Genomic DNA, 144,179 nt, shown 5'->3' on the forward strand with positions numbered 1-144,179 from the left:
GATTTTAGTAGAAATTGAATGATTTTGGCGACCCCTTAAAGCCCTTAGTGGAACTGTTTTACATCGCTGTCACAAAGTTGACTGACCACTTTCCACCACTTTCCACCAGCAGCACCCCGAACTACCAGTAACCTGATGCAAAAAGTCTTTCAGTCCATGTCTCAGTGTATTGTTTCTAACGTCAGCGTTGGGCCATTAACTTTGTTAAATATTCTACATGTAGTAGTTTTAATGTATCTGGGCACTTTTTGAGTCACATGGGGATATTTAGACTTGTGTCATGTGGTCAAGAACATCAACATCATTTAGAAAAACAGTTGTCTTACTATAGTGGTTTTAAAGCAACTCCAGATGGCAGCTGGAAACTGATTTGATTGAGAAAAGGGACTTTTTAAGAGCAGACTGAACTTTGATCGACCTGCTGTAGCTATATTTGACTTTTAGGGAGGCTGGGTCTCAATCCATGGCTCTGTATTCTATGTTTTGCTCTAGTCAGTTAGAGTGATGCATTGGGTTACTTCACTATCGTAAAGCTGCAATACATCACTAGGAAGTGGCTTTTTAAACAGGCTTTTCCATTTTTAGCACTGCACTAGAAATGTGGGTGGCTTTGGTGTCAACACTGTTTGGAATAATGTTCAGCTTCAGTCATTGGGCTGCTTGCCTGAAGCATTTATTCACTATAAACCTACACTGCTTTCACAGCACCCACACAAACCTTTTACATAGGTGTTACTTTCTCCTCTAGTAGTGAGCATAACATTTGGTTTCCACATCGGTGGAAGGCTTAAGCATGATTTAAGTGTTTGTTGTGTAGGATTATTGTCATGAATCATATCCTCTAATATCCTCTAATGTTTTTTGAGTGGATTTCCTAATTGGGGCCAACTTTGGTAAAATCAGGATTATGAACTAGTCATAATTAAAAGGACGGTACCTAAAGCCTCTCTGATTTATCATAATGTGAGAGTTATGTCAGTCCAACCAAAAAGCAAAAAGTTTTTTGTTGTTTGAGGTCTCGGAAACAGATAATGGATGTCAATTGGATACAAAACCATATTTCTGAAAAAATGTATTTAAAAGCTTCTTGAAAACCTGAACTATCTCTTTAAGCCATTACACAAAATCTTAGAAGATCAGGGTGAAAATCCTTTATCAACATTCTCCACAGCTATCTAATGATAATGTTAATAATGTGATACTTGATTGATCCCTTAAAGGGAAAAAGTCGGCTACAGAACAGCGCCTGGTAGGCATTCAGTGTCTTGCTCAAAGACAGTTCTCCAGGGAGGATGCTTGCTGAGATGGGGGCGTGAATCTGGGCCCTCTAGCCACCCTGCTGCCATTATCTTGAAAATTTTAGTCGGGTGGCAAGTTTGTGCTTTAATTAAAACAATAAAATATAAATTAAGAAATGTTCGAGTTATCTCATTGTGTCTATCACATTAATGCCTGCAGGCTGCTGGAGACGGACAGTAAGTCCCTGCGCTCCGTAAATGGCTCCAGACGCAACAGTGGCTCCTCCCTGGTGTCTAGCTCCTCCGCTTCCTCCAACCTCTCCCACCTGGAGGAAGACTCGTGGATCCTCTGGGGACGCATCGTCAACGAGTGGGAGGAGGTACGCAAGAAGAAGGAGAAGCAGCTTAAGGTGAGGCTAGTACACATGACTAACTGCCTGGATTGACAGCAGAGTCTGGGGCAGACCTGCTTAGAGTGCATTAAGAGCTTACTGAAACACATTTGACCTGGCTGACAAAGGTTGGGTTGATTCAGGTGTGGCACTTGCTAACTGCAAATACTGTATTTTACTTAATACTGTAATTTAATTAATTGATTTTTGGGATCCAAAATAATTGATCTCTGCATTTTTGGTAATTCCCTATTTGACAGGAATAATAGTATGTTTCCATAAATCTGTGTCCCAAAGAAAGAGACTAAAGCTCTAATTTTGTTCCCGGGCTGAAAGTTAAGTTAAACTGTGCATGGTCTTTCTTACAGTGCACAGTTGTGTCACAGGCATTTGTATCAAGCCAGACTTTATAATGGCCCTATCTATTTGAGTGTTTGCTTGGTCCAGAGGTAATTCCCAAGGCTATCTTTGTCCCTAAGTGACCCTGTAGTGTTGCCCTTGAACTTGTTATTTTAGTTCTTGGCATTTGAAACTAAATTTAGGTTGCCTGTTGCTACAGTAACTCTCTGAGGGTTTGTGATAATAACCCTATTCTCAGTCAGTGTCAGTGGCAGTCTGATTACATGTGCACATGCACAGTGGAGAATGTGAAGTGCTCAAAAGTGCATACTTGTGTATGTGTAAATGGGGAAGTGTAGTAAACGACCAGTAAACAGTGGCGTCCACGTCTGGGTGTGGTATTATGTAATTTCAGATGCCTCTTCCAAACGTGTAGCAAATTGATATTCTCTTCCCCTTGGCTTCCACAGAAAGGAAAGGAGGAACCTTGACTTTTCTGTCATTGTCAGCAAAACTCTTCTCTCTTTAACATGCTGTTGATGAATTCATATTTTCAATACTTCATGCTCCCTTGGGACCCACTTTCCAATACAGTGCCCTGGAAGAGAAATGTCTTTTTAATGTAACTGAGTGATTATGCTGTAAAAGCAGAGAAGTTTACACTGTAGTGCGTCATTAGGTGATGCTCTAGATGTTTTACATGATGCTTAAATGGAAAATCCACCTTAAAACACTTAAACATTTAAAAAACAGCTACTGGTGATGTACTTCACATGCCCACTTTGTTGTATGGTGGTGTATTTTTCTTTTTCCCACAGATAAGTGGACAAACGTAGATGACACAATGTCACATTGAGATATTTCCAGCTCCTCTACAATAGTAGAGTTTAATCGCAGAAAATGTAATCAGGTTTTGGTGTCAGTCCCTCAGAATTAAAGAGCAAAGGCTTCTTTCTAGACTCACCATTTTGCACCAACGTTCAACAATCACGCACGGTCCTATAAACCCTTATAACCCACAACTGAATGCAACAAGTTCACACCCGTTGGGGTTGTGGAAAGTCACTCTGTGAACTGTAGGCAATCGCTAACTGACATAGAAGTAGACAAGGCAGGTTGAAGGAAAAGAGTAAATTATAACACTTCATTACAAAATAACTCAAAATAATCACAGATTCATGATATAGAACAGTGTAAGAGTATCCGAGGGTGAATTGTCTTTTTAATTCACAAGGTTGCTCTTATATCTGCGTGTGAGACTGTCACCCAGCATTAGTGCGACAGGAAAACGAGGGTGATTGAATGAGCGGTATGACACAGCGGAGTGCAGCTTTCGTTCAGACTCAGACGAGATATGAGAAGGTGCATTGTTCCAGCACAAGGCCTGGTTTGTCTTGTCTACCCTCGGTGAGAGGGAGAGAGATCTCCCGCTGAAAGCCTGTGTGGGTGGACCTCTGCTCCAGATGCACCCTGGATTGACCAGATGCACATTACGCTTGCTCACACACAGGCACACAAACACACACATGACCCACACACTGCCAGCACAGCTGGAAAGGCCAGTGTTCCCTCTCAGCAGAGGAAATGGCTTAATCGAGTTGTATCAGCAGCAATATGTGAGAAAAACATTTCATACTGCAGAGTGCCTCGCTGACAAGATTATATTTAGCAGTGGACATTTATTATTATTATGCGCACTGACACATGGCTGTATCCTGTTGTAAGCAACTCAAGTTTTATTCTCACAGGAGGCTAGTCTGTTTTGAATGAATAAATTAATTTGGTGAATGTCACCAAATGTTAATTTTCATCTTTTGTAAATTTATTACATTTAAAGAATGTATCTCTTCTCCTTATCCCACAGGATCTTGTCAGAAAAGGGATTCCTCACCACTTTCGGGCGATAGTGTGGCAGCTGTTATGCAATGCCCAGAATATGCCCATCAAAGATCAATACTCAGAACTCCTGAAGATGACTTCACCCTGCGAGAAGCTGATTCGCAGGGACATAGCGCGCACTTATCCTGAACATGAATTCTTCAAGGAGAAAGACAGCTTGGGCCAGGAAGTCCTCTTCAATGTCATGAAGGTGAGTCTGCATTCACTTCACAAAAGCCCCTTTGTGTCCAGATAATCTTCAACAGCTCATTGCTGTTCTTGCCAGTCATGAGTACAGATAACAAAAATGCTACAGAGAGAGAAATGAGAGAGGGTTTTTGGTGTAATAGTAGTTTCAGAGTACAGATTGCATAGACGCAGACACAGGGTGGGGTGTTACACTGTTTGAATCCAGGATGAAAAGTGTTGACTCAGCAGTTACAACTTGGCCCCAGAGGCCCTTAGCTCTGCAGTATATAATCTGAACTCAGCTATGCTCCTGTGACCATCACTGAGACTCATCCAAAGCCACTCCCCGTTGCCTCAGGCCTATTCTCTGGTGGACCGGGAGGTCGGCTATTGTCAAGGAAGTGCATTCATTGTAGGACTACTGCTCATGCAGGTAATAAACCCATCTATGCCTTCAACACACACACACACACACACACACACACACACACAGACACAAACACAGACAAATACCTTTTTTTATTAGCTGCCAGCAAATTGTTTGGCATGTTTGCCTGTTTGTACAGCTGACTGAGAAAGATTGGGGCTTTGGTATCATCCTGTTTTTTCTTCATAGATGCCAGAAGAGGAGGCTTTCTGTGTGTTTGTGAAGTTGATGCAAGACTACAGATTACGAGAGCTGTTTAAACCCAGTATGGCTGAGCTGGGACTCTGCATGTACCAGTTTGAGTGTATGATCCAGGTAGGAACCTCGTACTAGCAAGTAAAACACTTCAGAGAGGGATTTTTGAGTAGAATGAGGTGAATTTCTATGATTTTTGTCTCACAGGAGCATCTCCCGGAGCTGCACATGCATTTCCAGGCCCAGAGCTTTCACACCTCCATGTACGCCTCCTCCTGGTTCCTCACCATCTTCCTCACCTCCTTCCCTCTGCCTGTCGCTACAAGGATCTTCGATATCTTCATGTGTGAGGTCAGTTGAAGGGAGACATGCTTGGTTGCCGTGGCTTTGCTCAAGAACTATCACACCTCTCCTCTTTGAATGATATTCTGTTTCTGCTCACTCTAATTGATGAAAATCTTCTGTTGCTCTTTAGCTCTTATTCTATTTCTTTACCTTGCATTTGACTCTTAGGCGACATGTTTGTTCTATGGAGGGAATACTGTCAGGGCTCCGTCTCTGTTTCTACTGTTGCTTATTTGTAATATTGGTGATCTAGGACACCTGTCCAGACACTATATGAGTGTCTGAACAAGAGCCTCAGCTAAATGCCTAAAATGTAAATGTGCCTGCTTGACAAAAAAAAGTAAAAAAAAAAAAAGGAGAGATTGAACGATGACGCATCCCTGCTTAGTGTGTCCACTTGCATAACAAAACCTTAAAAAAAAACCCTTAAGGAAAGATTGAAGGTTAGAATTCCCCTAACTGTTCTAAGAATGCCTTCAGATAAAATACAGAGATGATGTTATCTATGTCAAGTAAATATTATCCATTAGCGCCACCTGTTGGCAAAAAGAAGCATTAAATAAGTCCACATTTAATTGTAATGAATGAGTTTTCTTATGATATTTAGGACCTGTCTGGTCCAAACAGTCACGTAGGGGTCACAAAATGTGTTCCCCTAATTGCACTGTAAAACACATTTCACAGCACATTGAGCATTACAGAAGTGTAACCGATTACTGCAAAGTGATAACTGGTGATCTCTTTCGACAGGGTCTGGAGATTGTTTTCCGTGTGGGACTGGCCATCCTCCAGATGAACCAAACAGAACTCATACAGCTTGACATGGAGGGAATGTTACAGGTACACAGGCATAACCTCCACTTAACTTGTCATTCACACAGCTCAGATTTCTTGTGGAAAGCTTGCAAGTTCATTATTGTTTTATTATTATTGTTTTATTAGGATCCCCATTAGCTGGCAAGTTAATGACAGCTAGTCTTCCTGGGGTCCTCACAAAAAGCAATACAATACAAATAATCAATAATAACATAAGAGAATACTTAAGACAACAATAAGAATAATAATAATAATAAAAGGAAACAAATTACACAGCATCAGGGCGCATATGGTTTTGTTTTTTTTAAATTAACTTGTTTATGGGTGTCTGTCTCTCATCCTGTCTCGGTTTTCTTGCTCTACTCCAGCACTTTCAGAAGGTCATCCCACACCAGCTGGACAGCGGACCAGACAAGGTCATCCAGGCTGCCTATCAAGTCAAATACAACGCAAAGAAGATGAAGAAGTGAGTAGAACTGTCATTCCACCACTACCAATTTATTTATTTATTTTACCTGAGACACTCTGAAATTTACCCACGTCACTGCAAGCTCTTAAGGTTTATAAAGTTAATCAGCATGGTCCATTCTTTTGAATTTCTATTGTTTCATTGCTGCTAAATTTGCATTTTTTTCTGTTATGTTTCTGTTAAGTAGTTGAGCTTCCACCCCAGCAAGAATGCCAGCGGCAGGTGAGGGACATGGATGTTGTGGTTCAAAGCATCTTCACTGATGCTTTGTGAAATGTTTTTCAGGTTAGAAAAAGAATACACTACAATCAAAACTAAAGAGATGGAGGAACAGGTGGAGATTAAGGTGCGTGCAGACAAACGGGTGTTTAAAGTGTGAACAACAACAGAGAAATGTTCAGAACTCTCCAGCATCTATATTTGGATGTATTCTGTTTTGCATGACTTTGCGCATCCTTGTTTTGCAGAGGCTGCGAACAGAGAATAGACTGCTGAAGCAGAGGATAGACACGCTAGAGAAAGTGAGTGCAACAGTGGTTGTTGAGGGTGCTATGTCATTACCATACAACCCTGATAAACCATAAACCAATCAGCCACTGCTACTGGTGTTTACACACAATCATCAACCTTACATTAACCCATCCAGTGTATGCTCATACATCACGCATCTCCTATTGACCATGGAGTCTTGTCTTTCACTAACTGGGCTGTGTTAGTTGAAGCGTGTCCGGTTACATGATAAACTGTCATTGACTGGTATGACGAGTTTTCTGAATCTAGAAGAAGTTGTGATAAAAAGCACAAGCCGGATTTGGAATGCAAGTTGTCTTGGTGTCATGGTGAATCTCTGTGTGGGAACTTGTGATTCCTCTGGACACCACTAACTAAAGCAGAGATTGTAACGTGCCTGCTTGGGATGCGAAAGTGACCGCTTGATGCCGTTTGAGATGATACAGAGTGCTGCATGCCAAGTTGCACTGTATGTATCATTCTGCACCTTTCTGTGTCTGTATGAAATGGGCACTGCCTGGTAAAGGCACCATGCATGAGGTCTCTGCCGTGGAAAGCGAGGGTGTCTGCTACAAAGCCTTTGTCCGCAGGCATGAACACTGTGGTCTCAGTAGGCCTGTTATTTTAAACCAGTTCAAGGCTGCTGCTCTCTGGACTCTGACGCGTCTGTCACTTTCTTTCACTGCCTTTTTTATTGTTCACTAACTGAAATTGTTCAAAAGCTTGGATGAACGACACTAAAAGCCCAACGCCTCTGTTCAGTTAAACCAACCATGTCTCCTAAACGCTATTATTGTGCTGTTGTGTCACACAACACTTTCCCTCTTGGCTCTGTTTACGGTAGCTGTCCTGTGCTTTTCCTGTCTGAAACCTATCACTGTGTTATCTGCACTACCTAATTTTCACTTTGTCACCAGCTTTTTCACACCTTTTTCACCACACCTGAATGCAATGTTCCTTTTCTACCCCCTGAATCTAAAGAAGTTGCACCATATTTCAAGTTCCAAACAATATAGCAGTATTTCTGTCAAAACAGGAGGGAAAACGAACATTGCGTTTCTTCTCTAAAACAATCAATTGTTCTTTTTTGTGTTATAAACTGTCCTCTGGATTGTCTCTCTCTGCTGTCTCTTGTTGATATTTCTGTTTTGTAGGAAAGTGCTTCCTTGGCAGATAGATTGATCCAGGTATATTCCTTATTTTCTCTTTGCCCTTATCACCTATGCTGCACCTTTCCCCTTCTTACTATGATCTCTATCTCTCTTTAGCATTGCATGCTTATGATTAGCACCATGAAGGACACAATAATGATCCAAAATCTAGAAAATTGACTCACAATACAGTAGTTTGAATTAGAGAATTAAAGAACGAAACCAGATCATGCTAGTAGAATCCAGTATTGAATAAGTGCATGTAATCCCACATTATGGCATGCTGTACAAACCGCAAGTATCACTAATCATGGTTAAGAAAACAAAGGAATTAAACCAGAAATTACAACCTGCTAGAGTAAAAAAAACAAAACTCAATCTCTCTTGTTTCCTTTTGATTTGCCCACCCATTCCACCCTTCCGTTTCACTTTTTATCGTTCTCACTCCACCCCCTCCTCGGTTGGTTATGTCCCAAGGGACAAGTGACTCGAGCTCAGGAGGCGGAGGAGAACTACCTGGTCAAGCGGGAGCTAGCCACAGTCAAACAGCAGAGCGAGGAGGCCAGTGCTCAGCTGGAGCAGGCCCAGAAAACCATCAGGCAGCTCCAGCAGCAGCAGCAGCCACAAGCGGTAAGGAGGGCCACAGTGTCCCCAACTGGCAGGAGGCAAGGCCAACCCTCCAATCACGCCCACGCCGTGACAGGAGCCCCGCCATTGCGATGGGATGTTTTCCAGATTAGGTGTTTGTGTTGTGCAGTGCCGAAACTTCAGGCGGAGCCATTATCAGATTAGGTGTTGTGCAAGAACTGAGACCTAGGCCAATAAAAATGTGTTTAACATTTTTGTTTTTATTTAAGAGTTAGGATGTGTCACGGTTCTCCCCCTGTCTTTCTCTCTCTCTCCCCCACCCTTTTGGCATATGTTGCCTAGCAACAAAATCCCAGCCATGGCAGAGCTGGATTCTTCTCACTTTGCACACCGGCTATGCATAATGATCTCGTTTGGCATGCATGAATTCAAATTGGGACATGGAGTACTACACAGTTCAGCCACCATTTACAGTCTTCCGCATTCTTAGAAATATGCTCATGAATTTGTGAGCAGTTGTCTCATGGCTGGTAGGTTTCACACATTGCACCCGGTTCGCAGCCAGCAGGATCCTCTCGGTGCATATCTATTGACCAAACACACACACGATATCCTTAATTATTGATGGTCTGACTCCAGATGATAATGTGTGCAGGCATTACCGTTGTTTTACATAATTTGCTGTCTTGCTTCACAATGAGCAGTCATTAAATATTTATTTGAAAGTGGAAGGCAAATTTGTTGATGTCAGCTGAAATCAAGATTGAGTTCTCTGTATTTGTGTGTGGAGAGGTGCTATTTTTTGATGTGATTTTTTTTTCTCCTGCAGATTATAAGTAGCATAAACTGAGACTGAGACTTTAATTAGATCTCAATGCAGCTTACATTACTTTGGAGAGAAAATGTACCGTGCTTTACATTACTGGAGGTGTACTATTTTGTCCATGATTAAATACCAACCTTGAGGACACATAGTAGATATTGTCCCTCTACCTCTGCTTTACTGTCTGCACTCACTCCCATGTCCTGTCCATTGTAGAAGGGACCCCCACGGTTCTCTGAGGAGTCCATCCTGCAGCTGGAGAGAGAGCTGGTGCAGGCCAGGCTGAAGGAGGCGGAGTCCCAGTGTGCACTTAAGGAGATGCAAGACAAGATCCTGGACATGGAAAGGGTGTGTTGCCTCAGACCTGCAGCTAATAAAGACCAATTTTGTATAATCTAGCTATATCACCTATATATAACCTTTAAAACTTAGCCCCATTTGAGCGTGTTTGTGTCCCTCCCATAGAGGAACACATCGCTACCAGATGACACCAACGTGGTGCGTCTTCAAGAGGAGCTGATTGGGGTGAAGCTGAGAGAGGCAGAAGCTCTGACTGGCCTGAAAGAGCTGAGACAGCAGGTCCGAGACCTGGAAGAGCACTGGCAGGTGAGCACCAACACCTCAACGCGCAGGAAGATTTGACAAAATGTGTTACAAAGACAACAACCTCAGATCAAAATCAAAAGAGAGATTTCTTCCAGGAAGAACGGCAATAAAGGCTCAGAATTAAAATATGCATAAATTATGCAGAAGTGCTGTCACAGTGCAAAATGCAAACATCCGTGAAACAGCAACAGAGACCTCTTTAAAAAAAGTATAAAACATTTATTTCAAAGTAAACCAAAAAATCAATATTCCAGCGCACACCAGGATACTAGGATTGACACTATTTTATTAACAGATTACATTAAAAACAAAAAGGAGCCAACAACGCGTTTCGCATGTTGCTTCATCAGATTCGCTCTGTGCTTGATTGCCATCAGGTGTGTCTTTAGATAATCAGGTGCTGATTAGCGGAGAATCCAGCAGGTTCACATTCCCCAATGCAGATGCACTTCAAAAAGTCAACAATAATAGGCAATAGCAAATATAATTCTACCGTACAAAATTAGATATAAATATTACATTTCCATTTCCATAAGATAATGAGATACAGTTAATGTTAGAGTACAAAATACATAGTCTGGCTATTTCATCTCTAATACTACAGAGGATATAGATCCAGAATGCATACATCTCCATAAGATAGAGTGCAAAGTAATATATCAAAAATAATAGAAAAAAGTAGAAAATTATATATCAGATTGAAGAAAGAGGGTACTATACAAAATACATAATACATTTCACCATGATACATTACAAAAGTCGGAAGAGGTGAATACTATTACAGAGTAGATATTAAATATACCTGTCTTAATAAGGGAGGGGAGGGAAAGGGGCTGTGCCAGAAGGGGTTTAGTGGCTCAACTTTACCTACATACGAGGTCACCTGTAGGCACCGAGAAACAATGTAGGTTAGACATACAAGCACAGTCTGATCATCTGATGAAGTCTGATGAAGCAACATGCGAAACGCGTTGTTGACTCCTTTTTGTTTTTAATGTAATCTGTTAATAAAATAGTGTCAATCCTAGTATCCTGGTGTGCGCTGGAATATTGATTTTTTTGGTTTACTGTGGTTTACCCTGCACCAGCTGGCACCCAGGAGAGAAACACTGCTGTGCACGGGGTATCTTCAGTTATTTATTTCAAAGTATTTATTTCAATAATGGATGATTCAACAGCTGATTGACTACACCACCTCTCCCTCAGCGTCACTTGGCACGCACCGCCTGGGCGCTGGAAGGACAGCCCCAGGAAGAACGCCCTGAGTGAGCTGCAGGACGAGCTGATGAGTGTGAGGCTGCGTGAGGCCGAGGCCCAGGCTGAGCCCGAGAGACACGCCAGAGGATGCTGGAGCTGGAGACACAGGTCAGAGAGGTCACAACAAGTGTCTGACAACATCCTGATCAATCTGATTTATTTTCTTTTTTACTTAATTTTCCTCCTCCTGTCCTCATATGATGCCATTATTCATAGAAATAATAAAAGACAAAGATGTATTGTGATATACCAACAAGTAAGATGGATCACCATCAAATAATAGGTCTAATATGAGTGAGCTGGAAAATAACTGCTTTTTCTAATTGCATTGTCAAACCGTAGCCTTCAGAGGGCAGCAGTCATCTGTTCCCAACAATTCAGAAATGTGTGTGGTGTAATAATATAATAATAAACTTTATTTGTAAAGAAACTTTCATACATGGTTTGCAGTGTTCCATAAAACTGAATATTAAAAGATATAACATTAATAATAAATTAGTAAAATAGTAATGCAATAATAAAAATGAAGATACAATTAAATTATAAAATACTAATGATTAAAAAAAAAAAGCTATTGAATGGCAGCTTAAAGTGTTTTTAGTTGTCTTTTAAAACTATTTACAGATGAAGCCTGATGAATATACACTGGGAGAATATTTCAAATTCTGGGTGCATGGAAACAAAAAGCAGCCTCTCCACTTTTCCTTCACTTAACAGTGGGGACGCTCAATAAACCGGCATTTGATAAACTTTTGCGACTTGGAACATATTCCTTCAGGCACTCTGATAAGTATACAGGTGCTAAACCATGTAGTGCCTTAAAAACAAGTGAAAGAACCTTAAAATAAATTCTAAAAGAGACAGGAAGCCAGTGCAAGGGGGGGTTCACTCTTTTTTTTTTTTTGTCTTGGTAAACACTCTTGCAGCAGCATTTTGCACAAGCGACGTATGTTTGTGTTTTTAGGCAGACCAGTCAGTACTGCATTAAAATAATCAAGACGAGAAAAGACAAAAGCATGAATCAACTTCCTAGCATCTGCTAATGATATAAAAGGTCTCACTTTTGCAAATATTTCTTATATAATAAAAATTAGTCTTTGTTATGTTTTCCACATGTACTTTTAAAATTTAGTTCAGTCTATAATCACACCTAGGTCCCTTACTGCCTGTTTTACCTGTAGAGCCAGATTGCCTAATTTGTTTCAAATATTATCCCTTCTGCCATTAGGACCGATAAGAATTTCTGTTTTGTCTTTATTCAAGATATTGCTGTTCATCCATTCTACAATACTGGACAGATAAGTATCACGGCAGGTTTAAAATGGCTCTAAAATTGTTTAAAACAGAAGAATCTACGTTTTGTTTCTTAAGCAGAGGTCTTCCTCAGCAGTTTTTACAAGCCTCTGGAAAGATGTCTGATTTCAAAGAACAATTTACAATGTCATGTACATACCTAATTACACTGTCAAACACCTCTTTTAAAGATATTGTTGGGATGGGGTCCAGAGAGCATGAGGAGGATTATAACTGTGATGAAATTGTACACAGCTCTGATTCAATGACAGCACAAAAAGCATCCATTTCTGCCCGAGGGCTAATAAATAGAGTAAAGTGTCTTGTTCTGTCTGTGGAGTGAGTGCCAAGCCATAATGGATGTTTGATGATATTTTTTTAATAAAAAAAAAAAACATTGCAAATTCTTCATACTTAGAAAATGCATTTTCAAAGTATGAAGAATTTGGGAGAGGAGGATTTAACAGGCGTTCAATGGAGAATAGTATTCTGGGGTTGTGTTCATTATCACTAATGAAGTACAGATTTCTCCCTTGGTGTACTGAGTTAATGTAGATTGTAATGTAACTTTTGAGGATATCACAATGAATAGTTAACTTTGTTTTCTCTCCGCTCTACTACAGCCTCTCTTTAACTGATGTGTTATATTGTTTTTCCAGGGCAATGCTTTAGCTAGAGGTTTTTTTTTTGTTTTCTCTGGGGCAACAATGTAAAGGCAGTATTTTAGTCTAGAATCAAAGTTATCAACTTTGTCAAGTATATTTCAGGATTTGTCTAAAACTGTTAGTTGTAACATAAGTGTGGAAAAGGTAGCAATGGATTCAGTATTGTAATAACGCTTCTTTACAGTATGTTCAATGCTTTCCTCTAGCGCACAAATCTATCTAAGCTGAAAAGCACAGTAATGGTCAGATATAGCCACTTTAATAACAGAAGCAATACCAATGTTTAAACCATATGAGATGACAAGAGCTCCATAAATTCTCTAGCTTTATAAAGGGTCATAAAATCACCAATTATTAAAATTATCTTGGTGGTTAAACAGATAGACAATAGTTAGATAGCGCTGGTAAAAAATGTGGCAGTATATTTTGGAGGTCTATATAAAGTTAAACTGAGGACTGGTGGTTTACCCATCAAAACTATACCACACAAATTAATATTTTTACAACTAAAAGTATCTGAGAAATTTGCGGCAGTCCCACCACCTTTCTTACCCTCGTGAAAAGTGTGAAAGAAACTGTACTGAGGAGTAGTAGTTTCATTTAGCGAAGCCACCGCCTCTGTGCTAAGCCATGTTTCAGTTAAATAGATAAAATCCAGTTTCTGATCACAGATGAAATCATTTACAAAGAAAGTCTTGCTCGCCATCCAGAAGGTCTTGCTACAGCTTTGGGCTTGGATGCTTAAGTGGGATGTTAATTAAATTCACGGTGTACAGTGTAGACTCTACACTCTAGAGTGTGAAGCAGTGCAGAGTTCTGATCATTGAACAAAGTGAAAATAATATAGTTAAATCTTTTCAAAATCTAATCCCTGTGCTCACACAGAATCAGATTCATAACAACCATTTGCGACGGGCAGAGCTGGAGGGGCGGGGTCTCCAGGAACGTGTGCAGATGCTGACGACGCAAAACAGAGATCTGCATGTGCAACTGCAGGAGATCAAGCGGAAGCAAGCTGAGATTGAATGCAAGGTAGAATTCTGCTGCTGGTCTACAACATTTAGTGCTATTGATGCTGGGACAAACAGCTACGGCTACAGCTGTATTGTGATGTAGTCTGTCAGATGTATATATTTTTCTCTGTGTGAATAAATACAACACAAGAAAGATTTCACAGCCTGCGTTAAAGTGTAAAATTATATAAAATGCCACAGATTTTGTTACTGATTTAGAAAACAAGCTCTAGGTGTGCTGGGGAGTGTTTTCTCCTTTTCTCTTAAGCCTAATCTAGCTGGAAAAGTTAACACTTTCGGTGTTTAAAAAAAATCAGTTTTGTCTGGTCTGTTGCCTTATGATAAGATCAATATCCAGATCCAGAAAAAGGAAGCGGCGTACTCTGCTGTTGGTCTTCGCTGTTAGCGATAGCATTTCAGTGCTGATGGGTCTGCTGATGCTGTTAAACTGCTCTTTGCACTTCAGCAACACCCCCATCTCTCAGGGATTTGCCCCCTGCAAGAGTCACACACACAGTAACGGCTCAGTAGACATGCTTTTAGGACTTTAATGCCATAAATAGTGTACATGTTGTTGTTTTTATATTGGCCATTCAGCACCACAAATCCCTGGGGTCTGGGCAAAATTACTGTCCAACTTGTTTGCTTTGTTTCTTTTTGTTGTTGCCTAAGACTTGTTGGCTGGTCTGTTTTTTGTAGAGTAAGGAGGAGGTGATGGCCGTGAGGCTGCGAGAAGCTGACAACATTGCTGCTATGGCTGAACTCCAGCAACAGATCTCAGAGCTTGAGATCCAGGTACAGTCCCAACTCACATCACATCACACGCTGTCCTGTTTTTCTGGAACGACACACTGCTCCTTCTGCATAAAGGTTTTGGTTTTTTTTTGTTTGTTTGGTTTTTCACATTTTTTAAACTTTTTCGTAAACCATATTCTGTAGTAGATTTTTTTTTAGTCTTAAGAGAAACCGCTCGCACAGGAAGGTTGCAAACTGAGGGGGCTATATCTATTTTGGTGTCTTTAGTGATGTGAGGAAGAAGGTGGGGTTGGTTAGTGTTTAAAGGAAAAGACACATTGCAGCAGAGGTGCAAGGTGGACAACAAAACTTTGATCTTTACAGTTGTGCTGCTGAGGTATGAGTGCATGCCTTCTGGGAGAGGATAATGGGCCTTTATTTTGAAATCCTTACTGGCTACAGTATCTACAGATTGGAGTTGTCTTATTTGACAGAATTGGATGTCATTTAAAGGTCAAATCCACCTTAAAAAACAATTAACATACAATATTTCTGTGATCTTGGATAATTCAACACGTGTGAACATGAACCACTCTCTCCCAAAGCTAGAATCCAGACAACCAAGGATCTAATCTGCGATGTCATCAAAAAGCAATTTCTGGATTTGCTCCACAGTGAATGAGAGTTGGCATGAAGGTGCCCATTGATTTTGTTGTCAAAATACAATTCCACGTAAACCGCTTAATCATCGTTATAATGCACAAAAATGTCTGAGCATTCTATTCCAGCCGAAGCCTAGAAATGGGTTGTTTCTTTTCTATGAATTGGCCACTAATTACACATGATAATAATATAAAAAGACACTAAGGATACAATTCTAGTTTTAAATTATATAATTAAAACAATTAAATATTATGAAATAGTATTTAACGAGATATATATAGGTAAATTGTTATATGAGGAATAAAAAACAAAGAGATACTGTACATTCTCAAAGGCCCAAAGCGCTGTCTGTGGTGCCAAGATCGCTCCACTAGTGGCTTTGTTTATTTAATTCGTTTGAAGACATTTTTATACTTTCATTGATTCATTGACTTTATGATGAAAGAGCTGTTTGGTGACATAAAAATTTGTTGTTGTATTTCAAAGCTGGAAATGGTTTGTTTTCTTTCATATTGTTTGTAAATGTTGGATAAAAATGGGCCTTATTTTTTAATCGTGGTTAGATCATGAAAGTTAAGACTTTGTTTCGATCTGCAAGTTGTGATGAAGTTGGGAACACTTACATCAGAACATACTCGTAAGAACAAGTCCTCAAGCAAGAGTGAAGAAACCACTATTTATGCCCTAGTAAATGTAACGCCACACACAACAAGGGTGACCAAAACAAATACAGGCCTAGGCCTACATCGCCAAACCTGAGACAATACTGATTGATAAAATAACCCAAAAACCAACTTAAATGACAACACTTGGTTCAGTATACTAAAGCCGCTTTTCCACCGCATGGTACCGGCTCACTCGCTCTTGGTTTTCCACTGCAGACAGCACCCTCTCAATGTCTGTCTTTCACAATTTACAATTGTCATTCAGCATGAAAATGTGGTATTGCTTTGGCTGTTCTCTACAGAGCTCCCCAGGGGTCACCAGGTAAGAAAAAAATAATTAATGTGGAAATCCATAAGGGCACCGATTGGTTTACTAATCCGTGGGCACGGTTTAGGAGTAAATTGTGAGAAAACCGTGCCCACTGATTTCCGCATCATTTTTTTTTTTGTACCAGGTGACCCCTGGGGGGGCTCCACAGTTATCCTTATTGCACTACGCTTACAGATTAATAATGCTGTGTGTCAATTGTTTTCATTGTTCTTGTTATTGGACTAGTTTTATAGAGAAATAGAGAAATAACATTTTAGGCTCAGACTTTTTTTGCTTTAAGCCCTGTGAACGGCTTGGCAACTCGCAAATCATGTCATTGTGTGTGAATGTGTGTAGACTTTAGGGGGGATGCACATGAATCCTTGACGCATTCCGATTTAAAATATTTATGCGACAGTAATTCTTGATTTTCTAGCATGTCCAATCTGGTTTTCTTTCTGTTTGCAATGGAAAGTGTGTTTGAAGATGCTTATTGTTGTGATGAAATCAAGATTAGGGTTTGAACACTTAATTTGTATATTTGGTCTTTATGTATTGGATTCTTGGGGCCATGATCATTGGTTTAAAGATGTGGGCCTTCACCCTTATTCATGCTTCTTTTAGAAGTAGTGGTTTAGTATCTGGATGTGAGACTTAACACGGTTATGTCTCTATACAAGGGCAGCAGGGAGCATTTTGTCAAAAACTACGCACATTAAGAACAAGTGAGGAAACATTTCAAACAAGTTACTTTTTGTTTAATATATAAATATAATATCTTGCTAGAATTATTATCCTTTTAACTTTTCATTTTTAAATTCCTTCAGCTTTGCCACAGTTTAATGTAGACTTGATATATTTTTGCCTTAGTTTAGTTGAGTCAGCTCAATGACTATTCTGTTTTCAGTCACAAATGAGTAAGTGTTAGACACTGTCTGGAAGTGGGCCCACATACAGTATATGCATATATGATAATAAATTAGATGTAAATGAGATGTTTATGTTTATACATTTATGTTTTGCTCCTCATTTTTGCATTGTTCTGTTTAATGGCAGGAGGTGTTAAGTTAGTCCAAAAAAAAAAAACTGAGTCAACTATGAATTTATTCAGTTACAGACAGAACTATTGGAAACAATTATGAATTGCAGCCTTTGGGTCATTTGTGTAGGCTGTTGAAATCTGTCGTGAATTTATTCATGAGATTAAGAAGATGTTTCAGATTGCCTCAAGTCTTTGCTGTGGGCCTAGACTATTTATAAGTAAGACACCTACAAAAAAAAAACTCCCTTTCTCCCCCTACACAGGCGCACACAATCACACAGTGTGGTCTGAGGTTTTGTTACTAGGTGATAGAGCAAAAACATTCAACACCAAAAATTTACCACTACCGCCCTCATACTCTTTTGGATTTGTGCAATGAACTCTCATTTGGATATGCAGGTTGCATCAGCAGATGCCTCACATTTTGTTCTCCTTAATTTGATGTATTAAGAAAACGAGTTGTTCTATTTGGAGATCTTACTGGGTTAGTTGCTAGTGTGTGTTTTTTTTGTTTTTTTTCCGTTCATGAGCAATGAATTGCAACCAACTTCTCTCTGAGCCCTTGGTAAATCACTGTGCCAGTGTTAACTTCTTGGTCTGTGGTTTGGTTACTTGCTGTATAGGTTGTGGCTGAAAACCCTACTTTAAGACTAAGAAAAGTTTTTCATCTTTGCCTAGGCAATAAAAAGAAGCTGTACTGTGTTCTTGTGGCCAGTAGTGGTAGGAGGCTTTGGTGATGACAGTTTACAGCTTGCTTTACTAAGGCAGAGGTCACCGTGTGATCTTTAAACTAGCTACGTCTGAGCCTGAATGGTGAATGTAGAAAACAAAAACCTGTCAGATGTTGATGAAGAGCCAACTGCGAAGGAGTATTTTAACAGTAAGGTGATTTGTACCTTGTAGTGATAAAATAATATAGCAGATGATCATTCAAGGATTTCTTTTAAACTTCTCATTTAATGGTCGCAACAATTAATATGAGGGTGATGAAAGACATAGTAAAGTGTATGTGCAAGACTCTTTCAGTATCAAAACTAGCCGTATGCATGGCCTATGTTCACACCACAGCTCCACTATGTCTGCCTGATAGGAAGTGGTTTCTCATCTTGAAGCAGAGAGACTCTACTAAAGGTGACATGCATGGTTTAGCTTGAGGTTTCCATGACATGCTCAGAGATTTACGCTAAATGTGTTAGCCGGTAAGGGATATTTTGATGTTTTCAGTTTTAGTTATTTTGCGTTGCCATAAACTGTATTTGTCACATTATGGGGAAAGGTACCAGTACCAATAGTCTCAGCCACCTTAAAAACATGTTTACATTGCATGTGTTGACATTTCTGTGTTCTGTTAAGGGAAGTCTAAAATTTGAAATGTGAAGGTATCCTATTGATTATTTTTTATTTATTTAATTAAGTTATTCATTCATTTGGTTTTTTTGTCATGTCAATCAGTCTGGGATGAGACACTTCACTGGTTCCATGCACAATATAAAACTTAATCATGGTTTATGACACTTTATGACACACACATTTTCTAGAAATCATGTCCTTTATTTGAGAAGTAGCTAATTGATAAAGCAAATTAAAAGTCATAGTGAAAATGTAACTATGAGTCTTCACACCATTGGTGTGAATTTCACGCATCTCCCACAATCCTCTTTGAGGGTTCAGAAAAAACTATGTCATTGCCACAGAACCGACATGGGACTGTACAGAATCTGTTCTTTGGTATCAAACAATGTTATAATAGGAACAGAGGTATCAGTATAATCAGTGTGAATGTCCTAAGAGCTAAACAAGACGTAGGTTTCTAATGACTATTAAGTTCTAGTGAATTTCATGGGAGTTCCTCTTACTAGTTGTGATTTTCTTCAGTTATCCAAGATGTGATTATCATGATGTTTGCTTTGAGGATGTTTTACCAGATTTTCAACCACTCAATTCAGTGCACTTGCTAGAATAAACAATTTTAAATTTCCCAACTTAATATACAGTATGTGATTGATACAATATTTTTGCCTATCCTATGTCCTAAGTAGTTTGCTTTTTAAACACAGATATCCCTTTCCCCCTTCCTTCTGTCATTCTACACTATTTGAATTAAATGGTGGACAACAGGCTTTGAGGTAGTTGAGGGTGCAGGAAGGCGAGGAGGCCATTACTCTGAGACGTTTGACGTTCCTGGCCACAGCTTGACACCTGGTGATTCACGCAGCTGAGCACGAGGAAGTCTTATTAACTGCCTGCCCCTTATCGTTACAATGTTTTGGAGGGAGGAAACCTCAAAAACAACAGATTCTTGGAATAACCTTGCTTGTTTAGGTCTCTCCCTGTCAGAAAAAAACCTATCGGGACCCGACACGTTCAACCCCACCTTACCACAGGAATCAAAAACCCCATCTGTTATTTTGGGGTGTTGGCCATACAGAGAAGGCAGTCTCACCTCTCTACCTCAACACCCCGCCCCTGCATAGTGTACGCATCTTTCCTTTTTTTGCCTCCCTGCTCCCGCGCTGTTGCCTGTGGTTTGCTTGAACTTCATTGGTCTCACTGTGCAACTGGCGGGTTCAAGGGTGTGATTTGAGGTCTGAAATAGAGTGTGTTTGTCTCCTATGCCTGCAGATGTCTTCACTAAGGAAGGTAAACATCACATGGGCTGTGTTTTACTGTTGAATCTAGCTGGCAGCCTCATCCCTAGGGCCCCAGGAGGAAATCAAGCACAAATTACACTATTTTGTTTCCCCTGACATCTGTGACTACAGTCTACAGCCACTCTTATAATGGGGCACTTTGCCATGCTGCTTTCTTGGTGATGCGGTTCTAGTATCTGCCACTATTTTCTTCTGCCTACGCTGTAGTTAACCACAAGAATTAATATCAGTGGGTATTTACTAAAATTTGCAGTTGCAATTTGCTTGGAGACTGATATTATTTTTCAACAATTGTATCACTTAGGCCAAGTACAGTGGCCATGGCACCTGCTATTGGCTACTAAATGGCTTAAGTTTATACCACTTGATCTCTGCAGATGTGTAGACGTCATTCAAATGTCCTGACATTGAAATAAAATCTCTATATTTCTTCATCAGCTTGTCAGTATTTGGGAAACCCACTTGTATCATTCAGTACTGTTGACTTTTTTTGTCTTGAGGGATATGATGTGTGATCCATTTCTGTATGATGTTTATTATTCCAACAGAAAGAAGAAGTGAAGGTCCAAGGCCAGCTGAACCATACAGACTCGAGCCAGTACATCCGTGACCTGAAAGACCAGATAGCAGAGCTAAAACATGAGGTGAGTCCCGTAGAGAACACTACATCAATCAATAATCAGTATATCTCTATCTTTCAGTGTGTGGAGCTTGAACTCCTCAACCACCTTACTTCACACCTATTTTCCCCTTGTGGAGGTTCAGATTTTTTGTTTCTTTCATCTAGGATTTTACCTTTTCAGAATGTTTCACAACTTTTGTCAGATATGGGTTTACTTTGAGGTCAACAGATTAGTAGAAGTGTTAACTACACCCATAGACTTCCTGTGCGGAGTTGCCAGCACACACCCCTTGCAAATACCTTTATAGATATAACCCACTACTCTATAAGACAATTTCTCAGTGAATACCATGGTGCAGAGCCAAGCTCAGATAACAGAAAGATTTGCATTAATCTCATGACAATATATTTTCTCTTTTAAAAATGAGTAGTGAGGATTTGTTAATTTAGAGAAACAAGTAAAAATGTCCCTATTGGTTGTAAATCAATTCAATTCACTTACATCTGCAGAGTGAAAGCAACTTTTATCACGAATGCCCCATACCTTCCACCCACTGCAATATGTTGATCAGATCAGACGTAACATTTGAGAAGCATGTAGGCATTGCTAAGCTTGTATTGGAGCTTCATAAAGTCAGACAGCGAGCCTTGTTGTCTGCCAGCAGACCAGCTGTTTACCAGGAGGGTTTCCTGGGATTTGTAGCTCCTCAAATAATTGTCTGTAGTGCAACATTCTGCGGGATTTTTCATTCTATAATACAAGCTTTAGCATTTATTCCTACGCACCTGACCTAAAAGAATTGCATGTGCGAGTTCCTCTGTTTATGTAAGTAAGTAATATAGCGTGTCCTGAACAAAAAAAAAAAAAAAAAGCAAAACAAAACTCTGCAGCAAAAGGTTGGTGACTTGTGGTTAAAGCGAGCTGCACTAAATCATACATTGGGTTCTTCCGGCCCCATATCAAGGCAGTGCATTCAGCCAGAGTCCTCACCCCCTCTCAGTTGGCTGAGGCCCAGTGGTCAGCTGTGTTAAGAAGGCTCTGCTATGAATCATGCTGATGTGTTTGTGGTGAGGGGATCTATTTATGTGCACCCTCTTACACCCTCACCCTGTGTCGTTTTGCTGGAAATATTGACTGCTGCCATTCAGGTGTATTTTCTTTGCAATTTCCTTTTAGTTGTGATGACAACAGGAAGACAAAAGGCCAAATGTACACAGGTGCAGGCAAAGACGCGTAGGCTTATTTTTTACATTGCCGTTTAGCCATTTACTGAAGTGTTTTTTTCTCTAAACTGGCCTCTGAACGCCTCTCTTCCTACATGTCTGTCTGTTGCATGGCAGGCTGACCCAGGTGAGTTGTGGCCTGGAACAGATGTGGTTCAAACCAGACCTCATATCAACCTCTTTCACCCACACCTCTTTGGCTCTCCCCCAATTCCTTAAGGCATGGTTATAGTGAACAAATTAGCCCATGTCTTATATCACATTGTACCCATTCCATTTTGGATAACATTTTTCTGCCTGCATGTTACTAGATTTGTGAAACTCATCCCCCCTCCTTTTGTGGCATCTAATATCACTGATTGCCAAGCAAGATTTGACCATATTGTGCTAGCAACGTTTTTGTGCATGTGGTGTCTGTGAGTAAGTCTTTGTTTTCCCTCTCAGAAGTGTATTTGTTTGGCCTGTTTTCGCATGCAGGATAAAACGGTCTTCGCTTTACTTCTAACGCCCGCCGTGCTTGCTCTCACAGATTTGCTGCTTAAAAGGGCAGAGGGGCTTGCCCAGCCAGCCCGCTTTTGATGGGATCCACATCGTCAATCACTACGGGGGGGACGATGAGTCTTACCACTCCTCGGATGAAGATGGAGTCAAGGACCCCACCCTGCTGGACGCCCAACAGAGGAGCAGCAGCAGCAGCCGCATCAGACTGCATCCCAACCTGGAGGACACTGACAGTGAAGGCGAGGAGGACGGCGAGGCCCTGCGGCTCTCTGTCCCTTCCAGCGGCAGCCACAAGTCCACCACCGTGTGACTGGCGGCCGCTGCATGCCGGAGTCAGGACGGAGGCTGTCATCACTCACTGGGGAAGAGGGCTGTTCCTGGTAGCCATCACAGTGGAGAATTTGGGGTCTTGAGCTCTGAATTTCAAAATGGAATGCATGATCATTTCATATCATGAGAATCACACTTATGGAGTTTTTGTCTTTGTTTGTGTTTGCTTCCGTTTTTCTTCTTCTTCTTTTTTTTTTTTGAGGGCAAACACCTGTTTGAGTACCACTGACAGCTGGCAGTGCATCATTCTGGGCCCCAGCAGAGAGCAACAACATGCAGATTGAAGAGCTTATCAGTCTCTGCTGGTCCAAATGATGACAGGGGGAACTACCAGGGAACTCCCGAACGTCGGTTACCCCCCCTGGCTAGGTACAACACAGAGAAAGAGACTGTGCAATAAAACATTTTATGCTATACGACACACTTCACACAATGTGTTTTTATATTTTTTAATCATTTTTTTAAAATGAACATCAAAAATGTATAGATCCCTTTACTACTAAGTGTCCATCATGAAGAGGGAGAAATGATGTGAGTGGTTTGTATCACTGTGTTGTTCTGATGAGCTTGGTGAAGAGCCCAGTATCAAAAACCCTTGTATCAACCAACATTGACTTGAGATAATGTCGACTTTTTGGCCTTAGCACATGATGCCACACGCCTTCCACCGGGGCTGGTGTACCACAAGGTCAAGGTGAAGTCTGCATACTTGTATATATGTAAATGTTTTTGGTTTTTTTTGTTTGTTTTTTTTTCAATTCCTTTTGAACTTGAAAATATGTATCTATATGTATCTAACATATCTAATGTTTAGAATATACTGTACAATTCAGACAAAAGGGACATATTACTTAGTTTAATACAGTATCACAGACAAATCACAGATCTTTTCTTGAAAGGGTGTGGGGCCACTGAGGTGAAAAAGAAAAATGGATTTAGTCTCGCTTCATCAGAAGATTTCAGCTTGCCGTTAATTGAGCATGTTACTAGTTAAACTGAATTATCACTGCAGATAAAGGGGGCTGATTTCTAAGTACTGCGGCTTTTATGAGTTCTCCTGACCTTACATTCAAACTATGAGCCCCATTGGAAGTCAAGTAAGCACAGAGTAAGTACTTTGTGCTGATGATCAAACATGAATAATGTTGATCTTGTTTGGTAGCCTATATCACACCTTTGTACGGAAATGGATGACAGTCCAAGGGAACGTTTACTGGGAGATAAAGTTGGGATAACACAACATAGGACACTTCCAACACAATCTAGGGGGGAATTAAGAAATTGGATGTCGTGTTTTGCAATTGATGCATTGGGCATTTTGTCAAGTGTTACCAAAGTAAGCACTATGTTGTGCTCATCCACAGGCCAGCTCCACTCCATTTCATATGCAAGGACCTGGATCTGCAAAACTATCCTTTCTTTTTTTTTTTCCTCCGAATGTCCAGATCGAACACTAAGCCAACTCCTCTGTTCTCAGCGAAGACAGAAGAGGTGGAAGTGAACACATTACATTGGAACCACAGCCTATCAGATTAGTAGCTACTGGCTGTCATCTTCCAGAGAAAGCAGAGAACATTATTTGTGGTCGGTGACAGTAATGTCCGTTTGACGAACAAGAAATCCTTTGCGGTTCGTTGGGAGAGGAACAAGTTATGGCACTTTTGAGCCTGCAGTGCACTAAGGACACACTCGGCAACACTATGGAGCAGCCAGCACACTGAAAACATGATGAGATTGTTGTGTGTGATGAGTTCACAATAAAACTGTTTGATAAACCTCTTGGCTGGTGTTTCTGATGTTTGAAAAATACAGTTAACCTGGCACAGACTGAAATGTGTGCAGAGAGCTATAAGCACATGTGGGATGTTTAGTCTCAACACCCCTTTCCCTCAGTGCAGATTCTTGCTTAGATTGACTGCTTTCAGGAAGTGGTTTCTCGTGGTTTTCAGAGCTGAGCCTCAAGCACTAATCATTTCATGCAGAAAACCGCATTTTAAAGTGGCATTTCACTTCGGGCAGTCTGAACGATTAACGCAGGTTTGTATCATTGACAAATGCTGATGGATGATGACTACATTTTTATTACATGCTGAGCATAGCCTAGTGCAAATACGAAAGGTTATCGTGTTTTTTTATGTTTAATGCAGTGATTGATACGGGGTTTTGCTGATATGTTGGCGCACTGACAAGGCATTTTGGTTCTGTTTATTCTAGGCGTAGTAAGACCTGAAACTTGCATTAGAATAAATTCTTTCTAAAAAAAAAACCAAAACTTAAATTTGAGATTCAGTGCCCCCTACCACTTAACAGAATTAAGTTAAGGCTATCTTTAAATTGTTAGACTCAGAAATTAGGCTATTCCTGGCACAGGCCTACTTCCATCACCTCGACTCTGATCGGTACATTTTAGGCTACAATCAATCTAACCTCAATTTTATATAAAACCCCATAACCTAGCTTTTTAACTAACCTTGTATTTTTTTTTCCAAATAGCAAAGGGGATCCTGAAGCGTTCATTAGAAACCAGACGGCACAAACCGAGGCTAGATGGTGCTGTGTGGGCTGGGTTTTCACCTGCAGGGGCTTTTGTTGCAGATTTAAATCTCGCCGAATAGCAGCTCTGTCTGTAGGAAACCTTTGAATAAATTAGGGTGAAATATTAAAAGTTTATACAGGTATTCCGTTATGGTAAACTGGGTTTGCATAACTTCTGATTAATGAAACAAAACATAACTTTTAATTTGAACACTATCTGCAGGCTTGCACTTTTGACGCCGCATGGCAGGATACCGGACTTCACAGAAACAGCATTATGAAAGACTTTGTCGCCCAAATTTGTCTGTGGCTATCGGCTAATTCCAGGCAGGTCGGTCTGCCTTCAGTTTTATCGGTAGAGCTTCATATCTTGACCGACATGGTGTCCGGATGCCGCGGCAGTGAGATGTCTAATCGACCCAGGGCATATGGTGCTTTGATTTCCTGCCCTTCATTTACAGATAGGCGACTTCGTTTTTAACCTGAAAATAGCCTACAGTAAAAATGTAGGCTAGTCACGCATGTAAAGCTATTAACAGCTTATTATAATATCTCCATACCGTGTGATTTGATGCAGTGGATGTTAAACAGCCACATCAGTAGAGTTTATCCACCTTTTAGGCTGACATGAAGCTTTATATGATAAAATCATAGTAGGCTATATAGGCTATTAAACCGATGTAAGTGATGTAGGCTTTTTAGTTTTTTTTTTAAGAAAAAAAAAAATCATGAGTCAGTGTTAGGCAGTGCAGTACTTACTGAGATATTAAGCAACAATGATTTGACATCCCAGCTGGCAAAACTGTTATGTAGGCTACTTAACTTTAACTCGCACCACCAAAGCATAAAATAACATCCAAAGATCATAAATATGTAGATAACTCAAGAAAAGAAAACAGATAGACCTATAGCTAAGCTTAGAATCCCAAGCTCACGAAATAATGTATTTTTTTCTGAAAATAGGCCTATGTTGATTTTGCTTACATTGGTGGTTGTTTGCCTTATGTTGATTACCCACTGGAGGTCCTAGTTTCTCATTATATCACTGGACCCTAATCCTACCCTGTCTTCACTTTATTGCGCTCACAGTAGATGAAAGGGCCCTTGACGTGCTGGTCATCGAGCTTTTGTTCTGTCCCCAAACAGCGACTGTGCGTCCTGGGCGAACAGAAAACACGTTGTCTCTGTTAGGCTTCTATTCAACATAACACCGCAGGTAATGCGAAACTGTCATGGCACCGCAGGCGTGAGGACGGCAAGTGTCTGTCACTTAATAGCCATAGGCCAACAGACCAGGACAGAGGTTCCAAAACTTGTTCATGTCAAGGGCCCCAAACAAATAGGATACATCAGACATCAGGCACTTCACCTAAAATCATTTTGTTGTTAGAATTTATCCAGAATTATATAGGCCTAAATTAAGGTGTAGTGGGCAGTGAAACCTATGAGCAAAATCAATCTTACAGCCTTTTCTGTCATTGTGCTAATTGGTGACACCGTTAAGGACCCCTGGAGGTCCCCGGACCCCACTTTGGGAACCACTAGAGCTTAGACTGATTCATCAACACATACTAATGGGCTATTCCCATATTTTAGGCTACTTTGTCATCATGCCTGGTCTATATGTTTAGGAAAACATTCTCCTATAACTGTTCAAGGGGGTAAACCCCCCAACATTGGCTACTTTTCATGTAAATATAAGTATCCATGTGCTACATTATGAACATAAGACGAGACTGTTGTAAGTTCATAGTTTACCCACTGTATTGCTGCAAGGCTCTTAACAGCGTGTCCAGGCACCCCGGGGTGCGCCTCCGCATTTCCTCTCTCTCTGTCCACCCAAGATTGAGTAACGCATTGATAAAGCGTGTATCACTTATCCTGATTGCCACGGGCTTCAGCTCCCCCGGAGACATTGTAGTCTGATCCGAAAGACCTGGACAACCAATTAGCAGCTAGAGGCAGAAGACTGTCTGCTACACTGCAGAAAATGTCCATCTTTACAAGTCAATTAGTCTCATATTCAGGCTTACAATCTTATTTTGAAAAAGAAATGTAAAAGATCTGCCAATTCCATGTGTCTGTTTGAGGATTTCCTTTAGATAACAAGTGTTGATATCTTCAAACAAGGTAAAGGCAAAAACACTTCGCTAGTCGCCTATCAAGAAAATGACACTTGCCTCTGGAAAAAGTACCGAAACAAGTGGATTTGCATTGGAGAGAAGTGAAAATAATTATCTCACCTCGTACGGCAGATTTTTTTCTGCTTAGATAAGACGCATCACTGGATTAAACGACTCGTTAAAGTGGACATTTTTTGCAGTGTAGCGAGTTGAGCAGCCACCGCGGTGACACCTGTCCTCCCAACACCTGGCAGACGGGAGGGACAGTCTGCGCATGCTCCGTTCTCAGGTTGAAATCTCTTAAAGCACTTTGACCACACGTCCCAACCAGTAGAGATCAAATCTTTGCAGGGTGAAGACGTAGCATCATCATACAAGGAGACACGTCGATTGCTGGATTATCACTGATTTTCTCTGAACACAGCGCAAAATGCCCCGCTCCTTCTTGGTGAAGAGTAAGAAGGCGCACAGTTACCACCAGCCCCGGACTTTGGAGGATGACTACAGCAAGTTGGATACTATATTAGCGCACATATGCTCAGGTATGTGGATATACACTGTGGGTTGGTTTGGTAGACTGTGTCCATACATCTTGAAATTATATCACATCTGACGATATATAACGTTGTATTCAATCAAAATCATTGTTTTAAATCACAGCAAAATAACAATTTACAAGCATAACATGTTGGTTATATATGAAATTATTATAGGCACAGAGAGAAATCTGTTCTCATGCGTAAAAGCCTCGCCAATAACAGTTTTGAGGACTAAAGAGCAGCGTGCTTTATTTGAGCAGGCCTAAAATAAGTGTTGTTTTTGTTTTTTACGATACAACAAAAATATTGTGTAACTGCTGATCTTTAGTGGTAGGCTACAGTGGAACTGATCCTAATCTCCCTAACGAAAAATCACATCACTATAATATTCCTATTGGGACTTAATAGTGAGTTTATAGCGACCAATGTTATTTTTTATCTTCTATGGTACCACTATAATATTTCTATAATAATCGTATTATATAGCCTACCTAGACACTTGCAGTGTGTCTGTGGTACTCGATAGTAGGCGTATAGTGACCTTTTGATAGGCTACTTTCTGACATTTGTTTTTATCTCCTATAATATTTCTATAATATTCCTATAGGGACTTGCAGTGTTGAGCTATCTGTATAGCATTCTTCTAAAAATAGGCCAGTATATATTATTATGATGGGTTTTTTTCGACAGGGTGCTCACTGTCCTGTGTGTTTTCTTTCAGACACAGATAAGCTCCCGGAGGATACGGACAGCATGACGGTGGATGGGTACGGTCTCTCCCCCGACTCCCACCTCGTTGACACGGCAGATTTTTCCCCCAAATCCTCGCTGAGCTGTGGCGAAAGTGTGTGCGGACGCTCCTCGGACTATGAGGACTTCTGGAGGCCCCCGTCTCCCTCTGCATCACCTGGTACAGCCATGACACAGTAGCCTATAACAAAACATCCCATAATACATTTTATAAGGATACACATCGCAACAGCTGAGGAATAATAGGAAGATTAAAGTGATGTCTTCGGGCATAAAAAATAGGCTAACCAAAAACTATGCTGTGATAAAAGTATAAACTCACTACTGAGCACCGCAGACACACTTCAAGTCTCTATCAATATTTTATTATATATTATAGTCATTTTTCGTTAGCCTATCTAAAATATGTTGTGAGCTTGTTGTTTTCCAGCACATTTAGGACATGATTAATGATAATTCATGTGAAGTGGGTTCATGCAACATGATCTGGACTATTTTCCCTAACGAAAAATCACTATAATCTATGGAGACTTGTGAGTTTACACTGACTTTATCGTGCTTTATGGCATTTTAGGTTATTTTTTAATCTTATATGATAGGCCTATCACTAGGCTACATCATTATTAATATTATTATTAGTATTATTATTACTATTGTTATTATTAGTATTATTATTATTATCATCATCATTATTATTATTAGAGAGGGCGATTTGCTGTTATATTTGTAGCCTATTCTTCTAAAACTGATTACTACTTATTGGGGTTTGCTTGTTTTGCTATTGTTGGCATTGAAATGCCTTTACGCCACATTTTGCAACAGTAGATGGCCTAAATGTGCTTAGTAAACGTGCAGTAAACGTTCCCCCTCTTATTCGTCTATGTACCCAGTTTCCCCTCGGGAATGATTAAAATTTCATCCGGGCTAATCTATTTCCCACCACAGTTGATTCTGAGAAATCCCTATCGCCTCTGGTGGATGAGTCCCAGCCCTTCACGGTTCCCTTCCGGCCGTACGCCTGGAGCGGCTACCCGGGCCCCGAGCTGCGGCACCTGGTGCAGCAGAGCCTCCATCACGGCCTGGAGCTGGACCGGAGCCCGGCGCTGGCCTTCTTCGGGGACAGGAGCGGCCACTCGACCCTTTTCGCGGACAGGACGCTGGGAGAGGAAACCTACAGTAGCGACTACAGGAGGCACGCCGCTGCCGGGCTGCTGTTTCCAGAGGGAGGCCTGCACGGGAAACCCCACGACGGGAAGGCCCAGTCGGACCTGCTGTGCTCCAGTCTCATCCTCAACGGCGCCTACAAGTGCATCAAGTGTAGTAAGGTGAGGAGGAAACAGACCCAGGCCAACACATTTTCCTATCACACCTTTGTAGTGATAAATAAAACGGTGGGTTACCTGCCAACTCCAGTCACGGTGGTCATCATAAGGACAAACAACCACAAATCATTTTTGCTGCCCATAAATCAACATTAATTATCCTGATGGTTAAAGAAACCCTCCTGAAGTGTCTTTGAGCAAGATACTGAATCCCTACCAGCATCACCAGGGCTGCTGCTCTGTAACTCACCCTGGCCTTTGACCTCCCTGAGGGGGGCAAGCTAAAAGAGAAAACTTCAAAAGGGAACAATAACATATTTTATTAAACAAAATGCAATCATATTTTCAGCTTCAGATTTTTGTGGCGTTTTCTCACCTTTAAAGACACTATCTTCTCATACTAACTAATAACTTGTATCAGTTTGATATTAGGCTACTTATCATGATCTAGGCTATACTGTAAATGTATATAATAAAGATTGTCAGCCTGAAACACCGAGTTAAGATGGGTTTACCCTCTACTAAATCCTGTCGTTGACAAAACCAGACTGTTTTCAAATGTATCATTCTTTAGATTCCTGATTAATCACTCTTCTCCAAAACCAATAACCTCGTGTCTTTTCTGTCCACCAGGTATTTTCAACTCCACACGGTTTGGAAGTTCACGTCCGCAGGTCGCACAGTGGCACCAGGCCATTTGCGTGTGAAATCTGCGGCAAAACTTTCGGACACGCAGTAAGCCTCGAGCAGCATAAAGCTGTGCACTCACAGGTAACTTCTTCGAGGATTACACACTCATCTTTGCCTATACATTCATTTCAGGCCTCCCGGTCTTTTCAACTGACCTTCAGTTTCAGGTTTAACGTATGTGCTGACGTGAAATCAAAACTAACTCATCTTTACTCACATTACAGGAAAGAAGCTTTGACTGCAAAATATGCGGTAAAAGTTTTAAAAGGTCGTCGACTCTATCGACGCATCTCCTCATCCACTCGGACACTCGACCCTACCCCTGCCAGTACTGCGGGAAGAGGTTTCACCAGAAATCAGACATGAAGAAACACACCTTCATCCACACAGGCAAGTAGAGGAAATACAGAAACACCTTGCAACAACATGAGTAGAGACGATAAATCACCCTGCATGCTTCATGTGTGCGTTAAAGAATCGGTGCGCAACTGGCTGCGAGCCTGTGCGTAAATGTCCCAAATATTCCTGATATTAGATTAGATGAAACTTTATTGATAGAATAACATAGAATAACATAAATAATTAAAACAATGGAACATATTGAAAATAACACCGAAAATATAAAGATGTGTCGGATGCGCAAATGTGCATCAGGTGTACAGATATGGAACAAATATAGGCCTAAGCAATTGACATTACCATTTGGATTTATAGTTATGCGAAGAATGTATGGATGAAGCGAACTTAATTGGAAGTGCAAACGGCCCAGTGATTGATTTGTATTTCTGTTCTTCAGGTGAGAAGCCGCACAAATGCCAGGTGTGCGGGAAAGCGTTCAGCCAGAGCTCCAACCTCATCACGCACAGCAGGAAGCACACGGGCTTCAAACCTTTCGGCTGCGACCTCTGCGGCAAAGGTTTCCAGAGAAAGGTGGATTTGAGGAGACACAAAGAAACGCAGCACGGACTGAAATGAACTGTTTAAACGTGTTTACTGCAGAAATGCCCATAACACGTCATTTAATCCATGAAGTTAGTCTTAAAATCGTGTTTTTCTTAAAAACAAGTGAGAAAATCTGACAGTGGGGTGAGGTCATTTCGCTTATTTCTATTTCCAATGCAAATCAACGTGTTTGGGGAAATTTCTAGCGTAATTTTCTTGTTGAAATTTCTAGTGGAGTGATCCGCTTTTATTGCTTTCTTTCATTTAGCCTATTTCTAGAAAATTCTCGGAACAGGTGAAACTGCATTGGAAACAGTTTTAATTAGCTCACCGCGACTTGTTTTTTTTTTTTTTTTTTTAAACAATATTTAAAGACTGAAACTAAAGGACTTGTTAAGATGGACATTTTGCAGTGTTGAGACGTCGACAACACTAGGTTATTAAATACTACTGTAGATTTTTATGAAAACCCAGAAAACCAGAGATAAGCTGTGAAATGTAACCATAAGCCGTGATAAGGCGTGATAATTGAATTTGTCATGTTCGTATGTTGACTGGATGCCTAAGACATTTGCTGAGTGTATGAATCCCATTTAATGGGCACTAAATCCAAAATATTTGTACTCACACATAATAAGCGGATCGGCAATATAGCCATCTAGAAAACTCGATGAAAATCTGCGCCTCTCGAAAGAAGAGTGGCATTTTGTTTTCAGTTCAGGACGATGCTGGCAAAACAGTCTCCGCAGACTGTGTGATTTAATAAACATAAGGGTTAAACCCAGACCCGAGGCCGGTTCTCTAAGCTGTTATCTTCCAAGTTTCTATTTTGCACATTTTCTTGTCAGTATGAACGTTCTGTCGTTTACTAATAAACATTTTAGATTTTACTTTCCAGTTGTTGTTTGAGTGAAATGAAAACTGCAATAAAATTGTGGAATGAAACAATTTAAGCTTATCTTTTCCTAATGAATAGCTACAATAGGACAGGCAAATCTCCAGAGAGTGAATCATTAAAATGACCGGATTAAAATCTGTCCAAATTTACAACTTCTTACTGATCACGTCAATTGCTTATATTCCAGGTGGTTAATCAGACACCTGGAATTAAAGCAGAATAAGAAAAAACACCTTGCTGCAGAGCTCTAGTCCCATGTTACAGTTTTCTCTGCGTACAGTGTCAATGACAGCCTAATTAGCGATGCCAAAAAATGAATGCTGCTGAATGAAGGCTATTTAAACACAAATGATCTATCTACCAGTATTATTCAATTACTTCATAGCTTTACTGTGAAGTAGTTTATCTTTCTCAGGCTTTTATCGTTCAAAACACTGGAATAACTGATGGACTAATTGACTAATTTACTGCGAGTCTCACTGACTCAGGTCCGCCTCAAAGTAAACAGCGAGGAGACCACAAAGCAAGTCATATAATTCCTTGGACGTTTGTTTGTTTGTTTTTTATTTATTGTAATCCTTCATCTACAATCCACAAAAAACAGCAGGAAGATACCTGGCTTTAAACCTGTTTGTAGTTTATTAAAACATGAAAACAAAGGAATTCTGGCAGCGCGCCGTATTCATGTTCGTGCTTTTTATCGCCCAGAGGCTACTATGGATTGTGTTTGTTTTGACCATTGTAGTCGTTTGTTTGAACCTTAAACATTGCCTGAGCAGATTTAACCGTTAACCAAATGCTTTTATACCCGCATAGCTGTTTTTAAAACTGAGCTTTTGAAAGAAGTGTCTCAGCCCCAGATGAAGCAACACAGCTGGGAACTGAAGCTTGCACGACTGGGATGATCATTACTAAGAGGCTATAATTACGTCATAACTTTAGTTTGAAATAGTTCCTCTTTTGTTAGGATTTTTTTGTTCAAAAGTTTAGAATAAGCAATGAGCACAGATTGATTTCACATTGAATGGATCACAGGACAGACAGCCAAGCAGATTAAAAAAACGCACTGGTGATATTATTATAGACAGTGATGTAAATACAGAAGGTGGCTAAACTATGTCACTCATGATCAAAAGGTAAACAACTACTAATATGAACTTCTTACTATGATGTAGACTGAATTTTGGTCATAAACATGAGTTTTTAGGTGAGTTTAACCTCCATTGCCTCCATGATGTCTAGACCTAAACAACTCTTATCTCATTAATTTGATTCTTTTTTTTTTTTTTTACAACTTCTGCTCTTATATACCTTATCTCTGAATTACACAAGAGAAAAAAAAAGAGTGAAACAATCAGTTAGTCGTCCTTCCTCAACATTGATTGAAATCACTGACTCACAAGGATTTTCTATGCCTCAGTTCCCCCAAAATCGTACAACATCCAGGCCTGCAAAAATACTGAATATTTTAAACCCCAAGATGAACAGACTACAGGAGAACAGGAAAAGGCATGCTCATTTAAACTAGGTGGGTGGGTGGGTGGGGGTGTAGCTGTGCAACTTGGTGCTACTGGCTGGGAAAGAGCCAAGCAACCTATTCTCTTTAAATAAAAAACCTTGGAAACTTTAGTTTGGAAGAGGCTGGCATTCCCAATTCTAAAATGTCAGCAAGTCTAATCGACTTACAGAACTACAAGACTCACAGATGAATCAAGAGTGATGCTGACATCAGAAAAGGAGACACTTTCTGTTCACTCTGATCTGACTGATTGAGGCTGCTTCTGTATCTGGGCATTGGGGAATTTGACTTTGTTGAAATGAAACCGAGTTTGCCATTAAGTGCCTTTAACACTCTGAGGCAGCCTCAAGCCACCATCAGCCATTTCACATGCCTCTGAAAAAAAAAAAAACACTGGGCAAGTATCTCAGGTCTGACGTCACGCTGGTGTGTAGTGCAGGTATGGAGGTTTGATTTGTTTTGCCTCTTCACTTCACTGAAGCGCAGGTTTCTGGATCAAACTCCTCTCACATAACATTTTCCGAACACAAAATATACTGTATGATTCCCTCTGAGAGAAGCTTTTCAAGCAAAATCTCTGAGAGAGGCTTTCCAAGCAAAGAGCCATTAGGCTGGCCAGATTTCCTCCAAGGCCACGGGTGGATTTTTAAAGCATTACCCCACTGCCCCGAGGCATATCAAATATGAATAGAATACGGCTCAATCGATTCGAGTGGGTGAGTAATCAGAGCGTTGCAGTCTGAGGCTCAAATCTAGGCCTTCTTGTTGGTCCTGAAGCACACACACACACACCACACACATGCACAAGGCACATGCACAATACACACACAAACGCAGGCACACATCCGTACACACACACCCACACATGCATACACACAGAGCTATGATTGAATTAATTTTTCTTGACATAGCAGACATAGTTGTGCAATTAGAAAGTTCACTATTCTGGGTTTGGTGGTTTTGGATAATTCATTATTAATCTCAAATAAGACATGAATTATAAAAGAAGGATTTTAGAGGCATACTTTGGTCTTTGATTTTTGGTTTGATTCTTGGTATCTCAAACAATTTAAAGAAGCTTAAATCCTCAATCTGGAATTTTTCTATCACACTTTTTGCAAAACACTACACACAGTAATGTGTAGTTTTCTCTTGTTCTCTACATTAGACACAACATTCAAAAACAAAAATCGCATGTGTTCATTTAGAAGTATTGCCATCCCAAATGCTTAAAGGAATAGTTTACCCATCATCTACTCACCATCATGCCAAATGAAACACAGGTGAAATTTGTTAGTCCATATAACACACAGGGAGGTTGCCAGCACAACTTGGTAGCAGCCAAAACAACTGAAGTCAGTGGGGACCTGTTCTTTAGAGTTCCAAAACAAAAACAGCCAAACAATCACACTGTGAATAGAAAGACCTATACACCATTATTTGTTGCAAATCAATCAGCTGTAGTTAAGATTTGCACTAAATTATGGTGTAAATATACTGTAGGTCTTTTTGGAACTCTGAAGAATTGCAGTGAGAGGAAGAGGAGTGACAGTAAGAGGAGGAAGAGGATGACGAGGGTAAAGAAGAGCAAGGAGAACAGTTATCTCAGATGAGATCCAGGTCACTATGGTTCACCATGTGGTCGACATGGGTTGAGCATGAGGGAGGCTAGGCAGAGTCCAGACCAACCTGAGCTTCACTGCTGCTGCAGCTTCAATCATCCAGATATTCAGAAATGAGAACGGGCAAGTAGCCTAATCTCTACACCATGCTACTGTTCTTTAATAGTATACTGTAGTAGTAGTAGTAGTAGTAGTAGTAGTAGTAGTAGTAGTCCTACACATCAGTAGGTCTGTGCTACTCAGTGATGGTTGGCCTATGTTACAGTAATGTGTCATTTCATATTGAAAAATAGAAATATTCTTGTACCCTAACCAATCACATCATGTTTTTAGATCTTCTGCAGAACTGAGAGACGACCAGTCTGTGTGAACATGGCTTGTGATGTAGATAAGCTGCTGTCCGACACAAATAGGAGGCAGGATGCAGTCTCATTTTTTATCCTTTTTTAATTTTTTTTGTTTTACAGAAAACCTTCTTTTTCTGTTTTTCTCCTCCTACATTGTGTTTTGTATGTAAAGCACTTCACATATTCAACACATATTCAAGTGTTGAAATAAAGTATTTGTGATTGAAATACAGTATTTGGGCGTAACAATATTTGTGTATAAATACATTACTGTAACAGCCTTAACAGGGCTGCTGTGCATACGTCTAACTCTCAAAAGATGTATTCATATGATGGTTGTGTGTGTCATTTTATTACAAAATAACATTTTGAAAAGAGATAAAATGGTTTTGAATGCAGTGTTTCATTTTGTCAGTGATTTGTGGAGTTTAGTGGTTTTGTGTTTTGAGTTTTGAAAAAAAGAGCCCTAGTTCCAGAAAATGTGTGTAAGCAACTGTGAAAAAATGTAATCAAGAATATTACATAATGATTTTTTTTTCCTGATTACCTATGACAGTGCCTCCTTTTTTCAAAAGAATATGGAATAGACTATGAATGGAATAGGAGAGGAGACACCTCTATACAAACACAAGGATTTCCACAAGAGAAGATATGTTTCTCAGTCAATGTCAGTCTGCAATCAACTCATTCACGAGGTGTGTAAAGACTACCAGTCAAAACCTCAGGACCTTTTAAGCCAAAGTACTTATTTTGTTCAGCTGGAAATGATTACAAAACATTTGTTTGAGGGTTTATTTTTTCATGTGCAGAAACGCACTTCTTGATATGGGACGTGATAACTGCAGGAGAGACGTTATCACAGGTCAGCAAGCAGAATAAACACTAAACACTTTGTGAAACCAGACCCCGTCTCCTGATTTACAGCTGTGATACGTGGCCTGCTGCACTAGACTAGACAGAATCTGCTCAACACACATCACACACACACACAGCAACATCTCATAGACAGAAAGATCACACCCAAGCCACTGGCGAATAACTGGCACCAGCAACATCTGGCGAATGGCAAATGCTGAGTGCAAGAATAATATCTCATTCATGGTGAGAAAAGATAGGAAAGATATCATGAAGAGAGAACAATTGTGATTATTTCCTGAGGGCGAGCAGAGTCGTTGTGTATACTGTAATAATAATGCGGTCAGTGCTCTCACGCACTGATCAGCAGATTTCACACAAGTTTGACAAGTTGTGCAGAGAGATACGTTATGGTAAGAGAGCTACGGGATTTCTATCGGCAAGATGATGAGAAGACACATTGATCAGTATGTTAGGATACAGGGCCCCTGTAGATGGAAGATGGAAAGAGGATCAATGAAAATGAAAACCAGGTGCTGGATAGAAAAAAAAAACCCTGAAGATTGCTGATATGCTATATTTGTTTTTTGAAGCACGTTCACACATTTCAACTGGGAAAGTTGTTGATGCTGTGTGAGAGAGAGGGAGAGAGAGAGAGAGAGAGAGAGGGAGAGAGAAAGAGAGAGAGAGAGAGAGAGAGAAACTTTCCTCCTCACCTGGCCCCTCCCTCCGCTCTGCTTGACACGGCAGATAGTTGGGACGGACCAGGAGAGGCAGCGGGCTCATATAGGACACAGCTCTTTTGTTGCAAAGGCTTATTCATTATTCACCTGATCTGAAAAATAGACTGCAAGCCAACTGCACAGCTGTCATCAAGCAGCAAGGCGTAGACACAAATTATTCATGACTCGGGGAAAGAAAAGGCAGGAGAATGAGAGAAAAATAATAACAAGAGACACCAGTGAAGCGGCTGACAGGCCGAACACGTGTGGGAGAGCCGGCCTCTTCGGGCTAACAAGCTTTCTCCTGGAGCCACTGGACTCTTTTTAGGACTCACTCACACCACACACTTTTACTGCACACACAGAGGGAACTATAGATGTGTGTGTGTGTCTGTGGTTTCTATTGTTTTACAAAAGTTACAACATTAATAAATCAATTTAATTGAGTTTCTCTATTAAGTTTTAACAATCATATATGAGGTTCCATGTTCTCTTAGTTGATTTTAAGTACCTCATAGTGTCATGGCAACATATATTTTGAATGAACTATGGATGTATGAATGAATGAATGAATATTTTATTTTCGTGTCTGGTCATTTACATGACCCATCCCTCATGGAATTATTCAGACACATTAACTAACAACAAACCAAAAAATCCAGCATGTTAACCCACCATCATCTAACAGCACAATACATAGATATCATCCAAACATAAATATAAACATAAACAAAAAACCATAAACATCATCCAAACATAAACCTCCCACAAATAACACTCCAGGAGATATCCCACAATGGAAAAACAGCAAAAGTATGATGTATGTGTGGTTTCATGTGTTTTACATTGTTTTACCTAACGTTACACCATTAATAAATCAATTTCTCTCTATTGACTTTCTCTATTGTTTTAATAATCATATATGAGGTGTCAAGTGTCTCATATATATTTTGAATGAACTGTGTGCGTGTGTTTACATGTGTTTTATATTCTTTTAGATAATGTTACACCATTAATAAATACATTTTTTTCTATTGTGTTAAGTTTTAATAATTATGTATGAGATGCCCTGTTGTCTTAGTTGATATCTCATAGTGTCATAGCAATAAAGGATCTCATAGCAACCTCTAGGACTAGCCCATATTTTCAGCCCGGCCTGATATGACACATTCAGGCTCATGGAGGGGTGGGGGGGGGGCGGTGCTTACTGAGGACCTTGTTTTCAGTTTTCAGACCTGTTTATAATGGCATGTCCCATGACTAGACCAGACTAATCCATCACTCCAGAGAGGCTGTGAAGTGACCAAGGTGTTTGCGTGTGTGTGTGTGTGTGTTTTGGATCCTGAAGCCGTGACCACACACACACACACACACACACACACACACACCAGTGACATCAGAATCAAATGAGAGCCGACATTTTTCTCCAGCCGCCTTGAAAGCTTTCCATTAGCCCCGCTCTGCTCTGAGGGTCTGGGGCCCTGAACAGCATGTGTCCATAGGATGGGGGGTGGGGTGGGGGGTTAGGGGAGACCCACAAGTTTGATGAAAGCGGGGGTTGCAAAGGCCGTCTGCTCATTTAAAGACATGTTTATCCGGTTCATTTAGCATTACATATCACTACACAATTTGGATGTGAGCTGTCACTCAGGAACAAAAAGGCTCTTCTGCTGCTGCTCAGTTAGGACTTCTGTCTGCCTCAGATTCCTCTGCTCTCTGTACTGCATTTCCGGGTGATTTTACACATACAATACTCTCATACTATATTCTGTACCTGCACATGTAAAATACAAAAAAAACCTTTGTGTTCAATCCTAATCCTTTTACCGCATCTGCTGCTGCCATCACATTCCTGTCTTACTGGCCTTGTTTCATCTTTATCTGAAGTCATGTCTAATAACAAATGAATCCTGAAGGTGACATTAAAAGGATCCACTTTTGGTTAAAAGGCTTGATAACAAAGGATTCTCTTAAGGGGAAAGAAAACACATGGAAAGGGAATCCTGTGAACCTAAGTGACAAGAGAGAGCGCTTTACAGCCTTTTAGTGAATAGTCCATACTCATGTTCATTCATAAGAAATAGGTTTTACATCGCTTACAATATGTCATCTAGTGTGCAGAATGTAAAGCTATGAGGTTCATCCACAAATCCTTGCATACTACACAGTTAACACGCTAAAACACTAAACTGAATAATGCTAGATTAAGATTGTGCCATTACCTGTGCAGTAAAATTTAAGCAGCAATAACACACTACTTGTAAAATAATTTTGTGATGAGTTTACTGGTACAGCACGCCCATTAATAAGTGGAATACATACTGCTCTAATTTCCATTTGTGTAATACCATTCAAAATGTGTTCAACACATCTAAATTACAATGTAGTTATGAATAAATAAACAAATCAAAGATGTACAGTACAATGCATTCTTGTGTTGCCAAAATATTAATACAGCAGTAAACAGTGTTATTACACAGCAAAGTCTAGGCATTTCTCCAATACCAAATAATTGAATGTTAAGTTTCTCTGTCAAAAAAACTCTTTCTGCCTATCTTATCTATGCAAACAGCACATGATTTGGGAGCGAGCATGGCAGCACAAGATGTTACTTTGTGATACAGTCATACACTTAACCAGGCCTGATTGCGGCTATGAATCTTTCTAAAAAATTCATAAGATCCATTTCACAAATGACCAAGCCAAGCGTGCGCCTGTATCCAAATAGCAGAGAGAGAGCGAGGCGAGGAAGATCTATAAAGGGAGCCGGAGCCGGAGGAAGGAGGACAAAATGACAAAGATTTATTCTCAGCCATGATCAAATATTTATGCTGAGGCATTCAAGTAAAGTTACTTTTTGTGTTCTGATTTAATGAATGATTTGAGCGGTGGCAGTGCTGGGAGGCACAGATGTTGGGTTTGCTGAAGCCTGCGCTAATGCCCATTCAGGGGGCCGTGTGGTCATGTGTCAGACTGCAGCAGGATCAAAGCAGAGTAATGCCATCGTGGGGATCACAGCATAGAGGAGAAGGATGGTAAGTACTTCCCCAAGCCCAAAGGTCTTCCACAGAGACAGAGAGAGAGAGAAGAGAGAGAGAGAGAGAGAGAGAGAGAGAGAGAGAATAATTAATATATTAATATTCTGTTTAAATTGAAGAATTCTGCAGCAGCATGGGTGTCATTAATGACTTTGACAGTTTTTCTCCTACTTCATTCATCAATCAATTTATTTCAAATACGATGTTAGACTGAATGATTAGCCCACCTATTTTGTTTCACAACATTAACTCGATATCTCTGTTATTTCTTTCCATATCTCAATATGCTGCCAGTCACTCTGGTAGAGGCAGGGCCACTTTACAATGGCTCTGGCTCTACGGTAGGATTGATCCAAAATGACAAAGCCACAGTCAAAGGAAATGGATCCAGGCAGTGCTGTGACTCTCCCATTCCCCCTCTGGCATCCTCTGAAACATTAATGATCACAAGGAGAATCTGATCTGGCCATCTTTACTCTGAGTTTTATCTTTACTCTGAACGCCTCGCCCACCAATAATATTCACATAACCTCATGAGGTGGCCTCTGGGGTGGGATATGAAGGAAGCATCGATTAGTTGTGTCAAGCAATTATGATAAATATAAATAGTTAATAGATAAATAGTATACATTTACCCAAAATGAAGTATAGATTCAGTTGGTTTAGTCATCTCAAAATAAACAAATGAGCAAACAAACCAAACATAAATGAAAGAATTATTAAAAAATATGCTTCTACAACATTCTAACTGGTAGCCAAACAAAATATTCCAGAGAAAAGTTATTAAGTCTGTAAATTCAGAGAAGGGCCGGATCAGATGACCTGAAAGGAAGCCGTGAGTGGGCAGAAAGTGCCAGGAGACATCTGTGGCAGGTGAAATAGAAATTGTAACACTCGAGCGAACACTTAAACGGATAAAGGGAGGTTTTTTAAAAAAAAAAAAAGGCTAAAAGCCTCCATCACTTCCAACAAGACATTGGTACCCCAAACACAGTGTGTCAGCATCTTTAAACACCGGAGAGAAGGGGAGATGACAAAATCGCTTTGACAGCCAGTTCACATGTAACATCTCCGATTCATCCACCTTGGGGAGTTGCTGGGCAGTTTTACCCCATTGCCGGGGGAGACCAAGCCTCGTGTGTGATCGCAGAGTGGGCTTGGCCGTGCTTGTGCGCCACGACACGCGCCACTTATTGATCAGAGTCAGACAGGGTGTCAGTCTCCACAGCCCAGAGATACAGCAGGCAAGCAGCAGTTATCTATGTCTATTAAGGCGTCCGCTCTGTGTGTATTGATTGGGAACAACTCGACACTGGGAATTGTCATCAAAATGCCGATTTACAAAAGGGCGAGCAGGCTCTGGTGAAGGCTGCATAGTCCAGGCAGTATAGATTTGTTGATGCAGTTCCCCCCAAGCGGCACCCAATACCAGACAGATGCTGCCGTCCAGGAAAGACCGAGGCGTCTGGCTCGGGCCTTTGTCTCACCTTGGGAGCTTTCACCTCATGCTACACTGGTAGATGAAGCTGCATTACGCCATGTTGAAAGATGTGAAAAAAGGACTGAACATTCCCGCAATGGCCCTTGCCAGAGTACAAACAAATGTTCGCTAAACACACTCAGACCGCACCCTCGCAGCCCCTCCCTTCAATTGTTTGCTACAGTGGCAAAGCTTTTACAAAAAGGGGCCAAGGTCAAGATTTTCCCTTGTGAGACCAGCATCTCCATTAGCTCTCAGTTCACTGGGGTATCTCTTTTCCCCCTTAAAACTATTCCACTTCTAGCCTCCACTTCCAAAGACCAACACCAGCCGTGAGTGGAAAAGAAAAAAGAAATAAATGGCTCATGCAAACTCGCCTCCACCTCACTAAAACACTGACTCAAACATATTTTTTTTAGATGCCAACTGTGCAACGTTCAAATTCTGTGTGCAATTACACTTCTTAAGATCATCTGGATCAAAGAGCAAAGCAGCAATCACAAAAGTAAATCTGGACTGTATAAAAATATATATATATATCTTTGCTTGAAATCAAATGCATCGGTCCAGCTCAGAAAGCAGCAGTGTAGCTGAAGCGGGGGCCCTTGGGAGAGGCCCTAAACATGGCAGTTTTTTCTTGACAAGCGCAGGGGGCCCGGGGAGGTTTTGGGCAGACAGGAGAGGCTGCAGCAGTCTGAGGAGGCCTCAAGGGGAAGCAGATGGGATAAATAGTTCACTTAGAACCTCTTGCTCTCTAAGAGGTCACCAAGGAAATAACGGCAGGGAAAGGGGAAACGGGGAGGCTTTATCCAGCTCTCACAGGACTGCTGCCTGTTTGTACACTCGACTGCTACATAAATACTTCACTATCTGCTGCACTACATGAAATGGGATACAGCATCTTACTTTTCTCTTTCTTTCACTCCTAAAACAAGCTGATTGAACTGTAACTTGTGTTCTATCAGGACACATTAACATGTAATGTGTATTTCATATATCTTCAAAACCTCACATACCTCCAATTCTCGTCATAGACCAAAAATAAAAATGAACATGAAAACTCATTCATATTCTTCATAATTTTCCTAATAACCGTATAAACTCATCTAATACATGTCTGTTTCACCATAGTAGAGCTCACAAAAGACCATCCTCCACACACCTGGAAGCATAAACTGAAAGAATGATGAATCCACCAGTGAATCAGGTTACACAATTGTTGTCTTGCAGTTCATCAAATTAAATATAAATGGATATGTGATAGCAGTGACCTGAGATATGCCTCTAAACACTGCCGACCGCTTCCCACATGCCTTAAGCTAAGTGGCAGTGACTAGACAAAGCAGAGGGTAAGACAGTCACACAGTAACTACACCTGACAAAGATTACTCAATATATTCATCAATGGAAACGGATACTTTAGTTGAAGCGATACATATATCCTTCCAAATGAATTTAGCAGTGGAACTCTAACCTTCAGGTATAAAGTGCAGCTGCGGACTGTGTGTAATACTTCAGATGTCGTACTGTCGAGCTACTTTCTGAAGTAGTGAAGAGAGCAGCAGCCATGCAAATGAAGTGAATGAACAGATTCTTAAGAAACAAAAGTACATAATCAACATACATAGGAACCTACACTGCATTTACAGAAAATGCCATTCAACTATTAATCTAATATGAAAATATAAATTGTAGGTGTCAACAAAACATTTAGGCTTAACCAACAGTTTGTATAAATCCAAATCAAACATTTCTCACACATTCTAAGTAATCTGATTTTCTCTACATCTTTGTTTATCTACTATACAGTATATCTCTATATGGCAGTACTGATTCCCTCCACAGTCACAGATATGGCACTACCATAACGATGGTAGCAGCTTATTAGACTCAAACTTTGTTGAAGTTGAACTACTTTTCCTCTTAGGAAAAAACAAAATATTTTCAGTGTCACTGTTTTGGGCCCATGAGTATACTGATTGTAAAATGATAGGTATTCCCTTTCAATGAAAATAATTCATTTTTAGGAGTCATTTAGATTTGAGTGAAAACTGAAAACCTCCTTTACATATGGCTGTTTATAAACTAAAATGTTCTCGTTTAATGCTCTATTAATTTGATTTTATCTATTTGATGATCTGCTGTATTTCCAACCTCAGTAACTGTGAGTAAGACATAAGCAATGCATAACACAATGATTGTGATCCTACACATGATTTACTTTCATATCCCCCACATGCAGGGACCACTGTCAAAACAAAACCTCATCAGCCAGCAATTCCGAATGACAAAATCAGGGACAAACATAGAGTAAGTACCAGACTGTGTATTGTATTTGCTTTGTGGCTTTTGTTTAAGGCTTTCATCACACGGCAATACAGAGAGCAAACCTAACCAGCAGATGTTAGCTAAATCCTACCGTTCAAACACGCTGCTCTCCCCATTCATCTAAAATCAGGGCTTGAGCTGTTCCTTTGCTGAAGCTGTCTAGCTATAGCAGGAAGTCAGTGATTGTTCTTCTATTATATTACACACGCATAGAACATTGTGGAGAAAGGATGGTCGATCCCTTTGAAGCCTTTGTGATTACACAGAGGAGCAATATGCTGTCATTAGGCAATCATGGATAGGCATTCTTAATCCTTATATCTCTCTGTACAACAGGCTCTTCCATTTAATTACATTGGGAAAAGTCTGGAACACGCAGCTAGCATCCTGGTGGATTTATTTATCTAATAAACTGTCAAATCACAATAAAGCTTAGACTGGTGCTGCTCATGTTGCAGAGACTAAGCAAATGTTACACCTGCCATGAAATCAAATTTAAAGCAAAAGTTGAGCTCATTATAATATTAAATATATTAAATATCTAAGCAAAATTTAGCTCATTATAATATAATATAGTCACATTCAATTTCTACAGTACTACACATTCTACAGTAATAGTTCTCAAAGTGGAGAAGTGGGGATCCTTTAGGGGGTTCTCAGCAAAAACATAAAAAGTTATTCACTTATATTCTAGAAGTTAGTGCAATTGCTATTTTCTATTACAGATTGTACTCAAGTGACATATTGCGACCTACAGTACAGGTAATTATGCAAATATGTACAAAATCATATCTAAAAAAAGAATGAATGAATGTGTGAATGTGTGCTGGAAAAGAGCAAACATGCTTGAGTCGACTTAAAAAAAACCTCTTCACACAGGTGTAATATGTCTAATATCTAATTGGGGGTTATTCCAAAGCTTGAAAACCTCTGCAGTGTGTGTTTCTACAGGATTGGAAGAGTGTCATTCGTCTGGAGCCTTCCAGACAGTTTTCTGTGACCACACAGAAGTGCTCTGGTTTAATCCTATTACATCTCAAGCACAAAGGGAGATAAGAGGTTTATGTAGAGGCTTCCTTACAGACCATCTCTCTCCCTTGAGACATTAGGGGAGCTTCACATTTGGTCAAATACTAGTGCTGACGTTGGTTCTTCTGGCTGCCATAGTGGCCATTGTTTGTGCTCTTTTTTTTGAGGGTTGAAATTGAAGATTCGTTGATAATAGGATTGCCTGTGAGGGCAGCGGAGACACTGATGATGAACGTGGATCAGGTGAATGATGTAATCCAGAGATGGGTAAGTCAGCAATACTCTATATCACTGTGATATAGTTCAGCTGAGGCACACTGTAACAGTGCTGCTTTAAATGGTCTTAACACAAGTAAAGAGAGCATTTGAAAAGTAGAGTTTCAAGAATATATAAGCTATTTACATCTACTTTTACAAACTGATTGTTGGCATCATGGTGAAACTCACTGTTAAATACAATTAGGAGCGCCCTGGTGGCCAGGTTCACATTTTGTCTCATGTCATCCTCCCCCTCCCCCCTCTCTCTCTCCCAATCTTTCCTGTCTTTCTCCACTGTCAACTATCAAAATAAAAAAGGCAAAAACGCACCCAAAAAATGATATACTGTATATAGATATGCAGTCAGATTTCTCACTCCAAGAATATACTTACTATACTTTACTATACACTTGCTACTATACTTTTTGGGGGCATGTTTGTCTTTTTCATTTTGATTGTTCACAGTAGAGAGAAATAGGAAAGATAATATCATAGTTTTGGGGCATTTCGATAGTCCAGAGAACTATTATAAATTATCTTGATATATATATTTATGATATATTTGCTATCTTAAAATTTATGCTCACAAAGTAACAACATTTTATCTTACCTGTACTCCACATTTACATAATCTATGTTTTTGAAATTTTGAAACATTTATATCAGGTAACATTTTTTTTCCTCTAACATTTTAGAATGAAACACATAGAGATGACATGTTTAAATTTGGCATGGTAACAGCATGAAAGTTTTAGAATGAAACACATAGAGATGACATGTTTAAATTTGGCATGGTAACAGCATGAAAGGGGCAATACTAATGCTTTCTGGAGTTTTTTCATACTGTATTTCAAGCATACCAATGTCAAGCTGTGTTAATACTGTGCATCAGAACATGTAAAAGAAAGCATTGTGTTATTTGATATGCTCGATCTTGTGTTTAGAAGGATACTCCAGAGGTAGGATTCAAGCCAGAGGACCACCAGCACTTCAAGAACGTTGGATCCGCCTGTCTTGGTCAGGGGGAAAGTGCACAACTACTGAAAGTCCTTCAGGATGAGAGAAACCAGGTATCTCCTACATCACAGCCAGAACTAACAAACACAGGTCTCATCCATCCTCAGAAATAAAAGGCTGCCCAGGACTAGTCACACCTCACAAATATGAAATGAAGGACGGTGTTAATCTGTCACAGTCCCAATGGTAAATACTGTTGAAGACACACTGAGTCACACTGTAGCCTCCTCAGTGTCAACAGCCAGGAACAGAAATAGCCACTTCCCTGCTACCCAACTACGCTGAACATCACCACTCAGCCACGACTCCGCGCCTGTCGGCCTCTTGACCTGGAGGTGTGGGGAGGAAACTAGCAGATATGCAGTCAGATTTCTCGCTCCACTGATAACCCTCTTCGATACGACGCTCCTCTAAGTGCCCTTGGTTGTCCCATCTCCCCATGCTTCCCGCACTTGTGTGTACTGTACTTTTAGAAGCATGTGTCATTTCGTTCTCTTTCAGAAGCTTAAAATAATCTCCATGGGTTCAAACGATTGACTATTAAATGAGAAATCTCTGGCTTTCAACTTGGGCGTAGAGGACAAACTTGGACATAGAGGGGGATTTTGCATCTGCAGAGCAATACAATTTCATATCATCTACTGGTGAAAGAGTTAAGGGGCCTTACTCTTACAACAATTCTTTGAATCATATTGAAATACTAAAGAATCTTTGACAGCATTCTTATATAGCTTTTTATTGCCATTTTGCACAGCATCAGGAGGGCGTCTGGCACAAAACATGCACCAACAAAAAGTAAACCTGTAGCGACATCCAAGAATCATTATTGATGAATATGACAAATTTGTGCTCTTGTACGCATAAAATATAATGGTTGTGTTTTCTCTTTTACTTAGGGATTTGTGAAGACAATGGGCTGCGGTCTCTTGGCACCTCTTGCAAGTGAAGTGATTAGAAAGGAGAAGAGTCTCGATCACTGTCAGGCTGCCATTACACACCTGACCAGGGTAGGTACAGACAACTACCCTATATAATGCTTGTGGACAATATTTACAAGCAATATTATACAATCATGTCTGTTGTGATGTCTAGACTTGCAGCCCGAAGGAGCTCCTGCATGGTTTGCTTGAACTAATTGAGGACACTGATCCAGATGCCATCGCTGACACCATCATAACTCTTGCTCCACATCTTCAAACAGGTAACACAACAGTGACTTTATTAAAAAAAAACTTGCAAAGCCTTACTGCTGATATTCCCCCCTGCTGAAAAACACCCACTTGAAAATGCATGGAAATTGTTCTAGTAATTCAGTATATGCAGTTAAAACATGGTATGTGGCGCCCCCTGCTGTAAAGTAATTTAATCTCACAACTACCTTGCGTGTTCAAAAGTGCTGCTTCGGATGGATGAGGGGAAGGCAGCCTCTTTGGGCCTGGCTCTATCCGCCCTGCAGAAGCAGATGTCCCGCCTGCCTGTGCCTTACACCCAGCAGCAGGAGGCAGCGGATGAGTTTGGTCTGTGTCGCTGCTGCACCGCCTTGGCTGCGTTTATGGAGCCCTTCGTGGAGGAAGTGAAGATGAAAAGTGGAAACGGTGTCGGCACTCCTGGGGATCAGGAGCTGAAGACTGAGCTTCTCAAGTTGTAGGTTTCTGTCTCTATGTTTGGTGGGTTTGAAGGCAGAGTAATGAGAAGATATTAATAATAATAAAAAAACGGTTTAAAGAGATGGCCTGACTGTGGGTTTATGTTAGAGCACAACAAGATTATGGTTTTAGATTTTTCATGTTTTTTTTTTAAATTTTTAGATAGTTCTCCCTTCTTATTTTCTATCTTTGGTAGGGGTGGTATTTTATTAAAGGTATAATGACAGAAGTTCAGAACAGGTATTTTGTAGGATGTCTGCAACAGGTATTGTGTAATACAAACAATAAACCATGAATTATTTAAAAAAAATGTATTTACATAAATTTTCCAATGCATCCTCACGTTGGGACCACTTCTAAATTCTCTGCCAAAAATGTATTCTTTTTTACCCTGCACATAAACCACAAACATATTTGTATTTCATTTTAGTTAAATACAAGTAAACAAGATAGCTGTAGTTTTTTCACAGTGTCATTTTTATTCTTATTTCAATTTAAGCCAGTGTTTTTTAACATCTAGTTAAAGTCTTACTATTGCTTTATAATGACAACCTTGGGAAGTGCCAATGCCAAAGTTCAAACTGTTGTACAGGCTTAGTGATGAATGGTCTGTCTTTCCCTACAGCTGCATGAGGAGCTTGAGAGAGCCGCTCCTCCAGGCCCAACTAGACCGAGGGAGGAAATCACCACTGTGGCTCTTTGCGACAGAGATACTGGTAAGAGCAAATTATTTCTCATTTCTCCATCTATGGGGAGGCAGTCATACAGAGGATCATGTTTGATTGTGAATGTCGCTGTGCATTTGTCCTCCAGGTCACACTGCCTGCAATCCAGGAGCCTCTTCCAGATCTCCTGTTCTACAACCCTCTGAAGAAAAGCATCCTGATGGACAGTCATCAGTCCAAGGAGTCAAGGGCTTGTTTGGCTTACCTGCTGTTTGTCCAGCTCATCTCCATAGAGAGGTTTCCAGCAGTATTCAGGTAAAATGAGAAGCCATAAGTCGGCCTGATCATGAGCTTTCAATGGCACAGACAGGAGATGGTGTTTATCTTTTACCTCACCACACCTGTCAAAAAATGTAGGTTTAGTGTAACAAACTATTTACATTTGTTATGTTTCTTCCTGTTCCAGCCCTGTATTTGTCCTTCAGTGCAACATGGAATACATAAATATCTTGCTCAGTAGGTATGCTGTCAATACAATATGGAGTGAAAATATGTCTCTTGTTTAAAAATTATAGATCTCTTAAAATAATCTGTCATCTTGTTTCTTTCTACAACAGAAAAAATGAATCATGCTTACTCAAAGGACTGGTAAGGGCACATCAATACACATTTGTCTTACATTTGTCATTTGGTCTAAAATAATAAATGAAAAGAAAACAATAGAATGGAGCTGAAGTAAATTTAAGTATAAATGTGTATTTACACTCAGGCTCTATATGCAAAAAGCTTGGAGAGTGTGCAGGACAACAGCCTCCCAGTGGATCTACTGGAGCTGAAGACCTTCTACAGCGTACCGCAGGTAAGCCAAGCATGAGATTGGTCCCATTCTTACAGTCTGAAAAGGTACATTAAGTCACATTTTTACTGTCCAGTTACCCTTGTGTTCCTCTGTAATTCACAGAACTTGCGCCAAGTTCTCACTGACTGCCCAATGCAACATTTGGTGAATATACAATAAGAACAATGTATTTCCATTGGCCATACTGTCAAACATATGAATTTGCTGACTTTGCCTGTGTGTGTGATCACTGCTTTCCCAGAGAGAAACAGGACTGCAGGTTTTCCAGCTCTTCATCAATAAATTAGACAGTGAGGCAAAGCACAAGTTCTTCAGGTGAGAATATCATCAAAAAAGAAATGAAATAAAACCTTTAGACTTCTTAAGCTGTAGAGTAGACCTTCTGTAGTAATGTGAGCATGATGCACATTTTGCATATCATGTATATTTCCTCTAAATTCACATATCTGATTTCTTTATATTCCAATGTCCTTCTGATTGTTTATATATATATTTTTTAAAGTTTCTATTTACTTCCTACAGCATATATTTCATATTTTTGGTAGATTTTCACATCAGATATATTCTGTATTCATTCTTTCTTTGTCTCAGTAAGTTCTACTGCTATTTTGCACACCCATGTGGTCCATACTGTTTCCACATACTTTCAATTCATACATTCAACTTAAAATGCTCTAGTGTTAAAATTGTTGTTGCATATTTTTATAAACCCCCATCTGCTGTATTTGTATTTAAATTATATTTTAAATTATATTTTGCTTTGCTGTATTCTATTAGTATTTGCATCTGAACCGTCCCAATTTCCCCACAGGGATTATTCAAGTTTCATCTTATACTGATCAACTCAAGTTTGTTGATGTTTGTTTAATTAGGCCAACTTAGTCTACACAGTTTCACAAAAGTCAAATTTTCTTTTGCAGATGCATGTTAAAAACCAGCAACCATTCAGGTGTAGAGGGTTATATCGTAAAGAACATCAAGAATCAAGTAGAGTTTTCCATCAAGGTAAGATAAAAGATAATGTGGGCTTACCCATATTTTTTCTTTACACTAGAGACATGCTATATGGACATTGCCTTTTCCCATTTGCTCTATTTATGATGAAAAATAAAAAATTACATTGCTGAAATAAGGATTCATCCACTATGCTATAAAAAACAATAGGCTTAGGTTGCACAATAATAAGTGAACTGTTGTTTGTGTAGCAATTAGTCCTTAAGCCTTCTTACATACTGTATACAGTCAACTTGGTCTTATGTATCGGTGTGGAAAAATAATCAGGTTTCTAGTACTGAGCAGAAAGCTTAAGTCCTAGTCTTGAAATGTTTGTGAGACAGCCTAGTTGGAACTAAATGGGGCAAAATTAAGATTTAGACCCTATTAACATCCAATAAGGCTATATGACAAATTTAGAAGATCCTGCCTTCGTGTTTTACCTTCATCTTGATGGCTGGGAGGGTGCATGTGTAAATTCTTTGATCATTCTCCTCTAGCCTGGCAATGGCAATGAATGGTTCCTAGGAGCCGAGTTTCTCCCACTGCTGGGACTGGCGCTGTGTCTGCCACAAGGTGCTCAGACCGATCTGCTGCACAGTATGGACAGGTGAGGAGTGTGAACCATAGTAGAGTAAAATCACAAACTACAGTAAAGATACAAGAGCTGCAAGTTCCAGACATCTATTTCAGGTATATTTCTGCCTTGTTAAGATGGACAGAAGACTGTATATATCCAGTGAAGCTCACATTTCATGGGCTAGCTACCTTCAGAGAGAGTCAACTTCAGACCAAGACGCATTTGTCCAATTGTAAAATCACCCAAAACCACTCAGAGCTTGGCTTGTCTGCAAAGATTCACTTACAATAGTCTGTCAATGTCAGTATTGGAGTGCTTCATCCTGACAGAGCCAATCTTAAGCGATGCCCCATCTCTCTTTATCCAGGATAATGGAGTGTCTGAATCTTCTGCGTTATCTCCTTATTAGAGACAAAGAGTTCAGGAGCAATGTGAGTCTTTCTAATTCAACACTTCTATTGTTCTCCCATCTGTCAGATGGTGTGGTTAATGCAGAATACTGATGGTCTATTCCTCCTACTTTTAGACAGATGTGTGGGCAGAGCTGTGCAGGATCAAAGACGAATACCTAAAAAGGCTGCGCGTCTGTATCGGCTTATCAAGAGTGTATTATACATCTGAAGTGAAGGCACTGAGGGAGGATCAGAAGCTAAAAGCAAAGGGTAAGCATTAATAAAATTACATTAAAATAACCTTGTGCAAATTCTGCAATATTAACAGCCTGTTTTTACGTTGTGTGCTACTGTCACTATTCTCCTCTAGAAGCCAGAGCTGTAGCCAGATCAACGACATTAGTCAAAAGCATAACAGTGAGACATGAGAAAGTGTCTAATATGCCTCCAGACGTCCAGCACCAGGTACAGTAACTACCTTTCCTGTCAGTTTTCACAATTGTGCTTTTGCTTTTTTAGCACGACGACTAAGCTGAAAACTGCCGGACCTCTTGTACTTCTCAGGTCCTGCAGAGCGCTTTGGTGACTTTTGACCTGATGGAGAGTCTTATCGTCCGCATCGAGGAGATAACCGAGGAAAAGGAGAAGACCCCAAATTAAACAGAATCTGCTGTTATTAAATCGTCACTTTTAAACCATTTGTGTGTTTCACAACAAATGCTTCTTTTTATTTATCTGTTTGACCAATCAATAAACACCAAATATGTAACAAATATTTGTATTTTTCTTTTCCAAAAATCTTTCAGGACATAAAACATCAACTCTCAGTGTAACAGTAGAACAATGTAACAGTGGTGTTCATGTGTTCAGACACAATTTTCACCTGTCTTCTGTATACTGACCTAATTGAGACTTGTATCAGTAAGGGTCCGTGACAAAGACAGAAGGGAGAGACAGAAGGAGAACTTGCCGTTTACGCTTCATCCCACCTGCTCAGCCAAGCTTCAAAGTTTGTCTCTGAGCATCTCCCACACCGGGCTGCTTTCAATGACATGGGCCCGAGCCAGAGACATCCGATCCCTGATGCTGTCGACATGCGGCTTACTGGTGGCCTGCAGATGAATTTGCCTTCATTCATTTGTCAAAATATCACACAAATACAACAGCCACTATTTTGTATCCAGAATCACCAAATCATGCTCATGCACTGCCTTTATCTTTACCTTGGCGATTGTCAACATTCCTTTGACAATCTCAGCATTGTTTCGCACAGGAAGGATCCTGAGGTTGCTGCCAAAGAACCTGAAAAAGACAAAATTGGCTTCCTCAGTAATGACAAGCATAATTAGACAAATAATAAATCCCCATGGTTCCCACACCTTTTCACTTATATTCCAAAACTTTCCTATGACCCTGTTTCACATTTCCATGACAACATTTTAATGAGAATTAGTAATAAGTCAGCTACACTAACTTTAAGCATTAGTTTGTTTTTCACTTTAAAATCAAGGATTATAATATGATTTTAGCTCTGTCAATAAAAAACAGTCAGCAACCAACAGTATTTTCCTCCAACAGGGGGGTTCTAGACTGTTTCAGAGCCAGCCACAGCTTTTTGAGACATTTGACAGTATTCAAGAAAAACAAATCATCAGCTAATTTCATGACTTTTACAAAACTTTTCTACCTTTTATCATTTTTCATCTCCAGGCCTGGAAAATACTATTGTCAAATTCCATGACTTTTATAGCTTTTCCAGTAGTGTGGGAACCCTGAATCTCTTCTAATCACATTTTCCATGTAACCAAAATCCTGTTTTAATCCATTATATTATGTTATTACATTAGGGTCAGCAGAGCTACTGGCTCCCTCAGTAATGACAGGTACAACTGGACAAATAAAACAAATCTCTTAGAATCGAATTTTCCATGTAAACAAAATACTGTTTCAATGTTTTAATCAATTTGTTGGACTTTGCTTGTTATTACATTAGGCTCAGCAGAGGTACAAAAAGTGACTGCAATAATAGTAAGTGAATGGCCCTAATAGACCACATCCATGGCCATAGTGCCCTCCAGTCAGATCCCAACTAAGTGACTGGATTCATAAAGCCATAACATATCTATCTATCAACCTGCGCTGAATCGCTGACAAGGTGTCCAACTCCTTTTTCCCATAAAAAGGAGTGTGTAGAAGTAGGAAGCTGTTCCGGTGGACTTCCACAAATTTCTTTATCCTTTCGAAGAGTCCTGACTCCTCACAACTCTCTGGGGGATCTTGTGGGTCAACAACCAAAAATGCGGTACCTGGGCACATAAGTTTATATGGCCGTCAAGCTTACATTCATTCACTTTTAGGCTAAGTAACTTTGGCTGCAACATCCATCCCAGACAGCCTTATCAAGAACCCCATATGCTATCTGTGGTTTTGTGTTTTCTCAAACTTAACTGGGCCTGTGACAGTAGCTTCACAAACCGTGGTATCCTTGATGTTTCAATTTAATAAGGCAAGAAAGAGTTGAATAAAGATGGAGGAAACTGATTTGGTACGTCAACTACTTCCATGCCACATTCTAGTCCGTTCCCCTTATAAAATACATAACAATTATTGGCAGTTATCCAATAGCCGAAAATACACCGTGTTTACCTGACAAAGGAAAAACAAAGGCTCCGGACTCAACACTGTCTGAAAATCTGATGCGATGTTGTTGTGCGCAGAGCATCCTTGCTGTATCGTGGTTCTAGTAAAGCAAACACAGATGGTTAGCTTCTTCTGAATTTGTTGAAAAGCTGACAAGTGACTTTAAGCATTGTTAACAAGCTTGAATGTGTAATATTTTACTGACTGTATGAACTTATTTTTTTGGTGGTACGGTAAAGTTAGCTAACGTTAGCCAACAAACACAAACACACATCCATCTGCCTATCTCCCCTTTTCCCCCTGAATCCCAACTGTCAACGGAAATGTTTGGCAATTCAAGTTTTAACGTTACCTGAAGTGATGTGCTGACAATAATGGTTGTTTTCCACTGAATAGTTGTTTCCTTGTTGGTTGACATAGCCAACTAGACAGTCTGGGTGAAGATACTGTAGTTTTGATGAGACCAGCAGACTCATAGAGATATGGGCAGACTAGCCGGACAAGTTTTTGGCTCGCTCAGTCTGACGTCGGACTGGAGCATCGCTATGCTGCCTTCAGGTGCTGTCGGAAATAAAGTTGTTACGTGATAATCGTACATGAACGACCCAACAAATTGGACTGGGAAAGTGGGCATTTTCTTTGATACCCAAGTTGCCGAGATTTAACGTTTACGGGACAGAGAGACATTCTTTGTAAATTGTTGATACCTGTTGATGTTAATGTTGACGTTAAAAACTGCCTGCATCTAATATTCAGTAATAATAAAAAAAATATAGCCCATTTAAAAGTTAAAAACCCGGCAGCTTTGAACGTGAAGCAGCCAAGCACCAGTGCTATATTTTTCATATAACGTTACTTTATGAAGTGACATTTACTCTATAGCGAGCTAACAGCTCCTAAATAAGTTATCCACCCATGACAATGACGAACAGATTTCATTTCTTCAGAAACACAAACCTTTATTATTTTCAATATGACACTAAATGCAAGCCAACGGGCCAGAATGTCATTGTTTTTCTTTAGGAAACTCCAGTCAGCTAATATTATCAGAGGAGTGCCATGAGAAAGAAATGCCTTTTTCTTCTTCTTCTTTTCTAGAGCTTTGAAGCAACACCGAGTAAACAGTTAAACATACAAAAATATCAACATGCATAACAGCCCAGTTTGTGTCCAGACACAGTCCATTAAGGGCATAACTATGGGAAATGCAAATAAGCTGCAGCTGCAAAGTCCAGAAACTACAGAGAAAAGATCAGAGAGAGAGAGAGAGAGAGAGAGAGAGAGAGAGAGAGAGAGAGAGAGAGAGAGAGAGAGAGATTTAAATAAATTAAGACAATGTTGATGCTGTAGACGTTGACAGTTCATAGAGAAGGCGACAACTGTCCGGCAGGCTCTCCTCTGTGCAGTCAGTGATGTGTTTCCAGCTCCACAATGGTCCACTCCCCTTGTGGAGAGGCAGCGTCTTCTGGGGAGAAGCTGGTCACAGTGATGCTGGTGGTGGAGTCCTCCATGGGCGAGATGAGCTCAGCCCAACGCTTGAAGGTCTCCTTCTCCTGGGGCAGGAAGGCCTGCGAGTCCAGGCAGTCACGTGACAGGGAGAGTGTCTGCTTGATAAGGTACTGGGCCAGGTTGAGCTCCTCGGGCACCGGGTTTATGATGCCCAGACTGGACTCCTGGTCCGAGAGGAGCTGCCTGAGCAGGCTCCAGTCCCGGTCTGCAAACTCACTGCTTTCCTCATCGTCCCCTCTCTGCTTGTCTTCCTCTCCCTGCGGTATAACATTCCTGTCCTTGTCCAAGCAGTGATCAAAGGCTTCTCCCACATCCATCTCGTAAATGGGAGAGAGGGCTTTGGATGGTCGGCGGTCATGTTTGCAGGTTTGATCCAATCTGTCACAACCAATGTCCCCTAAAAACAATTGACAATACTGCAAAATGACAAAATGATTCACTCCTCCATAGTTCTTTTTCATTTCAGAAGTACTCTGAGACTAGTCCCTCTCTATTACAATAAAACACAGATTACTGAAATTTTACCCTTAATGCAACTGTGTCCTTTTAACTTATTTCCCACAGCAAAGTCAGGTTAAGACAGCGCAGCGGGGAAGCAGTTTCACTGATGGTTCTTAACAAAACTGGTCACATTATGGTCAGTCAAATGTCATATGATAATTATTGATTACCGTTTAATTACTTAACTCCAGAGTCACCAATCACTTGGAAGATGGATGACACGGGTGGACAGCTGCCTTAAAGGTAATGCACAGAGGAATGCATTTCTGAATGCGTCTCTTTTATCCACCAGTGTCAAACAAAGTAAGCCATGCATTGCCAGCACCAGTTAACTTTACATTTCTAAGTTAAGCTTAAGTACCAGTGATATGTTTTTTTAGATTTACGTGCAGGTCTTTGAATGAACGGACCTAATGTACAGACTTGAATACTGTCACAAAAACCTAAATGCAAGCAACAATGCTTTACTTAGTAGCACAAAAGAGGGAACACCACCAAGTTTTTTCTGACATTTCTTGTGTTTATGTAAACACATTCTTTCTATTTTTAACAATTTCAAAATGGTGAAAGATGAAGTAACTGATAATTTTTTGGTGTTGAAAGCAGAAAATAATTTACATGGTTGCATTGGGATAGACCCTCAATAATGGTGCAGCAGGGTTTTTCTGAATATGATAGTGAAAAAAGAGAGACATGGCAGAACCATGAAGGCTGCTCTAGAAACACATCACATACTTTACAGAGGAGGCTACTGACACTACACAAAACCTACTAAACAAAGGCTTACACAACAAAACACTAGTTTCTTGAAAGCTGAGCATCTATCTAGGAACACCAGTCTAGTGGGTATGACAAAAGGTAATGGATACTGAAAAGAAAATAAATACACAAAAGTAATGGATGGTAAAAGGGAATGACAAACAATAAATGATTTCTACTAGTAGCATGCATGTGTCTGCAGTGCAAACAAAACTCAGGAACAGGTACATTCTTGAAAAGGACCAAAGAAAAACAACAAGCAGATCCCAGGAAAGGGTCCCCGGAATAACACCTTTCTCAGAAGCAGTCTAGTTGAAGTGGCAGTTTAGTGTGGTCCATGTTGTACAGACATTTTGTATTTAACTTCCACTTCAAGTTGTCATTCTACATAAATTTGCAACTTGGTTTCATCAGTCATAACTTGCTTGTCAGTTGTGTGAACACAAATTTTAAAAAGGTGCTATGTGTAGCATTTCAACGTCAATAAATCATTACCACATTTATTTTGAGACATTAGTATAATTACTGCAAACAAACTAGACCATCTCCAGGAAGACTGGCAGCCTCTACACTGCGTTTTACATTATGTGCCACTGGTTGGATTTTGTGGGAAATCTGCTGGATCGCTTAACAGCACAAAACAGGATGAAGGCTCTGTTCTTCCAGCACAAAGCATTCAGAGTTTCTTGCAATGGCAGATGGAAAAATCACTTCCAACATGTTTATCCTCTTCAGTAAAGCAAAAGAGGAAACAAACGCATATGGAGCAACACCAGGGAGGCAGGACATGTAGCAACATCCTCTCTGTGATGGGGTTTATGGGTAATGTGGTCTTAATTTTGAGAAGCATTACCACCGGTGTGAGATAGAAGCTACCAATCGTCTCAACCATGGTCTCATTTGTTTACAGTAATTATACCAACGTATCACAATTAATATGACAATGATATATTGATGTTTAAAAATGTTACATGTAGCATCTTTAACGATCTCAAATTAGCTATGGCTTAAAAAGGCCAAAGACTGTTCCACTGCATAAAAGAAACAACAAAAATAATTGAAAAGTTGTATTTTTATGTACATCAAAGTGCATTGGTATAACTATGTCACAAGCCTTGTCACAAGGCAGATACTTTTAACCAGCGCATGGCATTATTTTTGACAAATACAATTCTATGATCAGTCATGAAATGAACATTGCTTTTCCCTTTTTATTTGTAAACTGAGTCATCAAGGGCTAAGTGCCTCTGACTGAAGGTAGTTCAGTTGTCAAAGATGTAAAAATTTAGCTTGTGTTTTGATGAGACCAATCTCCATCTTTAAAAGGATATTGGTGTTGCAAATTCAAATTTAGAACAGTTGCACAACCAATGTGTTCAGATGAAAGCAAGCTTTTAGCTGTGAAAATATCAGAGATGACCACTGATTTAATTTGAATTTGAACTGGTAGTTATAACTAGTTATTACACTAGTAATCTCAATAATACCCTTTTTCTGAAGGAGGGACAGTTATGTGTTGGATGTAGATAAGGTCTAGGAGTCAGAGCAAAGGAGAGTGCATCTTGCAGGCATGAACGATACCTTCATCGATGGAGTTTGGGGAGAGAATATGGGTTTGAATTGGGGGTCTAGGAAGGGTCCATAGATCATACATTACCTGCTGGGGATTGTGCAGCATGTACAGGAGAGTCCCCTGTCAGCTGGGGCTCATTTAAGTCTAGATGTAAATCAGCTCTCTTGCTGTCTGAAGGATTGGTGGGGTTTTTGCGCAGGCCTCCATTGCTGTACTGCTCAGTGTGCCGGAGGTCCAGGTGGCATGGCCGCTCCTGGGGAGGGAGGTCTCTAGTGTCAGGATCCAGGGGAGGCTCGCCGGACTTTACTCCATCCACTTGGCTAAAATTACGCTCCTCTTCCACAGGCTCCTGGATCTCTGTAAGGAATAGAGTGGATTTTTCTTCCTGTTCATTGCCGTGTTTTTTGTGCTCCAAAGGCGCACTTTCAAGATGATTCTGTTGTTCAACGGAGGGAGCAGAATTGGATTGAATAGGTGTAGAGTCACACTCAAAAACATCACAGGGAGTCGCAGCATCATCGGGCTGCTGGGGTGGAGTTTGGACGCCACCCTCTTCTGAGCCCAACTCCTCGCACTCGTCAACAGAGAGCAACACTGAGCGACGGAAGTTAGAAGTTGACTGATAGTCGGGCTGCTCGTTCTCCTGATCCCCACCATCGTCATCAAAAGCTAGGTTGATAATCCCCTGAAAGTGGGGTGAGGGCTCAGTGGGCGGCAGTGAGCCCTGTCCCGGGAGCACCTCAACTTCTGACCTCTCATCCTCTGTCTCCTCTTCTTCCTCCTCCTCTTCATCCTCCTCCTCCTCAGAGGAGAAGAGCTGGTGGTCGGGGACGCTCTTCACAGTGACAGTGGCCTCGACTTCCGAGGCCTCCTCCTCTACAGCAATCTCGTCTCTGTGCAGCCAGGAACGAGGACGCCGTCTTATTCCCTCCTCCTCACTAGTCGTCTCTGTCTCTCGCCCCCGCAGCCGCACCTCCACTCTCAACCCAGCTCCGCCTTCGTACATCTTTAGCTCTTCTGGGGTGCTTGTGTCACTGCTGCTGCGACCCAGGAAGTCATGACAGCGCATGGTGCCACACTTGGACACGCCTCGGTCATTGGAGCAGTCGTCGTCTTGCGAGCCTCCTGCATCGTAGTCTTCGGAGCGGGGCTTGATGTCATCAGAGGAGGTGGTGTTGCTGCCAGTCTCAGACTCTGGGCTGACCTGATGATGGATGCCGCTCCAGGAGTCCTCCAAAGGGGTGTCAGTGCTTCCAATGCTGCAAGGCGTGTCTATGGGGAGTTCAGTATCTCTTGAGGAATTCGGTGAGCTGAGGTCGTGGACTTGCCCTCCACTGAGACAGGCAGGGATGACAGAACTCGGAGACTGTTTCCCTTTACTCCCTTGTGTCAGTTTGCAAGCATCTGCATTAACAGATTTGACATGGGGGATGTTGTTAGTTGCTGGTGTAAGACTTTTCTCATCTCCTGTGCTGTTGGTTTTTCCAGGGTGTATTTTGGTCTTCTGGAGACTCTGCTTCGGGCTTGATTGCAGGGGAAGGCTAAGTGAATCCCCTCCACCTTGGCTTAGTGACTGGGTGCTGTGTGCTACAGTTTGGTCAGAGGACACCAGCTCTGTGGAGCTCTCTTTATGTTCCGCAACCTCACCTGTTTTATCAGGTGGAGAAAGTTCAATTTTACAGTCTGAATTTTTACCATTCACTGCCTCTTTTCCTTTAGTTCCTGTTTTCTTGGAGGCAATAGCAGCAGAGTTTTTCATTGTTCCTCCAGATTTTGGTGAAGCTTTCTCTGTAGATGATTCAGTACTACTTTTCAGCTTTGGTCCCGTTTTGGCAGCTACTAGTGAAGATTGCTTGGAAGGGACCGAAGAGGCTTTTGCTGGTTTAGCACTGGATTTAGCTGAGGCTCCAGTTGCTGAAATGGGTTTTGTGATCTTCTTCCGAGGAGCTTCACTGGCTGCTTTGTCTGCTGCTGAGGATTTCGACCCATCCTTGTTGTCTTCTTTCCTGGGGGAGGCGGGCTTTTTCATGGAGGACCCGTGTCTAGAGACTATACCAGGGAGAAAAAAACAATGCAGAACATTAATACTTTGCCATAGTGTAATGATATGCATTTGAATTAGCAAACTAATATAATCTCACCATGGTTTTCAGCTGGAGACATTACTGGTGTGCTTCTTCCCTTTGTGTCCGCTCTGGGCGCTGTCACTGCAGCTGACATTTTCTCCGCTGCACCAAGCTTGACTTTGCCGCTTTCTCTCACACTTGACTTGTTGGTAGGACTGTGATCGGTACAACAGACAGGCAAAACCATGAAGACAACTATGTGATCTCAAATGTTACCACAACATCCCCGTTAATTAAGTAAACCTCTGGCTTACATGTCTGTCATCGTAATACTATTTCTGAGACCTGCTGTAGGGCAAGTAATTCATGAATTAAAATTCAACACCAGTGGGGGGCAGCAAAGCTGTTTCTACCATTTTTGTCAAGGACAAGCCTCTGAGACATGAGCTGATTATCAATACCAAGAATTCTGAGTTGATACTGGTGTCCTTGTGGAGAATGTTCCTCCCAAGTTTTCTATCAGAGAACTACATTTTCAAGAACACAAGAACAGAGAGAAAATTTTTCCAGTCTGAGTTTCTCTCTGTGCTCAAGGTAGCTCGACTGTGCAATCACCCCATCACCTGGAATCAGTTGTTTTCCCCAGTGCAGAGTCTACCTTAATATTACGGGCCAAGTCTACAATAAAATAAACCTATATACACTATTGAGGTTCAGACTGCAGACTAGTAATGGAGGTCAAGTTCAAACTGCAGCTGGGTAGCTTACTTTGAGAATTAAGGAGTTAGATGATGTTATTGTGCTGGCTAGGTTGATTGTTTCCATATACAGTACGAAAAAGATTTGAAAGTCAGTGGGTTACCAGTGCTTTCCTGTTACAAAGGTTAATGTTAGCTAATAAATTGGCATTAGCTGACACGGTGATAAATTGTGTATAAAAAGCAGCCAGTTCACTTTCCTCAAATTTTACTGCTGGGACATGTTGAGTGATTTTGTCACTTTCCATGTATCTTTTGAAACCAGCATCTGTTATCGATCTCTCACACTGATAGGAATTCATCCGCCATGTTTTAAAAAAACCTTTTGTCTAAGTTTTGGACATGGTTGTGTCATTCTCGCAATCAGTCTTGGGCTTTCTCATTCATCTCCGTTGACCAAGTCACTATCCAACACATCCTCCATATTTTCCAAGTGGCAAGTACATTTTCGGCATTTGTTTTAGGCCCCGTTTCATTAATCAACATGCCCCTCTCGACTTCCCCTGGATACTTGGTACTACGTAGAACCTACGTCAAGCAAGTGACCACTTTCAGAGAAGGAGGCAGGATCTGAGCAGGGAGAGGAGTATTTGAAATGGAACGCACTTGCCCTTAAGCAGGCCTAATAATTAATAATAATAATAATGATAATTACACAGAGACATGAGTAATAAAATACATTTCATGAGTAAGATTAAATTCTCTGAATATTTTTATTTACACTTATATATTGCTTGTTCCACCATGTTGGTTTGTGCACAGGAAATTACGATCACAATGCATTCTGGGCAAGATGCGCTCCCTTGAGAGGTTGACCTCAGAAACTTAATTTGAGTTACCAGAGTAATGGAATGGCACTTAAGATGGCAGCGGGAATTCACCCGAGAGGAAGTGCCGAGGGGAAGTCATCGAGGTTAAAGTGAGTAATGAAACGGGGCCTTATTTTGAAATCGTACATCAACCTTTAGCTATTACATGAAAAATGTCACAAGGAAACAAGAACAGCCAAGAAATCATACTGATAAAGACCTGTGATTCTGGGATTATATATATAGGTTTTATAGCTCACCTGCTGGTCTTTGTTGCATCCGATTTCTGAGGAGGCTTTGTCAGTGGGGATTTGTTCACTACCTTTGTCTGGTGTTTTGGCTTAGCACCTAAAACACAGAACATTACCACATGCACAACTATTTTAAATATGTGCTTTACAGGGTAGACAATTTTGAGAATAATAAATAAAGGCTACACATAAGAGTAGAAGAGTACATAAGAACATCTGCTTTCTGATGGTAATGACCTTCAATTTACACCATTACCAACTGATAACTGGAAAAAAACCCATTAAAAACACAGGAATAAAGTGAAAACAATAATCTTCAGTTCAGTAGGGATATAGCAGGCTTGGCTATGCAGATATGTGTATAGAGCAACAGTGACGGCTCTTGAAAACAATACATGGAATTAGAATTTAATGAAATCCGGTAATTAATAATCTGAAAGCTGGAGGCTCTGTACTGGTATTGTATGAGGCTCATATTGCAGAGGTTTAGCTACTGACTCTTGAGGCGGAGAGGGAGAACATATGGCACTCTCTCCCCGTCTCTTTTGTATGAGGTCAGACAGCTGAGGCCCAGTTTAGCAGCGGACACTGGTATCAATCTGGATTACCCCACCTCCCCCAAACCACCTTCACCACAAAAGTGATTGGTCACACCCCCCCTGTGTGACAGCTGTATTAGGCTTTGACCTTTACTGTTCTGCTGTTAGTTTCTACACTGACACCAGTAAGCTGCCAAGGACGGCCTGCTGTGCTTTGTTTCCTGATAAATCAACATTCATACATGACACTGCCCTTGTCTTCCAAGAATCCCTCAAGGCCACAGCACAGCATTCATCATGCTAATTAGTCTGCAGGTCCCTTCATATCCTCCACCACATCTGCCTGGAGCTGATTTTCCGACACTTCGGCTTGGCTGCAGTGATGTCCTACAACGCAATTGGTGTCAGTCAAAATTATTAAATGGAAAAAGAATCAATAAAGATCATAAACCTGGGATGGAGTGGCTGTTGTTGCGTGGGCTGCTGGCACCGTTCTCTGGCGACGCGCTGCCTGATGTGGATGAGGTGCTGGGCTGAGGCTGGGTGGTGCCAGCAGTGTCTGCCTTTGCTGCTGAGCTTTTCTGAACCTTCATTGGTGTGATCTGGCTTGTGGATGTGGAGCCTGGGGGAGATGTTTTAGGCCTAGCACCTGGGTTAGGCCTCTTATCTTGCTCCTTAAGCCCAGAGGAGCTTTTGGGGCCATTGGCAGTAGCTACGTCCCGCCTGGCCCCCGGGGTTCCTGTGCCATTGACAACTGGTGTGCCAGAGGATGCTGCCTTTGCTTTTGATGTTGTACTCCGGTCCCCTGGCTTGGTCTTCACATTCTTTGCCCTGGAGGTGTGACTATCTCCTGCTTTGTTCGCTGTCCCCAGTCCATCAGACTTCATGGCTGATGCAGCACCGTGGGAGGAAGAAACTGCGTACTCGGACACCCTGGGGGTCCTGTGCACAGGAGGGCTCTCAGGCGCAGATGAAGGGCATTTTACAGCCCTTGGCTGCAGGAAAAAGTTATCAAAAGAAATCCCATTAGTCATGTAACTATAAGACTAGATTAATCAGCAAATAATCAGAGGGCAGTCAAAGAAAATTATTAGTATGGATTAACTGGCCAGTGGACCATACTTTACCAAATCCACAATATTTACAATCCTGTGTTTTATTTTCCTTCATTTGTCCAACAGTTGACTTCTTAATTGATTTGTCTGTTTTTACAGAACGGGAGGATTCTGAATAAACGCCTTGGGCTTCTTTCCTCTCCTGCTCATATGAATTGAATTTTTCTGTACGTGTCAATTGTTTTTTTTGTAGTTTTTTTTACGATGTACAACTAAACTAAACTAAACTAAACTAAACTAAACTAAACTAAACTAAACTAAACTAAACTAAACTAAACTAAACTAAACTAAACTAAACGGTAACAGATTTTTGTGTCAATGTAGAAATTACAGCAGTAAGCGGCTTGTCGCAGGTTCAGTGAAGCAGAACAGACGGAGAAAAAACTTCTAGGTTCCTGTTCCGCATCAGATCACTTCCTGTGAGATCTGTGAGAGCTCTCTGTGTTCCTCCTCTCCTCTCAACCACTCAGGCCTAACATCCAGGCAATCCCTCTCTGGATCACCTCAGTCAGACTTATCTTAGCCATCCATCTGTTTACAGAAGCCCTGTTGTTCATATTTCTCTGGCTGTGAGGGTTGGGCATTTATAACATATTGCATCTGATGGCCACACACACTATAATCACTGATAGGGATTATACAAACTTACATGGATTTCTCTGAGCTAAAACGGGCTCATAGGATCATCATCATCATCCAACTGAGCCAGTGTTTAGATGAAAAAACAAAACTTAAGTGTTTTCTTGTTTATAATCCATAGGGCTTTAAATAAATGAACAAATGTTGAAGCATTGAATGATAATATTACCTGTGAGCTACTGAATACAGGCTTTTTACCAAGTCTTCGGTTGTCCCCCTTATCAATAGCAGCTGTAAGAAATGGAAAAAAGAGAAAATTACAAATTTAGCCAACTGCAGTATTATTGCAGCAAAATAAAATATTCAAATTCAAGCATAAAACAGATAAAAAGGGGCTGCACCAATTTTTTCAAGACACTGGTCAGGTCCCTCAACATCCAACCAAAGCATTCTTTTCCCATTTCTACATCAGTATGACAGGATAAACAGTGTGGGAAATAGTGTCAAAACATTTTAACAGTCAATGAATGAAGAAACTTATCAGTCTGTCATGTCTTGACAGTTATATTATTTTCAATCAAAGCATAGCCATTTCTCGAAAGATACTTAATGTCAAAATAAATTCTGAACATAGGATAATTAATCTAAACAAATTTTGTGCAAGTACCTATTTATTCGATTTATCAATGTGCATCTATAATGTTTGCATCTGAGACCTAGATTCCATTGGCAAGAAATGTACCAGTAATAGGAATGCAACTAGGCTGAAATCCAGCCAAATAAATTATTCATGCTGTGCATTTCAACACATCACTAGCTAAACAGTGAGAACACAGCACATTTTTTCATTTGTAGATGCTTCTAATCATGTGCAGACTCACAAAGAGAGGAATTCACTCCCACCCATTTAAAACACAGAGCATGGCGCGGCTGGTGCATTTACCATGTTAGCCTACACTTATCTGTCCAAGACAGTTAAAATGGTCCCGCAAAAATAAAGCAAAATTGTTTGGGAGGAGCACTCGCCAAACAATGAATGGATTACCAGTGGCCAAACAACTGCTGCTGAAAGAAGCCATTAATTGTTAAATCGGCCAACAGCATATGCTCCAAGGGCTCCGGTTCATCTGTAATGATGCAGAGCCACTGCCTCATCACTAGGCTGGGTTAGGGAGAAAAAAAACAACACATCCACACACACCGCAGCATGAATATCCTGTGCATGAGAGTGGAGAGGGAGCGCTGTGGAGGTGCAGATAGCCTCACCGCTAAAGCTGCCAGATTTAAGATGTCTTTCCTTACCTGCCAGTATCCTCTCTCTGTGCTTGGATGGCAGGGTCTCCCATCCTTGTGTGTGGCGGATGGCATAAAAGGTCTGGAGCAGGAAGGTCCACAGCCTCGCGTGTAGCGTACAAATCTCTCGCCTGAACGGCTGGCAGTGGGAGAGAGAAGGGGAGAGGGAGCGGAGAGGAGGAGAATGGAAAAGGGTGCGCTACAGCACAAGCGAATCAGCAGCTGCTTGAAGAACCCTTCACCATGGCAACCAATACCCCCCGTCCCTCCCTCCCTTCCTCCCTCCCCCTCACTCTCTCTTGCAGAATCCACTTGAGCTCCCTTGAGCTAAATCAGTGATGTCACCCGCTGAGGCTAAAGACTGCCATACTCCTGTTTCCACGCCTGAATATATATGTATATATATATAAATAAAAAACAGGGCTGGAAGGTAGGGAGGAGCTATCTTTACACCAGCCTCCCTTTCTCTACCACTTCCATTTCCCTCCTATCGTTTTCTCATTCCCCCCCACTACCACACACCCTTTCACCAGCAGATATAGAGCCAGATTAGTGAAGGCCACTCCCATACCTCACGGTCTCCGTCAGCCTAATCCATTCTGCCATACTGTACTGTATTCGCAGGGGATATGTGCTTTAACTCATGCAGCCAGGTCACTTTCCCCTAGAAATCATCTCACAAGCTTAACCTGGTATAAGAACAGGACAGAGTTTAGTAGTCCGTGTCCTGTTGACAGTTTTACAAACTTACATTTAACATTCTCTTAAAAGGCTCTAACTAATCATAAATATAGTTTACAGTTTATTTGAGATTAAAATCCATTGCATGAAATAAAATACACTACCATTTGAATATTTGTTGGTGAATCAATTCATTATCATGTATTCAATCACTCACTTCGTCCGGCCGTCAAACATGACATCTCAGGTGAAATCTCTGGTCTAATTGAAACTTGAAGGGATGATGCATTGCGTTGAAAAAAATACACTGATTGGCCTGATGAGGGCGCGATAATTAAAGGTCAAAATTTTAACTCAAAGGTAATATCTCAGACACTACTGGTGCAATTTTGAAGAAAGTTGGAGGGATGACTCATTTTAGCACAGTGCTCTGGCTTTTAAAGAAATTACACTCCTGACTGGAACAGTATAATTAAAGTCAAAATGTCTAGTTTTGAAAAGCCATTACTGCCTAAACCCCAGTCAGATTCGGATGAAACATGGAGGGATAATGCATCTTGTTACTAATTGGCCCAAGGGGTGCCTGCATCATTCATCAATGTGTCTTATGAAATTTAAAATGGAGGTAGAGGCCATTTAATGTATAGATTAAAGGAGTTGAGTTGGCAGTTTGTGCTTGCTTACTGCACGCTTCTCTGCATCCAGAATAAAGTAATGTGCATACTGTAAGTAAAAATTGTAAGTAAAAAAGAAGGGAGGCAACCTCACATAGAGCAAATATTTCAAACACACCTCAACTAAGAGGTTGTATGAGGTCCATTATTAGAGATTTCAGTGGGAGGCAGAAGGACAAAGGGGTCAGTAAAGAGAATCTGCTTTCATTCACCTCCTCTTCTCTTTGCTCCAGTGGGGAGCCCTCTTCCACCTCGTCCCCACACAGGTAGTCCACAGCAGAGAAGAGATCACAGCAGTTGTCCACAGTCACACCTTCCCTGATGGCTGAACACAGCTTCTTCAACAGGGTGGGCTCTCGGGTAAACTCCTCCCTCTGTAAGCGCGCATCAGACACTGAGAAAACCGCAGGGACGCTGAATATTTCTCAAGGTCTTCACAGCAAAGGAGAGGACATTAGCATCGATAAATCTTACCCTGCGCAGACTCTGGAAGGCTGAAGTGTGAATGACTTTGGGGAGGTGGTGGACAATGACACTCAGGCTCTCCTGTTGCAGCTCTGTGGCCAGACTCCTGACCTGTTTGGCCCACTTGACTTCTGGGAGACTGCCAATCAACTGCTCACTGCCACAGAGTATGGTTACTGCACTCTGCACGGTCTGTAGGAAAAGATCTATCAACTAGAGAAGCTCTTTCAGGGCCAGAACACAAACACACACACAAATAAAGTCAAATGAATGCAATCCCATCCAAGTGTAGTGTGCTATTCCTGCCCAGCACCAACTGTTCAATGGTGGGATACCCCAAATTATGCAACAAATCTTGGCAAGTACTGAGCTTCAGTACTGCCAAGATTGTCCGAAGGAGCCAGCTATAGTGAAGTCGTCCTGTGCCACACACATACGCACATCACGTTTTTTGCAGCGATGAATGGCAGACTCAAGATTCAATTATCAATTACAAGCCTTGATCCCTCCCCATCTGTCTGCATCCACATCACATTCCTAAATTATATTAACGACTGAGGATTTAATGAAGATGATCTTTCATTAGATCATGTTCAAATTTCCTTCCTGTGGAAAAATATTCTAAATTGGAGAATGGGTTGAAGATATTTGTGCAATTACATGCACGTGGCATGGCTGATGACTCTGTGGAACTCACCATGGCATCAGTCACAGCAGTTAGACAGGCTCTGTGGAGCTCACAAGGCAAGAGGGAGAAGTTTCTCTCTGACCAGGTCTTCACATAATGTTCAGTAACCCACCTGAAAAAACACATGTTGTGCCATACCTGCATTAGATAACGTGTTCTTGAGGCTTCTGAAGGCTCTTCCACTAATATATCCATACTGCTTATCAACTTAATATTCTTAAACTGAGAACCAATACTGAGTGTGCCATCTGATATGTAGCATCTGCAGTGACATAAGATCTGCTCTGAGCTGTGGAGTGGTGTGGAGATTAATCTGAAATTAAGATTCAGCGATTTCTATCAGTAATTTAGGTCAGGTCTGTGACCTAACCACTTAAAATGGACCACTAGGCTGCCAAACTCCATGCAAGAAAGACTCATTAACCTCATTGGCTCTCTGCTACGGAATGTCAGCCAGAAGTCCAAAATGTCCCAGGCTATGCAGCAAAATATTCTGTTTGTATGGTGCATACTAGCTGAGATTCAATCTGTGTTTTTCAGTGGCACTAGAGAACACTGTATCATTCTGAACACTTGGTCCCTCTTTCTAAGGCTCCAAACGCTGGCCAGTGATGCTTTGTTTGAAGGGACAAGAGAATCAGCGAGGATGAGAAAATCAGCAATGCACTGCTGCACAGTGCAGCACAGCTCGACTTACCGTCACACTCGCGTGACTCATCAAACTCAGCAGAGGCAGCATGGCATATCCACTCCCCCCCCCCCCACACCCATAACATCAGAAAATCAGAACCAGCTCACAGCTTCACTAAAAAAAAAAAAACTATCCTTCTGACCTACATTCACATATTTCTCCTTGCCTGTTTACCGCAGTGTGCAACAACATAACTAGACAGTTTGTTTGCACTAATAGCGGCTACAGGAGAACTCAGAAAGCGAAAAATAGGCTGTGTGCATGTGTGAATGTGTGCAAATGTGTGTTTAAGATTTTGTTTAGGACACTTCTGCTTTATTTTATACTATACAGTGGAGAAAACAGGAAAGATGGGTCAGAGGGGAGATGACATGTGATATAGGTTTTCAACTCTATTCAAACCCTCAACATTGCTTTAGCCCACTGAGTCACCAGGATGCCCGGGCTTCTAATGTTTATGATGAGATAAAACTGGCAAGGCTCAAAACCCTCACTGGGAATGTAGCAACAATATAGTGTCTAGCTGAAGAATGAACAATTTAAGGAAAGGAGAGGCAAAAGATGAAGGCTGTGCAAGACCTTGAAATGAAAAGGCATCTGCTCAGTATATAGCTGTCCTATGAAAGCAGGTTCTAGTGCACATTGTGCAGAAGCTCTTGTGATTAAATGCAAAGACTTTTTTTTTCTGCAAAAGTGAACAGACTGACAAAAATTGGAAGTCAAAGTGCAATGTTGCAATTATAAGCTTATAGACTAGGGCTTTAGTTGGACTCTTGTGGTAAAATCACAGTGAATATTGTAATCTCATGTTCATGAAGGATGTGTTGGTTCAGAAAAAAACCCTCATGCTTACAAAATTACAAATTCCTGGAGAGACTGGTAATGGCAGCCTTTTGTAAAAAAAAAAATAAAACCAATCATTTTACCCAACAACACTTTTACTGAAAACCTCTACTATATTATTTTATATTAAATGCACAGTATGTAATTTCTGCCGCTAAGGGTCTCTCAATCAAAACAATAACAAAAGACGTAGTTTGATGACGTCGTGAAGTAGCGTGGGATCATGGGAGGGGTTTTTTTTACGGGGACAGCTTCGGCGACAGAACGCACCGCAAATGGGAATGAATAATTGTGATCCATCACGAGTGAGCAATAAAAACAATAGAATGAAAAAAACAACAGAGTGGCTAAAGTGGCTAGCTAGCTAGTTGGCCGACTTCCTTCCTCACTCTGACGTATCATCTGGTGTTTCCCATGTTTCCCTGGAAGTTAGGGGGTAAAGGGGATATGATGCCATTGACAGGCGACCAAATGAAACGCACCGTTACCTTGAATAAAATTACGGATTTCTCTGGGTTTGAACATTGTTGGAAACATTTGGGATAATGTAAGTACACAACTCAAAAATATATATAACTTAGGTCTAGTCGTTTTTAGATATTTTAATGCGGAAATGATACATATTATACCTTTAACTCTTCATACATAGTAAGGAACTTAATTAACTTCTTCAATTAATGCTGAGCCCCCACACTCACCTCTTACACAACATGTGGAGGTTTTGAAGGCCGAGGGCGTGGGTGAGGGACAGGCACTCGAGAATTGTCCTCTGAACACCATCAACAGGCTGCAAACCAATAAGGAGCAAATATGCAACAGGGGCTTGTACGTATTTTCACATAGTTATTTCAGACACTGAAGGGCCTAAGATGTAGCGGGGGTGAAACATGCTATGTTGTATCAGAGGCACATGATAAGGTGGGAGTGAAAATGAGAGTGGTTCAGAGAAGTGAAACACAGAAGGTCATTATTGACTGGAAACACGTCTGCAATGTACAAAGTAAGTGAATGTAAAGCAAAAAGAAGAGAGCAGGCATCTGCTCCTCTTGTTTTCAGCTGCCATCATCTGTACTCCAGACATTGCTCAATCACATGCATAGCAGTCTTGAACTGCAAAAGACCACTATATACAGTAGAACTGATCTGATTCTGATCGGTTCATATGAAACTTGAAAAAACAGGTTTGCTAAAACTGAAATTTTGTATGTGACACATTAAAGGGTAATAAGCCCATCAAATCCATCCTTGAAGGTATTCAGTAAGTTTCCTCACATATAACTGACCTTGGGGAAGAAGCGGCAGTAGTCTCGGGTCAGAACCATCTCCACTACGTCCTTTAGCCCCTCCAGACCCAACATGTCTGCTGCCAACACCACCTGACTGTGGGAGAGGTGACACCAACCATAGGTCAGTTTGATTTCTGGGCCTATGTTGCAAATGTGCCCACAGATTGTTCACATACCCTACCTGGCACTACTTCTGGAGGGCAGGTCCACTATGGCCCCATACATAAATTGGAGCAGGATCTCCATCTCCTCTGGACCTAAGCTGGAAATAGAAGGTTAACATTGTAATCAATTTACAACCCATGTAGTCACAGATCCAGTAAATGTAAGCTTTTAAAACTGCAAACATAATGGAATTGTCAGCTTATGTACTGATTAATATTTTCTAAATGACATGTGTTTATTACAATGTTGCACATAAATTAAATATTTCAATCAGCACTAGATAAGCTGAGACACGTGTGTGTTTTTCTATGCGGTGTAAAATGTGAGCGGTGTAAACAAAATCAAAATTTCACGCTGGGAGCTGGACTAGTCCATGTGACTGGAGCCTGAGGGCCACTTCACAGAGTTTCCCCCCACACATCAACACAGTCGTCCTTCACTCTGACAGCCGCGTCTTCCCCTGTTACTCTCAGATCAGTAATGCTGAGGCGAGTGACATGTCTTTCCCCAGAGGGAAAAAAATAGGCTTCATTTGCCTCTGCCAAGCTGAGAGGAGACTAGTGGGGAGGGGGGGTGGGGTGGGGTGGGGTGGGGTGGGGGGGGCGGGGGTCTTCAGCAGGCAGTGGATCAGAAGACATTTATGTACCTCAAAGAGGAGATACGGCAACCTTGGTGTTTGGAAATCTGAGCGAGTCATTTGAGATTCAATTGCCTGTGGGTAGCTGTGTGTGTGTCTGTGTGCATGTTTGGGTACGCGGAGTTGGGAGTAGAGACACATGGCATTGTGAGTGAAACCCCATACAGGGCCACCTCTGTTCCAAGGCATGAATAATTAATGCAGTATAGGCAGACTTCAGATGTATTGTTCGGCAGTGAAATGTTGAATTGTTGGACCAGGGTGGAGGTGTATTATTGACCCAGGAGCTTGTTGGGCCACGCTGTTGCCTGACCTTGCCCGGTCTTACCCTTGTAGAGTGATGCACTGTCTGGAGCTCTCCATCCAACTCCCACTCAGCATGGCGCGGAAGTACTGAGATCGTGCACACAGAATTGCCCTAGAAACCCACAAAGCAGGCAGTTGCATGTCAGTTCCACCCAGCATTTTAATATTTCACATCTCATCTGGTGGGCTACTGAAGCGGCTTTGAAGTGACAAGCGAGAGAACAAAAAAATTATATTGTGTATTCTACAGCCTCTGAAGACGACGGTTGTATTGTCCATGGCCTCTCAAGATTTTATTGTCACAGATATGGAGGTGCTGAGGCATGCTGAGGTGCTTAGAGCAAACACTTATTTATGTACATTAAATATGTTTCAGAGTCTCAATAAAATGGAGATGAGTCACAATAATTCAGCAGTAGCAACCTTGTAATCCCACGGCCCTATGCCCAAACTCACACCTTCGTCTCGTACCCCTTCCTTATTTACCCTAATGCACACACACATTTAGGTTTCATTAGGCGGGAGAATAATGGTTATGATGACTGACAAATTGACTGCTAATCCTGTGTTTTATTCTCAAGTGTAACACAGTGTGACTCAGATAAGAGTAGCTCCCATGATAAGAAGCAGATGTTTTTATGTTTAGCTAGGGGAAATGAGCAGCTCAAGACTATGCCTGCCAACCAGCATGAGCAGCGAAATCTGTTTTCCAGTCATGGAGACATAAGGGGCGTGATGACTGGAGATCCTCTGGCTCAACCCCTGAGGTAAGAGCTGCAGCAGCTAACACTGAGCTACCATATAGATCAGTGCTGCAGAGCCCTTGTGCTCCAACCAAAAAGAAAAAAAAAAAAGAAAAAAGAAGGGCTGCCCGGCTTTTATCTGACAAGCGTTCGCTGGCTGGCTGCTCCCCTGAGCACAAGCTGGGAGAAACCAGTCTCCATGGTTACCAGCAACTACTACTACCTCTGCATCACTGAATGACCACCCACTCTAACGGCTGATGATGCACACTGGCGCTGGTCAACAGAAGATGTGGGATCTCCAGCTACAACTGTAGGAGTTTTGCATGAGGCAACTGTGGGTGTGGTGTAATAAAGTAAACATTCTCCAACAGTGCATGCCACCCATGAAGATATTTTAAAAGAAAAGAAAAAACAGATTGCGCTTTTGCATTTCAGAAGGATGGGCATCAATATAGAGGTCTGAAAGGCCACTAAAACTTATTCTACCTGTGGCAGGAGAAGACCTGCTCCCCCACTTGGATGGTGATGTCCCACTGCTCTCCCCTCTGGTACAGATCCAACAAGTCTGCTCCGAGGCCCGAGGCTGGCTCCAGGACAACAGCGTCTAGGGAGAAGTTGAGGTGGATAATGAGGAAGGACAGGAGGGAGAGAGTGATGAAGGGAAAGGCCATGAGTGTGCATGTATGTGTGCGAGTGTGCATGCATTTGTGTGTGTGCATAAAAAAAGGCAGAGGTTGGACTGCACCATCAAAACTGAAAATATTGTCTATTTCTGAAAAAGTTTGATGAAGGATGGCTAAATTTTGCATTAACAGTAGCATGGTGATGCTGTAATTAGCAGTAACGACAACAAGACTCCAAACGCGATTAGCTCTTAAGTGGATTATAGGTGAGATAACATGAGTTGAAGTAAGGTTGGGGGGGCAGGGGGAGCAGCTGAAGGGTCAGATAACCTAGAATAAACCCTCCAATGAAAAGACCGTTGATCTGTTTACCTGAGTCAGTGGAACTATGAAGGTCTGCTGGGTCGGGAACAGACGGTCTACTAGCCGGCACTGAGCCCTCAACGTCTGGGATTATTCCAGCCGAGCACATGCTCTGGTCGGCTGTGTACACTCGCCTGCAGGGGTGAGACTCTAAAGGTTAATTAACGCTGAGCCTTTAACAACCTATTCAAATTATGATCTGGTCTGATGCACTGTGGCTTTAATGAGTAACAGCACCTTGAAACAAGAGCCCTAACTATGTAGGATTTTCTGGTTCTCCAGTAACACTAATTCTATGCAGCTGTGGTGCATGGGAGGATAATTCTGGTTTTATCCCATCTCTGTCGCTGTTTGGGTCTAAGTTATGTTGTTTCAAGTTGAGGTTGTAGTGCTAAAAATGCATTTTAATCATGATAAAATCATTACTTCTTAAACATCTGGACAATATTTGTTTTAGTTTTAGATGATAGTAAGAATTCATTTCACATTTAATCTAGCAGTAGTGGTAATTTCCTTGCTGTAGTGGAGCACCACTGCTAAATTAATACAAATGAAAAACTGCAAGTGTAATATCTGTAATATGTTGGAACAATGAAATGTGTGAAATGGTATCACTGCACTGAAGGTAGAACTCAATTGTGTTGTTCAACAGTGAAACATATTTATCATTGGACCAGAGTGGAAATGTGTTACAGCCAATGTTTGGGAAAGTTACATACTTCATTACTTATCTTAAAAAGTGACTGGTTATGTTACAAAGTTAATCTATATTAGAGGCGAGTACTTTTACGTTATGCACAAAAGCCTGCCGTAACAATGTGGCTTGTGCTGCAGAGTGTGTTGACAATCATGGTTTTAAAATGCAATGCATGACTATTACGCTGTTTTTAAAACAATTTGCCAATCTCATTTATATCAAGCATACTTAGATTGCACTTTTTTATGTAGCAGCATCTTGTCTGCACAAGATGCTGTGGGATTTTCACTTTTTTCTATTTTTTAATTTGCTCTAACAAAAATGAAACAATATGAAAGGAAAATAAAATGATATGGATGATATAGGCTTAGCCAATTATATGGTATCAGCCAATACTGTAATATATTGTGTATTATGTTTGCATCATTAACTGTCTGGATCTATTCAGAGTCACACTGTTAGCCATGAGCAGAACAGAATAAGTGCAAAACAGATGGATGTGTGAGAGGGGCAAAGTGCAACTGTGCGGTTCTGCAGCCCCTCGGCCCTTTTGCTAGTTTCCTGTGCTTTAGCTTCGACCGATCACTCTGCAGGAAGTACACAAGTACTGTGAGATTGACAAAGCTTTTAGTGAGATGTTTATTTTCTCTGAAACTACCTGACAACTCTAGCCTGTAATCACCACACAGACCAAGTCACACTAAACAAAAACATATTAAAATAGAAGCTCTCTTGCACAGGCCTTGTGACTCCATGGTATCGCAGTCACACAAGGACATCTCTTTCCTCCAGTCCTGATTATAAATTGCTAATGAGCATGCACAAATTCACTGGATCAAAGGCTTGTGCATTCCAAGAGAACCACACTGGCATCGCCTTGATGGAAACTAGGCAATTGCTACACTGGGATCTTAGATGATTATCAACACTCATGCAATTTGGGAATTGTGTATCTAAACACTAAAACAAAAATATAATGTGCAATTTATTATTTAATGCTTATAGCATTTACAATGCTACTTGAACCCTACATACTTGGAGAATGCATAAAAGTACCAGTCAATCCTGCAGATTAAATATGGTGTACTTGCTGCCCTCTGTCAGGAAGCCATTGAAACTGCAACACCAAGACAGAAAGACAATTTCTTGCGTCCTCTGCTTGAAACCAGGTGTAGAGTTAAGGCTGCAGGTGAGACTATTAAGTGGAAAAGAAACAGCTTAGTTCAAGAGCCAAAAGGCATGCTGTGACCATCCTATGAGAGAACTGAGAGTCAGTTTAGGTGAGCCTATTTCTTTATGATCTGAATCTGGATCACATGGTTCTGTATATGTGATAAAACACTTTGGCCTAGAGCGTACCTGATGAAGTCTTTCAGCTCTGCAATTTCATAGCCAGGCAGATGGATGCTGTTGGGGTCCTTGTGAGCCCCTTCAAGGATGTGTGGAGCTCTGGCCAAAAGTATGGCCCTGTGTGCCTGCAGCGAGCCGGACCCAGCACACAGACACACATCCGCTTCCAGCTCCTCCTGCAGCAACCTGGTCAGATACATTACAGTACTTCAGCAGGGGGCAATTTGTGGCTGATGAAAGGGTGTAGCAATCCCCTTACTAACTGATTTTAGGGGAAATATGGAGGAAAAACATTCATTTACATGCAAATTTGTTAATTTGAATGAACTGCCCATTAAGCATGTTGGAGTTCAAAACAAAGCTTACAGGGAGCATCAGTAGAGCAACTCAGTCTTGACAAAATGTTCATAGTTGCATTCATGAGGAGAGAAAATAAGTAAACAATAAAGCAAGGCCTTGTTACAACAACTTAGACCAACTTCCAAGATCTGTGAGATTCCAAGATTAATCTGATGGCCTAATTTTCTACTTGAGAAGAACACAAGCACAGTCCTGAGGCAGTCCATTTCTTCTTCACCATCATTAACTCCCACTGCAATGACTGAACTGGGTGACCCAGAAATCAGTGGGCTTAGAGCCAATTGGTCTGTATGAGTTCAAATGCTGGTGCTGTGTCCATTTCTGTAACCCTCGGGCAGTGAGTGAAAATGGGGTCATCCGTACAACAAGGAAAGTCACATCCCTGCCTCCTCCAACCCCCTGCAACACTCAAATCCACGTGAGCTAGTTAGGCATGAGTGATGCTGTGGGTTACCAGTCATCACTAAAAAGTATTACAACTTTGCTATATGTCAAGTTTTATATTCCAGATCCCATGATCCTCCAATAATACTCTTACACTGTTCTATACTATCAATCTGTGATGTTCAATGCCTTCCGGGAGTTATTTTGTGATGAAGTGTTGCAATTTTCTTTTTTGTTGTACCCACTTTCCCTCAACCTGCCTCATCTACTTCTACTTCAGTTAGTGATTTCCTACGTTTCCCAGAATGCCTTTCGACAACCCCCAGAGACGGGGAGTGAACTTGTTACTTTCAATCAAAGCTAGGTGTATGGGAATCACTTGTTAGATAGCCAACTAGTTGGCCATGAACATTGGGGCGTGTCTATGATATGAACGGCTGCACCCCTTACTCAATACGCAACATGTCTTGTGGCTGCATTGCATTCTGGTCTATTGAGGCTACTGCGGGTGAAGAATTCGTCTATTTCCTCTATCTCTCTCTCTCTCTCTTTCTCTTATCTCCGGGAATAAGAAAAATACACCACCGACCAACAAAATGGACCCAGAAATGCATGTAGTATAATGTTTTTTTTTCCCACAGTTTCAGTGTTTAAGATAGTTTCCCATTAAGCAACACATGAGAACCCATTCTTTCAGAGGAGTGATAAAGAATTCTAGCACAGTAGAGACAGAACATCTTCCATTTTAATATACAGTACCTGTGAGATATCCATATCACCCAGCCAGAGGCCTATTAATCCATAAATCTGCCTCAAACTGTGTGACTATGCAATTTTAAGGTAAGAACATACAGTATACCTATTCTTCATGATTAGGCAGTTAGGGTGGGGGTATGATTTTCTACAGATAGCCAAGCCATCAAAAATATATAGCCTGCTGAAGGAGGTTCATGATCAGCATTGTAACACAGGTCTGACCTGGCTCTGCAGCAGTGTAAACCGGTTACATTAGTTCACTATTGTTAACAGGATGTATAAAGACCATTAAAGTAACTGATGAGACTGGGGTGGGAGAACTTTAGGACCTGGTTCTTGTGGGAATTGTGCACTGAAATGGGTTGAACATTTGTCAATAACGCACATTAACCCCAGGCATGTGGTGTAATGTAATGTAATATGCTTTACCTGCTGAGGTCTGCAGACAACGCAGACGACAAACATCTCTTGAGTTGGTCTTTGTATTTTCGCTCTTTGGCCTGGAATTCTCTTGCAGCCTCTGGGTTGATCATTGTTTACTTTGTTCTCTAAGACAAAGATAAGACAAGAAGCTCAGCCTTTGAATCTAGCACAATCCAGATACCAGAGTGTTCAGCTATACAGCTCTAAGGCAAGAGGACAGGATAACATTACCAAGCATAAACATTCCTCACAGTTTGGAGAGAACTAGCAGCCCACACACACATACACACACACACACACCACACATACAGACACACACGCCCCACTCTCACAGACAAACACCACTCTCTCACACGCACACTCACACGCACACGCGCGCGCACGCACGCACACACACACACACACACACACACACACACACACACACACACACACACACACACACACACACACACACTGACACGCGTATTAGGTATTGCTCTACCCAGCACAGTCTGTATTGTAGCCGAAATGAACCAGTCACTCTCATTTTCCTAGCAGGCTAGCAGGCTAGCGCTAGCTAGCGTAAGCTAGTTATCCTCTTGAGCCAAGACCCCAGCTGGATCCCTGGTGATGAAAAACAAACCCGCATGAATTAATTACAGCCAGTAACTGTTCACTAAGTCGTAATCAGTTAGTGGCGGGTTAACAGACAGGTTTCGACATGTAGCTTCATTAACGGGCTGACCCACTGACCGCCGCTGCCTCTGCGATGTTGTTGACATCACGGTTCCACGCTGTTCGCCACCCTCTAGGAGCAAACTAGACAAGGTCCAGGAGGAGACATCTCGTCATAGGAAAGAAAGCGTTGGAGGTACTGCACATGCGCAGTTCGGTTTAGGATTGCATGCCCTTAAATGCTGCCTTCAAATGCACCGCGTAAGCTAGTCGTAAAGCATTCAAATTGGTTTGAAACTGTTTGAAACAGTCATAAAAATTGATAAATAACAAACATATTTTTTGGAGCTGTTGTTTCACTTTTAGAAATCAAGCTACACAGAGCTACCTTGTGTTGTGGGCGTGGCAGCAAAATGAAGAGGATGTTAATCACCTTTTAGTCAATTTATATTTAAAAAGCGTGACAACTAAACGTTAGAGTGAAAATATAAAATACCAATTATTTACTTACCATGCCAAACAAACACACACATAATAAAACACATCACTTTTACCATTGGTTGTTGCTCTCCGCCCTCTACACACCCACGCTGAATCTCATATCTCGGCAAAAAAAATAAATAAACAAAATAAACAAAAAAAGTGCGACTTTCCCAGGTATATTTAATACTTTGTTGGGTCGTTTACTTGCAAACAACTCGTATTGGTAATATTTCCGACAGCACTTGAAGGCAGCAAAGAGCTTGCCCGCCTCCTTCTGGTTCTGTTGACGTTGACGACACTGTCCCCTCCTGCATCTTACCCCCGCTCCAGCAACGTCAATGGAAATACTCTGACCGTAAATATTTGAATATGCATTACAACTGCGACCATAAACGATGTTAAATCTTCTGGTTTTGTTGGTCTCATACCATGCTACTAGAGAGCTATTCTTTTGATTTTCATTTAATATTTAGCGAATCAAGGCTAATGGCTCGCCACAGTCACTCCTGCTTTGAGTTATTCTCAGATGGTCAAAGCTAGAGGCCACCTTGCCAAAACTGAGTCAAACACTGCTTAAAATTGAAGAGCGATTTTTGTTACCAAACCTACCGGAGTACAGAGGAGATTTCTTGAGTCAGCTCAGCCTTCTGTGTTTGCCGCAATTCCAATCTGTGATATTTTTTGAAAAATATTTTAAAAAGTGGAAAAAAGCCTGCCTAAATTGCGAAAAACTCATTTAAGTCGGCTTTTGCTGGCTTAAAACATATAAATTAGTCTTGCATTGTGAGAGAGCGGTTGTTCACATTGGGCCTAGTCAGTGCCCTCTTTCTTCACTGAGGCTCAGCACTATGACTGCTTGTGTGTGTGTGTGTGTGTGTGTGTGTGGGGCTGTGTGTGCTGGCACAGCACTAAAACCTGTTTATGTAAGACACTGTGTCTGACTGATGGACTGACAGAATGCATGGTCACCTCCATGTTGTTCCACATCATTCTTTGTTTTGCTATTTTATATGTAACTTTATGGCTTTCAGGGAACGATGAACCATGTAGTCCCAACTAACTACTCCTCCTTGTCCCACACACACACACACAACAGACCCCTTCACAATATGAACAGAATAAATAGCAAAATGTGTTTGTTCTACTGTCTTCTTCAACAGGGTCAAACATTCCTGTACTATATTTAACTACAGTACATCCACTACTATTTCTGTCGTTTTTCATCTCTTCAGTATGAAAGACTCGGAGAGACTACATGCTTGTCCTGAGGCAACGTGCCAAACACGTGGGAGCATGGGACACACTGTGTAGCTTGAATCACTTGCAAACACCCTCATTATTATCAGTTTAATAAGTGACAACAATTTTAAAGAGCAGTGCACTCCTAAAGATTCACACTAACTTACTTTATTTATAAAATCAAATGGTGTAGACCTGGCTCAGTGAATTTCAAAATGCAGTGTGTAGGAAGAGATACAAAAGAGTACAATAGTCAACCATCACTGTTTTCTCTATACAGGAAGATCAAGATAACAACATTCTCTATATCTGAGCAAATATCATCGAGGAAACAATACAAAAATGAAAGATCATTTAGACAACACTACCTGATAAAGGGAGTAGGAGAGCCGGGCTCCCAAAGGACTGTGCCCAAAGTAGAGTGGAGCGACCCAGTGAAACACACAAGTATAGCAGACGACGCCACGTCCCGATCTCTCAGGACGTGCTGCTTCTTTACACCGCAAAACTTGAAAGTTAAAAGGCACCACACAATACAACTCACAAGGAGATTTTGCCACATGTTTTGTAATGTTGTAACCAACGAACTTTAAGGCGGATGTCATGTGCAAAAACATCTTGAATGTGTTGAACGTACTACTCAGTGTCCCCTCCGATGACGTGTGCTTTTGTTCTTTCCTCTACTGCTGACATCTTTAAAAAAATAGTTGAAATGTGTAAGATTTAAAGAATGATTGCATTATCGTTATGTCGGTTGGTATCACAGGCATATTCCAGGCTTCCAGGTGTGGCAAGTGGAGGGGGGTTGCGGGGGGGGGGGGTTCAGTTCCTGTAACTTTTACGTCCCTCTCCCTCCTTGAGGAAGGTCCATATGAGGGTGTTGACGATGTCGGGCTGGTCCTGCTGCAGCCAGTGGCTCGCCCCAGAAATGATGTTGAGACGGAAGTGGTTCCTGATGTACAGGCGGCACGCCTCGGCCATTTCCTGCTCCAGGAAAGCATCCCTCTCCCCCCACAACAGCAGAACCGGAGACCTGACATAGTTGTGACTGAGGGGGAGGGAGCTATGAGGGGGGGGGCGGGGGGGGCAAAAAACAAGGAGATTTATCAGTCGAAACCCCTGACCGTTACGTTCAAAATGTTGCTGCACTATAGACTTTAATGGGCTTTTAACATTGTGTATTTCATGTTGTGATCCTGTTGCCTAGGTATGCAGAGCACTTGTGGAGAGAGTAATTGGGAATGGGTCAGTGACATTTATTTTACGTAAGCATAAAAAAGCTATTCTGAGATAACTCACTGCTTAAGGAGGGAGCAGATGGGGGGCTCAGCCATGCATGTTGAGTCCACATATCAAAAACACATGCACTGAAATTCTGTGTTTGTTTTGATTGTGTTGATCAGTCTTTACTCAACTGGTTAGTCGTGCATGTAACAATGAAGGTATATGAAAATATCAAATATTTCACAACACTGAAGGAAAGGCCTTTACAGATGCACACTGGCTTTATGAATCAACAGTGTTCTAACACTAGGGGGTGCTACAAATTTAAATTTGCTTAGGATGAACACAGTCAAATTCTATTTATGGTTTCTGTATGCACATTACTTTAATGGCCAGGGCAGAAAAATAGCTGATTTGTAAGCATACATTAAACAATGTGCATATATGGAAAACAGTCGGTATGTCGGAAATGCACGCCATAGACATTGAATGTGACTTCTTATTACCACAATGTGTGCAATAATTGACTTAAAAGCATCTAAAGTATGTCAATAAAAGCTGTTGGTTTTCTACTGTATGACAGCAGCACACCTGTTCCAATAGTTACTGTATAATGACACATTCCTGTGGTTTGTCTTGCTTGACTATCACAACATCCCTATATAACATTTCTAAAAAACAACTTCTGTATATCTTACTTTCAACTTCAACATATCAAGTGCGGCTGAGCTATGTGGGAAGCAATGAAAAGATCTAACTTGTTGTGAGCTGAGTATTTGTCACCTGAAGACATTCCTGTAGTAGTTGAGGGCCCCGGTCAGAGCGCCGGGCTGCGACAGGGCGTACAGATAGGCCTCCAGGTCTTCTGCAGTAAGCCATCGGCCTTTCCTCCCGATCCCTGTGCTGCGGCTGGTGAACAAGCCCTTCAGAGCCTGCGGCAGAGAGAGCAGGATGCACCGGGTGAGTTTGTGTGACTGGTGTGATCTGATCCACAAGACATTCATAGACAAGGGCGTCCAAGTCACTGTCGCAGCAATACGGGTCAGAAAAGGTACGGACAGTGGCGTAATCATGAAGCTGACACTGACTTACTGCTGGCTCTGCTACATTATCTTCTTCTCCTCCCCAATAGTCTACCCCAATAAACATTACAGTACATAATTATACATTTACATTAGCAAGTGTATGGAATACTGCATAGGACTGGTGATTTGATGCATTCATTATTTCTTCCAACATACGAAGAAATTAAAAAATGTCTTGACTGCTTCATCATTATGATGATAATTCATTTAAATTTAAGAAAATCATAAAGGAAATTGAAAAAATCCAAAAGTTAAGTAACTACTAAAACTACTAAAGCCTAAACGTGCATTTTTTTGCATTTGTTAATAAAGAAATAGATAATAATCTTTATTCATTCTTTATTGTTAATGATATTGGTGAATCTGAATGGTGCATGTTTCACTGTGGACAATCAGAAAAAAAGCTGAGGACATACAAAATAATCAAAATTACCACTAAATGTATTGACAAAATAGCTAATTATTAACAAAATTGAAAATGGTGTCATTATACTTACGCAGCACAGCATATGATTTGGTAATAGTCTATATAATGTGCACATTTCCCTCAGCATTAGTTGACCACTTCATATACCACAAATAACCTATTTCATTGCAGTCACACGATGGAAACACTAAAAATAGACTGACACTATAATAACATCCAACATACATCAATGCACATGCATATGGGCACGCATGCATGCACACACACATATGCAAACACATAAACACACACATGCACACACACACACACACACACACATGCACACACACACAACCTTGACCTTGAAATAGCTCAAGCCTGCACATAACAAACCACCTTGAAATCATTGATGGAGAGCATGAGCTCTGGAAAGCGGGGCAGCTGGAAGAAAAAGAAATGACTGGATTTCAGCAGCTGGCTAGGATGACGCAGGGCATAATCTGGAGAGAAGAGGAGAAGAAAAGAGAGGAGAGGAAATGAGAGAAGAGGAGAGGAGAGAAGGAGAAGAGAAGGAGAAGAGAGAAGAGAAGACAAGAGAAGAGGTTAAATGGCACTCTAATGACTGAAGGGTGTGTTTACAGGCACTGGGGCTGTGATAAGTCTCAAGGACTTTGCCTGTGTCTCCACCAGTTAAACCAGCTGTTCCAGCTTCACATTAAAGCATTAGCCTCCTGTAATTACCTCCTCATCTCCCCCTTAAGGAAGGAGAGGATTTACCAGATGGATGCAAACATGGAATTGAAGCAATAATACTTCCTAATTAATGATAATAATTATGGTAATAACCCAAGAGCCAAAGCAGAGCCTCTCTAATTAGTATGCATCAAATTGGTTTTCTTTCATATGATAGTCATACAAACATCAGAAGCAGCATGTGTGAGGATCAGTTCATTTCCAGATAGTGATATCGTACCTGTGAACACAGAAGGGTGGGGGCAGTTTAAGACGATGAGTTTTGTCACCATCTCCGGGTAATGGATGGCAAACAGCCACGCTATGGTCCCACCCCAGTCATGGCCAACGAGGCAACATCTGTTGTACCCTTGGAGGAAAATGAGATGCATATATGACATAATGACAGTACTCCTGTTATTGTGGCAGGAGGCAGCAATCTGACAATCATGTGATAGATAGATATAAATCCGTTCAGGTTGACGCTGCATCCCTTAACAGACTGTTTATCAAGAAGCGTGTCGGTGCTTGAAATTTAATACTGTTGTCTCACTACTCTCTATTGCTGCCTCCCTCCTTCAGAGGACATTTGCACCAATCAAATGAATGTCATTGATGACATGAACTGAAATGGAGATCAAGGTCAGGACATCAGTCTGAGGGATTCTGATCACATTAGCTTTCCAGTCACCACACAGTAATCCCCTTACCTGCCCAGCACCATTTACACCCACTGGAATGAATCATTCCAGCGAGCCTCATCTCGACACTGATATCACATGCATGAGAAGAGGGATTGTCAGACAGCTAAGCCTGGGGACCACTTTTGGAAAATGACAGAGGGCCAAAGGCACACTGACGATTGTCTGCTTCCGCTGTCAGCTTTTCAGTGTTTGCTTGTTATTTGACGTGCCTTGTAAAGGCAAATCAAAGTTATCATATTATCAGTGCAGGCATCCCACTACCACTGCACCAATCACTAATTCAATATTTTGCATAGCAATATGCTTTGCTATCAGCTTATTTTCTTGAAAGCCTGTTAAAGAATTAAACAGCAACAACTACAACCATGTATGAAGCTACTAAACATTAATTATGGACCCCTCTCAACAGCACTTTCTCTGAGAAAATACATTTTTAATGAGGAATGTCTTCAAAGCCACTCAAGAATACTTACAAGCTATAAGATGCCTCTGGGCTAGACTTATTCAAGATTATGTGGTAAAATCAAAATATCTGAATATTACATTTTTTATGTAATGAGCACTAAAACAGTAGAGCTGAATACAAAGTGACAGCTGTGAAGGAAAAGACCATAGGTTGACAAATAAAGAAAAAGCTCCTGCAAACTGTCTACTGAACTTTGTTATTAGAGTTACTCTGACTGAGACCATCATCAGATCATCTTTCATGTAATGAGCACTAAAAAAAATTTAACAGAACACAAGACGTTATGCTGGCCAGATAACAATTAAGGGACGCTGGTGTGTGCAGACACCTCCAGGTCAAGAGTGGAAGCTCCCCACTAGTGTGAGTGTGCAGTCAGCAGGCTGGGGGCTCTGTATCTGCACAATGTCCCATCTTCAGTAAGAATGAGTCACAGGAAGTTTGTCATGCCATGCTGCGGGCCTGGAGGCTCTCCACAGCATAAGAATGATAAACAAGTTTATTTTTGACTCAAGACACTGTCAAAGAAGTGTCCCCTCCTAGGAGTTATTTCAGATAAAGTCTTTGGGTAGACAAGTGAGTTCTCCTTACCTAGGTACTCCACAATGTCCTTGACGTCAGTAACCAGGTATTCAAAGCGGTAACTTTCGGTGGAGAGAGGCAAGTCAGACTCCCCATAGCCCCGCATGTCAATGGCCACCACACGGAATTCACTCTTAAACTCACGCAGCTGGTAGCGCCAGGAGAACCTGAGGCAGACAAACAGCAGACAATTAGACTTATCATTATATGGGTGTCCATATAATATGCACCAATACTGCTAACCCAGTATTGTCTCTGATTTTTTCTTTTTTCTGTAATTGACAGCTGGCATTGTCCCCCACAGGTAGAGGATATTTACTGACATTGCGACAAAGTCAAACCATTGAAAATGTATTATAACATATCCAAAATGCAATGGTGTCCAGTTAACCAATTTTTCCTCAGCTGTCAGCAGAAATTGACTTTTTGGAGATACAAGGTTTCTGCAGGCCATTGACAATATATAGTGCAGTCATTTTTATGCCATATATCTAATCAATGTCATCCATTAAAGCAAGAAATATAGCTTCCTTCAGGATGAATCTAGTCTTGACTCCACAAGACCTTGTCTGCCAGCAGACAGACGGCCCTGCCAATCAAAACCAATTCAAAAGAAGGCACTTGAATTAGACAAAGCATAGCACATCTATCAGAGGAGAGTTGTTCCAACCTCTTCACCTTTTACATACTGTATGGAGTTGAAGTAGCTCCAGTGTAACTTTACAGAACTTTTTTTTTTTAAACTGGCACTCAGCTTCCTTTCCAGCTGAGTGAAGGTCACCTCTATAATAGAAGCTGTTTTAGATTTCAATCCGCCCACTCATCATGTGGACTGGGATGACTCCCTAATTGAAGATCTTGTCTGCTGTAGAGGCTCCTCATCAGGACACAAACCCCCTCCTCCTCCTCCTCCAAAGCGAGGAGAAGCAAGAGGATGCAGAGGCCTGACTGTGATTCTGATGAGTCAGGATAAGAGCACCTCACTGAAACTTCAGATCTTAGAATATAGATGAGGTCTGGATTAAAGCAAGCCCCTTGAAACCCCCTTGACACACAAACACACACATATAGACTCACACTTTCTTTCTTCTCACTTCTATGAGGGAATTAGCACATTTTAAGAATGACTTAAGTGATAAGAGTCCTTTACAACCGCCTCTCTCTCTCTCTCCACAGCACAGTGGAGTTCATCATTCCTGTGCAGAATATGGCAAGTGAAGCAGAAACGACCCCCAACCACCATTAATTAATCCCTGTCCCGTCTGCAGCTCTGGTAGTATGTCAGAGATCTGGACTGGCTTACAGCACTTGACAACCTCCTTGGCCCCAATCCAGGAGCGGTGCCCAACACCATTTTTCATTTCATATCAGGGGGAAGAGATCTTGAATGCTTTGGACCTTTTCTCAATGACTCAAATGTTTGCGAATGAAGAATCCTCACTGGAATGTATTTGTTTCTGCGGCCCAGAAACCTGACCAGAGCGATTTGAACGATGCTGCTGAAATAGAGCCGCAGCAATCCTCATAATCAAGGACATCTGAAGGGAATCAACTAATGTGACAAAAACACCAAGCATTGACCAAAGCATATACTTTTCTTACTGTCTGGTTGTCTGCTACTGTTTAGTCCCCTCCCCCCCCACACCTTTCCCCTTTGACCTACCAGAACTCTGGGAAGCCGTGTAAAAACAGCATGAGTGGCTTTCCTCGCTCTCCAGCAGCAACATAGTGAAACCTAAGGCCAGACTCCTGGGTGGAAAGTAGACAGACATATTTACACTTTAAACATCAAGCAGTCTTATCCAAGGCAACTTAATACAATACAATAAGTCAGCATTCATGAATGGTTATAATTGCAAGCAGCCTCATGAAAAAAAAGTGTTAGGAGCAACAATATAATCTGAATAACTAGAAAACGATAAGAGGTGTAGCTTTTTCTCTTCTCATTTTGCTCTGAATCAACACACATCTGAGAATCAATTTGTAAGGCTCTCATCAGTATTTCTTCAAACAAAAGTCAGCTTTTATAAAGTCACCTGTCTCAGTTTCATCTGTATCTGTGTTATCCACAAATCACACACGGGCTAAATGAGATTCATTGTTCCAAAAACTTTGGTTTATGATTAATAAGCCATCATATGTCAACAAATGTTGGATGTTCCTCCATGAAAAGCATTTGATTGACTCCCATTAATATAACACTAGGCTGTTTTTTTTTGTTTTTTTTTACTACGCATGCCTTTGGTATTTAATTACATAATCTTTTAACACATTGGTTGTTACTTCGGTGTCGCTCTGGCGGCACGACTGCTGATATTGTGCATGATGGACCGGGAAACGGGGGAGCTGTCCTTTCAGCACCACCTGAGCGCCGGGCGGACACACACACACACACACACACTCACAGACCGTGTTTTCACTGAAAAACGTCTCAAAACGAACAGATGCCTCATGATTTGCTCAAAGACCAGGCCTATTTGGTTTTCACGACGCGACACGGCAGCGGCAAAAGGTGTTGTAGCATTTCACAGCTCACATCTTAGCATGCGAGAGAGCTGATGCACGCACACAATGGGGCTATTTCAACAGAAGACCAGACACCTTTCGCGGCCAAGTGCCCTCCCGTGTGTCTTACCTTTATCCTAACATAACAGTGGGTTCCCAAGGACGTGTCATTCAGACAAGCCGGGGGAGTTTCACGAATCCCCCATTGGAAGGTTGTTGTCGGCCTTAAAACGATGTTCCACCAAAGTTTCAGCAGGGCTACGGTGGTGCAAAGAGCACAATAACCGTATATCAATGACCAATACCCCAGAACTCTGATTTTCAGCGCAAGTCTGATCATAAATAACAGCAAGTTGTGGAGCACTCTCGCCATCTTTACATTGCCGCAGGAAATCAATCCGGATCACGTTACCTATTGATTTCTTTCTGTTAATTGGTCGTTTCCCTTGAAATATTGCTCTGACAATCCCGTTGTTTCGTTAACAGCGCATACGCACGACTGTCTGTAGGGAGGATCCCAACAAACGACTGAATGGGACGGTGGCAAGAGCATCACGTCAGATTTCACGCTTGCGTGTGACAGCAGAGGTTGTTTAGCTGGAGAGGTGTTGTTGACTATTGGAGGAGAGTCCGAAATTAAGCAAATGGGCAGTCGACGCAGTGTTTTACAGTGATTCAGAGCAGCTGAGAGACCTGCGCTGAGGCACCGAGTTAAACCTCTAAAATCACTGTAAACCTCGGCCTCGAGCGGCTTATTGGTTTTAGAAAACGGCGGTGATCATTGTAGGCTATTAAAGAGGCAACATGCAAATGTTAACAATTATTTTATTGATAATCAATAATAAAAACTAATACGATTTTATTATATCGCGAAGCAATATAGTTCTTGACCAGTAGCTAAACAAAGTGTCTCATGCGAGACGTAACTGGTGATTTTCGGTCAGCTCATTAACTGTCTCAGGTGCGTTGATCAGGTAGGCTAAGCTATTTTAAAACGGCTTCTAACGTGCAATCAGCCAATCAGACTGTGAACCCAAACTATAGGCTATCTGGCCTGGTTTTAGTAAGACCCTTAATAAGCCACTTAAACCAATTTAAGATTACTCTTTTAATCCCTCACGTGGTTTGAACCGTACCAAGATTAAGACCTTGGGGCACATAACCGCTTAATGGTCTTAATGGTCAACCCCAGCGAAAAAGAACTCAATTCTGTGGTAAATTTTACGATAGCCTACTATACAAATACCACAGCAAAACTAAAATATCATGCAGCCACTAGCCTATATAGACCAAAAATGCCACAGGAAATCTTTAAAACTTCAAAATAAAATCCTAACCAAGTTTTGACTGTCATAAAGCATGAGAATGTGGCTTGCACTGGGTCAGACACTAGTACTATTATTACGCAGATGAATAGCTGCAGAGTGTATGGCTAAGTGAATTTATTGAACGTGCATCTCATGAAAGCTTTTCCTCCAGTTCAGCATCCTTCTGGCTGTACAATTACATATGTATTAAAACAGTCAAAATAGGCAAGCAGGAAACGTTTGCTCATAGTATTCAGCAGAGTGCAGGTCATGGGCTGCAGTAAAGGCTGAACTCCTGGCCTAGAGTTAGGTGAACCACCAGCACCAGGGCTTTGAATATGAGCAGCCACAGTAGAGAAGGTGCAGGACAAGAATGAATGGCAAGAGTTTGGAGAGGTAGCAGATAAAATGGGCTACAGGAGGAAGTTGTTATAGTCTGTTGACTGGAGATGACGCAGAACTCAGCCAGTGAAACAAGTCCCTGTCCCACACAAGGTGACAGCTGCAAATCTACAGGACCCGGTTCTGGCTGCAGTGTGGGCCTTGCAGGAGTTGGTTGTCTAAGTCAGTGGCTCCCAAAGTGGGGTTTGGGGACTTCCAGGGGTCCTCGACTGGGTTCCCCAGCAAAATGACAGTTATTTTAACTATTACTTCATTCACTAGCTAATAGGCCCTTTTCACACCATCAGAAACCAGTGCATTACAACTTCCTGTGGCATTTTTTTTTTTAGTCTTTGTACTTCACCAATGTTAATTTTGGGCAGGTTATACAGCAATTCTTGACTGTCCAGGCTGTAGTTACTGTTGTCAGCCCAGGGGTCAGTTGGACGGACAGGCAGGTCCAGAGGAAAAGGGACAAATGATCAAAGGAAGATGAGAGGGCAGAGAAATGTGGAGGTGGTGGAGGGAGTGAAGACAGAGGAGGGGAATGGGGTGGAGAGGAGGATAGTTACACACTTGACTGGTTACACTGCACTGCACTGCAGGTAAGGCGATGCAGAGCACTTAATGAAAATATCTTTATTGACTTTATTTTAAGTAAAAAAGTTGTCTTGATTCACTTCGGCATAAACAAACTCTAACATACAGAATAAAATGATATGTTTATAATGTCCGTAAACAACTTCGGAATAGCCAGAACCATATGAACAACAAAGTGCAGTGCATGTCTTTCAAACATTCTACAATCGGGACTGATTATTGATTACAACATTTAACACAGTAACAAAGCCAAATATACAATAAACTCACTGCAATGTATGGCACCTTTAAGTAGATAAACAAATTTTAATTCAGTCCCATATTTGAAACTCTGGCATCAATCTCTGGTTAAGACAAAACAAAGGTTTTCTTTTTTTTTTTTACAAAAGTGTTTTAGGTTTTCTCAAAGAATACTGGAATACAAAAAGAAAAATTCAGAGTTACAGAACATGTGCATGTAACATACTGTATAACAGTGTTCTTTTTACATTTAGTATATTTTTGCTTTGAATACTGATAACTGAACCAAGAGAACCTGTACATTTGAGAAACAATACCACACATTTCAGCAAACAAGTCAAAGAGGTGGCATTTTAATTAGAATGTATTAGTAAATATATTAAGACTAATTAGCTTGTCATGCACAACTGTCAACTGTAGGACTCACCCAAAGGTGAACTTGAGATTAGACTCAACTTTCAATTATGAGAGTGCTTCACCCATTCATTCCCCAAGTTCAAGAGTGCATCAGTGCAGATATTTACTACAAACCATTGCAAATACAAAAAGGGCAAGACCCATTTTTATTAAATATATGGTCTTTCACAAGTGAAATTAATTGTCTTTTATTGTATTCTGTCATGGAGTATATATACACACGGTCGATGTGAAGTTTCCATCCTCCTGCGGTTTATAGACATTCTGACATCCAGCGCCCAGAAAAGAACCAACATCTGAAGTCATGTACTGAAACAGCAGCAACAGTTCTTGCACAGAGGATCAAGCTAATTTATCAAGTGAATCCCAGCTGCTTTCTAGTCCAGGTTCAGCTCAAATGTAGCCATGATGTCACTCTGCATAGTCATGTCAATACCTGACATCTGTAGGGAGAAAAGGAAACCATAGAACAGTTCTCAAACAATGTCACTCCACCAGTACGAGGAAGAAGAAAAAGGCACTGAAACAAGGACAGAGGTACTCACAGCCTCTCGTCTGCGCCGCTCTTGCTCCTTTTTGCGGGCCATCTCCCTTTCCCTATCCACCGAGAGTTGCGTACTGAGAAGTTGTGTTGTCACGGGAGACTTGGGTCTTTGCAGCTCCACATCTAAGGTAGCCTCTGTGCAAAGGATCTCTGGTGAATCAGGATCCTCTTTGCCAAGTTGGGGATTTTTCTCTACTCTGTATGGGCCTGGTAGGCTAGAGGGAGAATTTCCTTGAATTACTTGGTTGTTCTCAAGGAAAGCAACTCCCAAAAAACTTGGAGAGAAATTCTCTTCTGGCTTTCACTCATCAGCATCCTTTCCAAAACTATGGGTTGGGCAAACCCACATGGGTAAAGTCACCATCATGCTTGTTCAGTGTCTAAAGGCTGATTTACACTAGCATGCTATGTTCTGGATGATGGGATCCATACGGCTCATCTTCCTGTGCTTCCACATTATGCTGATCACTTGAATATCAGAATCCTTGGGCCTGACCAATATTATGTAATGATATGAATTGATTAAACATAGCAATAGTATCAACAACAGCTTCATTTTTATTGTTAATTTGATAAACATGTTGCTTTTCAAGAAGGCAAGGTTGAGAGGCAGACTGTTCTTTCTTGCTAACATTTTTATGTTCATTTTGAGTTATTATATAAATCCAACAGGACACATCTGGAAATTTTTCCATTCGGATCAGTGTGCAAGTAGACTGCTCTTCAGACTGAATGGCCATTTCTTTTCCACTCCATTATTCAGTCTGACATTGCCTCCTTGCTAGCAGTTTTCTGTGTAGGGGGGTGTTGATTTTCCCCAAACCAATCACTAGTGACTGACGTTTCCGGCCGCTCTGATGTTATTTTCAGTTACACTGATGCTGGGCGCATTTACTAACTTCACCAAGAATGTTGGTCGTTTGACAAAAATATCGTCTTTGCAAAGACAATATATTGGTTAAGGAATGTTTTCAACAAATATTAAACCGAAACGGCAATGAAAAAACGCGGTTCAAACAAAAGGCACAAAGGCGCTGATTGGCCCGATCATTTTTCCCATCGAGAAATCACCTTTGAATAGATTCAAAGGTGACCCTGAAAAGACCCTGAAATGCTCAACCAAATCCGAAGAGTGGGCGGGTCGCGATTCAGGAGTCTGGAAGGCTAGTCTGCAAGCTTTCACAAAATGTGAATTCAGGATGCACATCAGGCCGTTTTTCTGGAAATACCTGCTCTTTTCAGGAGCCTCCATCTCCCCGTTTGCCTCCATCTGTCTCTTCTTCAGTGCTTTTTCACGTTCTTCCTTTTCCATAGCAACCTTACGGAACTGCTGGAAGCTCTCCTTTGAGGACTTGATAATATTCGGGGTAACAGACTTTTTCATCAGCCTAGCCCAAGACTCTGCATTTTTCAGGACAATATCCTAAGAACAGACAAATCACAGAGTTCATTTGCAATCTCTTTCAAACTGAGTATCATTAACTGCAGATTAATTCAGAAACAATTCAGAGTAAAGATCTTAATACTCTGGAATAGTAAACTCTGGATTAAACAAAGCCAACCTTTTTGGGACTTTGGGGTTTCCCATCTTGAGCAGATGTATGTGCTGTGTTGGTGCAAGACACATCGGTGGTACGACTGTCAAGCAAACCCTCAGAGCATCTGAAATCTACAATAATACATTTTTAAGGAGTGTCCTGCAAAAGGTACCATTAATTTCACTTTGTCCATGTCAGGGTCGACAGTAACTTACCTCCTCTCCCATCATCATTTTCCTGCAACGGGCTGTCCTGCAGAGGGGACAACAGTGGGCACTGCTGAAAGGAGAGATTTCATCTTAGCTTTGTGAGCAAATTATAGAAAGGACGAGACTCTGAATACAACATGCCTTTAAGTATTATTTGTTTGACCATTTGTAATGAGTAGCATTACCACACCAATGAAGAGCTGCCACAACTTCACTTTTGATTCAGAACAATTAAAAACTACAGATGAGAAAATGACCTTAGTGATCCTTCTGTTTAATCCTTTCTGCCCTCAATTTGTCTAAATTAAGGCCCAGTTCAGACCCAACAGTCGCACTGTAGAAACATTACAATGCACATTTGAATGTCACAGCCAATAGTGTACTAAGAGTGTTGTCGTTTCATCATAAGTACCTCAAGTCTGGTGGTAGACCAGTCCAGCACAATTCCTGAAGGAGATGTCAGGGGCGATAACAGCGCAGACAAATCTGTCGAAGAAATAAAGTAAATGACCTTTAACACAATATAACTATGTGAGCAGCACAGAGGTAAAACACAGATACAGACACAGAGAAGCATTACAATGCCTCTCCACTATGCAGGGGCTGGTCCTCTGGGATCCTGGCCACTGAGATAGGGCTGCAACTCGGGCCTGTGTCTGTGTGTGTCTGTGTGTGTCTGTCTGTGTGTGTGTGTGTGTGTGTGTGTGTGTGTGTGTGTGTGTGTGGTGATGATGTAGTGGTGTATGTATATATGATGATGTGTGTATGTATGTGTATAACAGACAGACAGACATACATTTATGTATGTATATATATTGTTATTATTACCATTATCTTATTGTGTATACATATACACCATTATATGGCCCATGTATGTGTGTATATATGTGTATGTGTGTGTAAAAGGCCACTCTAAAATGTGCAGTTTTATCACAACACAATGCCACAGATGTTGCAAGTTTTGAGGGAGCGTGCAATTGGCATGCTGACTGCAGGAATGTCCACCAGAGCTCATGTTGCAGCATGATAATGCACGGCCCCATGTTGCAAGGATCTGTACACAATTCCTGGAAGCTGAAAACATCCCATTGCATGAGGCAAATGGTGGTCACACCAGATACTGACTGGTTTTCAAAAAATGCATATCTGTAGTCCTAGTCATGTGAGATCCATAGTTCAGTGCCTAATAAATGTCTTTTTTCAAGACAAAACTGCACATTTCAGAGTGGCCTTTTATTGTGACCAGCCCAAGGCACACCTGTGCAATAATCATCATGCTGTTTAATCAGCATCTTGATATGCCACACCTGTCAGGTGGATGGATTATCTTGGCAAAGGAGAAGTGCTCACTAACACGGATTTAAACAAATTTCATGAAAAATGGGAGCAAAACCAAGTGTTGCATTTATATTTTTGTTCAGTATATCTATCTATCTATCCATCTACAGCCAGAGCTACAATGATGCTGACATTGCATTTGCATATCAATCCTAAAAACAGAGCCACAGAATTTGAATGGATTAAGTGGATCCATACAAATCCTAAGACCAGAGCCAACAAAATCAACTGAAAGGCAGAAAAGAGGCGGCGTCAGATGGGTTGAACGCAACACACAAAGCCGCATGCTGCAAGCTGGGAAGAACGGGGTCTAATTACTGTGACTGGTCCCTTACCTTCCTGTTCAGCCCTATCAGGACGATCGAGTGAAAGTGTGCTGGTTTTCACTTCCTGAGCTTGTGTTTCTGAAGGACACCGAGGATATGGGGGAATTAAAGAGGAAAGGGCCTGAGGTGAACAGGGGGAGGTGGAAGAAGGTTCATAAGCAGTGGACACTACGGCCATGTTGGAGCCACCAGCAGTGATGGAGGGACTAGGAATCTCAAGGAGGGACTCCAGTTCAGGGGGCCGACAAAGCTGATCAGGGAGGGAATTATTGGGAGGTAGAGGTGCTGCTTTCGCACTAGGTCTCGAAGGTTGCTGAGGCAGATCGCTGTGTAAGGCTGGGGTAGAATGAGGGGGATAAGGCAGAATAAAGATAAACCATGAGCGAAAACATTCTTTTATATGAGAAAAACTATAGACTAACAAGAAGATACTGCTAAAGTTTAGCTCCATGGGACAGACTTTTCACTGAGACATTAACAACACAGAACTGGAGGAAAGAACAATGCAGGTAAATACATATGAACTGAATTAGAATCGAGTTACGGTAACCACAGCACTCTTGTGCTTGTTCAATGTCAGCCCACTGAGTTCTTAAGTTCAACTGGAAAAACCTGACCCAGTTTTCCAAGCCCCGGGCTAGCCGAGCAGTTCTTCCATATTCTTGGAGAAAATCGCAATTAACCACACCAAGATAAATTGATCCAAATGGAATAACCTTACATTAATCGTCACATCTCATGTCCCTGTTAGCTATTGCACAGAAAAGAGGGTAGATATAAGCATTACCTGGAGGAGACAGAATCAGCCCGTCACACGCCTGGTCTGCATGTGGCTGTGTAGAGCGGCCTTTAGTTTCTGCCACCAGGGGTTGCAAGGCAGGAGTTGGCTGACAAGTCTTGTTTGAGGCTTTTATCAAATCTTTTCTCTCCAATATCTGCATGCTATGGGCAGCACGTTTCACCTTTGACTTAAGGAGAAATTAAATTCTTATGTTTCCATTGTAACCAGCATGGCTGTCTTGCCATGAATCACTTTTGATTACAAGCAAGTAAGTTGTGGATGTATTTACCTTAGTTTTAGCCTTCTGGCAAATGTCTTTACTTTTCAGCTTCTTTGTTTTTGGCACTGAAAGACATGCACAATAATAATTTCTCAGTCTAATTTTCAGTCTACTAAACCAGTCACTTTTTTTGCAAAACTTTTTATATCAAAAATAAAACACTTGACAAGGTTTTTTTTTTCTAAGGTTTAGAAGGACACATGAATATTACATGACAGTAAAACAATTTGTATTGCAACATCCCATTACAAAATTACCTCCCACTATACTAATTTGGAGAGTTCAACTTTTCATACCAATTTCTCAAAATCAAAACAGCTGAATTTCCTAATACTCGTAATTAATAAAAGACATAACTAGGCACATAGTATTATTAATACAATGAGAATGCCACTTATTAAAATGTACATTGTCAAAATATTTATTTTAACCTCTAGAGGTTCAAACCCCCCCCAACACACACACAAAAAAAAAAGACTCACTAAAAATAATAACATGACACCCATTACCCCACTGTGCTACAACATCATTTGGAAATCATACAATTGAGAACCTGAGCAGAAACAAACTCAGTGAAACCGGTTAACAGTGAGTACGGAGGTTTAAAGTGAGGACCAGCTTTCATTGCATAGTGACAGGAAAGCAGAGGCACAAGGGAGGATTGGTGTCATAAAGTGACGTTTCATCAAAAAAGTGCAAATACCAATCTAGGCCACATCTCAAATGTACAATATTTTATACTGTATATTTTTGCTTTTAATTGCTTATCAGAAGCCAACAGTATAGTACTATTGAAGCAGCATGTCAGGCATACATTAAGGTTCAACTACAATAAAATACAAATATTTTACTCCAATAATCTCAGATGGCTTTGTGACAGGTTTGTGCATATCTTAAATGCAGACAGATTATGAAGTGTGCATGAAATAATGAGGAAAAAAAACACCCAATGAACATGCAAAAACAGTTTAATAACTAAGTATTTGGTATTCAAGCAAGTGAAAAGGGTGTGAACCCTGGTAGTCAGGTGTCCAGGTGGATTTTAGCTATAGCGTATCTCTTATCTTAAGAGTGGAGGTAGGAGGAAAACGAGGTAGGTGAGGGCAGAGTGCGGGGGAGAGCAGCTAACCTGATTCAGAGTCACTGCTATCAGAAGTGCTTGAATCACTACTGCTGCTGCTGCCGCCGTCAGAGCTGGAGGAGGAGCTGCTGCTCTCACTGAGGCGCGGCAGGTAGCTGGGGTCTTGCAACGCCATCGGTTCACCTGTTACACAAAAAGGGAAAGCTGTAATTTACACTCAATGCCTCACTTGTGGAAGCACTACAGTAGCAATGAAATCACACTGGTAAGGGCATTCAATTCTCACCCACTGACTTTTTCTTCTTAGTCAAGCTCTGCTCTTTACTGACAACCTGAGGTCTCCCAGCATCCTTTAATTTCCCAGTCTGCACTCCTTGTTTGGGTTTCACCAACTTTTTTTCTGTGGGACAGCAGAGAAAAATGACAATGACGACAACCTTCCATCCTAAGTAAAGAAAATATGTATTTAATGAAGCTCTAATCTGAAAGGATGCATTTGTTGAAAGAGGAAAGCTTTAAGGGAGCGGGAGGGAATTGCACTTACTATTAATACTCTTGGAGCGTTTCCTCAGACACGTCATAACGAACCTCTGCACAGCCCTCAGTGTAGAAGGCTTAAGCTTTTCAAAGTCAATCTCAATCTCCTCTGGACTGGAATTTCGCAGAGAAGACTCCCGGGCCTGAATGATATTCACCAGCTTGCCCAGCTTGTCACCGGGCAGCTTGTTGATGTCCAGACTCAACTGCCTCTTCTCATGGTAAGACATTGGTATCGCTATACCCTCATCCTCAGATTTGAAGGGTACTCCTTGAATACTGTGTCTCTTGCCATGCCTAGACATGTACACATACAAACATCTCACATCATCCTTAGCACAAGTTGTAGGATATACTGTTCTGTTACTGGCAAAAAGTATAAAATAAAACCCATATTCAATGAAGTGGAGCTCACGTACAGAGTAGAGCCTTTGCTGTTGACCAGTTTCTGTATGTTAGATTTGCTTTTTGAGGATTTGTGCTTTTTCCCAATGATATCCTTTTCTTTGGGTCTTCTGTCCTTTTTCGTCTTCTCTTTCTTCTTTGGTTTCAGCAGGGGTGCCTGGGTGAGTCTATGCAGTTGATCACTAACCGCTTTCAACTGAAAAGCCAGCCATTAATGAGATGAGGCAATTAAGCAAAAGCGCAAAGAGGTGATTAACTTCTCAAAATGGCTTTTCACTTTTACCGACATGTACACCAACCTGTTCCTCTAGATTGGCCAGCTGCACGGCCCTCCTGTCTGATGAACTTTCCAACTCCAAGGAGCTTTCGCTGTCGGTACTCGCTGTGGTTGAGAGACTTTCAGGTCCGTCTCCTTTTCCCTTGTCAACTCGATGAACAGGTAAGGAGTGACTCCCATTTGGCGGGGAGTGACTCTGTGGTTCTTCTGGAAGCTTCGAATATCGGGCCTCAAAAACATCCTGGCAGTGCCAACACAAAGGGTTTTTTTTTTTTAATTATAATAATACTAACAGTACGATTACTACTACCACCATTAATTACTATTACAGTTATCACCACCAGCAGTGTGACCATTTCATTTCCATTTTAAATCTTTACTGTTGATGAATATAATTGATGTAATGTTATTTGTTTTTTTTTAACAGTATAGATGAAACTATACCTGCAGTCTTCTTGCCATCAAGACGACTTCATGCAAAGGTGGATTGTATTTGTAACAGTTGGAGAACATCAGTCTGACATCAGCAGCAAACTCTTGGGCGTTTGCGTACTCTCGTTGATCCATTTTTTTCTGAGGAAACATGTTGAAGTCTCATGATCTAAATGCCATTTGATTTGATTTGTATAGAGCATGATGTTAAACACTCCATTTAGATTATCATCATCATCATCATCTTACCCTTATGGTGCTCAGATCCATAGGCTGTTGGATAATATCATGGTAGTCATGCAAGCCCAAGGCATCTACATCAACAGGGGTGTAGAAGGGCCACGCATATGCCGAGTGCCTCTTTGCGAGCATCTCCTTCAGGATAACATTGCAGTACTTGAGCTGCTCAGAAAGTTTGGCCTTCTTGCCCAAAAGGGGAGAATCAGGCAGGTCTTTCCTGGGTGGTTTGATGGGCCTTCCGCTGCCCCGCCTGGAGAATAACTTACAAGGTGCTGAAAGCTCCACACGAGGCGATACTTCACAGCTAGTGATTGCTGAGCTGGTTGAGGTTGTGGGGTCTGCTTTCCTCTTAAAACCTTTTTTAATCTGAACATAAAGAAAAAGACTTGTTTCTGATCAAACAAGCAAATGCCACCGCACACAATATATCACTATAGCCTCTAAAGTCAAAAATGTAGCATAGTCAAACATATTGGTACACCGAATTTAAGATTTCCTAAGTATTTTCGCAGTAAAAAGGTGGGTATGAGGCACAAGTGCAGGTTATGGTATCTGTCCTGTCATTTAATGTTAGTATTTGGCCACAATACCACTAAATGCTTCAGAAACATCACTTCAGTCTTATCTTCTTTGAAAGAAATTATTCATTTTGGTAGAACAGTTATCACAGATAACCAGGAGCTTATAACAGTAATCCTCTTAGCTGCCGTGGGGGATCTATTTGACTTTGCCATTTCAAGCTTTTTTCTCCCCCAACTCTTGTTACCAGTAACTGCAAAAATGGTAAAACACTTTTTTACTGTGTGGTGACTGCACCTTGGCCTTCAAGAGCCAAAGTCAGGCCAACAGCAAAAAGTGAGACACTTCATTCCTCTATATTATATTCACTTCGTCATGGTGTGGATAATTCTACAAATCAAGTCTGTTCTTTACTGAGCAGTATCATGAGTTGCATTAACTTAAGCAGCAAACATCCAGCCAAGTCGCTGAAGAAAATTCAAAAGGTTTCCTACTTTGTAATGGCAGAGGTGTTAGGACCTCCTTTCTGTATATCTGTGCACTCTCAAAAATAATTAATTTCATAATTTAAATAACTTATTGTTATGACTTTACTATGTATACTGTACAAGGCACAGAGGAACCATTAACAACACCTACTGTTGCATCAATTTGTGTGGAGAGCTGGGCGGGTGGGATGGAGTGAAGCATATCAGGAGGAATGACCGTCACTGTCTGCTGGAACACGACCTCCGACACCGGGGAGTGGGGTCTCAGCTTCACTGCACCTGCATTAAGGGCAAGCAAAGTGAACACACACACACCCAAGAATCAGATGCAGCTTCAACGCTAAAATGAATAGGCCAATGACTTTCTATAATATGTTACTATAAAATTTCAGTTCAGATTTCAAGTTTTACCATGGTGATGTTTGTGAGTGTTTGGGATGTTTAATGCAGATTTTCAACGATGAACCACCAAAATGACTACTACAACCCAATTACATAGAAGCAGGCAGACTAACAGCCTGAGGTACAAATTCCAAACAAGGCATAAAACGATGTGCGACCACATCTTAAAAGCACTGTTGTAGTGACTGTGCTATACCTGGATTTGTCTTCCTCCCTTTTCCCGGCGCCTTTGTAGTGACTGCTGACACTTCACTCTCCTCCTTAGGCATTTGGGCCACTTTCTGCAAGAAAAGCTTCTCCAGGTTTTGTGCCATGTAAACAATGTCATCAGTAGGCTGGGGACAGCAAAAAAAAAACCAAACAGATCACAAAGCATGCACTGATGATCAAGATTGAACTGCAGAAATTATTTTGACCATCTGCAGCATTGCAATACCCCAACAATTTTTGTTTTTGTTTTTAGTGAATGAGGGTGGAACTACCTCATTTACATTATAGCACAGCAATATGGATATCTGAAAACTACAGATCTGTTATTTCTGCATAACATTCCATGATGGGAGTCAAACTGACTTGATATTTCTATGTGTATGGTTTAAAGTCTGCAAATACACATTTGAGTGCACTACATACACCACAAAGAGAATTCACTTCTCCTTACCCGATTGTACATATAGCAGTTGGTGAACATGGCGTTGAAGTCCTGTATACATTCAAGCCCCTTCCAGTAATAATTGTTCTGGAGACGCTTCTTTATGGTGCCCAGATCCATAGGATTTGTAATAATTGCATAATAATCCTAGAAAAAAACAACAAAAAGGCACTGACATAAACAAACTTTAACCCATTAAGAAAAAATCTAATTTTAAGTTAAATCACTGAAATAGTTTAATTGATACCCACCAAAAGAAAAAAACAAATAAATAAAAACGTATGGCATCTTGACAACAAAGGCATTTAGAATCAGGCTTAAGTGTTACAATTGATCTAGCTTTGAGAATTTTACTACTTACTGGAAGATGCAGTGCGACTGCATCAACAGGCTGGCGAAAGGGCCACGAAAAGTGATGCTTCCATAAGGCTCTGACCACCACCTTTTCCAGATACTGCAGCTGATTGGTTAAACGTCCGGCCTTCTTGGGATTTATGACCTCTGGAGGAGGGGGATTTCCACTCACAGTGGGAATCTGAGAGACTTTCATATCCGACATTGTGGTGTCCAAAGCCCGTGAAGAGGCAGAGGCCGTCTCAAGATAGGCTTTGTTGCAGCTTAGCTCTCATCACACGTTACACTCCTAAACAAACAGTGAAGAGTAATTTTCAATAGGAAATTACTCGTATATCAAAAATGTGGATTGGGGAAAAAATAAAGAGTTAAGAAAAAAGTAATTCAGTACGAGTCTGAAGTCATCCCCTTAATATTGTATCAATGCTAAAAGTTAAACTTACCTACTCTGCCCAATAGCAGATTTATAATTGACATCCTTTAGCATATAAGCATGCTTTTGCAGTTTTGTAGTTACAAAATATAGCCCTACAGCAATAAACATGCCATGCACTGACTACTTTCATCTTATGAGCCTAACAGTAGAGTGAAGCATACAGCATTTTAGCATGGCAGCCTGAAAGAGAATTAAACCCCTTACCCCTGGCAGTCATATTTTGGTTAGGTTAAAGAAGTTGAATAGGAACGGTTCCGATATTGTTCATTTCAATAAAAATCACACTTAGCTCAGTTACAATGTTAATGGTCAATCTGCTCCATCACATGCAAATCTAGGTAAAAGGCATAGAAATAAACTCATTCTCCAGCTCAGATTTTAGTTGTTAAGTTTAAGATTAAATTGAAGAGTGATCTCTTGGCAGGTAGTTTGGTCCTATTCCAATTAAACCTGGCACAAGAATGAGGATCAATCAACCTGCAGGTCGGATTGGATCATTCTTACATACTTACCCCTTTTTATAATGGTCACCAACAACTGAGACCAAAGGCCTACTGACAGGTTTAAACCTCATTTCAAACCATTCAAATGAAATGGAAAACAAAAATGATGCTAAGACAGATATAACATTTCACTCCAAAATGGCATGATGGAGAAATAGTCACTGGTCACTGCTTTTACAGAACTATGAAACCACAAAGTTAAAGCAACCATTATTCACTCAAAACAGTGAATGATTCTATGATATAAAAAGGCAGGAAGGCATTGCAATTTTGATACTGTACAATTATAGAATTTTAACTGGCATCTTTATTAAACAAAAATCTATCAACAATTTCTGACACTGTGGCTATATATATAAAACTATCAAATTGCCCATATCCATAGGATTGGGCAGTGTAAAATCTCAGTGTACCAGTCAAACGATGTGAACAGCAGCTTCCAACTTGCAGATGTTTTTAGACAAAGCCTCTTTACTGCTAAATGTGTGGTTAATGCTGCCACCTACTGCATCACATAGAAAATAATTCCAAGCCCATTACTCAACAGAACTTGCATTCAGCATTTAATCTTAACAAAAAAATAAAACTTTACATCAACATTATGTTATAGATGTTTCTACAGAAGGTAGAGTGACTTTAAACAGTAAACAAGGGATATGCTGTTATGTCCCATAACCAATTATGTCACAAAATGGTTCAAGAAGGCCAAGCTGGAGGTTTGTCCACAGATTTATCCATGTAGGCTTAGGGAATAATGAGCCACTGCCATAAGATGTTTAGTGTACATCCCAATTACCACATGTTGCACACTTGCAAGACAGAACCTAGAGCAAACATTTAACAGTATTTGGGGGGTAAAAGAATAAACTTAGACAAGAATCATCAAATCAAAAATGATCCTGTCTTTTGGAAATCAGGGCAACAAATCAAGGTTGACAAAAATCTTTTTAGAATAAATGATCTTTAAAGCCATATGAAAGAAGCAAAAAAAAAAAAAAACATACCTCAGGTTAAAGGAGAACAAGTTTTATGCTTTACAGATGCATATGGCCAAATTTATCAACAAGCTCCAAGTAAATAAAAAAAAATAAATAAATAAAAGAGAAAAAAAAAACCCACAACACTATTCAAACCTGGTTTTAGCTTGCCGAAGACCACACATCTACTACTGAGCAAAAGGGCAATCCTCACTTGTCCTCATTTAGGCAGAGTGTATGATGATTGAGCTACTCTGCTACACAGCCAATAAAGAAATACACATTGATGACAGCTCCAACAGACCAGATTCAAACAGTCAAGTCTCAAACATTACTAACCCAGGACTGGAGCAAGAACTTTCCTTGTTGGCAACAACTGAGAACAGAGGCAAATGGAAATAGCATGCGATACAACCCAGCAGACTGGTGCCCAAAATAAAGTGCCATCCCTGCCACTTTAAACTGATTATCAATCAGCCCATCTGTAATCTCCCAGCCAAGGGAGAGGTTAAAGCCAGCAAGGGCAGGGCCACAATCCTTGTGTATTGCACTTACCAATTATCTTCATAGCTCCGCAATTGGTAACCATTTTAACCCAACCCCAAAAAATTTACATTACAAGTTATGTTGATCTTGTTTACCATTTTATTTTTAAAATCAAGACAAAATATTTTTATACAAAAACCATTTATATTAGACAGAATGCCCTTTTGGAACATACAGGTTCATACAAAGTTAAATTTTAGCCCACAGGAAAACCATGCCATGGAAAGGGGGCATCTATTAAGCTGTATAGGTGATGAAACATGAAAGCAATCAAGTTATGTTTGGGTGCTGCAGCCATCCAAAGATAGCTCCACATCCAAAATAATTTTATTTTAATGTACCATTCAGATTAGTCTATTAATGCTTGCAAATGACCAATGCCATATTTAATATATTCCAATGTGTATTCCAACAAACTCCTAGCTGCCCAATATTCTGAAGTCACATGGAAAAAAAAATGCTAGAATTCAAACAAACAAACATCTTTAAAAAGGGAAAAAACTCAGTGGATTTCAGTCACATAGGAGGACAGGATATTCCCTCTTTTGGCTGCAGTCATGAAAATTAGCTTTGTCAATAGTTCATGAGGTACATACTGTGAACATTCATCATCTCGAGGTGTACCACTGAGTCAAGTGACCATTCAACAGTGCTGATTTGATTAGGTATGGCCAGTCTAATCATTCGTTTTGTTTTAAAAACTACATTTTAATTCTAACACGCATTTTGTTAAATTAAACCTTAATGAACTAACTAAACTTGGTCCTGCTTGTCAACACAATATTTACCACAGCTCATAACCTCAAATAAGGGACTTGAACTATAAAGTGGGACCAAGGAAAAAGTAAATAAATAAATAAATAAATAAAAAGCAAGCACATGAGGCTGCAGTTGGAACGTCTTCAGCTTTTTGTCACACTCTCAAATAAGAAGCCCAGTTTAAGTGTAAAATTTGAAACCTAATTCCGCTATTTCAACCTTAATACTTAAAAAACAATGTTAAACAGTGATTTAAAGGCAGTACTATAATACCAACTTACTTTCTTTGAAGGTTAATGAAGTGGGCCTATCTAATTTATGGCTTTATTTAGCGACTTCCCAAACGATAGTTAAGCATGGTTTTCAATGGAAGCGTGGCTTCGAGGCAGCACGTCGCCAAAGCAGCAGCAGTGTTGACAAGTCTCAAGCCAGCACGTGAAGCGACGGCCCCGCCCACTGGCCGACCGGGATGGTTGTAGCATCTAGCAATTACGTTAGCTAACGTTAGCTAACGGCAAACTCCTACACTGCTGTCAGGAGAATGAGGTTTGTTGTCGGTGTTTCGATTAAAACGTCCAGGCCTAAATTTCATCCGGGTAGCTAGTCAGCTGACACAAAACACATCTTCACCTGAATTCAAACGTTTACATAAGAACTCTGACCAGATTTAAGGTTAGCTAGCAAATTTTGTAGCTAGTATGTTTGATAACTTGCTAGTTAATTGGCTAGCAGTAAGTTAGCTTAACAGTCAGCGTTAACTAATTTATCCTGTCGGCCTATTTACCTGTCCGTCTTTGGCACAAGATTGTTTAATTGCCGAAATGAGACCGGAGTTTCTTGTCAGGGTAAGGCAGGTGCATTCTTCACTCAGCAATATGCGTCCAACGTAAGTTAACGTTAGCTGGCTAGCTGTCGTTGAAGTTGCCCACTGGAGTTAACGTTACTTCTTGTCACGTCAGGTTAGCTTTGGCAAAACTTTAGCTCCAAAGATAGCTAGGCAAACATGAAGTTTAGTAAGCATCAAATGTGCTAGCATTACCTTGCAAGATACACGGGCTCATACGCTGAGTGTTTCAGCCTTTCAATGGCGGACGTCTCTACGGCAACCGCCTCGTACTTTATACCCCTCTGTTAAAGCCAACTGATTGGTCAAAACACTCCACGTGTGCAGTTTCTGTTTTTCTGCAGAGGAAAAACTCTGAATTCGACCACTTTCATGCTTAAAATACGGCTCATATACGTTTCTGGCATAAACTATTTTGAAATAAGTAGTTAAAATACTAGTAACTTAGCTGAGGGTTATTGCTAAGGACGGGTAACCAAGGTAACTCGACGTCATGGGATTATTCTGGAACATCCTCTATCCATACGAATACTAACCTAGTTGATCAGAGCAAAGTAGCCTACCACTAAATGCTCGTACAAATTTCAGTAAGCTCGGTTATGTCCGTCTTAAAAAAGCCTGTAACATGCAAGGGCTGAGGTCCCTGGCTAAAGGAAAGCTAATGGACAGACCAGGGACGTACAGACGGGATCTGGGCGGGGTGGTGATTTCACGTGCTGACCGAGAACAGGAAAACTAAGCTTTGGTAAACTGAGAAAAGCTACCAACTCTCATCCGCAAGAAATAATTAATAAAAAAAATATATTCAGTGCATGATTATTTGTCCTAATATCATGTAATTTCTATTGCACATACCAATCACACTCTGTAAGATACAAAAACATTAACGTAACGTCTGCTAGGCTAACATGATCATTAGCTTTGCAAATTTAACTAAATATTATTCGGATGATGATGTAACGCAAATGGAGTGGAGAGTCCTGAGCATAGCCTAAGCAGGAAGCAGGGGTCAATTTTACCCAAAAGGTTTTACCCAAGGAGGTTACCGGGCGTTCAGGCGCTAACTCGGAAGTTTAGTAGTTTACCAGGGTCGCTTGAACTAGACAGTAATTTTACTTCCTGTGAACTGGGAAAAACCAAAACAGCAGCTCGTGTGCTACCTGCTGCCTCTCGCTGCATCCACCTCCTAGCAACGATACAGCGATTTTTATTTTATTAAAATGTGCAGTACTTTAGTAACAATGCATACATTGATAAAATACACAAAAGTGTGTTTCTATGTAATAAGAGTTGATATTTTAAACTCTTCATTGCCAAAGATTGGCAACATCAGAGCATAAAAACTGACAATTAAGAATATACTGTGACGGGGACAAAATTGAAAAATGAAACGCGATGCAAAATAATTAATTTCCGCATAAAGAAAAGGAAGGCCATCATTTGATACTGAGATTCGTAGACCTTTATTCTACTGGTCATTATAAATAACTGGAAAATGCCTTTTTAACATAGTAGGTCATAGTAGTTCAGGTCCAGGCAGTAATCACTTAAAAGCTTAATTTTATCACTTTACTGATCAACTTATAATATCATTTTTTTTTATTTTTTTTTTAATCAAATAAGTTATCTTTGTTGGAATAACTATTTATGATCAGCAGTAGGCCTGGGGGCATTAGGATTGACACTCTATGTTAAACCTTTTGTGGAAAACATTAAACTTTAAGAAACATCCAATCAGAATCACACTTCATATCTAAATGTCTAATAACTTCCTGTTAATTGCAAACACTGTTATTCCACAAGGTGGAGCCATAGGGAGAAAAATGTATGGGTATATGTATGTCTTCCAAGAGAGAAAGGTTTGATGGTACAAGTTTGACACTCTCAGAAAGTTTTGGTCAGCAAAGGTGGAGAGACCTGTGTTTTATTTCCCTTTTGTTCGCTTTATAAATAGCTTAACACAACACAATATGTTTCAGACATGCACAGTTCAACAAGGACCCCTGAAGATCCACACCACACCCAGTTGCTTGTTCACCTGGCAAGCATGAAAATCAATTAATTTTTCAAGCAACTTTGGAGGTGGAGAGCACTAATGGTATCTCTGACCAGAGGGGTGCACTTGGCAACAACGGGGTAGTCCACCAGAGAAGTAAATAGACTGCAGGGAAGTAGAGAAAGGTAAAAGAATGGCTGGTATAGGCTGTAAGATGTCCTAAATGAGTCTTGAATCTGCCTTGTGTACTGAGACAGTGTCCTTTCCCCTGACAATGGCAGGAAGATTGTTCCAAAGGGAGGAGGTCATATAGGAAGAGGTCCTGCCCCCTGTTGTTTCAAATACAGGGAATGACAAGGAGTACTCTGGGTAAGCTTATACAGAGCTGGTAAATCAGTAGCATATTGTGGCATAAGGCCACCTATTGCTTTGTAAGTTAGCAACTAGGCCTGCTATTTAATAATCATGACTACTTGGGCTGCTGAGTTTTGAATAATTTAGATATTTCTAAGTCTGAAGTATTGGGGCAGCCAAAGAGTTGCGCAATACAGTAGTCAGTTCTTGAAGAAACAAAAGCATGAATCAGTCTTGAGGTCAGTAAAGGAGAACAAATGGCTGGTCCTGGAGATACTTCAAAGGTGAAAATATGCTCTTTTGGACTTTGGCCTGATGTGAGTTTCGGATTGGAGACAATATTTTGGCTTTGTTTCTTAGCTGAAGAAAGCTGGGCTGAACAGCCTTCTTAATTTATGTTTCTAAAGTTAGGAGGTTAAAGAAAACCAAAGTTCCTAACTATCTTTTAAGCTGGCACACAGAGGACCAGGTCACTATAAGTCTGGTTTCTCGCAGGGTTGGATCCAAAGAAGAGGAATTCATTGAGCTGGAGGAAGTTTTCAGAATGTTGGAAAAATAATTCAGATTACTGTATAAACATGCTTTGTTGTTCAGTCTGACAATAAAGCTTTAACAATGAAAATGGGTATTGTGACAATGGATTATGTCACTCAGAGGTGTCATATTAATTGAGACAAGAATAGGGCCTTAAATTGACCCTGGGAGAGACCACAGAGAATAGGTGCAAGGGGTGAAACTCAGCCACCTATACTTAAACCAAAATGTCTTTCACCTAACTTGGCGAAAGGTAACTTCATGGGCAGTTCCAGAAGCCCAAACTTTTCTAATCTATTAATGAGGACTCAGTGATCAATAGTGTCAAGGTCTATGCTCAGATCTTAAGGAACAACTATTGAACAATCTACAGAATCTGCAGCTTGTAGATTCTGAACAGAAACCTGACTGGAATTCATCAAAATGGTGTGAAAGTGAGCTACTAGATGACTGAAGACAACTTTTCAGATAACTTTTGTAGTTTTCATTTATACATCAACATTTTTAAAACTATAAATTCAGCCATATGTAAAGGCATGTTTGTAAAACTTGAGCTAGGCTATGTGAATAACCAACTGGGAACAAAATGTCAGATGGAACCTCTGGGTGCTCCAGTTTCCTCCCTCATTTCAAAAACATGCAAGTCAGGTGGATTGGAGACTCTAAATTGCCTATAGGTGTGAATATGTGTGATTGTCGGTATTATTGTAATAGCATTCTCCCTGTGATGGACTGGGAAGCTGTCCAGGGTGTTTCCCTGCCTTCTGCCCAATGCATGCTGGGATAGGCTCCAGCCCCCTGTGACCCTGAATAATATGCAGATAAAGATAATCATTGAATGAAAATATGATAGCCTGTTGAACATTTATCAATACACAGGATATGATGTTAATATCCTTTGTGCCATAATCCAAGGTGAGTATTCATATAGAGGCCCAACTGTGATTCCTAAAATGCCTAAAAACCGCATGCATCACTTAGAAACAGCAAAAGCCTTTTCTCAGCCCTGGAACAAAAATAATAAAACAAATTTCAATTCAATACTTTCCTGATGAAGCCGCTTAAACCTGGAAAACAGAAATTCCAAATTCATAATTCATTTTTCTTCATGTTCCCTTTTCTTGGCAAGTTCTGGAGGGATTACCCAAGTCATTGAATTAACAAACATAAACTCCTTGAATACAAATGAAAGAACCATGAAACTAGATATTTATATAATCTATTTTCATGTAAATTTTCAAGTCAGTCTAGATCCCCATGACTGTCAAACGAAACCTTTTTGCTGGGCAGAGATGTCTGCTAGAGGTTTACCTCGGTATAAATCATCCATAAGAGGGCAACAGAATCCACATATTTTGTTTTCCAAACAATTAAATGTGAATATTCTGGAATGAATCTGTTACACTTAAAGTGTAAAAGTGTATTCACTGTGAATGCACTACACTCACTATACACTTAAATACACTTTAAAGTCTTTCATAGATTTCAGAGGGTATTCCACCAACTTTGGTATTTTTCAACAACTTATTAGATGCAATGAATGAGAGAAAAATAAGACTGCAGCACTGAAAGTAGGTGGTGGAGGTCAGATCCCAGATGGGACTATCGTTGAAGAAAGATGAAATTGAAATGGACAGCATATGTGTTTTATACATACAGCAATCTATTATCAACTGGCTTTTCACCTACATTGTTGTAACATTAATGTACACCATGTTATGTTATAAGAGAGTGAGCCTGTTAAATTACGACATGTGGAGTAGTCAAATGGCATGTGGTTTGACTTTTAAATGAATTAAAAGGAAAATCCACTTTTCAACAGACTTCACACGTGTTTCTGGGACATAAATTCCATTCTTACAAAAAAAAATATGACTGTGAAAATCAACTCATCTTTCCTACCATGAGTGGGCATTTGAAATCAAAGTGTGAATATGTGAGAAACCATCCTGTCCTGATCCATTCAAAGTTCCGGTGATATTTTGAGCCAGCTGGAGTAAAATAGAGTTGGTATGTCAAGTTTGCCTCTTTTGTAGCCTTTATATGACTGAGAAATTATGAGACAGCAAATCCCTCTTCATCATGGCTATCTGATAAGCCCATTGTAGTGGAAATAAAGTCTGTAGCAGTCTAACTGGGCAATTCCTGCCCAAAACAAATATTTTGAGTATGGGCAAAAAATTGCTGGAATAGGGACAAAGCAAGGGAATTCCCACAGTTATGAGGAGTTACTCCATGTATTCATTAACAAAGACCAGGGCAGCCTGATTCAAAGTCAAATACCAGTGATTCTATTATTCTATTAACAAGCAAAATACCAAAACAAAACACATATGGTGTTCTATACATATAAGCATCTCAATTTATGGTATAAGACTGAAGTCTTTGCCCTTCGACATATGGAAATTGTATATCATCATTAGTTGCTTAATGCATTATTTAGAAGAATCTGTAACAAGTGAATAGTTGATGATGTGAATTGTTGATATTGTGGTTGATAAGTACATTATGTCTATCAGTCAATCAGTTACAAATCCATTGTACAGCAATAGTGCACAGGAGAGTACACAAATCAACAATACTCACTGCAGGAACTCGAAAGTAATAGCAGTGATAGCCTACTATTTGCATCAATGGAGACTGCAGGGATAGGAAAGTGGATAATGTTGGTAAAATGTAGTGGGCTTTAAGGAACAATAGTATCATCAAAAAACAACCAACCTTAACAAAGTTTTTAGAAAATGATTATCATGTACATTTACATTGTCTGAAATTGCAGTCCATCTTTCATGGCCTATATTGTAATAACCAAATACTAGTGCCATTATTTATTATCATGCAACAACACTTGGTGGCATTTGCACTCAGTGTAGCATGATATCTCTGACAGAGTAATGCTGGACTTGACAGATACTGCAATCAACTGGGTCAATACAAACTCAGCTACCTGAGTTACATTAATGGAATGTGAAGATGCTTCAGATTGTATGTGCTTTTTATGCACTGTTACGCTTTCTATTCCCCTTCATCTCAGCTGTATTCGCAGCCCTAACACAGCATAAATAAACACAGTGAAACACTTTAACTGTGACATGCATATGTATGAGATGTAAAATAATTTGAACCCTTTGAGCATTTCCTTGTCAACTCTCAAAAGCAGCACTTCAGCGTTTTTGTGAAAACATCACTGTATCCCAGAACAAAAGTTTCCTTCCCTCTTGTCACAGGTGCCATCTCATTAGTGGCAAATCAATAAGCTGACATTTATGTTGTACCCAGTCATGCAGCATCTCCCTCTCAGTGGAAGACTGATATCACAGCGAAGAAACGCATTATTTGTTCAGGAGGGTATGCTGCCAAGCTGTATGTATGTGCTGTATTAAGAGAGATTTCACAACACATACAAGTCATTCCAGATACAGTTCATTGCTTGTGATTGGGATTGTGGGGTGGCGCATTACAATTATGTGCCAAGAAATGTTGTGTGAGAGCTGTAAAAAACATTTTATATCGCAATTTATATCCTAAAATTTAAATACACGACAGGCTCAGAAGCTGCTTTTGTTTTTTGTCTAGGTTGTCTTAAACATGGTGCTGTTGTGTTGCATAGGCCACAGCTGAGTAAAACTTGTTTTTGATGCAACCTAATTCTGGCCCCAAAAAATGTGAATGAAAATAATTAACTATGAATGAAAATATTGTGCTTACTATCAATCCACTCAATTTATTTGCTGATAGGCAGTCATTGCTACTGTGTTTTTACACTTCACTTCCCAGAATTCACTTTGCAGTCAAACAGTATGGCCAGTACTGTGTCTTCTTTGACCTTGGATTTTCTGTTGATGATGTTTGAGTTTCTGTAAGTACCGCTCTTTTGTCTGTTCAGCCAAGTTCCTATATATCTGTGGCAATCATTGCGTAAGATTCATCCTGTCTGGGGTGTCCTGGTGGCTCAGTGGTCTGAGGAGTACGATGTAACCACTATGTCTTGGGTTCAAATCTGTCCCAGGACTGTTGTATGTTGTCCCAGTCTTTCCTGTTTTCTCCACTTTGCACTTAAAGGAAAAGTTATGAATTTGTTCACATACACATGCAAAACAAAAGTCTAAAAATTCCACAAATGACATTTTTGGCTCTTAAAATATGTTGTTACTAAAAAAAATGAAAATATAATTTTGTACGTTTCGTAATTTTTGTGAAAACCTGTTGGACTTCTTATGAACCAAAGTATTTGTTTGTGGATGGTCAAAAATATTTGGGCTTTCTTATTTTAATTTGTATTCATCCAGTATATAGTATAGTATTTCTGATGGACCACAATTCACTCCATAGAAGTGCTACCCAACCGTCAAGTGATTTTATTTGATCCATTGATTGATTTCAGTGTACTTTTATTGTAGTCAATGTTTATGTACTGTATAGATGTGCATCCCATGCTAGTTGGCTAGTAGCTAGCTGTGAGTGGCTGTGGCTGTTGATATGGCATGCTTAGCAGACCAAACCATTTATAGAAAATAGGTAAAAATCTACTGGTTAGAAAATTAAAAATTATCCTGATGTATCAATTGGTTCACAAATGATATCTAAATTTCTGCTTTCACTTTCTTCCCTTCAAGGTTTTAATTCAACAGCTAAGAATAACTGATAAAAAGCTTTGATCCCCGCTGACTGTTGTGCTTCTTAACTGAAGTAGAACTGTGACGATGTTATTGCAGTTGCTTCTGAATGGATTTCCCCTCACTAACTGGGGATGGCATTGTTTATTACCATCTATGGGGCACATGCCTAAGATATTATGGGTATTGTATACAATATTGTGGGTAACTCTTTAAATTGATTGAAGAGTTTTCACTGTCATCAATTTGTTTGTTATTTCTCAAGATCAGTTTTGTGGCATTAACCAATACATTATGTGCATAAAGATGATAGCCGCCTGGTTTGATGTCATTGCTTTTTTCAGACTCATCGCACATTGCCAAGTATTCAAACCTCAGCATAGCAAATGATCAAAAAACAGATTGCACTGGGAAACTCCCTGTAGGTGGCACATGCAGAAATGGTGCAATGGTGTCAAATGGGAAACTTGCAAGGTATTGCTGTACCCAGATACAGTTGAATGGTTAAGCCTCTCTGTAACCACAGCTCTGCTGTGGCTCTGCTGCAACCAGAGCTTTCACTCCTGTGTCTCTTTCCCACTGTCTGTATCAAGAATAAAAAATATTAAAGCTAAGTGCAAGTTTTTTCTTTCCATGAATACAGATATTTCTAACAGATGCAGATGCATTGTTGTTTGGTTGGCTATAACTTTCACAAGGGGTTAAAGGTCACTGACGTAGGCCTACAGTCGGTTTTTCATTTTCTGGGCCACAACTTTTAAAATTAGCAAAAAGTTGCTGAAGGTACATAAACGTATAGTCTAAAAAGTGTAATTGCTGCCAAAAAGACAACATATGTAAAACAAAATGTAAAATAAATGTTACAAGACCCTGTTGTGGTTTTGGTGAACACAGTTTGTCACAGTACTATGTTCAGAATGGATCCAAAACACTCACATAAAAGTTGGATGTCATAGTAATGCTAGTAAAGTTGAAACCGCCAGTGTCAAAGTGATAGTTGGGAGTTAAAGTCCCTCAAACCACGTGTGCCCCCATTTGGATTGAATCCTGCCTGAGCTTTTTCTCCTGTCTTCTTTGCCTCTCCCATGGTGGGATGGCCTAGTGGTTACAGAGACTGTTCTTTAACCTGAAGTTCATAGGTTTGATCCCTGCACCAGTCACTGTTGTGTCCACCAGCAGTCGTGTTACACTGAACACTGAACCCCTGCCTGCTCACTCTGGATAAGAGTGTCAGTTAATGCCTAAAATATAAATTCTAGCTCAGAAATTTTAATCCCCCGACACCCACGTTCATTTTCTCTGGCAGTAACATAATTTTTGAGTGTTCTTTGCTGGAGCAGGCAGGCACACTCATCAGAAGGGTTTAGTCAGAGACATTTGAAGTGTGTAATGATTAGTAACATCCCTCATTCTAGCAGAAAAAACTGCTTTCCCAAACTTTTCATCTCAAGGACCCCCAGATAGATACACATCACGCCACTGGCCTCTGTATGATAAGATTTTATCCCAAGAAACCCCATCCTAGAGGATTTTTTGTCTAAGATTTGTGTGGAATTGCATAACTGTCTGTGGTGCAACCTTTGAGGAAACTGCCATACATTCTATAATTTGGGATAACTTCTAGGGAGTGAAATAACAGTCAAATGAAAGTACTCCTCATTTTGTTGACGACCCCCTGGAAGGCCTTCCGGGACCCCGTGGGGGACCCTGCACCCCACTTTGGGAAGCCCTACTGCTGTAGCCCACCTCGCGCACAGCTAGCCTCCTCCCCCGAAGCCCCACCCCCAAATGAAGCACTTAGTCAAAAGGGAGATAACTATTTAAAAACTTTGAGCGAGGGGGACTGTTTATTAAGACATTTGTAAAATAGTAACTTCGTCCACGGCTGTTTTCCCGACAACGGAATGGTGTGAATTTCATGTCGAGAGAGGAGCGATACCGTGATATCCGCGTCAACTTCAAGCAAGTTTACTTGGGCATTTTCTGGAGACTGCATGGTACGTCCGTTCGTTTTCAAGGGATAACACACTGTACAGATAGTGTTTAGCTTGCTTCTAGAAATATAACTTATACCCATAGACTGCACAGCATCTATACGTGGCTCCTATGAATACTGTAAACAATCTTTTCCACCGCTACGTCAAGCGCGTATAAATCCAGCTGAACATCTGTCTCTTGACGCCGTTGACATGTAGCCTATAGCTTTCCTTGTTTCTTTACTTTTTGAAGCCATATTACATTGTGTACACACCCATGCTGATGTCCATCTGTAGGCTGTTTTGTCCGTGTTTGTTTGAAGAAAAACAACTGCAACATGACACACAGGTGAACATTTCTTAAGAGTGTTTTTTATCCAGTGCATCCAGAAGGTATTCCCTGCGGACAGGAGAGGCATGATCTGCATGTCTTCTCTCATTTCAGTCCAAGCGCCCTGTCTCATGAAACGTGAATTACTGTGGAACTAACGGTGTCATATTTTAGATAAGAAACGTAATAATGAATCAATGGGAATCAGTTCCATTGCCGCATGGCGTTATTTGTGGGAATAATTAAGCAGTATCTCTTGTTAATTGCTGTGTGTGATCAGTAATGGTAATCAGTGTTGCTTGTGAGCGAGGATGAAGATGGTAATAGTACTGGACCCCGGGGAAACACAATATGAAAGAGTAAAGCAACAGTCTTTGAGTGCTTTAAGTGATCTCTCAATATTTATTCATCTCATATGTTCACTAAGGAAAAGCTCAGACAGATAAAAGACTGATTGGTCAGCATTTTTTGTACTGGCCTCATAGCCCATAAGGAATTTGCAGTATCCACTGGTTTGTTTGTGTTCATAGCGTTGCCACACATGTTAATTGTAATGTTCCTCAAACTAGGGATGAAGTGAATCTAAAAAGCTGAATAATAAGAACAGTTTGTCCTCACATGTTGTATGCAAAAGCTAAATTGGAATGGACAGTTCAAGGACATTTTTGAAGAAACATCTGGATCAACAACAAATTGGTAGTCAGTAATTGTTTCTTACTTTTTAGCCTCACAATCAGTATTGGATCCAAAAATGATGCATCAGTCAAGTTAAGATACATAATTGTGACAGATTACAAACCTTGGCTATTTGCCACCGAGGTAGCCGTGTGTGTATGTGTGAAGGGACCTCCAGGTGGCTTGAGCTGGCAGAGGTGCGGGTTCGAATCCAGGCTCACATGTTTGTAGCATGTCATCCCCCAATCTTTCCCATACACTATACATATGTGTTTGTGTGCTTAAGTGTGTGGGCACACTTTCCAGCTGTGGGAGAAATGTATACATGCTTGTTATATGCACAGTGACCAGTGATCATCAAACCTACATGATTGCATTACACAAAAGCAGATGAGAAGACTGGGCAGTTGGTCAGTTCTGAGTCTGTATACATTCAGACAGATCTAAGATCACTCACCAGGTCATGTGACCATAAACCTAAAGATGACTTGCATTAAAAATCTATTTTGCTCATGTACCATATAGTGCAAGATGCAGTACATAACAGACAGACAAACATAGAGACACTACTGGAAATGACACATCCCATCCATGTGTGCTGCTCTTCTTACTCTCTGCTTTGTGATCACAGAAACATATGACTCTGGATGTAACAACCCTTAACTACAGTATATGTATAAGCGATGATGACACAGATATAAGCCAGGCCTTTAACCTTGAATTGACCGCAAGTATTTAGCTTGGTCTCAGTAATGTGCAGTACTTTCAGTCTGGGGTCTGCATGTTTTGATGTCTTTTCCAGATCTTCTTTGAGTGAAATAGTAGCTCCGCTTAGACAGTCAGGGTTGAAGAGAAGTCACATGAGGTGATTTTGACTGTTGCAGCAACAAAACCAGCACCGTGTGTCCGTTTGAACAAAACCCATGCTATGAACCCAAAACAAGACTTTGGTCTCTTTGCCCCGGCAACAATTAGGTGAAATTGTGCCACAGCGTTTTCAAAATTCCATGCAATCTATTGAAGTAAAGACTCTAATGCATTTCCATCAGCGATGACAATCCTCTTCTATCCCAGAGTAAACCTGGTTTCCAGTCTGTGGTATCACAGAAGCGTAAGATCGCACTTTGTAGATTGGTTTCAGCCCTGAATGTCACTTTCCTTTGGTGCGGTCTTTGGCTCACAGAAGATAGCGCAGCACAGTTTACCGCCACTTAGTCAGGGTGAAGAGATGAAGGGAAGAGGTGGGGGGGTGGGGGGCATAAATCAAACGAAGGGCACTAGCTCTCCTTGACTAGCTGGAAGTGTAATATTTGTCGTGATCTTCCAAAATGACTTCCCAGCCCCAGCAGCTGCCAGACGAGTGAAAGGCTCTTTTGTCCCATGCAGCTGCTTTGCACTGCAGAGCAATGCACCTTAGTACTTTGTGCATCTCACTTCCCATGCAGCCTTTATGGTTCACCTCAGAAGATAGGTGTACATCTGTTTCTCCCACCCAGTACGCCCACTGGTCACAGAAACAGAGCTCAGCATGCCTGCCAAGTGCAACCATGCATGAATGCAGTTCCTGTCACAGCACTTCTCACTAGTCTTTGATATTTTGACACATTTTCTAGATGTTAAAATTGCAGTTTGGCCATGAAGAATTGAATATAACTTAGAGAAGTAGTTTTCACAACTTTTGCTGTGTAGCCCACCTCTCCAAAATATGTTTTACTCATGATGCAAAGCTTATTTTGTAAGGTATTATGTATGCCAATATTGCAGCATTTTAAATGACTATAATACTAGCCCAAAATATTAGTTCTGTATTTAATCTCTTTTATATTGTAGGCATTTGGAAAAAGTTTTGACTGCATAACATAACCAATAACCGACCATCCTAGCCAACTAGCCATAGCCTAAATCAGTTTCTCCAGAATAATTTGGGACCATTTTAATCTTTCTGTAACCCACCTTTATGTCCTGATTCAGCCTTTGAAAAACATTGATCTAGATTATTGAATGGAGTAGCTCATGCACCATTTTAGTCAAATCAATTGGCCTTAGACTTCCAAATGATGTTAATGCTTGTGAGAATCTGGAAGGGCTGTTTTCTGAAAGACTATGTGTTCCTAAGCTGCTGTGCTGCTCTGTAGTGCTGAAAATCCTCTGCTTTTGTTAGTCTAATCCTCACAACTCACTGCTATGATGGCGAAGGTGATATCCTTGCTTTCTGGCATTGAAACAATGATTGAAGAGCAAGTTTTATCCTGGTTAACTTTTGTTTAAAAGTGTTGATGACAATTATTGAAAAGGCTGCTATCTTTCCCATTTGTTTTGAAGCTTTTTTAAGTGCAGTGGGTAGTTCTAGTCCGGTTCAGCCAAGAAAATGAAATTAATATATCCATAGATGAGCTCACCTAAAAGGTTCTGTTTAAATTGGAACTCTACAGTGTCATTATTTCATTTTTAGGTTGATTGCTAGTTGCTTTCTGAAAACAAATGACCTATTGGCATATCCTTATTTTAAACATCAATAATTCACTTGTAATGATACAATTACACTTCAAGCTTTACTCACCTGCAAATCCAACCAATCCAATCCAAATCCTTTCCTCCAATTTAGAGGAGGCCAAGTCCATAAACAACAGCATTGCCATGATTACTGTATTTCTGTGCCAAATACTGGCTGCCAAAATTTAATTAGATCTAAATTTGCATCTAAAAATTCTGAAATATTTGCATAAAATTAAGTGATGACTATGGAAAAATAAGGGATGTAAAACAGACATTATAATCTTGATTGGGACAATTTGAGATGTTTCTCAGCTTCCAATTAATGATGGAGTTTTTCCACTGTCACTTTTTTTAAGGCAGACATCATCAATATTGATACAGTTACTTTTTAACGACTTTAATGCTGTTTTTACGATATACTGTCTACCACATCAAAATCAGCAAAATCATATGCAAGACGGTATGGAATTCCCTATATCTCCAGAAAGCTCAGTCTATGTTTTCATTAGGTATACAGCATGTGACTGTAGCATTAATATTTAAGCCACCTGGTGTGAAATAAATGAAATGGTCAGCAGAATATTGCTGAGAGGCTGCAACCTTTTCTCTCTCTTTCCTGATCTCTCAACCCCCTGCAGTTCTACTTTCCCCTCCAAATTCCCAGGAGGCACTTCCCACTGTTTGAGAGACACAATGCTTTGCTGCAAGTACTGGCTAACAAACAGTTAAAAAAAACAAAAAAAAAAACAAAAGAACAGTGACCATCACCTCAAAATGCTCTGCTATCACTGTCATGCCTGGAAAAGTTATTGAGACTCTTAATGCTGAGGTTTCTTGTATTTTTGGCTATGTGTAATGACATTTATGACACTTGTTTACTCCCACAACACTGATTTAGTTCTAAATAACTTCAAGTGAGCCAGTGGGAAGGTAAGGGATCAGGAGAAGGTGCAATACATCCAATAAAGTTCTTGTTTTTAAAGATAGAAACATCAAATGAAGAAACATTCTGGCCAAATAGACTCTAAGACTATACAGTGCCATTGAAATTGACATTCTCAACAGGATAGGCCCAATTGTTCAATGTATCATTTTGAAGCAGGTAAAGGAAAAAATAGAGGTTGTGTCTAAAAAGATTGGGCACCATATAGGGCCTTTAATATGTGTTTTTTTGCCCTGTCATGGTGGTCAGTGTGTGGGGTTAGATTAGTAAATTTAAGGGTTCAGTCATGCTGTTTAGCACGGTTGCACTAAGCTGCTTACTCAAGACCCCGCTGGAGGATCCAGTGTTTCCTGACGCTCTCAATTAAAGTGTTAAATAACCCGTGGCATGTTCAAAAGTGTTTCACACCCAGCAAGCCAGTCAGCTGTCCCATGCTCCTGAGAGAGCTCTTTCTGACTGGCCATGGGCTCGGGAAGGTGTGTGCAGCGCGATCCTTTGAAGCTTGCACGACCCCCAATTAACCCTCCCAGATTAATCCCCTGGTCTGCAGACCGCCGTCTCCCTTGTCTCATCTCATCACTCCCACAGGGAACATTAGGTAGAGCCCAGTTCCCTGCTGTTTGACCACGCTGAAATACAACCTGCTTCCACTGGTTGACTTTCTCTACTTTTGTTCACTTTGCAGCTGGAGCTGGGAGCTGACTCTCTTCAGACTGCCTCATAGAGAGGGAACCTTTCTGAAAACCAGGAGGAAGGCCTGTTCACTCACCTTCCTTGTTTGGGAAAGCTGCAGGATAAAAGCACAATGGCTGGAAGATCCACAATTCCCTTGTTACTTCTTGCAATATTTTGCCTGGCATCTGCAGGTAAGTTTTGCTCAATACTTATCTGTATGTATAAATAATGGAGCCGCTCTATCACATATACATGTGTATGCATAAAAATAAAATATTCTTATCAGGAGTAGTCAAAGTCTAACCCGTCTAAGTCTGGTGTAGGGAATGCATGATGTTGAGTATTCATCATGCATTAAAGCCTGCAGTAGCAGCACTCCCAAGGAAGTCCATTTCACACTGAAAAGACTCGTCACGGAGAGCCTTGTGTTGCCTGTTTTGTCAGGCAAATACGACTTTGCCCACACTCTGGGATTTTCCACTGTTTCTCCCAGCATGCCTTTCTAGACAGTGCTTGTCAGAATAGTGACTAAGGGGGGTTTGCATTAAGAAAGTGCTGACAAGTTCAATCTCACAATGCAAACACTCAGCAGGTCCACATGTATCTGTCAGATTGATTGAAATGAGATGTAGACACTGCCAAATACCCAGTAATTTACAGCTATTGGACAGATAAACCAAAGAGAGAGAGAGAGAGAGAGAGAATAACCAAGTAAACAGCTACAAAGACGAATGCAGAGACCCTGTGGTTGAGGGAATGCTTTCAATGGATCATATTCATGTCAGCCCCCTGGATGATTTCATTCACTCCTGCAACCCACACCATGCACCTTTTCTGGTTGAAGGGAAATACATCTCACTTTTAAGAATGTACGTGTTGCTCTTATGATAATGACAAACCTTTGACAATCCAAACAGTATTGTGAATATGAACAACAACTTCTAAAGGTTAGAAACCTAATCTGTGACACCCTACCAAGTTGCTTGTGTGGCCTTATCACAGTGGCCTTTTCCATCCTCTTTAGATCTCTCTCCTTGTTTCTGTACATCGGTGAGACATCACAGACTAGAGGATGGGACCGGCTGTTTTCTCTTTGCCTCTGGCTACAGGAGACGATAGTGAATATTCACTGATATTGACATAACTGTGCTAAGGCATAGGAATAACATCTGCAACTTTTTCATATAAATAAATAACCGTTTTGCTACTCTCTATGCCGATTGATACCATCTAATAGTGATTCAACCTATAGCCAGTTCTTGAAAGCTTTCACATTTGCTGCTCTGAGCACCCGGTGTCAGGTAGGTCTTTTCTGGGAAAAAATCCTGTGCCGCACAGGAAGTGATGCGTTTTATGTAGCAACAGCGAGTTGTTTGGAACTAATAGAAGAACTGGGTAGTTAGCATGAGCAGCGGAAAAGAGCGCCACCAACAGAAACCTCATCAACATAAAATCTGAACTAAAACTCATCACAGTGCTGGCTACACTGTTTGATCGACAGGTGATCTCTGGGAAGTGTAGTGCAAAAACAAATAATGAATTTTCATTGGAAAACTCAAATTGGCATTATTAACCAAATGAAAATAGACAATATTAAACAAATGTACCATCATTAAACAAATAATCATATATAGTGAGTAAATAGATCAGTTGAAATGTGGTTGAAGGAAACACTCATCCAAAAGTCTGCCAATGAGCCTCGCCAGTCAGTTGGAAAAATTTGTCATGTTATTGGTAACAATCTGGCGGCACCACACTGACAAGTTAGTGTACAATTCCCCTTTTTTATGGTTTCAGAGTGTAAACTGTACTGCTTACAAGTGTTGGTTTCAGTGCACAATACAAGCCTTTGAAGTTGAACTCAACTTAAATGCGCAATACCCCGTGTTAGTTTTCTGTGGTAGCGCTGGAATAATTACCAGGTAGAAGGCATGCTAGCTAGCGCTCCAGAAATGTGTGGTTCGCGTTTCCAAGGCTCTCAGTCTGATCGCCGCCACAGGCTATTATTTGAAAGGTTCTTCTCTATTCTCTCGAGGTTTGAACCGCACTCAAGAGGATTGTTGCTGACTATTACACAAACAATAGCAATGTAGTCAGCATGTGCTGTGGGTAGAGCAAACAGAGTTTCTCCCACAATGCCAGGATCTGCAACACAATGAGCTCACGTATGAAGTTTTCCACTGGATTCTTCCACATTAACCAAGAAGCATTGTTGCACAGAGTCACAAGGGACAGATGGATATTTACAGTGAGACAGCCAAATACCCCTTCCTCTAAAGTATACTGCTCTAGCATCAAGTATAGTGACTGATTTATTGATCAGTCTTGAGATGCTCTTGAATCATCCAAACAGTGGATTTGTGAATGGGTACAACACAGAGTGCAATGTACACATTAAGGTAATTGGTCCATTTTTAAAGTTCAAGAATATTCCCCTATCTGCATTTCACGGTGGCAAATTAACTTTGTTTTGTTAACTGTCAGCAGTAGGCTTATCAATTACTTTCCGGTTCAGCTTTTTTACGCTCGATCACTTCAGCATATCTTTCACACCTCCCTCCCTCTCTCCCTCTCTCTCTCTCTCTCTCTCTCTCTCTCTCTCTCTCTCTCTCTCTCTCTCTCTCTCTCTCTCTCTCTCTCTCCCCCTCTGTCTCTTTCTATCATCTTGCAGCATCTGTGTAAACAGTCACATCTGTCCTCTAAACTTGTCAGGAGAGCTCTTACGTAATGTTTAGATTAGTCTGCAATGGGTCTTCTCTCTGTGTAATGCAATCCAGGATCTGGGCCTCCCATAACTCTTAAAAGTCAGACTGAAAGCACCTTAATGTTCATATTCCAAGTGTCTGCTCTACTGCTTCACTCTCTTTTTGCTGTTTATACTTTTTTTTCCATAGCCCTACTACCATTTTGTGTGTGCCTTTCCTCAATTTGCCAAAACCTTTATTTTGCGAAGGATATATTATGGACATTTGGGCAGACTTCGGGTTTCGCAATGAAATAAAGTCATGCAGGAGCCATGCCAGATATTAATTTGAGGCACTTGCCAGAAACAGCTCCGGCAGGATGCCGGTAATACTGGAGGCACAACGCCGGGCTGGTGGTTCACTGAAAAACACACTCGTATTGTTGAGTGCAGAGGTACTTTCTCCTCCTCTCATGCCCTTCCCTAATTTTTCTTATCCTGTGACTTGATGAATGACAGAGCTATTAGTGGGAATCTATCTTAAGCCATTCTATGGGGAACCACATGGTCTTATGAAGGGACTGTGGAAAAAAACAACACCTGGATAGGGAAAATACATTTTGCTCATATTCACAGTCCATACATTCAGCTTCAGGACTGTCAACTACAATGCTTAACTTTACTCTGAGGTATACAACCTCCTGTCTGTCTATGTTGTTGTGTACCCTTGGTAGATAACTTTCAAATTGATATCAGACCCCTCACTGTGCCAAAAGCAGTTGTAGCACTTTTCCCGCACAGTTGAGCAAAAGGTTGCGTGATAAATTCTTGTCTATATCCACAGTGCTTTCTTAAGGCCTGCAGGAGGGGACTGCCAAAATGCATTGTGCAACCGCTGTAATCTGAGAGGTGGGGTAGCCAGGGGGAGGAGAGAGGCAGGCGCAGGCGTGGGTCGTCCGGTCCAAATCGACACACTCCACACACGTACGGCGTGCCAAACCGACAAAGTTCCTTTCCAGCATGCTAAACCAGATGTTGCCCCGTGATTCATGCAGAGAGTCAGAGCCGCACAGCACAGAGGCTGTGTGCTGCTAGGGAGAGTGGTTGGGATGTTTACATAGCAACGGGAGTCCCGTGTGTGTCTAATTACAGGTCTGCTCTCCCCCATGGCGAGGCCTTTATCTCAACAACGCTGTCAAGGAGTTGAGGAGAGGCGGCAGGCATTCTGGCCCTCTCTGTCATTTGGTAATTGAATGAAGGTTACTCTGTTATTACCCCGTTTAATTAACAGCAGCGTATAAATTGATTTGTGGAATATTGACCTGTGATTTGTTTAGAAGTGGTGCTGTAGCAGAGATAACCTTCTCTAAGGTCTTGCCTGAGTCCCCAGTCAATCACTTGCTCATTCTCTTACTCACTTAGTCACTTAGTCATTCTCTCTCTCTGTCTCTGTCTCTGTCTGACACACACACACACACACACACACACACACACACACACATACATACACACACACACACACACACACACACACACACACACACACACACACGAAAGAAGCAAAAGCGCCTATATCTACTCCAAGAGACAGGTCTCTACAGATAAACAAGTGACCCCGTACAGATCCGTCATTTCTTGTCAGCCTCCCATTAAGAGTATGCATACGCAGATCTGCAGAAGTGAAGTGAATCCCGCCTCCCTCCCTCCCTCCCTCTCCATAGTTCCAGTAAGCAGGCGTGTAAATAATTTCAGCCAGAGCCAGTAATGGGAGACAGCTGGGGTGATCATGCATTTTCCATTGTGTTTCACAGCCCTATGAAAAAAAAGAAAGAAAAAAAAGCAGGCCACTGGAGCCGAGGAGAGTTGGAGTAAGAGAGTTATGTGGAGTGTGACTTCATTGAAGAAAGAGAGAACAATAATAAAAGAATTAACTCCCTCTGTCCTGATGCCTTAGGAAGTATTGGAAACAAAATCTGATTTGGTATTGATTTCTGATGGTTTCTGTTGAATCTTGTGCCGTCAACTAGCTACAACGTGTTTTTTTAACAAGATGGACAGGTTGAGGTCATTTGTCTAGTTTGTATTTCTCAACCACGGCTAATGGTAAGTTTAAGAGAACATCAGCTACTTAATCACCTGGTGAAGGTGCTTACTTTTGAGTGCATGACTTTTACTCTATCTAAAGGTATTATCTGAAAAAAGAGTCGTAATATGGGATGCTAGCTGAAGGTTTCCAGGTGGTGTCTTTCATCAGAGCAGCCCCTCATGGGGCCTCACCTTCCTCACTCCATTTCCACCAGATGAGTCTTGCTGAAAGGCTGTGTCCCAATTTCAGAATGATCCTTTGGAAAATAGGAGTGCTCCTTCCAAAAGACGACAGTAGGCCTTCCTCCGAGCACTAAATAACAGATATTCTGCCTTAGATCACAAATACGCAGACACACAGACACATACAGACACTTAGAAAACTTCTTATTAGGCTTTTGCACTTGCTTTTTTCAAACTTTGATATGGGAATAGGTTTCAGCTATCTAATGGAGACAGTAGTTGTAGTCTGAGTTGTTGCCGTTTTAGGAATGAAATGACATATTATCATATTGTCATATGACATATTTACCACAAGGAAATCCCCTTCAGACAGTAATGTGCTGTTAAGGGAGGTGGAATATGCTCCTATCTGCTTTTGAAGCATCGTCAAAAAATAAATAAATAAATAAAAAGCACTTTATGATTCAGCTGCTCATCACTCACAAGTTAGGAGTGCCCCCTTGCTGAATGTACCACTCCCTGAATACCATCTACTATTTTTGCATTCTTGTATTTTCATACCGAAATTCTATTCATACCTTATTTATTGTCTAGTGACTGGGCTATCCAACCCATTATTCACTGCGCTTTCCATTTGTTAACCTGTCTAGTAAAAGAGGCCCTCCCAGCGTCCTTTGTACGTGTTAATACATGAGGCAGCGTGGCATTCGACAAGTCATTCTTCTTTGCCCACCCTCTCCACGAGGTGAGGAGCCCCGGTGGAATGCGGCCTCTTCCAGCCTGTGTGAAAATGCTGCGTCTGCCTTGCCCTTCCTCACCTCTCCGGCTCCTTCACACTGGGCTTGAACATTGGCACAAAGGCCTAGCATTGTTTTGCTCTTCACTTTCTGTTGATGGCAACCCACTGGTTCTCAAAGCCCTCAGTTATCACAATGGAGTGATGATTTTTTTGTAAAGCATCCCATGGACAAAGAAATATTATCAGGCTGAATTTGATGCCGCAAGAATATTCCTATTGCACACTTACTAACCCTAGAGATGACCTATTGAGTTGGGTGTCAGCACCATCAACTCTGAGGAATCATGTTGTTTTATAGTAATTTTGTGGGCTAAATCCAATTTATTGACCCAATGTGTTGGGTACTACTACTCTACTATTCACTCTATAATGAAATCACTTCCTAATGCTCCTAATGAGCATTTAGCCTAGACTTATTCTGTTGATATTACCTAGGCATGGGAGTGTGAGTGTGTGTGAGTGTGCTGATCTGTGCTGATCTGTGCCACCCTTGTGGCACAGATCAGCACACTCACACACACTCACACTCAGCATGTTGGCAATTGTGTTACTTGAGGCCTGTTCAGGCATGATGTGGATGAAATGCAACTAATAAACCTGTAAACATACATGCATTGTAATTTACAGTGTTATGTAGACTCTACAACCTTTAGCCTCACCTCATGTTGTTCTATATGCCTTTAGACCTGCTGGATTTAGAGGCGGCAGTAACTCATCAAGTGTCCTTACAGGCTTCAGGTGACATGGGAGAGAACTTGTTCACCAGGCTGTTAACCAGACTGACTTTTCATCACTAATGGGGGACAATATGAATACTATGAGGGGTTCTGGCAAGGCAGGTCATTAAGGAAAAAAGAAACGAGGCTGACATCAAGTAAGACAGGACAAGTGGCCCCAGGGTTCGCCTCCCCTGCCGGGTCTGAATCTTTGTGAAGGCAGATTGAAGAGGCTGCTCCCAAAACCCCACCGAGCTGCTGTAAAAGAAAACGGCTCTTGCAGGCATCTATGATTGATGGGTGAGATGCCTTTGAAGTGGCAGTCCAGTCATTTCTTTCCTTTGCCCCATTTAACCAGTAAAGACAGATCTAAGTCATGCACTGTGCTGGGTGGGCCGATGACTGATGCACTCCACTTATCTCACCAAACTCAATTGGCAGTTTGTTTGAGACTGCCCCACACACCCACGTTAATGCTGCCACACTGTTGCTGCTGCTGCTGCTGCTGCAACAATTTACTCTCTTTTTGCCATTTCCACCTGTTGAGGTTCTGCTCAGTATGTGCCCAAGGTTGGTTTGCATCCAAGTGCTACCTTCGTGGAAAACTAGAAATAAGTTATTTGTTATGCTCTCAATCCAAAGAGTAGAACTATACTGTCAATTCTGTACTGTTAATTGTATTAGCGCTTGACTGCAATTAATGGATAAATATGATATTAGTGATACCCGACCAGTTTGTGCAGGTAGTCTAAAGTACAGTTTTACTTTGACTATTCGGGTGTTTTACTTGAGACATTTGTTCCTTTCAATCCACATTTTTTTGTTGGCAGGTAGCCATTTACCTCTTTTTAGATTCAGCCAATTCTTGTTTCCTGCCTTGACAACTTTTTTGTTCTTTGATACTATACGTCCAGACAGCACATGTCAACACCCATCAGTAGAGACATACTATGGCAGCACAGTGAGTAAAATCTTTAGTCATATGCCCACATGTGTTGGCCTGGGTCTCCCAGCTGTCTCACTTTACACAGTGGCTCCTGTGTTCCTCAGGGAATTAGCCATGTCATACATCTCTTCAAAGCCCTCTGATTTATGCCTGCATTTAGAGGTGGGGAGAAATGTACCCACTTCCATCTTCCCTGTCTGCCTCTGGCTTGACATGCTGTTCATAATTGGCCATGTATTTTTCTTTTTTTACTAATGCAGATGTCTTACCAACAGGTGCCTACTGCATATATTCTGTCAGGGCTGATGATTAATAACTGGGCTCATTGTCAGTATCAGAAGAGTTATCGGCACGCCTCTCACCTCACAGAGTGTGTGGGCTATCTTTATTAAACAAAGCTATTAAGTTGCATTTTAGATCAGTCCTTTACAAATGAGCCTGCTACATCTTCTTGTAGAAAAGAAAGACACATTGAAACACTTAAAGGAATAGCTCACCCAAAAATTAAAATTCTGTCATCATCTACTCACCCTCATGCCAGTTGAAACACAGGTGAAGTTTGTTCATATAACACACAGGGAGGTTGCCAGCACAACTCCATAGCAGCCTTCTCCAAAACAACTGAAGTCAGTGGGGACCAGTTCTTCAGAGTTCCAAAAAGACTTACAGTATATTTACACCATAATTTAGTGCAAATCTTAACAACAGCTGATTGATTTGCAACAAATAATGGTGTATAGGTATGTATGTAACTATTCCTTTAAGAAATATCAACCAATATCAGAGTGTAGCAGCGGAAAAAGCTGTGCCCTAAGTTTTCAAATGCTGAGAGATAAGTTTCTATTGGCACAATGATTTCACTTTTCAATGGCTTCATTGTTGCTGGACTTTTTACATCCACAGGGATGTAATTTATTGTCTGACCACCTGTTAACATACTTACAACTTAATGAAGCTTTGCCTGTGTATCCATTCTCACGCTTGCTCCCTATCTCACCACATAGATAAAGTATAATCCATTGAAACTAGCATATCTTTTCACTGCTTTTTAAATTGTCAGTAAAGAGTGTTTGGGCGATACTGGGTTATGGACAGATTTGTGTGACATTTGACCGCAGATTTCACACTTTGATGGGGGAGTTTACGACTTCCCTGATGGAGTGCAGGCTCACCCCTGCCGCCCCTCCCTTCATCCCATTCCAACTTCCTCCTCTTATGCATCCAATTTTACTGTCCCAGATAGGCCAGACCAGGCCAGGCCAGTGAAGTGAACTCACACTATCCCTATGAAAGGATTTATCCACTTCCTGTATTAGTGGCCCAAGGTTCAGGGGTGAGCGAGTAACGGTAGTGTCAACACTGCAGGGCTAGTGATTCTTAAGCCCAAAGCCCCTTAGAAAAACACAAGCAGGCAGAATATTACGTTCCCTAAACTGGTTTGCGTGGTTCATGGTCCATGGGAATCATGCCCTGCAGTAGAGAACCAAGGAGACCAGAGGATTGGTTTAATCCTGTGCTTCATATGGGAACTGGGATACCTCAGGCTGGAAGCAGACATATTGACACAGCGGCCCCAAAAGTCCCTTCTGTACTACTTGTATTTATTGTAATCAACCATATCATATCTTTGTATAATTGAACAAGTGTATTCAAAATAAGTTCCATTGTTTTCTTCATCTGCACCATGATAGGAGACATAGGCGTCATTTGTTTTACGAAGCAAGTGTTGACATTTTATAAAAATCATCTTCATTACTGTGACCTTCATATCCATCTGAAGAAACACAGTTCGCCTGCTTGCTGAAGGATACTGGGAACTAGGCATGTGAGGATGTGTGTGCACAGTGGGGGAAGGTTGTGTTTGTTTCTCTTCGGAAATGGCTTTGTGGGAATATCAGATTTGTCCCTAACTGGCACACGGACTGACATCACTTCCTGTACCCAAATCTTGGCACAGTGCCAGTAGTGTGAAGGGCAACAAAGTGCATTCCTTGGAACCAGAGGCGTTTTATCTCTAGTACGATTTGAGAGGAGCATGTAGATAAATTTACAAGAATAGAACGGACCTTGCAGAGAGATCTTACCCCTTCCTAGAACCACCCATGTGACAGATCTTCAGTGTAGAATTAAAAAATATGCTTGTTACATAGCGTTTCACCTATTTCTCAAGCTAATTCCACCTTGATATTATGACTAAATAAATGCCAAGATGATGAGTAGTGAACTACTCCTCTCTGCCCATCTGTGTGTACCTGACTGGTACAGTTTGACTGTGTTTAAGCTTGGAGCTAGCCAAGACTTTGGACTTCACACAAGCTTTGTATGATGTAAAAGCTGGATCATTTGGTCGTTATGTTCAACAGCTGATGTGTAAAAGATGGTCAAAATCTTAGTGACCATAATTTTCAAGACTCCTTGGGTAAATGCTCAGTGAATTATCAGGCTTCCAGTGATGTTTAATATCTGCGTGTTTCCTCAAACTTCCTAAAATCTGCCATTTTTTATGATCTTCTCACGGAAATCATTTCTGCTCTGTCTGTCATATCGAGTTTTTTTAAGGTCAAAGCAATCACGGACTCCAGTGTCCATTCTTTGATCATATAATATTCTTTTGACTGTTCCAAGAATAAAAAACATCTGAGTATTTCAAAATGTGTGATAATATGACATCAGCTTGCGTGATTGCATGGTATTCACTTGTAAACTGCAGTGCTGCATGTGCTTAGTGCAGACGCAAAACACTTGGGGATTGCAAGCATTACAGACTCATTACACCATTGTTTCTGCTGCAGCTTCAGGCCCCCCAATTTATTTATTCTGCTTACTTGCATTAGATGGCATCAGTTCTCTTGGAATTCTTGTGATTCCTCTCCCATCAAACCTCACCTATGTTTTGGCAATTGTTTTGCCAGATTTTAATCTGATAGGTTTACTGTAAGGTATGTGGCTGGTTTTGTTACTAACCGACTCTTCAAATCTGGTTAATCATTTTCAAAAACCACAAGGCACCCAAAAGCCTGTCTAATGTGAATTTATATGGTGTTTAGTTTTTACCCTTGAAATATGGTGAGATGAGAAGCCAGGAGAGCCTTGAAGGAGCACGTAGTCTGGTGAAAGGTGAGAAAAGGAGAAGAGGACTCATCCGCAGACTCACTTCTAACTAACCTCATTTCATCATAGATAATAATAGTCGGTTACGTCTGGAAAGATGATGACAATCCGCTGGATTCAAACAACATAACTGACAGAGATATTAGTACTTAAATCACCAGGGCAGTTACACTTGGCATTTTTCTAGAAGGAGGCTGCTGAAAACTATGAATAGTGTCTAGTGACATCACTGCCTGGACCTCAGTCTGTTTAAATATATCAAAAGAGGGTTGGCTTTCAGAGTATTTATACAGTCTCACTGTCCTTAAATAACATTTGGATTTACTATGTTCACTTCCTGTCTTACCACTAATACTATCATGATCGTGATCAAGCCCAAATGCACTTTCTGAATGTATAATAATAAAGCCAATTAATATCCTTTTATGGAAAATAAATTCCTCGTGTACATGGTCTTGTAATGCCATATCCAGTGTTGCTGTTAGAATCAATGTGTGTATATTTGGTGCTAATCCCCAAAAAAGGCATAACCAGAGAAATAAACACTTCTGGTGAGTGGGGTTGGTTATACGATGTGAAACGGGGACAAAACGGGTGCCTAGGTAGGAGAAATGAAACTAGGTTAAAGTGCATGTCAACCGGTGGTGTTATTTTTTAATGTTCATGTGTTTTCCTCATTGGTTATAATGAGTCACGCTGCTGGGAATCCTGGTCATGAATCCTACAGGAATGGACGTCATTTGGAAGAATGAAAAACTGAGATATCTGATGCATGTGTACATATATTGCAATGTAAAGAGAATGGAATTTGAAATTGTTTAAGTTGCAGTGATATTTAGTGCAGGTAATAACAGGGAAGTGATAACAAGTGTGCACAATTATGCATTTCTAGTATCTGAGCTATGATACTGTCACTATGAGCTACCAAGTACGGTCTTTTGTTACAATGTGTCTTTCACACTGACTTGATACTTACCTTTACCAGATATTGAGTAACATTTTTATAAAATGAAATGCTCAAGCAGCTTGCACTCAAGCTCTCTTGTTTTAGCACCACTCTGTCAGCTATATTTTAGAGTGATTAGGTTAACCACAAAGAAGTGTAAGCAGTAGGCAAAAATGTCTGAATGTGCTAAACCCCTGTAGTAAGTCTTAGTTTCTTGCTATATGTGTACAGCCACAGTCAGAGGAGTTTTCTGGCGTGATGAGAGTTACTCATTTGAATCAGTCTGTTACTTTCCATCAGATGGCCTCCCCCTAATTTCTCACTTTCCCCCAAAAAACCACAAAATTTGAACTCACGCATGTGGTTTTGTAACCTATAAACATTTGTCATATTTGCCAGCTTTTCTGATACCTGTCTAACCACCACCTGTGCATTGACTCATATGTAAAGGCAGTCCTCCTTTTGTCTTTGTTGGGGCTGGAGTAATGTTGAAGACACACAGATTCTGTCTATTTCTGTTTCTATTGTGACCATGTGGGTGGTTTGTTCATGTCACTTTATTTTCGGGACTTGCCCAAGCAAAACTCTACTTCTCTGAAAGTTAAGTTTCAGTGACATGAATTGTAACCAAAGTAAATTACTCATCATGCGCGCCTAATGACATTCAGCAACTGGTAAAAGCAGCAGGTTCTTCTCAGCTTGCTGAAGAATCCATATGCTGAAAATCATCTTTGATGTCTGTGTTTGAGTTTGTTCTGTCACAGTGAGGGAGCAGTGTTTCTCTCAGTGGGTTCTGCTTTTTGCTCTCCTTTACTGCTGCCTCTGGCTGTGTGTCAGTGATGGGAGATGATGAGATATTGCTGTTGAATCTGTTGGGCCAGATATGGAGCACGCTGTCTTGCCCTGACGCATGTGTGCTTTCTGTCCCAAAGCCTTGTCTGTTGCTGATAGGATCCAGGCCAAGACAGAGAGAGTTAGGGGAATTAGGTTCCCCTACCATGGATATTAACTGTAAAGAATCCCCAGGATTCAAATTTAGAAAGGGCTCTCCTTCTGTTTGGTTCATCCACAGGGTCAGTATGCCTTGGTTGGCTGGATAGAGACTGATGTATAATGAAGGGGTGTGTTTGTTCATCCATGTGTCATGTGCCATATCTCAGGCACTACTGATTTGATTTTGCCAAAACTTGGGGAAATCATGCATCTCACCTCCACCAGTATTTCCAATATTAAACCATTTGGCCCAAGGAGGGCGCTACAATTACAGGTCGAAACAAGGTGATATTTGTTACTGATTGGTCTAGAGTGAGACTGCATCATATTCTTATAGAAGTGGCACCTAGAAACACACCCGTCTTATAGGCCTAAATCAGGAAGTGTGGCTGCAATAGAGAAAAGCATCCCATCCCCCCAGTTGAGAAGCAGTAGATTAGGCCTATTTACCCAAATTAAATTGTGGTGTTGGGTATGACTACTGGCAGGAAATCTTCTCTGCGCGCAGGAAGTGATGAACCAAAACTTAAAGAGTGAAATACATCTGAACTGAATCCTAAACAGCAGCGAGTCAGCTTGCCATTCAGAGAAAGCTGGACTCACCAATTTTAGATCTTTTTGCCCCTCTCATTGCTGTGATATCCTTTGGTATAAAGTGATAACAGACCAGCCGGGTTGGTAAAGATGAGGTGCTGAGGTACTGACGTCATGATTTCTGGGTATTGAATTCCTTAAATTTCAAACACTTACCTCTCACTGCCATTTGGGGCTGCCGATGCCAAACGTGCAACATTGCCAAGTGCAGCTTTAATCAAGTGGTGTTGGATTTTTAGGTATACACAGCATAGCTGGTTTTGTCGCATTTCAGCCACAGGGGGCGCTATAACATGCAGCGAAACTTAAATGGTCTTCTCGGCCGCCCCGTTTGACCTAGACACTTGAAACTTGGTATATAGCTGTCATTTGGCCTGCTGAACAAATTTCAAATTGGGACCCATAAGGTCCGCCTGGATAGATTTTCCGCCATCTTGGAAATTTGGAAAAACCTTTGACAATCTTCTCCTCCTGAACTGCAAGTCCAAATGACACCAAATTTGGTATGCATGGTCCATGGACATGCCTGAACAAAAATAACAATTGGGTAAAAAATGGCGGAGTTATTAGCCAATCAGATTTTGACAAAATTCAACAATGCCCAATGACCTTGAAACTTGGTGGGTATATGGGTGACTGCACCCTTAGGGACTGTACGAAGTTTGGTGTTGATAGCCCAAAGAATGACGACAGTACGAGTTTCAATTTGTGCTAAGCTAACCGCTAATGCTCGAAATCACACATTAACAGCATCTACTCATAAACGGTGACTCGCATTCACTCCCGATCGCTTGTGGACACCTCTCGCACCGGTCCTGAGTGATTTTCAGAGGCGGTCGCTGTACTAGGCGGTCACTGTACTCGGCGATCGCGCGCTGTGAATACCTGTCGAGGCTGCTTGCAGCTTTAATTTTCTGTATTTCTTGGTAGCTTGTAGTTAGAAGTTTACAGTCTCAGCCATACATCTTGTATACAGCTTCTATTCCAAGCTCCTCATTGTTTATTATCTCAGCAGAAGAGGTTTAGCATATTTGAGAGATTACTATTACAGCTGGAGTATCAGGTTTACCATCAGATATTGCTGTATCTGTTGGGTTAAGGAGGCGTTTGCAGTGAAGTCTGTGGAGTGTCTGGAGGGCTCAGGCTGGACTTGTTTTTCACGCAGAGTGAACAACAGCTTCTCTCATTCCTCTGCTGTGGGCGTTCGGCCTGGCCAGCGAGAGGCACAAGCAGCAGCTGGACAGGACGTCTCTGTACTCCATCGCTGACTGAGGAAACAGAAAGATGGCTGAAGAGGAGGGGAGAGAGGCAGCGCTTGGGGAAAGCGGGGGAGACAGGCAGAGGCAGACAGACAAGGTGACAGAAGACACAAAGCTGTGGCAAGGCCAACAGATGCAAGTTTTTTTTTTGTTTTTTTTTTCCTGTACTTTTTTTTTCTCTGTCCTTGGAGGTTACGGACTGATGGCAATAGCATATGTGACAGGATTAGAATTCAGTTGGTTTCAACTTGAAAGAAAAAATAAATGACTGGTGAACGTTTAAGGCTATTGCTACTTTCATATTGAAGATTTTGAGTGAGTTTAGTTTCCCCTAGACTTATCTTATCATGTTGAAAATATGTATACATCTCATGGTTTGGCCATTTGTAATAAATGGTGTTTGTGAGACTTTTTCTCAACCTGATCTAATAAAGTAAACACATCCATGTTTCCTTTGAAAGCACTAATGATTGCATCTCACTCTATATTTGTATTTTGACTAGAACTCACAATACAAAACAATGCTTATTTTTTCAAACTTCATTTTTGTTTATTTATTTAATACTGAGTTTCCTTTCTGCTATTGTCTGTTTGTGGTACTCTCTTTCTCCCATAGACTTCTATTGTGTGTTGTCTTTTTCTCAGCAGTTAAATAAAAAAAGAAATCATATCATTGCCCAACAAGTATTGTAATCTTTTGGCAGTCTCCCAGAAAGAGCTCATTTTTTTTCTGTTTGTCTGGCTGATGTTTGTTATTCCACAGCTGTATGTGTGGGGGGAAAAAGTGAGTTTGAGTGCCCTTAGACGTGTTTGGTGGAGTGAGGCGTGATGACTTTGGTTAGAGAGGGACCGCGCTTTAATCCTTGGGGAGGAAAAGGGAAGAGGGAGGGCGGGGGGTTGAAAACACTGATGCACCACAACAGGGTTTTGCCATTAAATCCTGACCTGTTTTCACTACAGCTAGACATTGCCATGTTTTAATGTATGCTCTCCCATAAGCACTTCAAAGAGAAATCTCCATGGGCTGGGGATGAATTCACAAGCAACAAGAGATTGTACCAAGTCCAGGTTAAGACATCTGTCTAAAGCTCAGGATTTGTCTCAAGGGACAAATGGTAACAATAAAGCATCTGTGTTTTTCTCACAACAAGCAGAGGAGGAGGTATGCCATACATTATTTCTGGCTTAATGCTGATCAAACATAAGCCTATAGAACGGCACTGAAGAGAAAACAATAGCTATGTGTTCTTAGCACAAAAAAAATATCTCCCCCCTGTCTCCTGCTGTTGAGGCACAGTCCAGTGTTTTTGGAGTCAGTTGGGGGAGAATTTAAAGTTTTTATCTCCCTGTCTTTCACTTGGACTTTAATTATTTCCAAATGTTCCATCTGATCGCTATTGGCAACCTTTGCGTGTTTGGTGTGCTGTGTTTGAAATGTGAGTGGGCCTTGGCTGGCACAAGACGGTGGGGTAAAATACATGGTCTGACCCCCAGAAAAAAACTCTTGGCCACAGACATTCCCATGGGATGGATGACGTTCTAATGGAAACGGGCTGTTGGGTACCTCACTCAAACCTCAGCGCTGTGTGTGTGTGTGTGTGTGCCTCCCTGTCTTGATGTGAGATGTGTACGTTCTTGTGTGTGTGTGTGTGTGCAAGTCAGTCCCTGCCTGCATTCAAGTGGCTAATTCATAGATGTAGAAATTAAAGGATGTTTACGCAATAGGAAGATCGCAGGTTGCGGTAAAGTTAGTTAACCACCTGAAAGCTTGTGGCCGATGTAGCGGAAGTTCCCTAATGTGCAAAGGGCAAATGTGGATGTGCCATCTTGTAAACATGACTCAATCTGTGTTTAAATCAACTGCTGCAGACGTTCACAAAGCACTGAACTGTACATTAGGCAAGCAGACAAAAGGCACACCGGGCTTTAGTGTCCTTTCAGCATGCTGAGCCCTGCTCTGCTTGACTGATTGGGCTCAGTCACTGTTCTTCACACCGTAGTCAGTAGTCTGTCCTGTGACTGAATGAGAGCCTCTACCAGAGACCAGATGAGATAGAATACCCTTCTTCATCTACCCAAACATTGAAAATACCCTTACTCTAGGCTCCATCAGACAGTTTCTTTGTGAGAAGTGACCTGTTTATCATTGGTATCAGTCAGATTATGCATTATCATTAGTTTTTGTCCAATATCTTAATATGTCACTATGGATATGCAGGGTTCCTACAGAGGTCTAGACATGTATGGAAAAAGACTTTTGTAATTTCTAGGTCTTGTTAAGTTAGGAAATTGCACAAAAAGTTTGGAAAAGTATGGAGAAATATGTGTGTTGATATACACATGACTATACATTTTCTGTGATTTTCAATTCCTGTCATCTCACATATTCTGACATTTGTTGGTATGAACAATAATTTTCATACGTAGAGTAATAAGGAATAGATTTCTATCAGCATAAATCACACTGAACACCAACATCTTAATCTCAAGAAAATAAGAGCTGGAAATAGGCCTGGAAATTTTGAATTTTGAAATCAAAACTGTGTATTAACCGTGGAATATGGCCTTCCCATTATACCATCTCTGACATATGACCTTTTTAAGAGAACCTTTTGAGAAGGTGTTATTAACACGCTTTGCTCATTTGTACAGTTGTGTGACTCCTCTTAAACAAGCTTGCTCCTGGCTGTTTTGATCGTGCAGTGAGTTAACCTATATGACATGTAGAGAGTGGTACAGTGTGAATCAGGTCATTACTGTAGACCATGCTGACAGGTTTTTCAACTCAAATTGTCCAGGAGCCGGCCATGTCTCCAAGGCAACTACTGAAGGCCACGGTTAATGGTTAATTATGGGCTTTACAACACTGAGTGCACTTAAGTGTAAAGTCTGGTCCTCCTCCTCCTTAGTGATTAGAGAAGGTCAAATTTGACCATTTAAGGAAAATAAAAATGGTTGAAAATGTCTGAAGGGGAATATAATTGGGGTGCTGTGTGTTCTCTTGATTTTATGTCTGGCACCTAGCACAGCCTATAGATGGTCAGACAGGGTGGTGCTGCATTGTTCAGAGGGGAGAATTTATATAGTACTGTTGTTGAGAAGGAGACTAGTCCATTCCTTTTTTTTGCTTTAAGACTGGTTAGGGTTATAGGTTAGTTATATGTGTTTGATTTAGAGCATGAAAAGAAGGTGCTCATACATGATCTAAATAAACAAGGTGACAACAAATTAGTCATGACATTTGCATGTGTGCATATACTCTTAGGTTTCATCCAAATAATTCCCTTTTCCCCCCTCTGCAGGGCCATTGTCTCGCAGCCCGTGTGAGTTGCTGCCTGTGGGGACGGGACACCCAGTGCAGGCCATGTTGAAGAGCTTCACTGTCCTGTCAGGCTGTGCCAGCAGGGGAACCACCAGCCTCCCCCAGGAGGTCCACATCATCAACCTGAGGAGCCATGCTACTGACGGACCAGAGGACATCCCAGAAGAGGTGAGTCACCATTAGAAAAACAAACTCAGCTGTATTTTCTGCCTCCATATTGAACTCTAAAATCAAAGTCAACTACAGTCAGGTTTAGACTTTGTGGTCAAAATCAAATGAGAGTTGAGCGCAGTAGAGAAGCATCCAAAAGTGTAATAAAACTCACATCTACTATCAATAAAATGATTCTTACTATGAATATATTAAAGTAATTCTATTTTTCAACATTGTCCTTACAAAATAGCTTCTTCAGAGACATTCTGCTTTGCCCTGTTCTGCCTGGCCTCGTCTTGAGTTGAGTTGCCTGTTTCAGCCTGATAAAGTGTACAAGATCTGCTACATCTTTCCACTGCCCTCTTTTACCCCTATTGCAATCAGTGACTGATAATGGCAGCCATTCCTTTCCCCTCTTTCTGAGCGGAAGCTTGTTGGCCAAAGCCAGGGAGCAAAACATTGTAAACATCCGTTAGATGTCAGCTTGTGATTGGAGGCTCTGCAACGTGCAGTAAAATAAACCTATAAGCCTGCTAACAAATCAAATCTGCTGATCTCACCTAACACATGACTTTCTAAAAGGTGAGAAAAAAAAAAGACTGGGATTAATTTGTTGTATGTAAGAATTTTTCCACCACCACCACACTTGCTTTGACTAAAGCTCTTTAAAATGGTTGTTCAGACTGTCAGCACATCTCCTGTTTGTGTTTCGAGGGTTGATGCCAATTTTCGAACCCCAGCCTGTCTTTAGGTGTTATGCTGCAATATCGAATGGCAAATCTCCCACTGTTTGCCATAGTTCTAATATGAATCATGGGCCCAGAGCCTACGAAAATGCTGCGTCTGGATTTTAAACTGTCCCAAGTTCCCATCCCCCTCAGTCACGGCAGTGCGAAAAGCAGCATGTATAGACTTGCCATTGCAATTTTGCTGCTGATGTAGGCTTAAACATTGCCAAGGCCAAACATACAGAAACACAGTGTGTGTCAGTTTGCTGCATCAGCAGGTAAATAAAGAAATCACTCTCTGGTTTCTGTGGCTCTGTGCTGGGTCAAAGAAATGCAGGATTTAAGATTAATTTGTATGTCTTTCCTCTTACACATTTGAGATTTGTCAAAGATTTGCTTGATTACAGTCTTAGATATTAGGTAAGAAAACACAGTGCCTTTGTCTGCCATCATAAGTATAATGTAAAGTGCTGAGTTACTCTTATTTATGTGGACTTAAATTGCCCTAATAGTAATAAAAGTTGAGGTTTGGATAACATTAGTTAGGTTTATGGCAAACCTCTAAAGCTGGTGCCTCCCTATGTAAAATTTAGGCTTCAATCCAATTATTTGATAAAGTTTATATAATGAGCCACCAAATTGAGATTTTGATTTCATATCAAAACAATTGTTACTACCACTTATTTCAGGATGATGCCTTCAGGTGTCAGGTGTCACTCCTCAATTCAAAACACATGCTTTTTGTGAATGCACCACTTTACTCCTTGCACAGGAGTGTCCTGCCAAGTGGAGGGGTGCTGTGTTTCATCTAACTACAGATATACTGTCAAGGTGGATTATGATAAGGCACAGATAGATATTCACACAAAAACAGTGAGTTGAGTTTTGTCTACAGCTGCTGACAGATAAGATTTTCTTTTTCTGTGCATTCCAAGCCTCAGATATTTCCCTGATTAATTGTGTGTCTTTTTATGGGAGAGATTAGTGAATGCAGGACAAAGGGTGACGAGGATCTTTGACTGACACATAACAAGGATCTTTCCTGTTTGGAGACTTATACAGAAAATCAAGTTATCTTACTATATGTTGGGTGTTATTTAAGCTGTGCATAACCCAAGGGACTTCTTGCATTTATTTGCTCTCTAGAGACTCTTTCTACTTGTAGTGGTGGAGCAAATAATGGTTCAGTTATACCGTCAGCTAATTCTGCCTAGGAGGTACAACAGACATTAATCAATGTGATGTGGCCATGGCAAGGTTTTGGTTGTCAATTTTTGAATCGTAAAATTTTTTGTGTGCTTTTGTTTGATCGTTTTGGCCAAACTTCATATTTTTCTGTCTCTGTCATTGCTCCTCTACAGACTTTATTTATTGGGCTTTAAATCCGTGGAATAAGTGGAGCAATGAATGGTCTGATGGTTGGATTGAACCTCAACAATTTTGGCACAGACTTGCTGCAGTGTTATTAGCCCAGTTCTTCATAGTGTACAGCACGCAATGTTATTTAGTTTACACAACACTCAAAGAATGAGTATAGCCTGACTCTCGCGTGCCTTTTCCAATGTGTTTTTGTGTGTCTTTTGGCTCTTCCTTGAACGTGAAGATGAGAGGTGGAAGAGGAAATGTGTGTGGGGGGCAAGTAGTGTGTGCACAATGTATGAATACCAATTACTTCCTTTCTAAAAAAAAAAAAAGAAACATCAAAGGGCATCTTTGGCAGAGAAAAACGTAAGTCTGGTTTGGATCAATTTCTTATCAAAATCATGCCAGTGCTATCACAACAGAAATACAGTTATACCACTATGAAAAGCCCACTCAACTTTCAGGTTGGTGACCCTCACGTCAGATCACCCATTGTGAAATATCTGTTATTTTTCTCACCTCACTGGATGGACATATTCTGTACAGCAAAGAAAAATTAATAGGCTGTCATGTGAAAAACAGACCAACTGCCCTTTTCAACTTTTGAATTACAATTTTACATTAGATTATTTTCCTTTTGAGACCTTTAATGATTTTGCTTTTGGGTTTGGGCCATTCCCAACTTGTATTTATTTTCTTTCGTAATTTGCTCTGTCCCCTCATAGTGTTACCATCATGGATAGATCACAGTGAAAAATTCAGTTTTTTAAGGTCTGTTACATCCATCACTTCACGAGTCACCTGGCCTTGTGTCACCCATCCCCTGCGGGGTCCAGTGAGGAGTGATGTGGAGGAGGATGAAGTCCAACTGGCTGTTCCCCCGCCCGTAGCCTTGGCTATAGAAGGACGCCCAGGCTCTGTAGAGATTAGGTGGCCCTGCAGACGCTCCTTCTGTGACTGTAGGTTGGTGCCTCCGATTAGATAAGATCCCCTTAAAGGTCACTCAGACGCTTGGCCCACTCAGGTCCTTGATGGCTTTTCCACCTGAGAAACAGATCTGCCTGTTTAGGCACAAGCAGCCCCTTCCTTTCTGCTTGTGTTTGGCCTTCAACGAGAGTGCAGTGCGGAGCGTACTGTACGGTACGTCAGAGTGTGGTCTCATGGACACAGACGGCCCCTGATCTTCAGGGACAGAAGGAGGGCATAATCCATGTGTGACGTCCATATAAAAGAATCCACCCTCTACCCTCTATCTCAGGAGATCTCAAAACTTTTATCGTGGAACACCTACAGCCACATTTGGCCAAAGATGCCCTCGTCCAAAAGGTTGCGAAATATGATCGCATTGCGCTTAATACCTAAATTGAATTGTTCTTCGTTTTTATGGGGACAGATTGACCCATTGACCCATGACAGTCTACAGTATGAAACCCATTCTGAACACCAGTAGATAATGTCAATATCAGTACTAGCCAATATCAACTCTGAGCTGTGGATTTCAAGCAGACGGATATATGAAACTCCTTAAGGGTTCGGCTTACTAATACAATCTGTCACCCATGCCTAAATCTTGCAATTCTGCACTGAAAAAAATGTCCATATTAACAAGTAATTTAATCTCATCTATCTGATCTTGTATTTTTTATGATTATTATGGAGAGCAAGGATTAAGCAGCAATTGGCAGAAATGTATTTTGAAGTCATGTAAAAAAAAATCACAACAGGGAAACATTCAGGACAAATGTTCCCACTAAGGTTTGTGTCTGATAATTTAGCATATTAACCAAATCATATCTTGCCAGTTATCAATCATTGCTCCACTTTGTCCCCTGAAAGTTGTGGATAATAGTGTATTTGGATGTAGGGACTTTCCCATAGTTTAAAGTTTAGTGAAGTAACGCCCCTGGGTCCCAGCCCATAATGTGGGTTTTTCTGAAAAACCCCTTCCTGTCTTTTCCAAACAATTTTACATTAAGTTACACAACCTTTTCTGTTATAATATGGAGCTGGGGAGAATACTGCCTTTCTCTGCCATTCTGAGATATCTAGAATAGCCTATAGTCCATTGAACTTACATACAGGCACCAATGTCAAGTCAGCTCGGCCAAATAAAATACAACTCTTATTGACATCTGTACACCCTAATACTAAAAGGTAAAATTGCCTCACCTTCGGTTTTATTCTACGAAACTCTAGCTAGTTTTATACAGCTCACACAGGTGTGGATAATCAGGGTGGTTGTTAAACATGTAACCCTTAATTAACACGTTGATTTTCATTGGCTGTCACCTGTGCTCTTGCTGAGAATAAGGCAGCGTTAATGGGGCTCCGTCACGGTAATCAAAGCCCCAATAGGTTTATGAAAAAAATCAAATTCCAGAGCCGCAGATTTTTGTTCTGATAAACCTACGTTAGCCTCTGTTTTGTGAAATGTTTGAGGGAACCTTGTTAATTTGAATGTTTTAATCCATTTCAGTCATCAGTTTTGGAAGCATGCAGATTGATCTCACTCTCAGTAATGGGTCTTTTCCCCTGTTTGCTTTGGAATGTGTGTCCTACGCTTATTTTTTAAGTCAGCAGAGAGGTAGCTGGTCAGTCTGTGATTATGTAGATGTTCTCTAAGTCCTGCTCTCCACCTCTCCCTCTCCTGATGGGGGAGGAAGTGGTGTCTAGGCCACAGAACTGACTGTATTTGGATGTTTAAACGATGGCCCGCAGTACAAGAGGTGCCTGTGGCTAGCTTTGGCTGAGCTGAACTCAGACTCTGGCTGTTTGGGTTGAGGGGCTGCAGGAGAACACACCACTTACACTTTTCCAATATGCAGCAGTGACTTGTTACTAAGTAACTGCAAAGCAGAGTCTTGGCCAGGTAGAGGAATAAAGCCACTGCTGCACATTGCATGCATGCACTAATACAGACAAGGGCACACACACACACACACACACACACACACACACACACACACACGCATACACACACACATCCTGCAGCTGCAATGTGTCAGGCCTGCTACACATCCCGTCCACGTCCATGTGTGAAACTCACAGCTTGCAGTTGGTCCGTGTTTTCAGTAAAGAAGTGAGAGCAATGAATTGTTTCCTGCCTGCTCCAGTGAACTCATTCTGTATGGGTATTAACCAGAGGGTCTGAACTGTTACCCTTTCAATAACAGAAAGAAATGCACAGCTGGACCTGACTCAAAATACACATCTTGGCTCCTGGCCAATCTCCACACCGAAGTTGAGTTATTAAGTGCAACAGAACACCTCAGTAGTGACTGTGCATAGTGCTTTGACAGGCACACACTCACATTTACAGGACTTGCTGTGACCAAGTAATAACAAATCGATTATTATTAACAGACCAGATGGAGAAAGTATGCTAATCATTTATTCAAGTAAATGTAGGAATACCCACAATAATACTCTGAGTAGTACTGTAGAAGTATAGGCTCTGTTCAATTCTACTTAAGTGAAAGTATTGCAGTGTTTGCTGGATTAGAAGTAGTACGACTTTGATGCTCCAACCTTGAACGCTAAAGGGGAAATAATGGTGTGGATTGGTTTGAATGTTGGCAGACTCAAACTTTAAAA

The 144,179-nt window shown here is 41.0% G+C and overlaps 8 protein-coding genes across 8 annotated transcripts in view; 4 read left to right on the forward strand and 4 right to left on the reverse strand.

The window, feature by feature from the left end:
- Nucleotides 1-1,524: 1,524 nt before the first annotated feature.
- On the forward strand, nucleotides 1,525-24,707 carry LOC139658065 (ecotropic viral integration site 5 protein homolog). Its single transcript, XM_071536093.1, is given in 20 exon segments — nucleotides 1,525-1,648; nucleotides 3,834-4,058; nucleotides 4,395-4,469; nucleotides 4,653-4,778; nucleotides 4,866-5,009; nucleotides 5,754-5,843; nucleotides 6,188-6,285; nucleotides 6,574-6,634; nucleotides 6,756-6,809; nucleotides 7,953-7,985; nucleotides 8,427-8,576; nucleotides 9,580-9,708; nucleotides 9,826-9,966; nucleotides 11,173-11,193; nucleotides 11,195-11,288; nucleotides 11,291-11,331; nucleotides 14,067-14,213; nucleotides 14,894-14,989; nucleotides 20,809-20,904; nucleotides 22,636-24,707. Coding segments are annotated over 19 exon segments (2,031 nt in total). The 5' UTR covers nucleotides 1,525-1,648; nucleotides 3,834-3,905; the 3' UTR covers nucleotides 22,918-24,707.
- A 3,316-nt stretch (nucleotides 24,708-28,023) lies between these two features.
- gfi1ab (growth factor independent 1A transcription repressor b) lies at nucleotides 28,024-32,732 on the forward strand. Its single transcript, XM_071536094.1, has 6 exons — nucleotides 28,024-28,137; nucleotides 28,856-29,044; nucleotides 29,830-30,209; nucleotides 30,840-30,977; nucleotides 31,121-31,286; nucleotides 31,693-32,732. The coding sequence occupies exons 1-6, from the start codon at nucleotides 28,026-28,028 to the stop codon at nucleotides 31,869-31,871; spliced, it is 1,164 nt and encodes a 387-aa protein (XP_071392195.1). The 5' UTR covers nucleotides 28,024-28,025; the 3' UTR covers nucleotides 31,872-32,732.
- A 13,169-nt stretch (nucleotides 32,733-45,901) lies between these two features.
- Nucleotides 45,902-52,827, forward strand: LOC139658069 (glomulin-like). Its single transcript, XM_071536098.1, has 18 exons — nucleotides 45,902-45,943; nucleotides 46,879-47,004; nucleotides 47,848-47,958; nucleotides 48,044-48,152; nucleotides 48,346-48,595; nucleotides 49,223-49,313; nucleotides 49,411-49,577; nucleotides 49,729-49,782; nucleotides 49,880-49,910; nucleotides 50,032-50,121; nucleotides 50,224-50,265; nucleotides 50,363-50,436; nucleotides 51,042-51,126; nucleotides 51,615-51,724; nucleotides 52,062-52,125; nucleotides 52,221-52,356; nucleotides 52,457-52,551; nucleotides 52,651-52,827. Exons 1-18 carry the CDS (start codon nucleotides 45,902-45,904, stop codon nucleotides 52,744-52,746), a joined length of 1,773 nt encoding a protein of 590 aa, XP_071392199.1. The 3' UTR covers nucleotides 52,747-52,827.
- A 233-nt stretch (nucleotides 52,828-53,060) lies between these two features.
- Nucleotides 53,061-55,209, reverse strand: LOC139658071 (protein SPO16 homolog). The gene is made up of 5 exons (XM_071536099.1): nucleotides 55,079-55,209; nucleotides 54,733-54,826; nucleotides 54,221-54,392; nucleotides 53,310-53,388; nucleotides 53,061-53,198 (listed from the first exon to the last, which is right to left on the reverse strand). The coding sequence occupies exons 1-5, from the start codon at nucleotides 55,142-55,144 to the stop codon at nucleotides 53,091-53,093; spliced, it is 519 nt and encodes a 172-aa protein (XP_071392200.1). The 5' UTR covers nucleotides 55,145-55,209; the 3' UTR covers nucleotides 53,061-53,090.
- Nucleotides 55,210-55,680: 471 nt separating this feature from the next.
- Nucleotides 55,681-78,742, reverse strand: btbd8 (BTB domain containing 8). Its single transcript, XM_071536095.1, has 18 exons — nucleotides 78,623-78,742; nucleotides 76,703-76,879; nucleotides 74,656-74,780; nucleotides 74,147-74,264; nucleotides 72,937-73,026; nucleotides 71,988-72,068; nucleotides 71,804-71,900; nucleotides 71,219-71,307; nucleotides 68,996-69,098; nucleotides 68,308-68,490; nucleotides 68,046-68,207; nucleotides 66,488-66,617; nucleotides 65,415-65,476; nucleotides 63,943-64,486; nucleotides 62,962-63,049; nucleotides 61,210-61,349; nucleotides 59,153-61,117; nucleotides 55,681-56,632 (listed from the first exon to the last, which is right to left on the reverse strand). The coding sequence occupies exons 1-18, from the start codon at nucleotides 78,724-78,726 to the stop codon at nucleotides 56,133-56,135; spliced, it is 4,758 nt and encodes a 1,585-aa protein (XP_071392196.1). The 5' UTR covers nucleotides 78,727-78,742; the 3' UTR covers nucleotides 55,681-56,132.
- A 3,075-nt stretch (nucleotides 78,743-81,817) lies between these two features.
- Nucleotides 81,818-89,069, reverse strand: ephx4 (epoxide hydrolase 4). The gene is made up of 7 exons (XM_071536100.1): nucleotides 88,827-89,069; nucleotides 87,855-87,940; nucleotides 86,201-86,358; nucleotides 84,684-84,812; nucleotides 84,107-84,210; nucleotides 83,003-83,151; nucleotides 81,818-82,058 (listed from the first exon to the last, which is right to left on the reverse strand). The coding sequence occupies exons 1-7, from the start codon at nucleotides 89,067-89,069 to the stop codon at nucleotides 81,818-81,820; spliced, it is 1,110 nt and encodes a 369-aa protein (XP_071392201.1).
- Nucleotides 89,070-92,018: 2,949 nt separating this feature from the next.
- On the reverse strand, nucleotides 92,019-102,249 carry brdt (bromodomain, testis-specific). The gene is made up of 19 exons (XM_071536092.1): nucleotides 102,052-102,249; nucleotides 101,700-101,837; nucleotides 101,235-101,373; nucleotides 100,788-100,915; nucleotides 99,639-99,995; nucleotides 99,402-99,530; nucleotides 98,980-99,198; nucleotides 98,695-98,876; nucleotides 98,283-98,572; nucleotides 98,025-98,138; nucleotides 97,787-97,921; nucleotides 96,667-96,722; nucleotides 96,384-96,564; nucleotides 94,345-94,418; nucleotides 93,939-94,002; nucleotides 93,748-93,854; nucleotides 93,415-93,608; nucleotides 92,187-92,400; nucleotides 92,019-92,084 (listed from the first exon to the last, which is right to left on the reverse strand). The coding sequence occupies exons 1-19, from the start codon at nucleotides 102,247-102,249 to the stop codon at nucleotides 92,019-92,021; spliced, it is 2,985 nt and encodes a 994-aa protein (XP_071392193.1).
- Nucleotides 102,250-115,451: 13,202 nt separating this feature from the next.
- The window catches only part of tgfbr3 (transforming growth factor, beta receptor III), a 65,845-nt gene continuing 37,117 nt past the window's right edge, over nucleotides 115,452-144,179 (forward strand). Inside the window, exons 1-3 of the mRNA XM_071536096.1 lie at nucleotides 115,452-115,606; nucleotides 120,716-120,896; nucleotides 138,323-138,510. Of these exons, the coding sequence (XP_071392197.1) occupies nucleotides 120,836-120,896; nucleotides 138,323-138,510 (249 nt within the window). The 5' untranslated portion in view covers nucleotides 115,452-115,606; nucleotides 120,716-120,835. The remainder of the gene's footprint in view (nucleotides 115,607-120,715; nucleotides 120,897-138,322; nucleotides 138,511-144,179) is intronic.

Source organism: Centroberyx affinis, unplaced genomic scaffold (genome assembly GCF_046629955.1).
Source record: "Centroberyx affinis isolate AG114_WGS23_722 - 3 ecotype Tasmania unplaced genomic scaffold, CSIRO-AGI_Caff_v1 ptg002825l_1, whole genome shotgun sequence".
Taxonomy (NCBI): Eukaryota; Metazoa; Chordata; class Actinopteri; order Beryciformes; family Berycidae; genus Centroberyx; species Centroberyx affinis.

Coding starts and splice junctions, on each gene's coding strand:
- gfi1ab (XM_071536094.1), top strand. CDS start 28,026: ATGCCCCGCTCCTTCTTGGTGAAGAGTAAGAAGGCGCACAGTTACCAC. Junction 28,138..28,855: donor ATTAGCGCACATATGCTCAG/GTATGTGGATAT, acceptor GTTTTCTTTCAG/ACACAGATAAGCTCCCGGAG. Junction 30,978..31,120: donor ATAAAGCTGTGCACTCACAG/GTAACTTCTTCG, acceptor CTCACATTACAG/GAAAGAAGCTTTGACTGCAA.
- LOC139658069 (XM_071536098.1), top strand. CDS start 45,902: ATGATGAACGTGGATCAGGTGAATGATGTAATCCAGAGATGG. Junction 49,578..49,728: donor AGGTTTCCAGCAGTATTCAG/GTAAAATGAGAA, acceptor TTCCTGTTCCAG/CCCTGTATTTGTCCTTCAGT. Junction 50,437..51,041: donor GCAAAGCACAAGTTCTTCAG/GTGAGAATATCA, acceptor TTTCTTTTGCAG/ATGCATGTTAAAAACCAGCA.
- LOC139658071 (XM_071536099.1), bottom strand. CDS start 55,144: ATGTCAACCAACAAGGAAACAACTATTCAGTGGAAAACAACCATTATT. Junction 54,827..55,078: donor TTGTCAGCACATCACTTCAG/GTAACGTTAAAA, acceptor TTGCTTTACTAG/AACCACGATACAGCAAGGAT. Junction 53,199..53,309: donor GAATGTTGACAATCGCCAAG/GTAAAGATAAAG, acceptor ATTCATCTGCAG/GCCACCAGTAAGCCGCATGT.
- btbd8 (XM_071536095.1), bottom strand. CDS start 78,726: ATGATCAACCCAGAGGCTGCAAGAGAATTCCAGGCCAAAGAGCGAAAA. Junction 69,099..71,218: donor CTCCACATGTTGTGTAAGAG/GTGAGTGTGGGG, acceptor GTGTTTTTTCAG/GTGGGTTACTGAACATTATG. Junction 64,487..65,414: donor CTGTATTCAGTAGCTCACAG/GTAATATTATCA, acceptor TTTTTCCTGCAG/CCAAGGGCTGTAAAATGCCC.
- ephx4 (XM_071536100.1), bottom strand. CDS start 89,069: ATGGCGAGAGTGCTCCACAACTTGCTGTTATTTATGATCAGACTTGCG. Junction 84,813..86,200: donor GGACATTGTGGAGTACCTAG/GTAAGGAGAACT, acceptor TTTTCCTCCAAG/GGTACAACAGATGTTGCCTC. Junction 84,211..84,683: donor CCACCCTTCTGTGTTCACAG/GTACGATATCAC, acceptor TCTTCTCTCCAG/ATTATGCCCTGCGTCATCCT.
- brdt (XM_071536092.1), bottom strand. CDS start 102,249: ATGTCGGATATGAAAGTCTCTCAGATTCCCACTGTGAGTGGAAATCCC. Junction 98,877..98,979: donor TGGCCAATCTAGAGGAACAG/GTTGGTGTACAT, acceptor CTGGCTTTTCAG/TTGAAAGCGGTTAGTGATCA. Junction 98,139..98,282: donor ACGCTCCAAGAGTATTAATA/GTAAGTGCAATT, acceptor GCTGTCCCACAG/AAAAAAAGTTGGTGAAACCC.